General features: G+C 45.7%; 3 protein-coding genes and 2 non-coding genes across 8 annotated transcripts; 2 read left to right on the top strand and 3 right to left on the bottom strand.

Moving 5' to 3' along the window:
• The first annotated feature begins 40,081 nt into the window (after positions 1–40,081).
• On the top strand, positions 40,082–49,275 carry NEFH (neurofilament heavy chain). The gene is made up of 4 exons (XM_001380132.4): positions 40,082–41,053; positions 42,929–43,128; positions 43,640–43,764; positions 46,863–49,275. The coding sequence occupies exons 1-4, from the start codon at positions 40,216–40,218 to the stop codon at positions 48,652–48,654; spliced, it is 2,955 nt and encodes a 984-aa protein (XP_001380169.3). The 5' UTR covers positions 40,082–40,215; the 3' UTR covers positions 48,655–49,275.
• Positions 49,276–65,098: 15,823 nt separating this feature from the next.
• On the bottom strand, positions 65,099–92,551 carry THOC5 (THO complex subunit 5). 4 transcript variants are annotated; one of them, XM_056821534.1, is made up of 22 exons: positions 92,363–92,551; positions 90,001–90,093; positions 88,646–88,750; positions 86,927–87,070; positions 82,182–82,295; positions 81,967–82,064; positions 80,829–80,975; positions 79,312–79,426; positions 76,068–76,200; positions 75,381–75,416; positions 74,558–74,635; positions 74,250–74,290; positions 73,991–74,090; positions 73,341–73,449; positions 71,644–71,745; positions 70,287–70,383; positions 69,535–69,649; positions 68,598–68,701; positions 68,375–68,462; positions 67,412–67,527; positions 66,810–67,000; positions 65,099–65,349 (listed from the first exon to the last, which is right to left on the bottom strand). In XM_056821534.1, exons 3-22 carry the CDS (start codon positions 88,739–88,741, stop codon positions 65,286–65,288), a joined length of 2,088 nt encoding a protein of 695 aa, XP_056677512.1. In that variant the 5' UTR covers positions 88,742–88,750; positions 90,001–90,093; positions 92,363–92,551; the 3' UTR covers positions 65,099–65,285. The 4 variants fall into 4 exon arrangements, with proteins under 4 accessions (XP_056677512.1, XP_007490578.1, XP_001364849.1 ...); XM_007490516.3 differs by lacking the exon at positions 90,001–90,093; XM_001364812.4 differs by lacking the exons at positions 75,381–75,416; positions 90,001–90,093.
• Positions 92,552–92,969: 418 nt separating this feature from the next.
• On the bottom strand, positions 92,970–93,058 carry MIR1546 (microRNA mir-1546). The gene has a single exon (NR_034961.1). It is a non-coding gene; the product is annotated as a microRNA mir-1546 (primary transcript).
• MIR1546B (microRNA mir-1546b) lies at positions 92,986–93,045 on the top strand. The gene has a single exon (NR_162897.1). It is a non-coding gene; the product is annotated as a microRNA mir-1546b (primary transcript).
• Positions 93,059–96,387: 3,329 nt separating the features above from the next.
• NIPSNAP1 (nipsnap homolog 1) lies at positions 96,388–133,253 on the bottom strand. Its single transcript, XM_001380137.5, has 10 exons — positions 133,038–133,253; positions 119,719–119,846; positions 116,671–116,716; positions 113,841–113,935; positions 109,372–109,442; positions 103,799–103,939; positions 102,693–102,724; positions 101,004–101,098; positions 99,356–99,439; positions 96,388–97,506 (listed from the first exon to the last, which is right to left on the bottom strand). Exons 1-10 carry the CDS (start codon positions 133,142–133,144, stop codon positions 97,442–97,444), a joined length of 864 nt encoding a protein of 287 aa, XP_001380174.3. The 5' UTR covers positions 133,145–133,253; the 3' UTR covers positions 96,388–97,441.
• Positions 133,254–142,216: the final 8,963 nt, after the last annotated feature.

The following is a 142,216-nucleotide window of genomic DNA, read 5'->3' as shown; positions in this document are numbered from 1 at the left end:
AATGACTATTCATGTGTGTTGTAGTTGTGATATTATAGTCCTTTGTTCTGGGTTCACTAGAGTTCAATCCAGGAGCCAGAAAAGCCCAGAATAGAATTTATCTGTGGGTTGGACCTCTCCACAGGGCATGAGTCCTCTCTACAACAAATAATTATTCATAGCTTTCACCTGAAGACCTCCCATGACTCAATACCTCCCAGGCCTCCATTTCTGAGCTATCCTAATTATCAGGCTGCTTTTCTTGCTGTTATACAAAATCTTCCTCCCTCTAACTTCCACCCAATGATGCTAAACTTTGCCCTCTGAGGTCAAGCAGTGTCTAATTGACCTGTCACAAAACAACCCTTCAAATTCTGAAGGCTTTTTATTTTATTTTATTTAAGATTGTGGAGGCCCTTGGTTTGTTCTTCCTCAGGTATATAAGCCTGGAGTTCTTTCTACTATCTTTGTCTTTTATAAACCCTCACCTTCCATCTTACAATCAATACTGTATATTGCTTCCAAGGCAGAAGAGTGGAGGGCTGGGCAATTGGGGTTAAGTGACTTGCCCAAGTTCACACAGCTAAGAAGTATCTGAGGGAAGATTTGAATCCAGGACCTCCCACCTCTAGGTCTGGCTCTCAATCTACTGAGTCACCTAGTTGTCCCTCTCTTTCAACTAATCTTCATATGACAGAATTTCAAGGAGCAACATGATTCTGATGAGCCTCACATTTCTACATATATAAGGGGGAGAAGGTTTCTACACTATGGTATGGTAGTAGTCTCTCAGTAACCCAGGATGACAATTATCTTTGTGCGTTTTCATCTATGGTGTATAGATGAGTGCCCAAAGACACTTGTGGGTGAAGGAGATTTAAGTGGAAAAGTCGGTGCACAGAGACAGTCCCACTCTCTCGGCGTTGGAAGCCTGGGTCCAATGGCACGAAAAATCGTTACACCTGGAGACTTCCTCAGCTGCATTGGATGGCCATGTTGTCCTTTGTGCTCCAACACGCCCTGAGCACTCCACAGTGCTTTGCTGTGTCGCCCTCTCAGCCGTTGAACCTTCTTGTTGGTTTCTTCCACCTGTTCAGCTGAAGCAGTCTTCACATGCTGGGTGAACAAAGCCCTGGTTCACCAGGGGTCAATGACCCGATGGCTACCCTCACAAGGTTTAGCCGGCCTTTTGAAGCCGTTGCCTGGGGTGTGGCCGCTGCCACATGCTAGCAGCTACTGGGAGCCACAAGTGAGAACTGGGTGTCAGGTGAGGGTCAGAGGTTGGAGAGCTGCCCTAGGAGGGCACGACAAGCCCTCCATACCAGAGATACTAACCCTCCCTGAGCACCTCATACACCCCTACACTACCACCCTCTAATTCAATTAATAGAGTTCCTATAAGAGTATGCTTAAGTTTTTGATGGGTACACAATGGGGTCTATACCTTGTGATATCTTTATAAGGTGTGAGCCTCTTTGATTGGTCCAAGAAAGGAATAGCTGATTGGCTAACCAAACAAATTAACCTCACCTTGGAGGGTTTTGAGTAGCTGAGTAAGGCTGGCAGTCAGCCTGCCAAGCTATGGACCAACTCTGATGGTGGAAGAGTTTCATTTGGGAGGATTCCAGTTGAAGAGTTGGATACAAGCACCTGAGAATCACTCTTGGTGGTGGTGATGGGGCTGTGAAGAGCTTTCTCTCTCTCCCTCTCCCTCTCCCCCCTTCTCTCTCCCCCTCCCACTCTCCCTCTCTCCTCCCCCTCCCTTTCCCCCTCCCTCTCCCTCTTCCTCCCCTCCCCCTCTCCCTCTTTCTCCCCTCCCCACTCTCCCTCTCCCTCTCCCTCTCCCTTTCCTTCCCCTCCCCTCTCTCCCTCTCCCTCTCCCTCTCCCTCTCCCTCTCTCTCTCCCTCCCTCTCTCTCCCCTCCCTCCTTCTCTCCCTCTCTCTCTCTCCCTCCCTCTCTCTCCCCTCCCTCCTTCTCTCCCTCTCTCCCTCTCCCTCCCCCTCTCCCCCCTCTACCTCTCCCTCTCCCTCTCTCTCCCTCTCCCTCTCCCTCTCCCCTCCCCCTCCCTCTCCCTTTCCCTCTCCTCCCCCCTCTCCCTCTCCCTCTCCTCCCCTTCTCCCTCTCCATCTCCCTCTCTCTCTCCCTCTCTCTCTCCCTCTCCTTCTCCCCCTCTCCCTCTCCCCCTACCTCTCTCCCTCTCCCTCTCCCTCTCTCTCTCCCTCTCTGTCTCCCTCTCCCCCTACCTCTCTCCCTCTCCCTCTCCCTCTCTCTCTCCCTCTCCCTCCCTCTCTCTCCCCTCCCTCCTTCTCTCCCTCTCTCCCTCTCCCTCCCCCTCTCCCCTTCTACCTCTACCTCTCTTTCCCTCTCCCTCTCCCTCTCCCCTCCCCCTCCCTCTCCCTTTCCCTCCCCTCCCTCCCTCTCCCTCTCCCTTTCCCTCTCCTCCCCCCTCTCCCTCTCCCTCTCCTCCCCCTCTCCCTCTCCCTCTCTCTCTCCCTCTCTCTCTCCCTCTCCCTCTCCCTCTCCCTCTCCCTCTCCCTCTCCCTCTCCCTCTCTCTCTCCCACCTTCTTACTTCTCTCCCTCTCTCTCTCCCCTCCCTCCTTCTCTCTCTCTCTCCCTCCCTCCTCCTTCTCTCCCTCTCTCCCTCCCTCTGTTCCTCCCCTTTCTCTCCCTCCCCCTCCTCCCTCTATCTCCATCTCTCTCTTGGTCTCTCTTCCTTCTCTCTCTCCTCCCCTCCACCCTTTACTGCCATTACCATTATCTGCTACTGATCAAATCTCTTCAATTTGTGTAAGAGGATACACTTAGGATAAAGAGGGACAAACACAGGCACAGAGAGCCATCCAAAAGAACCTCAAGGAGCCTGGCCCCTTCCACCAAAGACCTCTTGGTCTGGGTATGTGCTTAATAAAGAACTTCCAGTAACCAGGAGTTTTGAGTTTACTCTTTGGTACTCTAAGGTTGAACCCTTGCTTCCCATGGATGCTGTGTATATTTGTGGGAGGATGTGCACAGACTTTTGGGAGGATGTCAATAGCCAATAAATATTTATTAAGAGCCTACTATGTGCCAAGGGAAAAGAAATAAGAAAAAGGACCATGCCTGCTCTCTAGGAGTTTACAGGCTAATGGGGATAGCTGAAAAGTGGGGGAGGTGATGCTCCAGAGGGCCCCATTTCCACATGCATGGGGAGAAGAAACTGTGCAAAGCAGCTGAAGGTGAATGAAGTTTCCTGGAAAGGTCTGAGCCTCCAGAAAGAAGGGAGGTCTGGGAGGAGTTCCTTATCTGCCCTTTGGCCCTCCGGTCAGAGGGGGAAGCAACTCAAGGTGCTGGGGATGTGCCAGGATCCCAGGGAATCAATGCCGAGCTTCTCCTGGGGGAGGCTTGATGTTCCTGGAGTCAAGACCAAGCAGAGCAGCTGATGGTAAGTGATGTTTTGTACTAACTGTTCTTCCTGCATTTGTTGTTCAATTGTTTTCAGTGATGTTTGACTTCTTGACCCCCTCTGGGGCTTTTCTTGGCAGAGATCCCGGAGTGGTTGGCCATTTCCTTCTCCAGCTCATTTTGCAGATGAGGAAACTGAGGCCAACAGAGTTACATGATCTGCTCAGGGTCCCATAGCTAGTGTCTTTGGGTCTCAACAAGGGCCCTAACAAGAAACCCAAAGCTTCCTTTTTTACCTTGGAAAGGTCACACGCCTTGAAGCTGCCTTTCCTTGGGCTGTCCAGTCTGTCCCTTCTCGGTTCTTGGCTGGACACGTCGTTCTTTTCTGGAACAGTGTTATTGGCATAATTGCTATCAGCCTTTCTGATAACTTGGCCAATAGGTAGAGGAAAGGAAAGGTGTGAACAGTACTTACTGCCCTTCCTCTACTGCCTGCTTTGGCTGATGGGGTCTGTCTTCTCAAAGCTCGAGATATAAATATATATATATATATATATATATACACACACATATATATATAGGTATTGATACTGACATGTATATAATTGTATATATAATTATATATTGATATATAAATATAAATAGATAGATGGATAGACAGACAGACAGATGGACGGACACAGAGAGAGAGAGATAGACAAAGGAACAGAGACAGACAGGGAGATAAATAGCTAGAGACCCAGAGATGTGTCTAATGATTTCCAAAGTCTGGGATTGTTTTCCTGGAGTGTGGCGACTGCCTATGTTACAACTTCTTGAAGCCACAGGGGAGAGTTGAGGGGCAGAGAAGCCCTGACAAGAGCTCACCCCAGAGGTGCCGGTCCTCCCCGAATGCCCCATGCACCTCTAAGTGCCCGTACTCTAAGGACTGAGCCCTCTTTGTCCAGTCCCCCCATTACAAGAGGATCGTAGACCTAGAACTGGAAAGGACCTCAGTCCAACCCCCTGATGCTACAGATAAGAAAAAGGAGTCTTAGGGGAATTCCTTGTCTGGCCTGGTCCTTTCAGGTCCCACAGCTAGCTTGTAAAATGGGATTAGATCTGCCGGCTTCCAAACCCATCATTCTATCCACTCCTCCCCAGGCTACACCCTTGGCAGACCCGGGACCAGAATTCTGGTTTTCTGATTCCGAGGTCAATGAGTTCATGTGGTTGGCCCAAGAGCGAGCAGGAAGAATATCAGAGGAAGGAGCAGGAAATGGGCCTCTTTTCCTCTTGCTTCCTTTATCAAGGAGGAAGAGAAAGAAAAAGACGCCATCAGCTTTCCTCAAAGCACCTTCCTCAGCATCATGGAAATGACCCAGTTGTCACATCCAAAGGGCCGGAGCTCTTCCAAGGCCTGATTTCAGCAGAACAGACTGCTTTGTGCACCAACCCCATTGGGGGCTTCCTCTGGCCCACAGGTCATGGAACATATTTGCAAGGTGGCTTATCCTCAGGAAGAAAGTGATTGGACTAGAAGGGCAGATTGGGGAGAGCTGGAGAGGAACGAGAACACAATGATGGAGGAGGAGACTCAATGAACCCAAATGTTCCCAACAGATTTCCCAAAAAAAGCAATGGTCTCAAAGATGGGGGAATGGACAACACCAATGGAGACCCATTAGAGGAGCCCAGTGGCAAAGTCTGTTGGATTAAGTGATTAAGCACTGGGGGCACCAAAGGACTTCTTGTCCACACGATGTAACAGCTCCTGACTGGCCTCCTTGCCATTCCTTCTCCTTCCAAACCACCCTGCACGAACTGCCAGATTAATCTTCCTAATGTACAGCTATGATAATATCTCGGTTCTGCTAAGAGCCATCAAGAGTTGCCCACTGCCAGGTGGATAAGGTCCAAGTGCCTTATTCTGACTTTCCCCAATGTCACCGCAATCTACTCTCCCTTCCTCCATCCTCGACGCCAGTCACTGTGTGGAGTGACATTGAACTCTCCCAAAGATGCCCAGGATCTCCCCTCTCTGAGACTTTGCTCATGCTGCCCCTTAAATCTAGAACACACGCCTCTACATCTCTGTGTCTCTGCCCATTCACATCCTTTTTGTTGTTGATGGTGGTGACTCATTTTTCAGATCTCTTGAACTCTTAGTGACTCCATTTGTTTGTTTGTTTGTTTTTGGCAAAGATACTAGAGTTGTTCACCGTGTCCTTCTCCAGCTCATTTTATAGATGAGGAGACTGAGACCAACAGGGTGAAGTGACTTGCCCAGGGTCACACAGCTAAGCTATTGGAATGGTTTGCCATTTGCTTCTCCAGCCCATTTGATAGATGAGGAAACTGAGGCAAACAGGGTGAAGTGACTTGCCCAGCGTCACACAGCTATGATATTGGAATGGTTTGCCATTTGATAGATGAGGAAACTGAGGCAATCAGGGTGAAGTGACTTGCCTAAGGTCACGCAGCTAGTAAGTGTGCAGCTGGACTTGAACTCACAAAAATGAGTCTTCCTGATTCTAGACCTGGTACCACCTTGCTGCCTCAGGTAACATCCTGCCTGTTCTTAAAAGTCCAGTGTATATTCCACCTCCTTCAAGAACTCCCTCACTGGCAGAGAACATTCCATCCTCTGAGCTTGTATTCATGTATCGATACATGTGATATTTGATTTATAATTATTGGTTCTACTAGAAAGCACCTTCTCTGAAGGAATACACTAGGTCTTATCACAGAATCATGAAGTTTTAGAAGTGGAAGAGACCTCAGCAGGGCTGGGGTGGGGGCACATCTAGTCCAACCCAAATTCAGAAAAGAATCTCTGCTACAACATCTCCAACAGATGGTGGTCCAACCTCTTTTTTTTCTCCTTAAACTCTTACCTTCCATCTTAGTATCAATACTATGTACTGCTTCCAGGGCAGAAGAGTGACAAGGGCTAGGCAGTGGGGGGTGAAATGACTTGCCTAGGGTCACAGAGCTGGGAAGTGTCTGAGGCTAGATTTGACCTATCTCTGGGCTTGACTCTCAATCCACTGAGCTACCCAGCTACATCCCCACATGGTAGATTCCTAATGAATGTTTTTTCCCTTCTTTATTTTGATATCTCCTTTTGTGCCTAGCATAATGCATTGCAAATGGCACAGTGGTTAGGGCTCTGGGCTTAATGTCAGGAAGACTCAACTTCATGACCTCAAAGCTGGCCACAAATACTTCCTAGCTGTGTGACCCTGGACAAGTCACTTGTTGCCTGGCCCTTACTGCTCTTCTGCCTTGGAACCAATACAGAGTAGTAATTCTAAGATGGAAGGTAAGAGTTTAAAAAATTAAATGAAATAAAAAATAAATAGTTGAGGAAAATGAAGAAAAAACTATTTTGCACAGTGCCTGGCACATCGTAGGGACTATGCAAATGCTCCTCCCCTCCCCTCCCCTTCCCTTCCCTTCCATCCCCTAAAGAGGATACTAGCAAAAAGACTCCAGCAAGTGATCAGGAGGGTCATTCACTATGATCAAGTAGGATTCATACCAGGAATGCAGGGCTGGTTCAACATTAGGAAAACCATCCACATAATTGACCACATCAACAAGCAAACCAACAAACCAACAAAAATCACATGATTATCTCAATAGATGCAGAAGAAGCCTTTGATAAAATACAACATCCATTCCTATTAAAAACACTAGAAAACATAGGAATAGAAGGGCCTTTCCTAAAAATAATAAACAATATCTATCTAAAACCATCATCCAACATCATCTGCAATGGGGATAAACTAGATGCATTCCCAATAAGATCAGGAGTGAAACAAGGATGCCCATTATCACCCCCTATTATTTAACATTGTACTAGAAACACTAGCAGTAGCAATTAGAGAAGAAAAAGAAATTGAAGGCATTAAAATAGGCAAGGAGGAGACTAAGCTATCACTCTTTGTGGATGATATAATGGTCTACTTAAAGAATCCTAGAGAATCAACTAAAAAGCTAGTGGAAATAATCAACTTTAGCAAAGTTGCAGGTTACAAAATAAACCCGCATAAGTCATCAGCATTCCTATATATTTCTAACACATCTCAGCAGCAAGAATTAGAGAGAGAAATTCCATTTAAAATCACCTTAGACAAAATAAAATACTTAGGAATCTATCTCCCAAGACAAACACAGGAACTATATGAACACAACTACAAAACACTCTCCACACAAAACTAGACTTGAGCAATTGGAAAAACATTAACTGCTCATGGGTAGGACGAGCCAATAAAATAAAAATGAACATCCTACCCAAACTCATCTATCTATTTAGTGCCATGCCCATTGAACTTCCAAAAATATTTTTTACTGAATTAGAAAAAACCATAACAAAGTTCATTTGGAAGAACAAAGGATCAAGGATATCCAGGGAAATAATGAAAAAATACAAAGGAAGGTGGCCTTGCAGTCCCAGATCTCAGACTATATTACAAAGCAGTGGTCTTCAAAACAATTTGGTACTGGCTAAGAGACAGAAAGGAGGATCAGTGGAATAGACTTGGGGTAAGTGACCTCAGCAAGACAGTCTATGACAAAGACAAAGACCCCAGCTTTTGGGACAAAAATACACTATTTGACAAAAACTGCTGGGAAAATTGGAAGACAGTGTGGGAGAGATTAGGTCTAGATCAATACCTCACACCCTACACCAAGATAAACTCAGAATGGGTGAATGACTTGAACATAAAGAAGGAAACTATAAGTAAATTAGGTGAACACAGAATAGTATGCATGTCAGACCTTTGGGAAGGGAAAGACTTTAAAACCAAGCAAGACATAGAAAGAGTCACAAAATATAAAATAAATAATTTTGATTACATCAAATTAAAAAGGTTTTGTACAAACAAAACCAATGTAACCAAAATTAGAAGGGAAGCAACAAATTGGGAAACAATCTTCATAACAAAAACCTCTGACAAAGGTTTAATTACTCAAATTACTCAAATTACTCAAATTACAAAGAGCTAAATCAATTGTACAAAAAAACAAGCCATTCTCCAATTGATAAATGGGCAAGGGACATGAATAGGCAGTTTTCAGTCAAAGAAATCAATACTATTAATAAGCACATGAAAAGTGTTCTAAATCCCTAATAATCAGAGAGATGCAAATCAAAACAACTTTGAGGTATCACCTCACACCTAGCAGATTGGCTAACATGACAGCAAAGGAAAGTAGTGAATGCTGGAGGGGATGTGGCAAAGTAGGGACATTAATTCATTGCTGGTGGGGTGGTGAATTGATCCAGCCATTCTGGAGGGCAATTTGGAACTATGCCCAAAGGGCACTAAAAGACTGTCTGCCCTATGATCCAGCCATAGCACTACTGGGTTTGTACCCCAAAGAGATAATAAGGAAAAAGACTTGTACAAGAATATTCATAGCTGCACTCTTTGTGGTGGCAAAACATTGGAAAATGAGGGGATGCCCTTCAATTGGGGAATGAACAAATTGTGGTATATGTTGGTGATGGAATACTATTGTGCTCAAAGAATAATAAAGTGGAGGAATTCCATGTGAACTGGAACTACCTCCAGGAATTCATGCAGAGTGAGAGGAGCAGAACCATGAGAACATTGTACACAGAGACTGATACACTGTGGCACAATCGAATGTAATGGACTTCTCCATTAGTGGCAATGCAGTGATCATGAACAACCCGGAGGGATCTATGAGAAAGAACACTATCCACATTCAGAGGAAAAACTGTGGGAGTAGAAACACCAAAGAAAAACAACTGCTTGACTACATGGGTCAAAGGGATATGACTGGGGATGGAGACTAAATGATCAGCCTAGTGCAAACATCAACAACATGGAAATGGGTTCTGATCTAGGTCACATGTAATACCCAGTGGAATTGCATGTGGGCTACAGGAAGGGTGAGGGTAAGGGAGGGAGGGATAGAATATGATTCTTGTAACGAAGGAATAATGTTCTAAATTGACTAAATAAAATTTTAAAAAGAAAATAAAAAAGAAAACTCTAAATGGGATATGAATACTTACTAACTGTATGACCCTGGGCAAATTACTTCACCCTGTTTGCCCTAGTTCATCATCTATAAAATAATAATAATAAAAAGGAAATGGCAAACCTCTCCAGGATCTCTGTCAAGAACATTTCAAATGGGGTCAAGATTGAAATGAGCCCCCCAACAACAAAAATACAGCAGATCTATACCTGTGAAGGGTATACCCAGAGCTATACCTAAGGATTCTGACACCTTGAATACATTCTGTTGAGAGGTGGGAAGAGAGCACAAGCTAGGTACAATTTTATTAAGCACCTACTATGTGCCATGCACTGTACTAAGTGCTCTACAAATATGATCCTCATAATAACCCTGGGAAATAGATGCTATCATTATCACCATTTTACAGTTGAGGAAACTGAGGCAAACAAGTTAAATGACTTGCCCAGGGTCACACAACAAGTAAGTGTCTGAGGCTGGATTTGAATTCCAGTCTTTCTGACTCTAGGTCAGATGCTCTCTCCATTGTGTCATCTAGGTTTCTAGGTGATTGCTATGGGAGATGGGGCAATCTATATCCCAGTGATTTGGGCTATAGATACTATGACAATGGGAGATGGCAGGTGGGGTGTGTGGTGATCAGGGAAGGTGGGCCCCCAAAGAAAGAAGGACCCTCTGGAATGGCACCTATGGCATAAGACCAGTTAAAGCCTGAAGATGAGTTTTCCTGACTCCAGACCTGGTGCTCTGTGCTCTCTGGCACCATCTAGCTGCCCTTTTTCTGTATAATTCTCATTCATGTCCCATAAAAGACAAAAGGAGTACATCTTGCCCTTCCCCTAGCATCCTAGCAAAGCCCCAGTTGCCCTGCCCTAGTTATGGCTCTAGATGGCTCCAGACCAATGAGATCACTGAGTCATTGTGGCATTATGTGGAAAAGACACAATCTGCCCTCAAAGAGCTTCTGATTTTCTATGGGAGTTAAGATGAGAATATAAATAACTATAAAACCAATCAATATTTCCCATTACTCCTCATCAGGAAATTAATGTGCAACAATTACTCTTTGCCTCTGACCCTTTACCTCTGCTATGGCCCCTTTTTGTAATAACCATTACCCCATCTCCACTGCTTCCCACTCTCTCAATCAATCAATCAAGCGATAGTGATTAAGTGCCTACTATGTGCCAGGTACTGTGCCTTTAAGCACTATGGATAGGAAAAGAGTCAAATCTTTGCCCTCAGGAGCTTATGGTCTAATGAGGGAGAGAGCCACCAAACATTCTAGGAAGTTTCAAAGAGACAAATACCAACTGGACAAAAGAAAACAATTCTCAACTAGCCATACTGTTGCCATGGCTGGTGGGCTTTGAGCAAAGGCTGGACACCACAGTTTTGGCAGAGAGAATCAGGAAACCCTTGGTTCACACCCTGTCTCAGACACTTACTAGCTCTCTGACCATGGACAGGGTTCTCTGAGGTATTCAACATTATACAAAGAAAGTGATACATGGAATTAATAGGAAATAATTAACAGAGGGAAGGCTCTAAAATGAAGACTTGGAAAATGCTTCCTACAGAAGGTGGGCTTTTAGCTGGGACTTAAAGGAAGCTAGGGAAGGCAGTAGGGGGAGCAAGAGTATTCCAGGCATGGGGGACAGTCAGAGAAAATGCCTTGAGCCAAGAGGTGGAGGGTTTTGTTTGGGAAACAACCAGGAGGCTGGAGTCACTGAATCAAAGTTTGTATGTTGGGGAGTGAGGTGTAAGAAACCTAGAAAAGTAGGAAAGGGGTAGATTATGCAGTGCCTTGAGTGCCAAATAGATCATTTTGTATTTGATCCTGGCAGTGATAGGGAGCCATAGGAGTCTATGGGGGGGGGCAACATGGAAAAATTTAGGAAAATCACTTTGGTGGCTTAATAGAGGATAGATTGGAGGAGGGAGAGACTTGAGGCAGGCAGACCCCATCAGCAGCTACTGCAATAGTCCATGTGTGAGGTGGTGAAGGTCTGTATCAGAATGGAGACCCCAGAATGTCAGAGGAGAGATACAGAGATGTGGCAAAGGTGAAATCAAATGACTTTGGTGACAGCTTGGATATGGAAGAGGAAGATGGAAGGTGAGAGAGTGAGGACTACATGATGACTCCTAGGTTTTGAGCCTGGGAAACTGGGAAGATGGTGTTGTCCTCTATAGTAACAGGGAAGGGAGGAAGGGGAGAGGGTCTGAGGGAAAAATAATGAATTTATACAAGCCATTCCCCAATTGACAAATGTTCAAGGGATATGAATAGGCAGTTTTCAGATGAAGAAATCAAAGCTATCAATAGTCATTTGGAAAAGTGTTCTAAATCTCTCCTGATTAGAGAAATGCAAATTAAAATGATGTTGAGGTACCACCTAACACCTAGCAGGTTGGCCAATATGATAGTTGGCCAATATGATGGCCAATAGTAAAGGAAAGTGATAAATGTTGGAGATGTTGGAGGGGATGTGGAAAAATTGGGTCACTAATGCACTGCTGGTGGAGTTGTGAACTGATCCAACCATTCTGGAGGGCAATTTGGAACTATGCTCAAAGGGCTATAAAAAACGGCCTGCCCTTTGATCCAGCCATAGCATTGCTGGATCTGTATCCCAAAGAGACTTTTTTAAAAAGGGAAAAGGACCTACTTGTACCAAAATATTTATAGCTGCTCTTTTTGTGGTGGCAAAGAATTGGGAACTAAAGAGATGACCATCAACTGGGGAATGACTGAATAAATTGTGGTGATGGAATATTGTTTTGCTATAAGGAATGATGAACAAGATGGTTTCAGAAAGAGTTGGGAAGACCTCCATGAACTGATACAGAGTGAAATGAGCATAACCAGGAGAAGATTGCACACAGTAACAGGAATATTGTGGAGTGATCAACTGTGAAAGACTTAGCTACTCTCAGCAATATAATGATCCAGGTTGGAAGATAAGAGATGATCTCTTGTCCATGGAAAAACCATCTCTTATCTTACAAGGACAATTTTTTTTGTGGATTGATTTTTTTCTTTCTTTTTTTAAAAATTATATTTTATTTGATCATTTCCAAGCATTATTCATTAAAGACATAGATCATTTTCTTTTCCTCCCCCCCACCCCCCATAGCCGATGCGTAAATCCACTGGGCATTACATGTTTTCTTGATTTGAACCCATTGCTATGTTGATAATATTTGCATTAGAGTGTTCATTTAGAGTCTCTCCTCTGTCATGTCCCCTCAACCGCTGTATTCAGGCAGTTGCTTTTCCTCAGTGTTTCCACTCCCATAGTTTATCCTTTGCTTATGAATAGTGTTTTTTTTCTCCTAGATCCCTGCAAATTGTTCAGGGACATTACACCGCCATTAATGGAGAAGTCCATTACGTTCGATTATACCACAGTGTATCAGTCTCTGTGTATAAAGTTCTCCTGGTTCTGCTCCTCTCGCTCTGCATCACTTCCTGGAGGTTGTTCCAGTCTCCATGGAATTCCTCCACTTTATTATTCCTTTTAGCACAATAGTACTCCATCACCAACATATACCACAGTTTGTTCAGCTATTCCCCAATTGAAGGGCATCCCCATATTTTCCAGTTTTTGGCCACCACAAAGAGCGCAGCTATGAATATTTTTGTACAAGTCTTTGTGTCCATTATCTCTTTGGGGTACAGACCCAGCAGTGGTATGGCTGGGTCAAAGGGTAGATATTCTTTTGTCGCCCTTTGGGCATAGTTCCAAATTGCCCTCCAGAATGGTTGGATCAGTTCACAACTCCACCAGCAATGAATTAATGTCCCTACTTTGCCACATCCCCTCCAGCATTCATTACTTTCCTTTGCTATCATGTTAGCCAATCTGCTAGGTGTGAGGTGATACCTCAGAGTTGTTTTTATTTGCATCTCTCTGATTATAAGAGATTTAGAACACTTCTTCATGTGCTTAATAGTTTTGATTTCTTTATCTGAGAACTGCCTATCCATGTCCCTTGCCCATTTATCAATTGGAGAATGGCTTGATTTTTTGTACAATTGATTTAGCTCTTTATAAATATGAGTAATTAAACCTTTGTCAGAGGTTTCTATGAAGATTTTTTTCCCAATTTGTTGTTTCCCTTCTGATTTTAGTTACATTGGTTTTGTTGTTACAAGGACAATTTTGAGGGACTTATGACAAAGAAAGCTATCCCCCTCCAGAGAAAGAACTGTGGGAGTAGAAATGCAGAAGAAAGCATATGATTTTTCACTATATTTTATTTGAGGTTTTGGTTTTATATGATTATTCTCTGATAAAAATGAATAATATAGAAATGTTTTGCATTAAAGTATGTGTATAACACAGATTGAATTGCTTGCCAGCTCCAGAAAGGGGAATGAAGGGTGACATTTTGGATCATATAACTTTGGAAAACTTATATGGAAATTTGCTATTACATGCAATTGGCAAAATGAAATATATTTACAAAAATGATAATAAAAAGAAAAATAATGAATTTGGTTTTGGATCTATTGACTTTATGATGACTATTGGACATCCTCCTCAAGATGTCTAAAAGGCAGTTGGAAATGCCCCAATGTAGTTTAAGAGAGAGGCTGGGGCAGGAAAAGGAGATTTGAGAATTGCCAGATTTTTGTTGTTCAGTGATATCTGTGTGTGACTCCATGGGCCACAGTACTCCAGGCCCTTCTTTCCTTTACTATCTCCCAAAGTTTGTCCAGGCTCATGTTTGTTGTTTCCATGACACTGTCTATCTATCTCATCCTCTGTGGTCCCTTCTCTTTTACCATAAGTCCTTTGCAACATCAGGGTCTTTTCCAATGAGTTCTGTGTTCTCAATATGGGACCGAATTGTTTAAACTTTTTTAAAATTTAATTTTTACATTGAATTTAATTTAAACAAATTATTTAAATCAGTTTCAGTATTTGTCCTTCCAATGAGTAGTAAGAATTTATCTTTAAGTATTGATTGAGGGGCAGCTAAATATAGAGCCAGACCCAAACACCAGAGGTCCTGGATTCAAATATGGCCTCATATACTTCCTAGTTGTGTGATCCTGGACAAGTCACTTAACCCCCATTGTCTAGCCCTTACTGTTTTTCTGCCTCAAAACCATTACTTAGTATTGATTTTAAAACAGAGGGTAAGAGTTTTTAAAAAAGAAAAGAAAACTGTGAAGCGCCAGGTACATAGACTAGGAGTAGCCAAGAGAGGCTTCAATTAAAAAAATATTGTTTATTTTAATAACAAATTTCTGCATAAATTTTCTGAAGTTATATGATCCAAATTGTCTCCCTCCCTTCCTTCCCTCCCCTCCTCCCAGAGTTGGCAAGCAATTAAATATGGGTTATATATGTATTATCATGCAAAACCTATTTCCATATTATTCATTTTTGTATGTGAATAATCTTCTAAAATAAAACCCCCAAATCATATATCCAATATGCTTCCATCTTCATTCTTACTCCCATAGTCATTTCTCTGGAGGTGGAAGCTTCTTTGTCATAAGTCCTTCAGAATTGTCCCAGATCATTTTCTTGCTGTTAGTAGCAAAGTTTATCACATTTGATCATTCCACAATATTTCAGTTACTATGTATAATGTTCTCCTGGCTTTGCTCATTCCACTCTGCATTAGATCACATATATCTTTCCAGTTCTTTTTGAAACCATCTTGTTCATTCCCTAGAGCACAATAATACTCCATCACCATCATATGCCTTGTTCAGTCATTCCCCAGTTGAGAGATGTATGTCCCTTTAGTTTCCAATTCTTTGCCACCACAAAAAGAGCTGCTCTAGATATTTTTTTTACAAACAGATTCTTTCCCATTAAAAAAATCTTTTTGGGATACAGACCTAATAGTGGTATTACTGAATCAAAGGATGTGCATTGTTTTAAAGCCCTTTGGGCATAGTTCCAAATTGCCATCCAGAATGATTGGATCAGTTCACAACTACACCAACAATGCATTAGTGTCCCCATTTTGCCACATCCCCTCCAACATTCATCATTTTTGTTTGCTCTCATATTGGACAATTTGATAGATGTGAGGTAGTACCTCAGCATTATTTTCATTTATATTTCTCTAATCAAGAGAGATCTGGAATATTTTTTCATATGATTATTGAGAACTTCAATTTCTTCATCTGAAAATTGCCTATTCAAATGATGAGCAGGATGATTTCAGAAAGAACTGGAAAGACCTCCATGAACTGATGCAGAGTGAGATAAGCAGAACCAGGAGAACATTGTACACAGTAACCGCAACTTTGTGGAATGATCAATTGTGAAAGACTTAGCTTTTCTCAGCAATGCAATAATCCAGGACAATTCTGAGGGACTTATGACAAAAAAATGCTCCCCATCCCCGAGAAAGATCTCCTGGAGTGGGAATGCAGGTGAAAACATATGATTTCTCACTTGTTCATTTGGAGCTTTGGTTTTATAAGATTGTTCACTTACAAAAATGAACAATATGGAGATATATTTTGCATACATGTATAATAACCCAGATTGAATTGCTTGCCAGCTCTAGGGGGGGGGGAGAAGGAAGGGAGACAATTTGGATCATATAACTTTGAAAAACTTATGTGGAAATTTATTATTAAGATAAAAACATTTTTTAAAAATAAAATCTGCCTCTTCATATCCTTTGACCATTTCTCAATTGGGGAATGACTTGGATTCTCACAAATTTGACCTAGTTCTTTATATATTTGAGAAACGAGACCTTTATCAGAGAAATTTGTTATAACCCCCCCCCCCCACTTTGATGTTTCTCTTCTAACTAAGAGAGGCTTCTAGTCTATGTGCCCAAAGCTGGGGATCTCCAGGAAGGCAACCCCTGTGAAGGACTTAAGGAGGGATGGGATGTGGATGGGCAGCAACTGTATCTGGAGAGAGAGAGCCCCCCTGGAGGCGCTCATAGACCAGGGAGGATGGACACTTCCCGCCCACCCGCACCCAGGGATCCGGGAACAATTCCCCGGAGAGTCTGAGGCCACCGTCGATCCCCCTCCGCAGTAGAATGAAGGCGCTGGCCATGGTACTAATGACTTCATGGGGGAAAAGACCGCAGATGGCACCACGCATCTCTCAATGAGCAAGGAGACTTTGGAGGTCACCCCACCCCAAGCTTCCCTGACATCAGTGCTTTTAAAAGCTCTCCTGCACCGCATCCTCAATGAGAGACAGGAGGCGGAAAGGGGCTGGGCTGGGACCCAAAAATCATTAGAAAATGAGGAACTTCAGACTGCGGCCAAACTCAGCTCTGCGCTGACTTGGGGAAAAACGGCTCAAAACTCGTCTACTGCAGTTATCTCCAGGGCTGGCATTGCAGCAGAAAGCTTCCCGCCCCCCTCCCGCCCCCAGTGTCTCCAAGGAGGAAGGAGGCAGCCGAGGAAGCTGCTGCTGCAATGCTGAGTCCCTTCCAGCCTCCGCCACCGCCGCCATGCCCCCATCCCGGGCAGCGTTCCAGGTGGGAGAGCTGGGGTCACAGCATCCTTCCAGCTCTGACATTGAGGGCTCTGTCTGCCAGGGAGGGAGGGCCATGGCGGGGGTTGGGTACCGCCCAGACCCCCAGAGCAAGCAGCAGGACCCCAGACCCGCCTGAAGATGACTCCCCTGGAACAGCAGGGCTCTGAGGACTTGGGGGGAAGGGAGGAGGTACAGAATGGGAGCTAGGATGAAATCTGTGCCTCGGGGACATCATCTCACTGGCGCTTTATCAGAGCCAGGATTTAGGGCTGCAACTGATTTTAATAAGATTACCTGGTCCGACTCACCCATTTTATAGCGAAGGAAACCTGAGGCAGAGAGGAGAGAAATTATCCAGTTACAGAGGCAGTAAGAAGCAGAGACTTGGTTTTTGTTATTCCAAACCTGGTGTCCTTCCCATTCCACTATGATGTGTCCTCTGTCCAATCACTCCAGAACAGAAGAACAGAGCTTGTCTCTGCAAAACAACTTTACTTCTTTAAGAAGCCTACAGAAGAGGTAGTGGGAAAGTCAGGCCTAGAGGTAGGAAGTCCTGGGTTCAAATTTAACTGCAGACACTTCCTAGCTGTGTGACCCTGGGCAAGTCATTTACCTCCCTTCCCCATCCCAACCATTGCCCAGCCCTTACCACTCTTCCATCTTGGAATCAATACTTAGCACCGATTCTAAGACAAAAGGAAAGGGTTAAAAAAAGGAAGCAGCAGCAGCCTACAGGCTGTTTAGTTTAGGGCTAGGGATCTTCAGCTGGGGTAAACAGGCTTCCAGGGATTTCTTGTCCATCTCTATGGTGACACTTCTCAAATCTACCTTTCCTGCCCCAATCTCTCATCTCTAACTGCCCTTCAGATACCTCAAATGTCCAGTGAACATAGAAAGATTTCAGGAGCTTCATGAGCTTGGATAGAAACACAATTACATCTTTCTTTTCTTCTTTGAAAAAATGAGTTTTTATTGATCTTTGGTTTCTTACATCATTATAGTTTCCCCCAGTCTGTCCTCTTCCCCATCTCAGATAACCATCTCATCTGACAAATAGTATTCTTAAAGTTCCCTCCAAAGAAAGAATGAGAGGAAAAGAGGGGGGAAATCATCACAACCAATCAATGCATTGGAAAAGTCTGAAAATATGTGCCAGGTGCAACCCCTGTGGACTTACTACCTTCACAAAAGAGTGGGCTGGGTTCTCTCTAATATCTCTTTCTTTGGGCCACTACATCTTCGTTTTCATTTACCTTGAACTTAAATTTAGCATTTCCTCCTATTATGAATGTAGATAATCAGCATGAACCTGAGAAGGGGTCCTTAGATGTCAACAGACTGGGCCAAAAAGATTTGTGAAAGGTAAGATGGAAAAGGAGGGGGAAAAGGTGAGATGCTGAGGGGCAAGTCCTCCAGGGTGCTAGTCTCCATTTTGCCACTAATTAGAATTATCACCTTGTTCTGCAGTTATTGAGTCATTTCAGTTGTGCCCTACTCTTCATGACTCCATTTGGGATTTTCTTGGCAAAGATACTAGAATGGTTTGCCATCCTCTCTCTAGTTTATTTGACAGATGAGGAAACTGAGGCAAACAGGGTTTTTAAGTGACTTGCCCAAGGTCACACAGCTCCTGTCTGAGGCTGGATTTGAACTCAGGAAAATGAGTCTTCCTGACTCCATGCCCAGCACTTTATCTACTGTGACATCTAATTACTCCTCTCCAGGATTCAATTTGTTGTTGTTTGGTTATTTTTCAGTCACGACCTCATTATCCTTTCAAGGGTTTTCTTTGCAGAGACACTGGAATTGTTTGTAATGTCCTTCTCCAGCCCATTTGACAGATGAGAAAACTGTCCAACAGGGTGAAGTGACTTGTCCAGGATCACGCAATGAGATCCTGAGATCCTGAGATCTGAGACTGGATTGAACTCAGGTCTTCCTAATTCCAGGCCCAGTTCTCTATCTATTGCTAAACCTAGCTGCTAGGTTCCTGCAGAGCAGAGTTGTGGTGTTCCTTCCTACAGGAAGGAGGTTTTCCTACTCTTTAATCAGCAGCACTTTCTCCTCTGCCTATTCACCTGTGAGTCCTTTTAGGACATCTGGAAGGCACATTAGAAGCCCTCGCGTCCAACCATAATTTCCTCACGATCCCATTCACCATAGTGGCTTTTCTAAACCTTTTCATTCTTTCTCAAATCTCTCCTGGCTCTCCCTCCCTCCACCCTCTCAGCTGCAAACCTGGCCTCATGTTTCACTGAAAACCTTGAGGTCATTCACAGAGAACTCCTCTGGTGCCCTCCTGGGATGGATGGATGCTTATCTCATGGAGGAAGTGACCCTTCTCCCTGCCAAGGCAAGTCTCTCTACATGCCCAAATGGTCCCATTCCATCCCATCCCGTCCAAGAGATCAACCCCTCTCCTCTAGCATCCCCACCCTCTCGCTTAGCTTCATTCCTCCCTGTCTGCCGACTGTATCTCTACAAACATGCCTTTGTCTCTCCCATCTTCTGGAGAACCTGCACACGATCCAGCCATCCCTGATAGTGAAGGTTCCTAGATCTCCTCTCTCCTGTGCTTAATCTCCCTGAGAAAATCATCCAGTGTCCGTGCCTCAACTTCCTTTCCTCTCACTCTCTCCTTAACTGTCTGCCGTCTGGCTCTGCCCAGAGTTGCTGGTGATCTCCTCATGACCAAACCCAGCGACCTCTCTCAGTCCTCATCCTTTTTGACCTCTCTGCAGCCTTTGACACAGCCCTCTTCTCCTTGATGCCCTGCTCTCAGGACACTCCTCTGACTTCTCTGACCGCTCCTGCTCTGTCCCCTTGGATCTTCATGTAGGTCATACCCAAGAAGCACAGGAGTCCTCCTAAAGCTCTGACCTGGCCCCTCTTCTGTTTCCTCTCTATACTATTTCACTGAATTCAGTTATCATCTCAGATGATTTTGTCCAGTTCTGACCTCCACTGCCCATTAAATACTTCAAATGGATGTTGCCTTGACATCATTTTTGTTTAAACTTGCCTTCTCTCTTAGAATCAATACTGCGTATTGGTTCCAAGGCAGAAGAGTGGTAAGGGCTAGGCAATGGGGGTTAAGTGACTTGCCCAGGGTCACCCAGCTGGGAAGTGTCTGAGGTCAGATTTGAACCCAGGACCGCCTGTCTTCTAGGCCTGGATCTTTATCCACTGAGTCACCTGGCTGATCCCCTCCCCTTGATATCTTTAAGCATCCAAAATGGAATTCATTATCTTTTCCCATGAATCCTTCCCTTCTCCTAACTTTTCCATTACTCTTGAGGGTACCACCATCCTTCTAGTCTCTCAGGCTCACACCCTGGGCACCATCCTTGACTCATTACTCTCACTCAGTCCCCTCTATCCAATGCCTTACCAAAGCCTGACCATTATCTTTGCAGCATCTCTTTCACAAGCCCTCTTCTGTCCTCTGACTGACCAATCATTACCCTCCTGCCTGGAATACTGTACTTGCTGCCAGGGGATTCTCCCATCTGAGTCTCTCTCCCCTCACCAGCCAAACTGATCTTCCTAAAATGCCAGTCTGTCCATGCCAAGGGGACTCTCCAATCAACTGCAGCAGCTCCCATTGGATTCAGGATCAATGAAGTAGCTGATAAGAGATCAATCCTGTTTCTTTCCTTGGCTACATACTGACTCTTCCCAAGGGGATGTGAGCTCCCAGAGGGCAGGAGCTGCTTAGCTTTTGTCTTCAGATCCCCATTTTTTTCTGGATTGGACCAACGATATCATTGGTGTGAGGGGAATTTCCAAGGAAAGAAATTCCTACAACCAATGCAGGGGGCACCTGCTATGCCAAGTATCAGAAAGCTTTGAGGGCACTATCAGGGCAAATGACTTGTCCTGGCCCATATAGCCAGCATATGCTGGATCTGGACTTGAACTCAGAACTTCTGGACTTGAGATCAGTTCTCTGTTCCCTAAGGCATAGGTACCTCTAACACCTTCCATATAGTTGATGCTTAATAAATGTGGATTGAATTGAATTTTGGGCAAAGCTCTTCATTTGTTCTCAGTTTCTACCTCTCTAGAACAAGAGGGTTGATGAAGGGAGATTCTCTAAGGTCTCTTTGAGATTTAAATTTCTATTAAAAAAGCTAAATTGAAGACATTATTTGGACATGGCCAATGTAGGAACTAATCTTGTTTGATGATGAATACTTATTCTTTTGGAATAACCTTTACTTTCTGTCTTAGTAACAGCTCTAAGAAGGGCAAGGGCTAGGCAAATGGGGATAAATGACTTGCCCAGGGTCAACCAATTTAGGAAGTTTCTGAGGACACATTTGGACCCAGGACCTCCTGAATTCATGCCTGGAGTTCTAACCATTGGGCAACCTTGCTATTCCCAATGAATATTGGTTACAAAGGTTTTGTTTTTCTCCACTCTCCATCCTGCCAGGGGAAAGGCCAAAGGGAGAGAAAATGGATTTTTCATTGAAAAGTCAAGCTTAATTCTGATTTCTATGCCTGACAGTGTTACTATTTGTGGACAGGAGTAAAAGAAGTGCTTTGGATTTGGCCCTGGGTCAGTTGGTTACTTATAGCTCAGCTGTTCTAGCTCAGCCCCGCTTCCCCTAGCCTCTTGGGCCCCAAGGCAGCCAGTCCATACTAAGTATCGATTAGCAGTGGGGGGAAACAGAGGACCCTAGGGAGCCACCTGAGGCCTCCCAGACCTTGGTCTTGACAGGCCGGGGAATTGGCCCATTTCCTCTGCCAGCCCTGGCAGGAATGCTCAGGCCTGTTCCTTTTATCTGCCCAGTGACGAGACTGCCGGCAGTGTGGAAGAGGGGCCTGAGCCAAGGTTCACCCTGCCTGGGGTGCTGGTGGGCTCAAAAGCAGGGCTGGCCAGCCTGGCAGCTCCTAAGCCCTCTGTAGATGCTGGGCTCTGCATTCCATGGAGCAGCCAAGGACACCATGTTTGCCTTCACAAGTAGATAATACGAGGAGAGCCACTGTCCAAGCCTTCCCCACACTGGCATTGAGAAGATGGAGGGGCTCGTGCCAGCCAAGGGTCGATTGACTTCCTGACTTCCCAATGACTGAAGCTCAGCCTCAAATGACTCCTGACTCTGTCAGTGGCCCATGAATGTGATCTTGGGCAACCCTGGGTTGCCTCCTCTATACTATCCCATATAGAAGGCAGTGTGCCAGAAGAGAAAGAGGCCTAGTCTTGGAGTCAGGAAGACCTAGGGCTGGGGAGGAGTCAGAATGATTCTAGAGAATAGATAATGAAGCTTCTGCCCACCTCTTGACAGAGGGGTAATGGCCTCAAGATGCAGGATAAGATGGACTTTTCCAGACAACCAATCTGGAAATGTATTGTTTGACCAGGTATATTTTGTTACATGGGTTTGGTTTATCTTTCTTTTTTCTTTTCTTTTTTTTTAAACCCTTACCTTCCATCTTGGAGTCAATTGGCTCCAAGGCAGAAGAGTGGTAAGGGCTAGGCAATGGGGGTCAAGTGACTTGCCCAGGGTCACACAACTAGGAAGTGACTGAGACCAGATTTGAACCTAGGACCTCCCGTCTCTATGCCTGGTTCTCACTCCACTAAGCTACCCAGCTGCCCCCATCTTTCTTTTTTTTCTAATGAGGGCATGCTGAGAATATGATGGACAGAGTCTGAGAAAAGAAGAAAGAAAGAGAGAGAGAGAGAAAGAGAGTGATAAAGAAAAAGAAAGAAGAAAGGAAGGAAGGGAGAGAGAAACAGAAAGAGAGCAAATGAAAGAAAAAAGAGAGAAAGAAAGAAGGAAGGAAAGCAGAGAGAGAATGGAAGGAAGAAAGAGAATTAGAGAGAAAGACAAAGGTAGGAAGGAAGAAAGAAAGAGAGAAAGAAAGGAAGGAAGGAGGAAAGAAAGAAAGAAAGAAAGAAAGAAAGAAGGAAAGAAAGAAAAGAAAGAAAGAAAGAAAGAAAGAAAGAAAGAAAGAAAGAAAGAAAGAAAGAAAGGAAGAAAGGAAGGAAGGAAGGAAGGAAGGAAGGAAGGAAGGAAGGAAGGAAGGAAGGAAGGAAGGAAGGAAGGAGGGAAGGAAGAAAAAGAAAGGGAGGGAGGAAAAGAAAGGGAGGGAGGGAAAGAAAGAAAAAGAAAGGAAGACAGAGAAAAAGGAAAGAAGAAGGAAAGAGATACATGAGATTCAGTGAAAAGTGAAGGTTCTGACTAGGAAAAAAAAGACAGAGGAAACCATCAGAATTGCAGAGTTTGGGGGCTGGAAGGGCCCTTAAGGAGTCCAAAGGATGGCAGATTTTGATAGGGAAGGAAAGTCAGAAACCTAGTCTCCATTTTACAGGAGAAGAAACTGAGACTCATGAGTGGAGAGAAGTCACAGTTAGTCCACCCAATTGGTTAAGACCTGGGCTTAGGAGGTCCCTGAAATCCAGTAAAGTCAGCCTAAAGGAGCCCTTTGCAGATAGGGTTGGTAGCTAGCAGTTTAATGGCTCTATTGAGCCACTGAGGGGTATAAATCAAAGCCTGTGGCTGATGGCCAAGCCTGCGGAGATCAAATAGGGGCTGCTATTGGCTCATCTTCCTTGCTGCAGCCTGGCAGGTGTCTTTAGGTCCTGTCCCTGCCTGTGGCTTCCAACAGAAAACCCTCTGCTAGTCTGAGCTCCAGGCTGGCTCTGGAGGGAAGAGGGGTTCTGACTAGCTCTGGGGACTGTAGCTCGGGTTCCCAACTTAATCAAGGCAAGAGTTGGGACCTAAGAATCGACTGTGGGCCAGAAGGGTCCAGAAAACATGATCTGGCTGGAAAACAGGGGGAAGGGGGGCACCGAGCATTTCTGCCAGTTTGGCTCTTAGCTGTCAAAGGTCAGGCTTGGGGATGAGGTGAAGGACAACAGAAGAGGTGGGCTAGCTGCTGTATTGCCCAAAGGGATGTTTCCAGGAAGGGCCAAGGGGAAAAGGGGAAACCCAGTGAGGGTATGATGCTGCTTCTGCCTCCCTCTGCTGAGGGGCACAACCTCCTCTGCCTTGGGACCTGGGAGGTCTCCCAACTTAAAAACCATCCAAGCCTTTAGGTGAGCAGGAGAGAAGAACCTTTGTAGCTGCCCCCAGCACAGGGCAGAAGGAGAGTCCTGGAGAAGATGGCTATTTCCTATCCCTGAGGATGATCTATGCCCCAAGAAGGCAGCAGGAGGTCCCAAATCCCTAGGTGTGGTTTTCAAGCCCCCTATGAACATGCTCCTGCTTATCCTCTCATTAACCACATAGAATGACAGACTCTTAGTCCTGAAGGGGATCCCAGCATCCCCTTCACCAATTGGGAAAAATCTCTGGGATGGAATGTTCACTCCTTTATCTCTCCTCATTCTCTCTTGCCACTAACCCATAGCAACAATAATAGCTGCCATTTATATAGTTCTTCAAGGTTGTCAAAGCACTTTACAAATGTGAACTTCGAGGAAGAATGCTGTTATTATCCCCATTTTGTGGATGATGAAACTGAGGCTGAGAGAGTAAAAGGACTTGCCCAGCTGAAGTAAGAACTGGAGACAGGATTTGAACGTGGGTCTTCCTAATTCCAAATCCTTCACTCTATTCATTACACAAACTCATTTTCATTTCTAAAAGTTCATCAGACTCAATACTTAAAAACTTTATCTTTAAACTTGAAACCAGAACACTGACCATTTTTATATGAAATCTGTCAAAACAATGCTACAAATACAATAAGAGAAAATGTCCCGAGACTGACTCAGGATAGATTTTTATTTCGTAGAAGCAGCAGCAGAATAAAAAAAAATCGAATGCTGCTCAAACACCGCCAAAGAGAAGCAGCACTTCAGTGTATAAACACACAGCCAATGTGGAAATTGGCTTTGCATGACTTCCTATGTACAATGGGGATCGGATTTCTGGCTTTCTCTGTGGGGAGGGGAGGGAGGAGAGGGAGAAAACGTAGAACTAAAAAGCAAAAGCAAATCAAACGTCTAAATAGAATGTTTACAAAGCACAACACCTTTCCCCTGACTTGCCCCACAACCTCACAGACAAGTCGCTTCCATTTTCCTTCTCTTCACCTGATCGTTGAGTGGTCCCTCACCCACCAACTCCCCACTTTTCTGCTGCTGGAGAGAGATAAATGGGTCAGTTCTTACATGGAGAACCAGAGCATTGGGAGTCTTGGGCTCCATGTTTGTACCAGGATGCATGGCTGGGACAAAGGAACAGGAACACTGGATGGGGAATGGGTGGGGTTTCCTACAGGCTGAGGGTCTGAGCAGTGGTTAGGTGAGGAGGGCAGGGGGTTGTAGAAGGGATTCCTAAGAAGCTACTGCCTCAGGGTGGCCAAAGAGGAAAGCAGGTCTCCTTCAATTCTGTGGAGCCTATAGGGGGCAGCAGGTGTGATGTGCACAGCACACAGGGATGATACTGGTTCAGAGCCAGCAAAGGGGGTCCACAAATACCCAACCCATAGCCATGTATGGGTACTGGGTCTTGGCACTTTGGAGAGAAATGATGTACATAGCCAACAAACAGAAGGCAACCAAGAAACTAGGGGAGCCAGAGCTGCAAGGAACTCTTTTTTAAAAAAAGATAATTGTTACTGATATTTTTTGTTTTTACAGTACCATATGTCTTCCTCCCAAAGAGCCATGTCATATAAGAAAGAATTTTTTTTTAAAGAAAAGGAGAGGGGCAGCTGAGTAGCTCAGTGAATTGAGAGCCAGGCCTAGAGACAGGAGGTCCTGGGTTCAAATCTGACCTCAGACACTTCCCAGCTGTGTGACCCTGGGCAAGTCACTTGACCCCCATTGCCTAGTCCTTACTGCTCTTCTGCCTTAGAGCCAATACACAGTATTGATTCTAAGACAGAAGGTAAGGGTTTTTAAAAAAAGAATCCAGTGGTAATGAGGCATATATGTGGCATTTCCCAGTTCCTCCATTACTCCAGATCCCAAAGGTTCTTTTACTCTTTGTGAAGTTCTCACACAGTTCTCTTTGGGCATAACATCTTTGCTGGGTGAGTTGCTGAGCTGGAATTCCAGGCTTCTCTCTATAAATGGTTCTCTTCTCTGCTTCCAGGGGTTTTCAGCCTCAAAGATATTTCTTCTTTCCAATGAATTCTAGCTGCTTTTATTATTATTGCTTTTATTTCCTAGCCTATACCTCTCTTCTGCTTTGGAACCAATACACAGTATTGACAAAAGGTGAGGGTTTTAAAAAAATAAAGAAAAGGAGGAAGAAAAATGTCAGCAACCTTAGAATATACTAGCTCTGGGCAAGTCATTTAAACCCTTTGCTTCAGCGTCCTCAACTACAAAATAGGAATAGTAATTTCTGCAAGAAACTCTTCATTGGCCAGCACTTGGCATGTATGCCATGCTCTATCATGTGCCAAGCAGGGGAAGTGCCCAGGGACTTAATGGACATTACTGTGACTTTTGCATCTAGGAAAAAAATACCCCAAACAGTTGTGAATGCCCCAAAGAAGAATTCTCTTTGTCCACAGCCATCAGGAAGTCATGGGAAACAATTCAGGTGTCAGGAACCAGATGCGAGAGGGAGGAGAAGACACTTTGAGTGCTAAAAGGCAAAGGCATTAGACACCCCATTAGATTCCCCAGGATTCACAGTTCAGTGACTGAAGGTCAAGCCATTTCCTAACATGATGGCAGATTTGAATGCACCGAAGGGCTCAGGACACTTGGTTTCTCAAAAATGAACAGCCAGGAGCTTGGCAACTTCTGTACCCTTGACTCTGGCAAAAGAAACAGCAGTGCCCAAACCACACTGATAATGGATCAAAGCTCACAGCAAAGGCTGCCTTGCTCTAATTCAGTTCAACTTAATAACAACTGATCAAAGGCTTACTTTAGTCCAGGCACTGCGCTAGGTGCTGGAGAAGCACAATCAAAACCAAAGCGATCCTTGCTCCCAGGGAATTTACTGTCTGTCAGGGCAGAGGTCTCAACCTGGAGTCCATGAACTTGGTTTTTAAAAACATCTTGGTAATTATTTCAATACAATTGGTTTCCTTTTGTAGTCCTCTGTATTCTATCACAGAGTTTAATGTAATCAAAGTATAGATTCCTATATAATTGTATATATTTAAAATAGGATCCTGAGGAAAGGTCCATAGGCTTCATCAAACTGATAAAGAGGTCCACGATCCCCCAAAAGGTTAAGAACCTCTAAGTTAGGAGAAAGCAAAAAAAAAAAAATAACGTGGACTCAAAGTCGTTTGGGGAAGTGAGACAAGATCGCAACAGGGGAGACCCAGAGACTCAGAAAAGGTTCTTGAGGAATGGGGCCCTGGAGGAGAACCTCGGGAAGGAGTCCATTACAGGTATCAAGGGCAGACACTGGGCACGGTAGAGGTGGGAAATCAGGAGGCCCCTACTGGGACACCTTGGATAGGATCTCATTCCATCCCCTTTATTGCCCTCTTGCCGCTACCTCTACCCTGACCTGCAGAAATACTGGAGAGCAGTTTCTAAGGGAGAGACGAGAGAAGCAATGAGGGAGAGAGAGAGAGAGAGAGAGAGAGAGAGAGAGAGAGAGAGAGAGAGAGAGAGAGAGAGAGACAGAGACAGAGACAGAGAGAGAGAGAGAGAGAGAGAGAGAGAGAGAGAGAGAGACAGAGAGAGAGAGAGAGAGACAGAGAGAGAGAGAGAGACAGAGAGAGAGAGAGAGAGAGAGAGAGAGAGAGAAAAGGAGAGGGAGAGGGAGAGAGAGAGAGAGAGATAGACAGAGACAGAGAGAAAGAAGGAGGGAAAAGAGAGGAGAGAGAAGGAGAGCAATAAGAGAGAAGGAGGGGGGACAGTATAGGGGGTGGTGGGATAGATCTATTCTCTTTTTGGCGGGGTGGAAGAAATGTATGAGAGTGTTGGGCGGGAAAGATCTAGCCCTGCCCCTCTCTCTCTTCATCTCTTTGGGGCCCTAGCCCCGCCCCTCTCTCTATTACACTTAAATTCTGGCCCTGAGCTTACCCATCCCTTCTCTCTGGGGCTCTGGCCCCACCTCTCTCCCTTTCTCCCATAAGCTCTGGTCCCGCCCCTTCGAGGTCTCGTATCAGTCGTGGCTCCACCCCTCTCCCTTTCTCCCATAGGCTCTGGACCCCACTTCGCTTGGGCTCTGGTCCCGCCCTTTTCGTCTTCTCTCCAAAGCCATGGCCCCGCCCCTCAGGGCTCTGGCCCCGCCTCTCCTGCCCTATACTCCCATGTCGGGGATGTCCTCCCATGTCCTAGCTTGCCCCGAAGTCATCGAGATCGTGCTTGGTCGTGGATGCAGCTATCGTATGCTCTTAATGAAAGAAGTGATGACGGTCTTCGGCCAGCGCCTCTGACCTAGCCGGACAGCAGCGGACACTGTCTAGGCTGCGGGCCTCTGAAAAGGAGGCAGGAGGATCGAGCGTTCGGCAATTCCCGGAGGCACCACGTGGGGGCGATCTGTCCTCGCCTTGGGCTCAAAGGGGTTAAGAGCCTGAGATCCCAGCACAAGCTCCTCCCTCTGGTCCTTCTAGAAGCGTTTATTAAGCACCTACTGTTTGCTAGGTACCGTGCTTATCGCTGGGGACCTAAAGAAATACCAAAGACAGCCCCCGCCCTCGATGGGCTCCTACGTGCAAACAGCGGGGCCCCAAGTCAGCCCCTTCCCCCTCACAGCGATGCCTTTCCCGGGCGCTTCCTGTAGTCTCCAGTGTGCTCCTGCCCCGTCTCCCCAAGGGGCCCTGTTAAGGTTCTTTGCAGCGCCAGGACTTCTAGCGAATGGACCACCCAAGACCCAATAGAATTGGGTCTAAATTACGCCACAGTGCAGGCCGTGGGAGATAGGAGTTAGTGGGGGTGGACTTAAGGGAAGGGGTGGTCGTAGAGAGCGGAGCTGAGGAAAGGGGGTGGAGCAAAAACTGACCCTGCAAAGGGTTTCTTTTTGTTTTTTACCCCTTACCTTCCATCTTTGAATCGATATTGTGTATTGGTTCAAGGCAAAAGAGCGATAAGGACTAGGCAATGGCGGCGCCCAGGGTCTCACGGTTAAGAAGTGCCTGAGGTCAGATTGGAACCCAGGACCTCCCCTCTCTAGCCTTGACTCTCAATCCACTGAAACACTCAGCAGCCTCCTCAAAGGGAATGGGGAGGGCTTTGCAGGTGGAGGAACCGGTAGCTGCACTATATCAACGTGTTAATAGAATTGTTGAGAGGCAGTTAGGTGACTCAGTGGATTGAGAGCCAGGGCATGTGTTCAAATGGAGCCTCACACTTCCTATCCGTGTGAACCAGGGCAAGTCACTTAACCTCCATTGCCTTGCCCTTACTGCTCTTCTCTGGACCACAGTATTGATTGTAGGATGGAAGGTAAAGGTTTAAATAATAATAAAAAGAATTAGTGTTATGTATTTATTATTAGATAAAATCTAAATATGATTTATTTATCAATATATGTGAACTTTCTGATGTTAAAAACTAAATACCCTTTCAAGCACCAAAATTTTTAAAGACTTATTTTTTCTTTGTACTTTTTGTTCAATTTATGGAATAAAAAAAAAAAAAACCCTCACCTTCCATCGTAGAATCAATACTATGCATTGCTTCCAAGACAGAAGAACAGTAAGGGCTAGGCACTGGGGGTTAAGTGACTTGCCCAGGATCACACAGCTAGGAAGTATCTGAGGCCAGATTGGAACCCAGGATCTTCCACCTCTAGACCTGGCTCTCAATCCACTGAGACACCTATCTGCCCCAATGGAAATCTTTTTACAATGCATTCTCTATTTCTTAAACAAAGAATACTTGACAAAGAGCCTCACTTCCCTCCACTATAATAATGAGCATTAAAAATTATCTTTATTTTATTCTAATAACACATTTACACATAAATTTTCCAAGTTTTCCAAAGTTACATGATTCATGTTGTCTCTCTCCCCTCTTCCTTCCCCCACTCCTGGAGATGACAAGCAATTACCCTGGGTTATACATGTATTATCATGTAATTAGCATTTTATATTAGCATTATATAATTAGCATTTTAAGGTGTTCAAAGCACCTTTCATGTTTCCTAGCTTAATCCTCAAAAGTACCTTTTTTTTAAGAGGTAGAAACTGAAGTTGATAGTTTAAAAAAAAAAAAAGCTGTTTCCACTAGAAATCCTGACTTCCTCCACTCTCATTCTCTTCTGAATTCCCTGTAATCCAACCTCTTCACATTATGCCACTGAAACTCCTATCTCCAGTCCTAAGGAGAGCCTTCCAGCAGTCTCTCTGAGAGTCTGAGGTTTCTCCATTTAAGTGTGTGATGATCTTGTTGAGTAATAGAGATGAGAGACACTGTGTGCTCAAGTCCACATGCTTAGGCATCACACAGTGTTCTGCCATAGCCCGGGAGGTTCGTCTATCATATAGGCTGGTGATTACATACTTCTTTGGCACACAATTTTCTACATATGTGTTTCCATAGTACTTAACAACAGATGCGTAACCTAAGGAGATAGTCAACAAAACATTGTTGCTATACATGAATGACATAAACAAAGTGATCTAGAGGTTAGTTCCTCCTGACCTAGGAGAATCATTACTTTTGGTCAGCTTTCCTTCTTGACCTCCCTGCAGCACTGTCAATTCACCTTCCCCTGGAAACAGTCTCTAAGTTTTCAGGACATGGCTTTCTCCTGATTTGCCTCCTATTTGTCCCATTGCTCCTTCCCAGGCTCCTTTGCTTTGGTTCTTTATCTGTGTCACCTTTACTTACTGGCTTTATCTCAAAGCTCTCCTGGGTTCTCCATTTTTTCTCCTATATTGTCTCATTTGGTCATCTCTTTTGCTCCACTGGGCCAGTTATCCCTATGTAGATGACTCATAGATCTATAGAGCCAGCTTGGTCTCTGGGGCTCCAAACCCACACTACCAACTGCCTTGAAGATATCTTGAACTACATGTCCCACAGGCACCCCAAACTCAATATATTCAAATCACAATTAGTGAGTGCCTTTCCCCTGAAGTCTTTCCCTCTTCCCAACTTTCCTATTATTGTCAAAGGTGCCACCATCCTCTTTGGCAGCCAGGCTTCTAACCTGTGTCATCTTTCTCTCTTGAACTCACATGGTGTTTCCAATTTGTTGTCAATTCTTGATGATTCTAATCATCTTGACAACATCTCTATGATATGTCTCCTTCCCATTTCTATGGCTTCTGCTCTAGTTCAGGACCTCATCACCTTGCATCTGGTCTTCTGCATTAACCATTGGTCTCCCTTGCCTCAAGTCTCTTCAAACTCCAATCCTTTCTTCACATAACTTCTAGGGTCTAAATCTTGAATCTGATCATTTTCTCCTCCAATACAATAAACTACAGGTGTATCGAACTCTGTTCATCTAATCCCATTACCTCCATGATCAAATCCAAAGTCCTCTGGAATTTTAAAGTTGTTGTTGTTTATGATGTGGCTACCTTTTCATTCTTCAGACACCTTGCTCCCTTCCACATATTCTAAAACCTAGCCGCACTGACCTTTTCCTTCTTCCTCACTCAGGACACTCTATCTCCCATCTCCATACCTTCATACTGACTAGACTCCATGCTGGAATTCTCCTTTTTCTCTTCCTGTTTCCTGGCTTTCTTCAAGGCTGCTCGAATCCCATCTTCTGCAGGAAATATTTCCCAGGCTCTTCAGATGCCAATGCCTCTAAGATCTCACTTATACTATGCATATGTATTTCAGGTTCCTAGTTGTTTACACTTTGTCACCCAATTGACTCTGAGGGCTAGGAAGGCAGGGATTGGTTGTTTTTGTTTGTCTTTTGCCTTTGTATACCCAGAGCTTAGCATAGCCTTTTTCATTATAAAGATATTCTATTTTATCAATTACAGGTAACAACAAATTTCTGCATAAGTTCTCTGAAGTTATATGATCCAAATTGTCTCCCTACCTCTCTTTCCTCTCCCCTCCTAGACCTGGAAAACAAATTGCTCTGGTATTATCATTTAGCTTAGCTGTTCATGGCAAACATTAATAAATGTCTATTGATTTCCCCATCAGCAACTCAAGGTCATTAGTGTTATTTTGAGGCAAACAGCTAAGCTTTTTGAGTCCCCCTTTGACTATCAACATTTATTTCTCCTGCTCCACCCTCATTGCTAGTCAATGAGCCTTCCTTGCTTCTAGTATTTCTGATCCCTGCAGAATAGGTCAAATATCTCCTTATAATTCTTTGAATTACTCACAGAAAAAAAGTTCTCCTTGTTTCACAAGTTGATTGACCAAAGCACAGACAAGGGGCATCCACCTGGCATCGTGCAGTCAGTTGAGGGGAGAACTAAGGGAAAAGTCCCTGGTTCTAAAATTCTGCTCCAGAGGTTTTGTGTTCAAACAGTTCATTTGCTTTAGATTAGGCAAATCTAGAGGTGGTAAGGTAAGGGGTAAGGGACAAGTCAAGTTACCAGAACTAACTAGGTATCTACTATGGTTAAGTGGGGGTAGTGAGTTGTGGAAAGATTTAAGTTCAAGTTCTGGGGCTGATACTTATTGGTTGTATAACACTGGGCAAATCATTTGGCCTATCTGAGCTATAGGTAGCTCTCTTTGCCAGTTAAGTTGTAGAGATGTTGCTGTTTGCCTCAGTGGAGGGAGTGACCAACTTGGGTGAAACCACTAGTCCCTGCAAATGGATGAAGGCACTGTCCGGGGTGCTGAGAGTCAAAGAAAAGAAAGTCAAGAAGTCACCTCCCTTGAGGAGCTTGATTCATTTGTATGCAGAAGATACAAATTACAAAGTAATTTAAGGAGGGAGGGGGTACTTACAATGGAGAGGATTAGGAGAAAGTCAATTAAAGCATCCTGGAGTGGGTGGCACTGGAGCTGAGTCAAGGGAAAAGCTAGGGATTCAAAGCCTGCATTTCAGGCACTAGGGTCAGCCTCCACACAGGTCGAAGGTTGGGAATGATAAATTTAAGCATCAGGGAGTTTGGTAGGCATGTTGAATGAAGGGTCATCCAGAACAAAATGAATGACAGGAACATGCAGCCCATGTGCTATTTTTCTAATTATTACTGAGTGACCATTTTGGCCAGCCTAATGAGTCATTTCATCTCCTACTGTCTCCAGCAATCTGCCAAAAATTATTAATCTTTAATTGCCAAGAACCAGAGGGGAGAAAAGAAATTTGAATGCAGCAACCAGCCTCTGACCTTTGCAATAAAATTCAGACTCTTATATAACAGCCCATGGGAACAAATGATCCTCTATCAACAGCCATAGGGTTTCTTTTTCAATGTTTCATAAACTCCTGGTGGGTTCCCTCTTGTTTTTGTGTGTGGGTGTGGGTGGAAAGTAATGAATAAGAACACAGGATTAAAAGGCCCATCAATATACATACTGACTGGCTGGGGGTTGGAACTGAGGACTGAACTGTATGTAGAACCCAACAAAAATCAGACCTAAATTGCTGGGGTGTTTTGCTGCTTCTATATTAAAAGGAGACTAAGGGAGGGAATATTTCCTTTCCTTTTACTTTAAATCATTAGTAAGCATTATATAAATAGGGCAACTCCTGGAAGGAGGGAGGAAGGAGGAGCAGGGGGTGAGATAAAAGGGATAAATGTGAAGGGAGGAAAATAGAGAAATAAATAGGAGAGAGAGATGAGAAAGGAAGGAAAGAGAGAAAGGGGATAAAGGAAGAGATAGGAAGGAGGGAGATAAATAAGAAAGAAAGATGTGAGAAAGGAAGGGAAGGAGGGAGAAAAGGGAAGAAAAGAAGAGATGGGAAGAAAGAAACAGAAAATGAGAAGAGAATGAATACCAGAGGGGGAAAGGCCAGAGAGAAAAGTCAGGGGAAAGAAGGAATGAGACAGAAAAAGTGAAATAAGGGCCAAAGGAGAGCAGAATCTAAGAGAAAGATAAGCCTGGGGGATGGAAAGAGAAAGGAAGGGAAGAAAATGGATGAGAGGAAGGAAGTATAAAGAAAAAGGGGAAATGATGAAGGAGAGAAAGGGTGAGAAATATAAATATATAGAGGGAGAAAATAGAGGGGCCGAAAAAAAGAGGGACCAAAGAGGTAAGGGAACAGTAAAAGAAGTTGGGAGAAAAAGTAGGAAAGAGGATGAGGGAGAGTGATGTGCTGAGCATGGAGGGAACTCAAATATTAGTTTAGTTTAATTTAATTGAAGAATAAAGAACTCTGAGAGGTAAGAAGAGAAGCAAATATCTAGAGCTGAATCTCCCCAGGAAATACAACTTGGGGTGAGGGTAGGGGGCTCTTATCTAGTGTGTCTAGGTCCACAAGAGAGCAAGAGGGATCAGGGAAGTTTCCCCCTCTTTTTTCCCACTGGTTCTGGTTTCTCTTAGTACCGTTTGGCTCAGTACATCCTGAAATACGTGGAGCTGTCCATATTTCAGTTCTGAAATGGCCAGCCTTTTTTTTCCTAGAAGTTTGGGGTTTCGGAATACTTTATCCTAAGCCGAAATCGAAACTGTGATCCTGGAGAGACAATAGGGTGAGGGTGATAACCTCCCTCCCTCTCTCTCTCTCTCTCTCTGAAAACTGGGGCTCTGTATTTATTTCTAGACTATTAGAATGGGCACACTTAGAGTTTGAACTAAGTCAGAATAAAGTTTTGATAATTCTACACTCAAATCTCCCTAAACAGACGTTACTAATTCTTGGGCATGAGCTCTAGCTTATAGATAGGTGCTTAGGAAATTTTTGTTATTTGTGAATTGTTCTTATTAGCAATCAGTATTGAGTGGGATGTGATCTATTTTTCCTTTTCATTCAAACTTGTGATTTCATTAGTGCAGAGAATTCCTGGCATGGAAATTCCCTTCACTGATTTAGATAAACAATTTAGAGTCTATAACTTATAAACTTAGAGAATTTAGTGGGTCATTCTAAGGCTAAGTGACTGGTCCTTGGTCACAGAGCTCATTTGTGTTAGAGGAATGACTTGAACTCAGTTCTTATTCCAAAGTCAGCTTCTTGGATTTGATCTAGGAGAAAGATTTAATCTTTGACAATCATTCCATTCTTATGCCACATCCCCCTCCCATTCTAGAGATAGGGAGACTGAGAACAGCAACATGAAAGGGATTCTTGAAGTAGAAGAGGAATCATTTATGTCTCCTTTCAAGACCAGAAAATTAACAATAACTCACATTTACTTATCACCTCACACACTATACAAATAATTCCCTCATAAGAAACCTCTTAGGTAAATACTACCAGGGTCATTATTCCATTTTCTGGGTGAAGAAACTGATACTCAGAGGAATTAATTCATTTCCCAAAACTATTGAGTAGCACAGTTGGGAAGGGAATGGAGAGAGGGAAGGGAGAAAAAATGAAGAGGCAGGAAGGAAAGGGAAGGAGGGAAAGAAATATAAGAAAGAGATGAAAAAGGAAGGGAAGGGGAAAGGAAGAGGCAGGAAGGGAAGGAGGGAGGAAAAAAGAAGGGGAGGGAAGAAGGGAGAAAATGGGAGAAATGAAGAGATGGGAAGGAAGGTAAGGCAGGAGGGAAAGGGGAGAAGTAAGTGGATGAATGCCAGAGGAATAGAGACCACAGAGAAAAGGGAAAATAAGTGGAGGAAGGGAGAGAGCAAAAGCTCAGAGAAATATAAGCGGGGGGGGGGGGGGGGAAGGGGATGGAAAGAAAAGGGCAGAGAAGAAAAAGGATGTAAGGAGAGAGTGATAAAGATCTGTTGCCCCAAGCCCTGTGCCACAAAGTTGCGTCTCTGTGGACCTTAGGGATACAAATGATGTGCTTTCTTACAAGCCACTCAAGGACCAGACCCTATTCAGTGTATGAACGTCCCCTTTTCCAATTTATTGCCTACAGGAATAACGATTGGGGATTTCTGACAACCCCTTTCTTCTATAGCATCCTTAGCACAGATTCTCAGGTCTCAAAGCTCTTCCCAGTTCACCTTTGGGGCAAAAGGACTTCCTGCCATGTCCTGGATCTCTAGAGCCCAGAAGTTAGGTTTTTCTCTTCCCATTCCTGTACCTTTTTACCCTTACCCAGCCCATTTATAGCCCTTTCCCCTCATGACCTTGCTGATTTCTAAGGTGCTTTCTGGCTCTAAATACTATGATACTATGAATTTTGGTTACCATAACTTTGTTGGAGGGGGATTCAGGATTCTTATGGCCCAGAGGTCTTTTTTAGACCCTCTCAGATCACAAGCTACATACTCAGGAGGTTGACCACATGCTCTCAGCTCCTGCAAAAATGGCTGCTTTCTTAGTATTCATGGCTAATCAGCGATTTTGCTTTTCTAACTGAAGTGCTACTGTGCCTTTAAATGAAAAAAAAAATGCTTTATCATGTTGGCTTCTCCACTCAGAACCAGGAGCCATCCCATTCCAGGAAACTCGATCCTTCCAGCCAATGCTAGTTAAAGGGAACATGCCCCCTTTTTCTTAGGTCTAGTTGTCTTCAGGTGCCCAAAGAAGATGATGGCACAAGATTCCCAGGAATGGGGCACATGGGGAATGGAAAGGAGATGGGAACTTCCCATGAGACTGCAAAGCCAAAGCCAATTAAACCACCAAAAAGATGGCAACTCTCTCTGCATAAAGTTTCTCTGAGTGGAGGGGTGTGGCATGCTCAGGGTGAGCTTTCTTCTCACCCCCTTGGCAGTCCCAATTGTACCCAAGGCCTCAGTGACCACCTCTGTGGCCAGGTATCTCACACATAGAGCTACGTAGCTACATCTTTTGAGTTCTAGTTGTGTACAGACACCTCCACCAGGAGGTGCCAAGAGTATCTCATGCTAGAGCCAAGCTAATGATTTCCCTCAACCCTGCTCTTCCTCCTGGGTTCACCATTTCTGTCTGTGATGGCAACACTCTCTCTGTCTGTCATGTTCCATACCTTGCTGGGCTATCCTTTAGTCTTTTCTCTCCCATCCCTCATACCCAAAAAGTCCTGTGCATTCATTCCTCTTTTCTGTAGTCCTTCCCCTTGATTCCTGCTGCCACTGCCCCAGGACTAGCCCTTTATTATTAACTCCCACATGGAATATTTAAAGTTTCCTTTTTTCTCTAAGATCTTCTCCCTCCTCCCCCATGACTATCTTCTGGTTTTTATTTTACCTTCATTTCCAAATACATCTACCTTCCCTCCTCCTTTCTCCAGGTCCAGGAAAACCAACAAATCACCCAAGCAGAGTCTGCCAGTATATGGAATCCTCCCACCCTTGCATAGAAGGGAGGGCATTTTCATCTTTTTTCCAGGGCTAGCCTCAGTCATTATGATTACACAGCATTGTTATACACACACATTCTAATGAATCCATTTATCTTCCCATGCATGTCATATGTATGTGTGTCAATAGCTCATTCTCCTCCATGCTCCCCGTCCTGACATCCCCTAATCTCTCTTAATTGCTCCTGGTTAGATCATCCTTGGAGCACAAATCTGGTGTTGTCACTGCTCAAAGACCTTCAAGGATTCTTTTTGCCCAGTGTTTGACATTCAATCTATTTTGCTTGGCATTTAAGGCCTTTCCCAGCAGACCATCATCCTTCCTTTCTAGCCTTGAACCATGTTACTCCCCATCCACATACTCTATGTACCAGCCAAACAAAATTGCTCTCAGTCCCCTAAACACTCTAGAGCCTTTGCTAACACCCTAGAGTTAAGGGATTTTCCCAAAATCACACATCTGCCAGCAGAGCTGAGATTCCAACACAGGTTTTTTGACTCTGAGTTCAGTGATGCATTTACCCCATTTATTCCTGAGCTACCGGGGTTTCCAGCAGAACCCATTATCTTCCCAGGTCTGGGCTTCTTCACCTTTTTGGGAGTCTTCGTAGGCAGTATGATGAAGCTTAGAAACCCCTTCTAAGTGTTATGTTTAAAAAATTACAAAGAATTTCAAAGGAAACCAATTTCATTGAGGTGCAGATATCAATTTAAAAAGATCACAGACACCAAGTTACAAACCTCAATCCTGAAGAGCTAATTGTGGGAGAAGGAGAAAGTGGGGTAAGTGAGCAGGGATGTAGGCAGAAGGAACCTGTTTGTCCTTCTTGGACAAGCCCTATCTAGGTTAAGTCCATATAGAAGGATGGTCATAGTGGAGGAGGGGGGAGAAGCACCAGGCAAAGGGCAGCAAAATAGGGGGCTAACAGAGATTCCCACTAAAAACTTGTCAAGCCATGTCAGTGACTTAATCTCTCCATTGCCTCAAAGAAATGGCGACTCTATGGCATTTCTTCTATATATTTCAGCCTTTGCTCCTCACCCAGAAGAGGGTGCCTATCTCTAACCGCCAGATGATTAGGTAATACAGTCCCTAGGGGGAAAGGCAGGAGAAGGAGCTTCAGCAGTCCGAAGCCCGTTTAGCTACTTCTTGACCCAACACTCTGGATGGGGCAGAGGCAGAAATGTGGTGGGGGAGTGGGGAGTAGAGTGGGTCACAGGTGAGGTGTCTAGGAGACATTCATCAGAGAGCTAGTTAAGAGAGAGAGACAGACAGACAGACAGACTGACAGACAGAGAAAGACAGAGAGACAGAGAGACAGAGACAGAGACAGAGAGAAATATTTTTTCTATACGCTACAAAAGATTTTCTTACATCCTGCCTGGTCGTTGTTGAATTCAAGGGATGAGGTAATGCAGTTGTTGAACCCAAGGTCAAGCCCAGGCTGGTGGCAACGAAAGAAAAGGAGATTTAGGTTCGACTTCAGGGGTTTGGGGGCACCGCCCATGCCCATGATGTCTTTCTTCACAAGCCAGTTGTGTGGTCTCTTCAGGACCAAGGAAAGCAGCCACAGCGCCTTAGCCTAGGGGCAGGCAGAGAGGACTTTCCCCTGGCTCCGCTCTCTATACTTTCTTCGAAAACCCACAAAATCTCGGAGAGGAACTCACTCTCGATTAAGAAGCAGCAGAACTAGAAGCTGGTCCTCCTCCCCCACCCCAATGCCCCCAGGCAATGCTCAAGTTTACCCAATTTGAAGAAATTCTGACCAGAAAAAGGGGAGGGGAGACTAAAGGAATCAGGAGTTAGGGGGACACTGAGAAGCGACCAAGGCATTCTTATTCAGGGAATGTGCGTGCAGAAATTGGGACCCGGAAAGGGAGAGGATTCCCCGATTCCATTTACGAAACCTGTCGCCATAAGCCTGGGACAATGCAGTGTAGACTAATTCAATCTACAGTGATAGAAGAGAGAACTGCAGCTCTAAGCTCCCGGAAAAGTCCTCAAAGCCTTCCTTGGCACTCCACCCCCACCTCTAGATCTGGGGCTGCAGTGCCCTCCCTGTCCGCAGAGGTAGATCTGCGGGGCTGCACGTAGATCTGGCTTCACCCCACTCCCCGACGCAACCTCCCCTGGTCCTGAATAAGTTTGCCCGATCAGTCCAGGATCCTCCGCAGTCCCAAGCAGGGAGTGGCCTCAGAGCAAGACCAATGTATCCTTAACCCCCTGCCACCCCTCTCTAACACTTGGGGAGTAGAAAAGTCCTGCTCAAGCTGAAATCGCTGAACAAAACCAAGTTTCCTTCCTGACTGAGCAAGCTTAGGTCCCCCATCATACTTTGCCCAACCGGTTATTCATTGCCCTCTCCACAGAGATGGGGAAGGCTCTAGCTCTAGCCCCAGTTTTCCCCCATCCCCTGTCCTCCCCTCCCCCTTTTCCGCAGCAGGGACAGGCTAATAGTTTGATGAAAATCTGTGAATCTGGGATGGGGGCTCAAGGAACAGAAAGAAGGGGCAACTCCAGTTTGGTCAGGGAAACAGAGGGAGACAGGAAAGGAAGAGGGAAAGAAAATAAGGAAAAAGGATATGGGAGAGTGGGAGTGAATAGAAATAGGGAAAGGGGAAAGAGGAAAGAGATGAGAAAGGAATGGAAAAAAGAAGAAAGAGGGGGAAAGACTTCGTCTTTTGTATTTGGAATAGTCTGTTAATTAAGTTCACAATGAAAAAGAAAAGAGAGAAGTGAAGTTGGGGAGAGGGGAGAGGGATAGAGGACAGAAAAGGGGGAAAGAGAGAAAAGAAAGAGGGAAAGGAGGGGGAAAGAAAAATTCCAGAAGGAAGAGAAGAATCTTCCTTGTCATCCTTTGAATAATAAAGTTGATTATTGACAGCTGTCAAATTGAGAATGAAAAGGAAGGGGGGGCAGAGAGAGGGCAGAAGGGCAGTCGAAACAGGAGAAAGGGGCTGGCGCCCTGGCCGGGGAGGAGAGCTAGAAGGGTGGGGGTGGGGAGGTGGCAGCGGCAGCGTTGGCAGAGTCTGGGCATGGGGTGGGGGGGGAGGGGCAGGAGCAGCTCCCCCCGCCCGGGCCGCGTCGGGGAGCCCGGGCAGCTATAAAAGGCGCAGCCGGCGGGCTGCTGCCGCAGTGTCCTCCCGCCGGCCGGCCGGATCCCCGCTCCCCGCACTCCCGGCTCCGGCCCGCAGACATGATGAGCTACAGCGCAGACGGGCTGCTGCAGGGCCCCACGTACCCGCTGCCCCTGCCCTTCGCCCTGGCTTCGAGTCGCAAGAGCGCCGTCCTGGCGCGCTCGGCTGCCGGCGGCTCTGCGTCCAGCGGCTTCCACTCGTGGGCGCGGAGCTCCGGCTCGGGCTTCCGCTCCCGTGGCGCGCTAGCCGCCTCGAGCACCGAGAGCCTGGACTCGCTCAACGGGCCGGGGCTGGGGGGCGAGGGCCGCGGGGCGCGCAACGAGAAAGAGCTGCTGCAGGCGCTCAACGACCGCTTCGCCGGCTACATCGACAAGGTGCGGCAGCTAGAGCTGCAGAACCGGCAGCTGGAGGGCGAGGCGGCCTCGCTGCGGCAGCAGCAGGCTGGCCGCTCTGCCATGGGCGCGCTCTACGAGCGTGAGATCCGCGAGATGCGCGCCGCCGCGCTGCGCCTGGGCGCCGAGCAGGGTCAACTACGCTTGGAGCACGAGCGGCTGTTGGAGGACATCGCGCACGCGCAGCAGCGCCTCGACGACGAGGCGCGCCAGCGCGAGGAACTGCAGGCGGCGGCGCGCGCTCTGCACCGCTACGCAGACGAGGCGGGCTTGGCGCGCGCCGAGCTGCAGAAGAAGGTGCAAGCGCTGCAGGACGAGGGCGCCTTCCTGCGCCGCCGCCACGACGACGAAGTGGCCGAGCTGCTGAGCCAGATCCAGGCTGCAGGGCCCCCCGACAGTCGCGACCTCGTCAAGTCCGACGTGACGTCGGCGCTGCGCGAGATCCGCGCGCAGCTCGAAGGCCACGCGGTGCAGAACACGCTACAGTCGGAGGAGTGGTTCCGAGGTGGGAGCGCGCGAGCTATCGGGCAGGGGCGGGGCCGAGGGGCGGGCGGGGCCGAAGGGCGGGGCTACCACCCCAGGGGTGCTCTCAGCTCTGGCCTCTCCCGCCTAGTTCTGATACCCAGCCCGGCCAACCCCGATCTTAGAGATGGATGGTCCAAGGCCTCCTTTCTAACCCCCAGCCCTAATCTTAATGGTGGTCCAACAACTCCCTTCCCAGCCCCGACTTTAGAGGTGGTCCAATCCCCTTCCCGCAGCCCTGACTTTAAGAGATGGTTCAAGGGCCTGGTCCAACCTCCCCTCCCCCACGTCGGTCCGCTCAACCTTGACCTTAGAAGATGGTTGAAGGCTCCTGAGCTCTCACCCGCCCCTCCCCCCAGCCCTGACTTTAGAGGTGCTGCGCCCCTCCCCCAGCCCCGGTTTTAGAAGTGGTCCAGGGCGCCTCCCGGCCTGGACTCCGGGGTTCTAACCCCACAGCCCCGACCTTAGAAGTGTTTTCACGTGGGTGGCTGAAGGAGGGTCAGGCCTTCTCCATCCCAGCTAGCCGAGAGCTCCGGGCTCGGGGTGACGGGGTGACGTATTGCAGGGTTCCCTTTCTCCCTCCCCTCCTCCCTTTCCGCCCGGAGTTTCCCCTGGGAGCCGAGGACACTCCTCTTCCCTGCCGCAAGGATGAAGGTTGCCGGCACTGCAGGGAGCGAGAGAGGAGGAGCTTGGGGGGGGGGGGGGATCCGGATGGGAAGGGGGCAGGGCCGGGGCCGGAATCCGCAAAGCCCTCCCCAGATTGGGTTTAAAAAGAGGGGAAATATCTTTTCCAGGGTAAGAGGCCGGCGGCATGCCCACAAATAGAGTCCTTTAGCCAGCGCTTTCTCCCCTCCCCCCATGCCCAAACCAAGCGCCCCCCCAAAAACCAAGCCTGTTTTCTAGCCTTTTCTATCCCCGTGAGCAGCGGGCATCTCGGGTTTTCTCGTTTGACTTGATTGAGCCACTTTCTTTGGCCAGTACAAACAGCCTAATTGTGAGCTCTGGAGTCCCTTGGGTGGCCGGAAGAGGCAGCCCCCTCCCGTCCTCCTTCCTCTCCCTCCCCCCTGCAGAAAGATGCCTTTCCAGAGCCAAGTCTCAGCTCCTTGTTGCCCTCCAAAGCGGCTTTCCTTTGCCCTGCTAAGCCTGGGAAAGCCCTGGGGCAGAGCCGATGGATGGGCCTTCTGGGGAAGGGGGGGGGGACCAGATACTAGCCGCTGCCTGCCCCCTCCATGGGGGGGTACAAGCTCCCAGAGATCCGGGACCTCTTCTGCCTTGTGTCTGGCACCCCTCAGCCCAGTGGGTGGATGGGAAATGGCCCAGGAGCCCTCCATCCTCCGCTCAGTGGCACTAGACCAGGGACAATCATTCTGGAATCGGTGGGGGCCCCGTTTGAGCCAGCCTTGTGGGGGGACTGTTTCCAGAAGGAGGGGTGACCCCCAGTCTCTCTGGAGAGGGGGAAGTGAGTTGACCCAATGCCGGCCGTGTACAAGGTGCCCTGGAGGCTGCCTCTGCTCCCTCGGCCCCCCACCAGGTTAGAGGACAAGGGGAAGAGGACAAGTGCCCCCCCACTGCCTGAGAAATAGGGCCCCAAGGGCTGGGGGAGGAAGGCCGAGGCCGGATCTGCAATGCAGTCGTCCTTGGACCTCCTAAATGGGGGCCGGCTCTGTGGGTGGTGACCTGTGGAGCCAGCCTTGCCTTCCTCTCCGGGCCTCAGTGTCCCCCTCTGTAAAATGAGAGCCAGACTAGACGGATCCGACCCTCTTCTAGCTGGAAACCCTTTGGCGTGGGGCGTGCAGATCCGGGGGTACCTAACCTTCCTGGCCCCCCTTTCTCTGGCCCCCCACTCCTGCTGCCTCAGTGAGGTTGGACCGCTTGTCGGAAGCCGCCAAGGTGAACACGGACGCCATGCGCTCGGCTCAGGAGGAGATCACCGAATACAGGCGCCAGCTGCAGTCCAAGACCACCGAGCTGGAGGCCCTCAAGGGGACCAAGGACTCCCTGGAGAGGCAGCGCTCTGACCTGGAGGACCGCCACCACGCCGACGTCATCTCCTACCAGGTGGGTGCTGGGAGGGAGGGGGCCTGGCCTGGCCTCTTGGCCCCGCCTCTCTGGGCTCCCATCCTGGCTCCCCCTGGCCATTAGGGTCTCGCCACTAGAGCCAGGATTCTGAACGGGTCTGAACCCCCCCCCCGTGGGTTGGGGGGATCCGCAACCCCCAAGAGGCCAAGAGCCTCTGATCTCTGCGACTGAGAGCCAGGCGGCATCGCAGGGGTTCTAGATTTTATGGCACACTTCCGCCTGCTTTACTGGTGGCATCCCGGGGGGAGCCCTGGTTGGGGAGGGGGTGCAGCCTTGCCTGGTCGGGGACCCGAGTCCCAGGAAGGAAATTGTTCCGCTAAGGAGGCCCCGTCCCTCCTGTGAATGACGGCTCAGGCCTGGCACTACCCTCTTTGGGGGGTCGCCGGGATCCGCAGCCAGCGCTGCCCCTCTGGCGGGCACGAGGGGGCATCTGCACTGCAGAGAGCCGGGGGCTACCTCTCCCTGACGCAGCCAAGCCTTCCCTCTGCAGGAAGCCATCCAGCAACTGGACAGCGAGCTGAGGAGCACCAAATGGGAGATGGCGGCCCAGCTCCGGGAGTACCAGGACCTGCTGAACGTGAAGATGGCCCTCGACATTGAAATCGCAGCCTACAGGTAAACCTTGGGGGGCCTCTAGGCCAACTCCCCCCCATTTTAGAGGCGGATGAACAGTAAAAGCCATAAGCCCAGCCTCCTGGGGCCATAAAAACAGCCAGCAATAGGGCATTCGATGTCCTCATTGTGTCCTCATAGCAGCCTGAAGACATAGGGATGATTATTATCCCCATTTCACAGAAGGAAAAAACTGAGGCAGGCAGAGGTGACATGACTGACCTAGGATCACCCAGCCAGTATCTGAGCTCAGATGTTCTTGACTCTGGGCCCAGAGCTCTATATACAACACCACCCAACTGCCAGTAAGTAAAAGAATCAGAATTTGAACCCAGGTCCTGACTCCAAATTCAGAATTCTTTCTCTTGAACCTCACTACTTGGTAATACGATGCATCTACTTAGAACTTCATTGTTTACAAAAGGGGGTCTCATCGGTCCCGACCACCTCCCAGGGTTGTGGCAAGATGATGATTTTGGCTCTTCAAGAATTAGAACTTTATTTTGGATTTGAAGAGTTCTTGGGATACATCGTCTCATCTGAGCTTAGTGCTACCATTATAGGTGGGAGCACCCCCACTTTATAGACAGAGAGACCGAGGTCAACAGAGAGTGAATTTGGAACCCAGGTTTTCCTGACTCCAGGCTGAGCACTCTAGCCAGGCAGTCAGCAGAGTAGGCAAAGTATTTATTAAGTGCCTACTGTATATGTATATATTTAATATATTATATATGGAGTAAACATATTACCTATAGAATATATTATATAATGGATATCTAATAAACATTACCTATAACAAATCTATAATAGGTATCTAGTGAATATTACCTATAATAAATATATTATAATAGCTACCTAATGAATATTGCCTATAATAAATCTATAATAGATATCTAGTGAATATTACCTATGATAAATCTATAATAGATATCTAGTGAATATTACCTATAATAAATATATTATAATAGCTATCTAATGAATATTGCCTATAATAAATATATTATAATAGCTATCTAATGAATATTGCCTATAATAAATCTATAATAGATATCTAGTGAATATTACCTATAATAAATATATAATAAATATCTAGTGAATATTACCTATAATATATTATATATAGATATCTAATGAATATTATCTATAATAAATGTATTCTATATAATAGATATCTAAGAAACATTACCTATAATAAATATATTATAACAATAGACATAATAGAGTTCTATAGAGGTACAATAGAGAAGGGGGAGCTGTCCAAGGTACCAAAGCAACCCGCCAACAACATTATTAATATCTAGGCCATCGCCAGGCGTGCCAGGTGATACTTCCCAAGTCGTGGGGATATAAAAGCAAGAAGGAAAACATTTCTCACTTTTGAGGTGCTTCTTCCATTCTACAGGATGGACAAAGGACTGAGTTAGAAGCCAAGAGATGTTGTTCTAAATCCCAGCTCCATCATTGCTCTGCTGGGTGACCCTGGAATCTCAATTCATCTCCCTGGACCTCTCCTTCTCCCTCTGTGAAATGGGCATAATTCCACTTGCCCTCCCTCCTTAGCTCACAAAACCACTGTAACAGTTAAAATTCAACTGTTATGATTAAAATTTAGGGGAAACTGAGGCAGGTAGAAATTAGTTTCTCTCTGCAAGGAGTATTATATTTTTAGAGTTTTATTAAAGGTTGAGAATTTGAGAATATACAAGTAAGAGAAGCATGTGCTAGGTGGGCCGAGAGGCCCATTTTAACCTTACCTACATCATGAAAGAGCCCTCTGCTTGCAAGCGGAAACAGGAAAAACCTTCAGTAGGCGGAGAACTCCTTTAAATAATAATTTGTGATCTCACTCAAGTGAGAATTCAATGCGATTACAAAGCATTCTGGGAAGTGAGCAAGGACTTCTGGGGACTGGAGTCCTGGGTTCAAGTCTATATTCAAGTCTCCATTTTTTACACCACCCAGAAGATCACAAGCAATGGTGGGCTGGCAAAGCATTTTTTAGGGAGTAGAACTGCCTGGTAGGCAGAGGACAGTTTAGCCTTGATTGGGTTCCTGGCAAGGACAGACATGCAGCCAGATTTCTCTGGCCTTGTCAGGGGCAGAATTTGGGAGCAAGAAGACAAGGGATTTGGGCCAGGCCAACTCTGCCCTGCCCTTAGCAGCCCCATGCTAGGAAAGAGCAGTGATTGGATGTTCAATCAAGAGAAGAAGTTGAGAGCCAGACTGGGGATCACAGGCTTCATTCAAGTATGTAATGAGTCAGATGTGTAGAATTTTCCCATGGACAAACTACTTGGCTATCCACGATCTCATTTGATGCTCACAAGTCCCTGTGAAGGCTTATTTTACCCCAATTTGAGAAATCAAGAAACTGAGGCTTATCACTAGGAAGTGTGCCTGCCAACCTTTTCCCTGAAATTTATCATATGGGATGGGGCAGGCTGGATGAATGGATGAAAGAAAATTTCTTAATATAATAAGGAAATTTCTTAAACGTGGCAAGCACTCCCTAAGTGCTTGGGATGCCAACACAAGTAAACATGGCAAACCTTGTCCTGAAGAAGAATATATTTTTTCTAAACCCTCATCTTCTGTCTTAGAACCAGTACTGAGTACTGGTTGCCAGGCAGAAGAGCCGTAAGGACCAGGTAATTGGGGTCAAGTGACTCACCACCAGGTTCACACAAGTAGGAAGCATCTGAGGCCAGATTTGAAACCAGGTCCTCCTGACTCCAGGTCTGGTGCTCTATCTATTGAGTCACATACCTGCTCCTAGAGATGACTTTTTTAAGTCCTTACCTTCCGTCTTGGAATCAATACTGTGCATTGGTTCCAAGGCAGAAGAGTGGTAAGGACTAGGCAATGGGGATCAAGTGACTTGCCCAGGGTCACAAAGCTGGGGAGTATCTGAGGCCAGATTTGAACCCAGGACCTCCCATCTCTAGACCTGGCTCTCAATCCAGTGAGCTACCCAGCTGCCCCCTAGAGATGACATTTTAATAGGGAAAAACATACAGACAAGGGAATGGTGGCTGGGGGGGATGAATGTATTATGAATTATCTTTCCAGTAACTCCCTTGTACTCTTTCCCTTCCCCACAGAAAACTTCTGGAAGGAGAAGAATGTCGAATTGGGTTTGGCCCAGGTCCCTTCTCTTTTCCTGAGGGACTCCCCAAAATTCCAACTACTTCCACACACATAAAAGTCAAAAGTGAAGAAAAGATCAAAGTGGTAGAAAAGTCAGAGAAGGAAACAGTCATCGTGGAAGAACAAACTGAGGAGATCCAAGTGACTGAGGAGGTGACTGAGGAAGAGGAGAAGGAAGAAGAGAAAGAAGAAACTGAAGAGAAGGAAGAAGAAGGTGAAGAAGAAGAAGAAGAAGAAGAAGAAGAAGAAGAAGAAGAAGAAGCAACATCTCCAGAGAAGGAAACCAAGTCTCCTCCTACAGAGGAGGTTGGATCACCAGAGAAGGCCAAAACACCAGAGAAGGAAAAGGTCAAGTCCCCCCCTGAGGCCAAGTCTCCAGAGAAAGCCAAGTCCCCAGTGAAGGAAGAGGCCAAGTCTCCTTCTGAGGTCAAGTCTCCAGAGAAGGCCAAATCCCCAGTGAAGGAAGAAGTCAAGTCTCCAGAGAAGGTCAAATCCCCAGTGAAGGAAGAAGTCAAGTCTCCAGAGAAGGTCAAATCCCCAGTGAAGGAAGAAGTCAAGTCTCCAGAGAAGGCCAAGTCCCCAGTGAAGGAAGAGGTCAAGTCCCCCCCTGAGGTCAAGTCTCCAGAGAAGACCCCAGTGAAGGAAGAGGCCAAGTCTCCAGAGAAGGCCAAATCCCCAGTGAAGGAAGAGGCCAAGTCTCCTCCTGAGGTCAAGTCTCCAGAGAAGACCCCAGTGAAGGAAGAGGCCAAGTCTCCAGAGAAGGCCAAATCCCCAGTGAAGGAAGAGGTCAAGTCTCCAGAGAAGGCCAAGTCCCCAGTGAAGGAAGAGGCCAAGTCTCCTCCTGAGGTCAAGTCTCCAGAGAAGGCCAAGACCCCAGTGAAGGAAGAGGTCAAGTCTCCAGAGAAGGCCAAATCCCCAGTGAAGGAAGAGGCCAAGTCTCCTCCTGAGGTCAAGTCTCCAGAGAAGGCCAAGACCCCAGTGAAGGAGGAAGTGAGGTCCCCAGCAGACATCAAATCCCCAGTAAAGGCCAAATCCCCAGAAAAGGAAGATGTAAAGTCTCCTGAGAAAGAGGAAGATAAAACTCCAGAGAAAGAGAGTGCCCCAAAGAAAGAAGTGGTCAAGTCCCCTGAGGCACCTGTAAAGGAGGAAGGGAAACCCCAGGAGGTTAAAGTAAAAGAGCCTCCTAAGAAAATAGAGGAAGAAAAAGCCCCAGCCAAAGTAGAAGAAAAACAGGACAGCAAGAAAGAGACCCCCAAAAAGGAGGCTGAGGAGAAACCCAAAGAGCCTCAAGCGGGAACCAAGGCAGAAGGATCTGAGGCCCAGAAGGCAGCCCCAATCCCTGAGCCTCCTTCAGCCCCTGCAAAGGGGGAAACCAAGGAAAAGGAGCCAGCTAAGCCCCCAGAGAAAAAGGCAGAGGAGAAAAAGGGCCCAGAGCCCCCCAAGGCAGGAGGCGACGCCAAAGCCACCAGCCAGCCCACTGAGAAGGGAACAGAGAAGCCAAAGCCAGAGGAGAAGAAAGCTGAGGAGAAGGCGACGGAGCCCCAGAAGCCAGCAGAGAAAGCCCAGGCTGATCCCAAAGCCAAAGAGGAGGACAAGGCCCCTTCCAAAGAACCCGCCAAGACAGAGGCCTCTAAAGCCAGCAAGCCCAAGGCTGAGAAGGTGGAGAAATCCTCCGGCACAGACCAGAAGGAGAGCAAACCCTCCGAGCAGGTGGCCGACGACAAAACCAAGAAGGCCGATAAGTAGACGGAGGGTTCGGGAATGGAAAAACACACCAGGAGCAGCCAAAGAAACTCGAGGCGGGTTGATCGACTCTAATTTATTTGATTTCTTCCTCCCACAAGAGACTGTGCTCAGACAGCAGGGCCCTCCTTTTCCCAACTGGAATTCCTGTTAGCAATACACTAGGGAAAGAGGGAGAGAGGAAAAGCAGATCCCCCTCCCTCTGGACCCCCCCACCTCCCCCAACCCCACCGCCCTCCCCGACGATGGTCAACTATGTTATGATAGCTTCTATAGCAGAATGTGATATATGCCGAATGCCACTTGTAAACACTTGACTATTTACAACTGCCCCCCCCTCCAAATAAGTGCATTTATTTCCTGTATGTGCAATCAGTCGATGGACAGATGCAGTCATGAATGTACACACCGTTAGAGATGCATTATGCTTGAGATGTCTTAAAATGGTACAGATGCCTTCTTTGTGCATTTCCCAAAGGAAATCTGCCGGCCCCCGTGCAGACCCAGCTCTGCGGCAGGGTCAGCCACACAGTGTCAATCCCGCCACAAACTCAGAGGAGCACCGTTCAACTTGAGGCCACTTTCAATTGCTTCCGTGCAATAAAACAAGAGTGCTTATAAAAAGCCGGGAACTCCCGCTCTTTTGTCTCCGTTCTCTGGAGGAGGGAGGGAGAGCAGGAGGCAGCTGAACTGCCACCGAGGCTCTGACCACCCAGGGGGAGGCCCAGGCGGGCCTGGGAACCAGGGGGGTCTTGGGTTTCAGTCCTAGCTCTAGCCACACTCCCTTTAGCCCTTGTATGTGATGGCAGTGCCGCCATCTTTCTGGCAACAGTTCTTTGCTGCTGGTATGAGCTTGTGCCTTGCTCTTCTGTGAAATGGGAATGGTAGAGGGGAAAGAGGTAAACTGCTTACCATAAGGATCAACTGGGCTCTTGAGAGGGGGGGGCATTGGAGAGTCATGGAGGGGGACCACGGAAACTTGAGGCTTTTGCTATTGTGGCCGTGAAGTTGCTTCCACATCTTGGCTTGGCCCTAGTTTTCTTTCCTCTAGGAAAAAGGGAAAACCTTCCCAGCTGGTGTCTTTGGGCAGCTAATTCTGATCTAAAAGTGAGTGTGGGTTTGTGTGTAGGAGAGGGTGGGAGTAGGTAGGTGATGCCAGTGAATTGGGCCCAGCTGCTCACTAGTGGCCATTTAACTGGCCCATGGCAAGCTTTGGAAAGCCCAGCTCTACTTCCTGCCTGGCATACCTTCCGCAAGACACTTCACCTTTGTAAGGGGGAAAATTATGGTTGGACTGAACTTTTGAGAGTTGGTTGCCAGGAATTGAATTTCTAAATTCCAATGAATTACTCAAGTCAGAATGGCTTTTGTGGTAGTTTATAAATAGAAGAAAGTAAGGAAAAAGAGAGAAGGAAAGAGAAAGAGAGAGGAGAGAGGGAGAGGGAAAGAGAGGGAGGGAGAGAGAGAGGGAGAAAGAGGGAGGGAGAGAGGGAGAGGGAGAGGTGGGGGGATTCCATTTCCTCCTCTGTGAGATGAGGTGGCCTCTGAGGCCCCTTCTAACTCTAAATGCCATGATCTTCATTCTTTTTCTTAAAACTGGGTTTCCTTATCTCACCCAGGCTGGGAGGACTTTGTTGACTTTCAGGCAGTATCCCAACATGGATTAGGACGAAAAGTTTTCATTGCTCCTCTTTAGACCTGGCCTGGTCAACCTTGCTTCCTGGGGCTTATTGTATTAGTGTAGACACCTGTTTGGCACTCTTTTCCAGCATCCCTCCAGCCTCAGTCTTCCAGCCTTGAGCCACTACACCTGTTCCTCTCTCTCTCATTTTGAATAAAAAAATCCTTACCCTCCATCTTAGAATCAATATTCTATATTGGTTCTAAGGCAGAAGAGTGGTAGGGGCTAGGCAATGGGGGTGAAGTGACTTGCTCAGGGTCACCCAGCTAAGAAGTAGTACCTGAAGTCAAATTTGAACCCAGGACCTCCTATCTCCAGACCTGGCTCTCTCTCCACTGAGCCACCCAGCTGCATCCCTCTAGCCCTCTCTTGATGATTTGCCACATGATGTGAAGCAGGATCCAAGCAGACAGAATCAAGCTCTGTGAAGTATGGAAGGAAAGTGACAGCCCTGATGGAAACAAAGATTTCAGGGAGAATACATTGAATTTTCTTGCCAGTGGAGGCCCCAAGGTCTACCTCACCTTTTTTACTCTATTAGATATTTTTCCACTTTTGAAAAATAATCATCTTACTTGTTTATAACATTAAAGTATTCAGTTAGTGCCTGTCCTTCCTCCCTTCCCACGTTTGAGAAGGCATCACTTGACAAAAAGATCTATAGAGATATAAAGTTCTGTCATATATATTTCTCTTCATTCATCAGTTCCTTCTCTGGAGATGGATATATACAAGTCACTCTTCAAACAATATATCTGTGGCTGGACAGAACGTCCGCTTGGTCCTGTTCATTTCACTCTTCATGTAGATCTTTCCATGTTTTTCCTAAATTAACCTGTTCATCATTTCTTACAGTGCAGTGATAGTCTGTCATGATCATATGCTACAACTTGTTTGTGACAGGATCTGAAATAAGAATGTTTGGGGTACAGGGGTACCAAACCTAGAAATGGGAGATCCTGGATTTGTGACCCTGGATAAGTCACTTGACCCCCATTGCCTAGTCCTTGCCGCTCTTCTGCCTTGGAACCACTACACAGTATTGATTCTAAGACAGAAGGTAAGGGTTTAAAAGAAAAAAAGAATACACTGGGTTCATTTAAGGGATGTAGCTGTCCCAGAAGTTGAATATATTTGCTTGTGTAAGCCTTTATCTGTCGTTTCAGGGGTACCTGCATCTGTAGAGGCTTAAAAATTCATTTCTCTTTAGGATTTACATGTACTTTCCACCAACCAGAAATATTTTGGAATGACATGTATGATCATCCCCATTTTTCAGACAAGAAAACTGAAATAGCTAGGCTAGGGTCATCGACTCACAGAATCTGAGAGGTGGAAAGGACCTCAGAGAGCCCTGCATCCAACCCACCTACAAATGGAAACCTCACTAGAACTTACTCAGAGAGGAAGTCCAAATGTTGGATGGTATGTGGCTCAGAGACAAATAGATGGCTCTAGACTCTTATCCTCCCATCCCTCTTCAAGGGAAACTTTAATTCCTGGCAGGAGGGGAAGCAAGAGGTTGGGACCAGAGGCCACTGCACTGCTGTCCTCAAAGAGATGGGGTAATAGGCTGGAAGTATCTCTTCCATCCTTAAATATTAGTAGTTTAGGAGACATGATCAAGTTTGATTGAACTTTTATTTTAAACCCTTAACCTTTCGTCTTAGAATCAATTCTGTGTATTCGTTCCAAGGCAGAAGAGCAGTAAGGTCTAGGCAATGGGAGTTAAGTGACTTGTCCAGGGTCACACAGCTAGGCAAGGACTAGCTTTTGACTTTCTTGGTATTCCCAACACTTAGCACAGTGCCTGGCATACAATAGGTGCTTAATATATGCTTACCAACTGACTATTGTGAATTTTAAAACTATTCCACCCTAATCAGACTGCACTTTAGAAGATCTGATTTAGCTATTTCCTGATCAGTAACAATGGAGATACTTGGAATAACAGAATCAGGCCTTGGAAACTCTACAATTCTCCCTCTCCTTAGTGCAACAAGATTAAAAAGGTCTACACCAAACTCAAAGATTTAATTATCTGAGGAGATGACCTTCAACAGACATGTGCAGAAACAGTGGACAGACTCCTGGGCTGTCCTAAGTCAAGCTAAGCTATTATTGGTAAAAATGAGACACAGGAAAGTGATATAAAACCGTCTATATAAGGCACATCACTTCCTCTCTCCTTCTCTACCCCTGGAGGGGCGACTCTGACTGAGAGTGTGCTAGACGTTTCGACATCTTGGAGTGTTGGTGGTGAGTTTTGCCCTTGAGCTGATTCAGGTTCAGGCATCTTAGCTGAGCCTCTTTGGAGGTCAGGCTGATTCTTTCCTCCTTCACACTCAAAACCTTACTTTCTAGATCTCCTAATCTTCCTGCCCAGTACTAGCCCCTTCCTTCTTCCTTCTTCTTAATCTCCTCTATATCAATTAAATCACCATAACATTTCCAGTTGAGTTTGGGTGTTTCATTAGGATTTTATAAATAAAATCCTTGGCGACCAAATATAATTATTACATTCAGGCTCAAACATAATTTTAATCTTTACACTATCCAAGAATGCAGACCACAACCCATTCATGCTTTTGCACCCTTGGCAACTATCAACCATATTCTTCCACAAATTGGCCACAGAAGTTCTGTTCCAAATGCAGTTCCCACTTCTCAGGTTCTCTTGACATTGTGTAGATGCCCATGGAACACACACATGGCCTCTCTCTCAGTAGTTACCCTTCTCTGTTGCTATATGACTGAACCATCTTTTTTTTCCTTCTGGAAATATTTCTTTCAGGTGACAATCTGGACAGAGCCTGGGTGACTTCATGTCCATTCTTTGCCTTCCTCTTCAGTTACCCTGTTGGGCGTTAAATTTATGATTGGTTGGACTTAATAGATTAATTGATGGTCACCAGGAATTTAATTACTAAAATACCAAAATGAATTACTCAAGTAAATGAAATTTATGGTAGTTTATTTTTACAATAGAGGGAAGATATTAAGGAAGATAGAAAAGGGGAGAGAGAGAAAGCTCTGGCTTCCTCTGAGCCAGGTAGAAATTCTAAGGCACCAGTCAGGGGAAAGGAGTCTCAAGACGATGGGACTTTCTGGGAGGTTTACACCTCCAGAAAGGGCAAGGAAAGAAGTCAGCCTTTACCACAGTGACCATCTAAAAGGAAAACAGTCTGAGGTCTCCTGAAGGAGCTCCTCCAGGGGTCCAGTTCCATAGCCAAGTGTCTTCACTCCAAGTCTGAGTATCTGTCTTCCAGTCTCTCCTCAAGTGTCTGTTTTCCCTCCAGCTCTGAGTGACTGTCTTAACTCCAAATCCGAGTGTCTCTCTTCCAGCCCAACTCTGAGTGACTGAATTGATCCTGTGTGTCTCTGTTTTCCACTATTTAAAGACCTTTTTTTCTTGTGTCACCTCCCTTGAATTTTAAGTCTACCAATCACAGCAGACACTTCTCTCCAGGACTTCCTACTCTTTCACACGTGGGTCACAGACCTCCCACTCAAAGTATGAAATGGCTGTTCACACCTTTTGTGGTTAAAATGGGTAGATCTACTTTATGTACTGGGTTTACACTTTGGGGATTAAGATCTAAAAGTAGACAGAGAGTTACAATTTAATCTTCACAATAAAGGAAGAGTTAAGTACCTTCATTGTTACAATCAGGGGAGAGCTAAATCCAATGTTCATGTGGGAGTGTTCAGTCATTTTTCAGTAATGTTCTGCTCCTCATTACTTCACTTAGGGTCTTCTTGGCTGAGATCTTGGAGTAGTTCACCATTGCCTTCTCCAGTTCATTTGACAGATAAGGAAACTGAGGCCAATGGTATTAAGTGACTTTTCCAGGGTCACACAGTGTCTGAGTCCAGATTTGAACCCAAGAAGATGAGTCTTCTTGACTCCAGGTCCAGCATTCTATCCATTGTGCCACCTGGCTGCCTGATTGGGTGATGTTCAAGTTCAGCTCTTCCCTGTCTCTCAGATCCTTCCCACAACCTAAAATTCCATGTAATTGTCCTGGGAGGTCCTCTGCTAGCAAGCCACAAGGGGGCAGACAGGCTCAGTAGGGCAGAGGCTGAGAAGAGGTGGAGAGCAGGTTGGGAAGGAGCCAGTCCCATCCTTTTTCCCATTTGTTGCACTAGATGGCTTGTGAGGGCCTGTTCAGTGAGGAGACTGACCACTCCCAGGACCTCAACCTGAGCTCTTGGTTTCCAAGACAAGCTGTGCCTTGAGGGCACAAACTCCAATTCCAGGGAGTCCTCCCTGGTCCTGGTTGGATGGAAGCTATTGGAAACAAGCTGATTTTTTAAAAAAAACTCTTATTCTGTCTTTGTATCGGTTCTAAGACAGAAGGGCAAGGGCTAGGCAGACAGGGTTAAGTGACTTGCTCAGGATCATACAGCTTGGAAGTGACTGAGGTCAGATTTGAACCTGGGTCTACCCAATTCCAGGACTGGCTCTCCAACTACTGAGTCATGAGCTGCTCTGAAAACAAGCTGTTTTTCAGGATTGCTAAACCCCTTGGGAAATGCATTGCAGGAATTCTATCTGCTTAAATCTGGTCATGCAGGACTGTTGGGTCCCTACATTTGGGACTAAAAAAAGTAACAGAAGGAGGGATCTTGTGACTTCTGGGCTCCACCTTTTGTCCCATGTCAATACAATGATGCTTGGTGTTAAGGATACAATAATGCTTGAGGAGGGAGATTTTAACAGACTAAGGAACTGGATAAGAATCAATGTGGACATTGTGGCATTCTCTCTTCAGGGATCTTCTGATGGATTAGGGGGAAGTGGCTTCTCTCCTCCTTCCCTGTAATTCTTTTTTTTTGAACCCTTACCTTCTGTCTAAGACAGAAGAGCAGCAAGGGCTAAGGCAATAGGGGTCAAGTGACTTGTCCAGGATCACACAGCTAAGAAGTATCTGAGACCATATTTGAACCCAGGTCCTCCTAATTCTAGTCCTGGGGTTCCATCCATTATGCTGCCTAGCTACCACACAGGCATTGGGAGCTGACCTTCACTGAATGGAGTGGTGGATGGATAGATGGATGGATAGATGGATGGATGGATGGATGGATGGATGGATGGATGGATGGGTAAATGGATGGATGGATGGATGGATGGATGGATGGATGGATGGGTAAATGGATGGATGGATGGATGGATGGATGACTTCTTAAATTCCATATTTTCCTAGGGTGAAAAAAAGATTTCCATTAGACTATGACTTCTTAAGCTTTTGTATCATGGACCACTTTGTCAGTCGAGTGAAGCTTATGGACTCATTAGGAGAAGAATGTTTTGTTTTGTTTTTAATCCTTGCCTTCTGTCTTGGAATCAACAGTGTATTGGTTCCAAGGCAGAAGAGTGGTAAGGGTTAGGCAATGGGGGTGTGTGTGTCAAGTGACTTGCCCAGGGTCACACAGCTGGGAAGTGTCTGAGGCCAGATTTGAACCTAGGACCTCCCGTCTCTAGGCCTGGCTCTCAGTCCACTGAGCTACCCAGCTGCCCCCTAGAAGACTATTTTAAAATGCATAGGATTAAGGACAACTAGGTAGACCTGCACCTAAAGTCAGGAGGACCTGGGTTCAGATACAGCCTCAGACATTTCCTGGATGTATGATCCTGGGCAAGTCACTTAAATCCTGATTGCCTTGCCATTACTGTTCTTTTGTCTTAGAATTGATACTAAGACAGAAAGTAAAGGTTTAAAATAATAAAATACACAAAATGCATAGGATTACAAAGGAAATCAGTTATATTAAAATAGTCATCAAAATATTTTAAAACATTTAAATATTTAATACTTTAAGTATTTAAAAAACCCCAAGAGGGGTGAAGAAACTAGATCCCCTCCCCAGTAGCTACAGAAAACATCTGCAAAAGGCACGAATTCTCCCTGTCCTTTGGCCCTGGCAATGGGAGCCGGGCAGCCGGGAGCCCAAAGCTGGCAAAGGACTAGCTCTGGAAAATTAAAAAGTCAATCATCTTAGGGACAAAGGATCCATGGAGGGCCATAGCAGCCTGACTGCATTGCAGAGCTGAGCATCAGCCAGACATTTCTGCCTGCTGAGAAGAGAGAAGGTTGGAAAGGAGCCAGAGAGAGGAGACGGTAAGGAGATTGGCCAAGCTCCTTCTGGTGACTAGGATATGGGGAAGTAATGATACCAGGGTCCCTCGGCACCAAGGGATGCTCTTTGGGTGGGAGGGTAAAGAATGGATCCAGATAGCCTTGAAAGCATGGTTCGCAATGACCCAGCGTGGGGGGAAGGTTTTCTTTCTTCTTCCTTTCTTCACGTCCATGTTGAATTTTCTCAGTGGAATGTAAGCTCTTTGGGAGCAGAGATATTTTTGTTTTTATCTTTGTCTTTCCAGAGGCAAGCACAATGCTTTGTGTGCTATAAAGTGGTCCTTGAACGTGCAAGGTGATTTTAAGTCTTGTCTCCTGAAGTGGAAGAGAAGATGGCGGTCATCAATATGGTGGGGAGCCCATCGACTCTTTTTAAAAAAATGTTTAAAAAGTATTTTTCCATCATTGCATGATTGATGTTCTCTCCCTCCCCTTTTACCTCCCCCTTCCTGGAGCTGACAAGCAATTCCATTGGGTTTTACAAATCTTAAACCCATATAAACAAGTAACAAGTCATATGTTTTTCTTCTGCGTTTCTACTCCCACAGTTCTTTCTCTCAGTGTGGATAGCTTTCTTTCCCATAAGTCTCTTGGGACTGTGAGCCTGTCTACTCTTTACTCCTTTACCTTGGTCTGCCTATGACAGAGCATTACGTGGACTCTTGGGAAGACGAGGTACCAATCAGAAAGAACTGGGTAGTCTTTGGGCAGGAGGGGGACTTCACAAATCAAGTCAGAGGAGCAGAGACCAAGAGGTAGAAGAAGCTGAAGGGGCCATTGAGACCAACTGAATTTGGTTAGATGAGGAAACAGAAGTCCAGAGATGGAAGAGACTGGCCCAAAGTCACTTGGGTCTTCTGCCTCTACATCCAGAGCCCTTTCCATTGCATGGAAACCTCCCTTAGAGGACGGTTGATGACTGGCTTTCCTCGAGAAAGCCAGTTTTACCTGTAGACATCAGACTTGGGTTATCAAGAATGAGTAGAACGAAGAGTCCCTTTGGGCTGGTCACTGGCTCTCTGAGCCCATTCTGTCTATTCACTAGCCCACACCAGCTCACGCTTCACCCACCTGGGACATCTGACCCTCTGCCATCTCCCAATACATTTCTTCTCCTTTTCTGTATTGTTTTCGTGGTCTAGAGCATCAGCTCCTTGAGGACAGGGGCTCTCTCTTGCTATAGTCCTAATGCTTAGCTCATTAAAAGCACATGAGAAATGCTTCGAAATGCATTCACTTCCTTCCTTGGGTCTCAGTCTTCCCATCTATAAGGTGGGTTGAGCTAAATGATTGCCAAGATTCCTTCCAGCTCTAAGACCATCTCTGTGAGGATACAGATAAGTTGCGACATTCTCTAGGCAAAGCTCTCTGCCCGCCTTTCACTTCCTAGCATGAGGTATGTGCAAGAGCCAGTGCGTTGTCAGCCTCCAGGTGGCACAGTGGGTCTGGAGTCAGGAAGACCCAAGTTCAAATCCAGTCTCGGACTCTGGGAAAGTCACTCAACTTCTCTCATCCTCAGTTGGCTCATCTGCAAAGTGGGGATAAGAGCAAGTTCCTCCCAGGGTTACTTTGAGGATCAAATGAGATATTATCTGTAAAGTGCCTGGAAGGCAGTAAGGGCTTAATAAGTGTTTATTCCTCGCCTTTCTCTTTCCCCTGGAAGAAGGAGAATTTTGGATACGGTGGATCTAGCATCATAGAGCTGGACCACCAACAGTGGATGGGATGCCACGGGTTATTGCTCCACTCAAAGTCTCCAAACGAAAGGTGGACTTGTTGGGCAGGTTGGCCAGAGGGCATCATTTGATCTAGATGGTCCCTTCCAACTTGGAGATTCTAAATTCTGAATCTTGGATCCTAGAGAAAGGCTTTAGAAACTGGATTCTTAGAGATCACCTGGGTCAGAAGTTCTCAACATTTTTCACCCCAGTCCCCCTTCCCACACTAACATTATTAAGCGCTATCTTGCCCCCTTGAAGGGCTTTTATGTGGCTTCTAGTTAGCAATATTTGCCACAGTAGAAATTATTAATATGAGATTAGTTTTGACCCCATGGATGCCCTGAGAGGGTCTTGGGGACCCTCAGGGGTCCCTGCACTGCACTTTGAGAACCACTGACCTAATTCAACCTGTTCATTTTACAAACAAGGAATCAGCTCCAAAGCATTTAAAGAGCATTTCTTTGCCCACAAGGTGGGATGCTTTGATTCTAGATCCTTTGACCTTTCATCCAGGTCTTCTCCATTATTCAGGAAGATCAGACAAAACATGGAAGGTTTAACAGTTCTGGGCTTCCAGTTTTGTCTGTCATCCTCAGGCACCATGAGCGTGGGCATCCCCAGAGGCCCTCTTCTTGCTCTACACTCTCTCAGTGACCCCAAGGATTCCATGATCGTCTCTCCAAAAATTGCTCCCGAGTCTATATTTACAGCCTTGATTGCTTTGCTGAACTCCAGTTCTAGGTCAGCAGATGCCTGCTCACTCGAATGCCTCCAAACCACGTTTCCCATTTCTCTCTTCTTCAAACTTCCAAATCTCCCTGGTTGATGTTATTATCTTTCCGATCACTTTGGTTCATGACCCTGGAATCATTGTTGACAATTTCCTCTTCCTCTCCCTCTCCCTACTGGACCCACTTTTAAGTCTGGTCACTTTCATGCCATAATCTAGCCAATGTCCGTCCCACCTCCCCCTGCTTTAGTCTCGTTGCCCCTTGTTGTAGTATTTCTACTGTTCTCTCTGCCTCCAGTCTCTCCCCTCTCTGATAAATTCTTTGCACAATTAAAGGCATAATTAACTTTCAGCGGGGCTGGCTACCCATATAGCTCCTCTTGAAAAGCCAGGCCCAGGGGATAAAATACTAACCCTTCAGACCTAAGTATTTAAAGATGTCCAGCATTTGACTCTCCCTTTCTAGCCTTTTCCATTTTATTCAACATCACATTCTGCATGTTCCACGCAAACCAGGCTACCTGCTGGCCCCTGAACTCAACATGTTATTCCTCGCCTCTCTCCATCCTCCTTGGGAGCCACTCCTGGAGGTGGAGGCCGCTACCTCCTTTTGAACTTTCAGTATCTTCTTTCTTCCAAAGGGAATCCAGACATCCCCTTCTCCAGGGAGTCTCCCCCAATCCTCCTCCCTCCACCAAGTTGTCTTGTTCCCTCCTCAAGCTTCCCTAAAACACAGTCTGGATTTCTCCCTAGCTTGAATTTTACTCATGTGGACACATCATGTTCCATATCCCCCAAAGAATGGAGGCTCCTTGAAGGCAGGGAGGCTCATTTTTTTCAGTCACTGTATCCCCAGAATCTAGTACACTGTTATATATCTGTTGAACTAAATGGAAAGGCAAATGCTCCAAGGGTTTACTTGCAGACAAACCTGGAGGAGAGAATTAATTTCTCAGCCATTCCAGCTGAAGAAGTTTCTAAACGTTTCTGCTTGTAAGTAATAGGAAGCCTCAGATCTCTGCCAGCAATAGCCCAGCCGGTTGCAGTAGCTTGGGAAGGGAGCGTGAGCAGGGTACCACCCCTGCCAGCCTCTCTGTCGCTTGGCAATATGTCAAGGCAGCCCTCTCGGGTGCCTAAAGAGGTCCAGTAATGGCTCAGATGGTGGAGAGAGCCCTGGGCTTGGGAGTCCGGCTTTGAAATCCAATTTGCTAATTAAGGAGGACTTGAGAGCTGTCTTCAAGTATTTGAAGGGATGTCATGTGGAAGAAAGATTAGGCTTGCTTGGCCCCAGAGGGGAGAAGCACAAATAACTGGCTGGAAGTTGTCTGGAGGAATCGTGGGCTTGCTCTAAGGTAAATATCCTACTACTGAGACATAACCCAAGGAGGAATGGGCTGCCTTAGGAGGATGAGGGTTCTTTCTCACTGGAAGTCTGTTGAGTAAAGGCTGGAGGACCACAGGGTCAGAGACATCGTTAGATGGACTCAGAGGTCCCTTTCAGCTCTCAAATCATGCGATTCCAGGATTCCTGTGCAGCTGTGTAAAGCACAATGAAGTTGGAGTCAAAGAACTGAGTTCAAGTCCTGATATAACACTTCTTATTGGTTACATTTATTAAGGTTGGGTGACTTTCCTTGGATGTCACTTCAGCCTCTCTGAGCCTCAGTTTCCTCATCTAGAAGATGTGAGGTTTGGGTTAATGACCTGAATCCCTTTCTACTCTAAACACTGAACCAATCTGAGCCTCAGTTTCCCATCCTGTAGAGACCAGATTTGAACTCAGATGAGTCTTTCCATGCACGATGGCACCACCTAGCACCCTTGATGTTATTTCTACAAATAATGTTAGTTCCGATTATTGCAGGAAGTCAGGGGCCAAAGGGTTTCAGAGCATTGCCATATTTGGGGGAGGCCCAAACTCCTGGGAGGTGAACATCTGCCTTGACTGATGATGGCCTCATCTTCCACCCTTGCCATAAAATGTTGAGCTCAACCTCACGAGTCTTCCAGGATCTCTTCTGCCCATTAAAGTACCAAGTTCTTGGTCTGACATTCGTACACAGAGCTTGAGCTACAGAACCACAAGGTTGGAAGGGGTCCAAGAAGTGGTCTAGTCCAAAGGGGACCTAAGACTCCCCATTCAAGCTCTCTCCCAAGTGAACACCGAGCCTCAGCCTGGAGCCTTCCTTTGAGGTGGAGCCCACCCTGGCTAAGCTTAACGGCTCAGGTCCCTTTAGCATGAACTCACGAAATCTCTCTAGAACTCATGCCTGTGCCATCTGGCTTGACCTTGGAGGAGCAAGCCTTTCAACAAGCCTCATCCTCTTATACATAATGGATGATCTGCCGTATTTGGTCACCATCTCCCCACCTTCCTTTTTTAGTTCTTCTCTTGTTCACCCACAGTTCCTGGGGGGGCCTTCCGGCACAGCAGGGAAGTGATACCCCAAGGAAGAGAGGAAAGGGAGAAAGCATGCTGTCATGGTGAAAGCTCTGGGCTAGGACCAAGGAAAACTGATTTCACTTGAATCCACCACTCACATGCGGTGGGTGACCTGGGGCAAGTTGCCCCTCTGGAACTCCTTTCTTCAAGTATAAAACAGGAGCCCACTCCCTGCCTCTCTCAGGATGAGGATGAGGAGCAAAAGCAGAACAGCCGCATTTCTATGATGCTCTAAGGCCCTTTTTATGACGTGAGCTCACCAGAGACTGGTGACAAGCCTCTACAACTAGTACCACAGGTCCTATAAAGCCCCATTTAAGGGGCTTTATAGGAATAAGGAAGTCGACTTAGAGCCAGAATCTCAGCAGCCTCTTCCTTCTCCTCCTCCTGAGATGACTCCAAGTGAAAACTGGAGCACTAGCTGGGTATGGTGAGGAGGTGATTCTTAGAAGTGATTATAAACTATAACAGCACTGACATGGTAGATGGCAGTTATTATGGAATTCTGCCCAATTCTTCTGGAGTCTCACAGCAAAAGCTCATCGGCTGACTTACCAGAATGAAATGCCCATCTGTCCTTCCCATTAACAGCTTCCCATGGTGTGCCCTAACTCAGGGGGCATCTAAGGAGGTTTCAAATACACTTAACAACTTCTGAAAAATGGGTTTGCCTAGCCAAGGCTATCACTAAGCCCAAGTTCAGAGGCCCAGCTCCAATGCCCACCTTTTTGTATTTTTGGTGCCCACATCCCATAGCTGGTTCCGTTCTATTACAACAGGATTCAGCTGCCACCTTGATGATCAAGGGTTCCAATCCTGACACCCAATAGCTCTGTAGGACTCGAGGGCCTCTAAGGTCTTTCCTTGGCTCTAATGGCCAGTCTAAGAGGTGGAGAAGAGAGCAGAATTGCCCTCTTCTGGCTCGGCTAAGATAGTGCTACCAGGGTTTCCTTCCTATTCGTTGGCAGAAGCATTTTTCCCAATCTGGTTCAGCTCTGACCCCATTTTCCTGGGCTCTGCCCTTATCTTCTCTGGTCATCCACAGGACACTTATCTCATCCAACACCCTTGTTTCCAGCCACGTCTGAACTGAGGTCAAGTGACCCGCTCTAGGTCACACAATTAATTCCTGGCAAATCGAGGAGTAGAACCTGGATTTCTCCAGGCGTGAGGAGTAAATAAAGACGTGTCAATGGATTTTGCCAAGTGTAACGCTACTACATGACACAGTGGAGGGAGAGCTCTTAGCTGCCAGGGGAGGGTGTGCTTCTTTAGTGCGTGTGCGTGTCTTTGCCTCCCAAAGGCCAGAAGGGCTGATCTCTCAAGATACAGAATGTTGGGGGGGAAAGTCTGAGACCAATCCATTAAAGCCCAAGTAGAATCAATGCATCTGATAATTCCAACAACGGTCTGATATTCAGGCTATAAGAGGCGAGATGGCCAAGAGCTGCTCTTCAGTGGATACGTGTCCGAGGGACGTGGAGTTTTCAAAAGAAGAAATGCAAAATAACCAAAGACCATAAGGATCAGAGATCGCAAACCAGAAGGGACCTCGAAGGTCCTAAGTCCCAGGCCCTCCCTCCTTTCACAGGACGTACGGACCCACTGCCTCAGCTAAACAATGCCCCTCATCATTCATAAGAGAAATACATTCATTTAAAAACAAGGTTTTCCCTCACACCCATTGAACAGGCAAAGACAATAAAAATCACAACAGATGACACAGATATGGCCCCAGAGGAGTGCGGGAAGAGATAGCCCCCACCCACTGTTGGCAGAATGATGAATCAGTCCAGCCATTCTGGAAATCAGTTTGGCAGAGTACAAGGAAGGGCTGTTTGTACCCATTGATCTGGCCCCAACGTTTCCCAAGGAGGTAGGGTATGGTTCCCGTCCATCATCTACACCAACCTATTCAGTCACACTTTTTGTACTTTTCGTACCCACGTCCCATAGCTGGTTCCATTCTATTCAGTGGCTAGTGGGAGACAACAGCATCCAGTTGGCACCTTGATGGGGAATGGGGAAAGGCTGAACAAATTCTGATCCCGAAAAGTAGAATGGAAATGACTGTGCTATAGGAAGCATCGATGATCGAGGATTCAGAAGCAAGGGACCTTTCATAAACTGAGGCAGAATGAAAAAGGCAGGGCTAGAAAAAATATCAAGGTGAGAACTATCAAAATGTAAATAAAGCCCATGCCAAACAGTAGCTGTTTCAGATTAAACGCAGTGACTGATCTGGGTCCCGCAGACTGATGAAACCCTGCCGCCTCCTCTCGGTACAAAGGTGGAGGACTCCGGGTACAGAATGCCGCTTCTGCTTTCAGACTCAGGCCTGCTGCTGATCTTGCTCAACGGTTTTTCTTGGTCCACTGGAGACATGGAGGTGTGTCAAACATAAGGAATGATACTAAAATGCCCCCAGTTTGGGCACAGCCTCTCTTCATAAAAAGTCAAGAAAAGATCTGGGATCAACACTGTTGAGATGCAAAATCTGGTAAGGAGTAGCCTTGAGTTGAGGGAAGTTGAAGGTTTCTTCTCCTCAATACCTCTGAGAAAGGGCCATGAATTAAGCTGAATGTAATGAGACAGGAAAAAGGGGAGACGCTCAGCTGAAGGCAGCTTCCCCTTATCTAAGGCGACAAAGCAGGGGCTACTCTTCTGCCTTGGAACACACCTCCCCCAACCCTTTCCCATCACTGATAGGGGATACCTTAGTCACTCCTTTCCTAGGAGCCCGTTAATATGTAGGGAGAGATATAGGGGGCCCCAAGTCACTGAAAGCTCAGGGGAGTCTCAAGACTTGGGTTTGAAGGATCACACATCTATGCTATTTAGCTACTGCCTTGTAGAACCTTCAGACAGTCACTGGGGCCTCTAGGCCTCATGTGTAAGAAGATCAATTTACCTAAATGTTCTCTGAGGACTCTTCTAGCTCTAACTCCAGCATGTGGACCACAGAGGCTGAGTCCAGGCCATTGTCCCCTTGTCTCTTGAAGCGGGCAGACTGTTTCCGAAGGTGCTTGTGGGGCCTTGCCCGTACCAGCCCGTGCCAGCCAGGAGCCCCTCAGGAAACCAAGGCCTCAGCACGGCTGCGCTCCTGCTTTTCCCAGGTGGCTGGAGGATGCCCGTTCTTGCTCTGGCTGCTGAGTCAGTGGCTTGTCTTCCAGCCAAGAATAGAAGTCGAGGCTGCAGTGCAGATTCCATTAAGAGGCTATTTTTAGGCCCTTTCTATCCTATTCAGCACACGCAGCAGTGAGGCCGCCACAAAGGGATGCAGGACGTTCTGGCAAGGGATGCTGGCCAGGGCTGAAATGCAGGGGGCTGGAGGGCAAATGAGCTGGGGAGAGATGAAGGGCAATGGGGTAGAGGCTGTCCCTGAAGAGAGGGGGCCCTTCCACCTTCCTGCATTATTAGTTAACTCTATAAGGGAAGAGACATGTGTCTGACTTTGCAGGTTTGCCAGACATGGGAAGGAGAGGAGGCCAAGCTGGGGTGGCAACCTCTTGTGCAAATAGGGGAGGGTCCCTTCCAACCCGAATCCCAGAGGCATCATTTTATAAAGGCATTTTATAAGCCACAAAAATGGAATTCTGGGAGGGCACGATGGAGGAAATCCTGGGTGGGCCACCATAACAAGGAGTCTACCCAGCAGCACCCCCTCCCGAGGCCCATCTAACCACCAAGGACAGTGTTCATCCCTTCACACAAGCATGCAGAAGACTGAACTCACTTCACCCAGTGACATATTTAATAGGTTAAAAATACAAAACTGACTTTAGAACACCTGGAGAAGCAGCCAAGTCATACAGGTGTGGTGTGGAAGCCCTGTGCCCACCCACTGCTGGTTCTTTTGGAACCCACTAGAAGCTCTTCAGGGAACAGACAGATGGACAGAGGGAGGGTAGTCTGATGGTCAGCGATGGCTGAAGAATCCCTGGGGATGGTTGTACTTGAATGGCTTCATCCGGCTGGGACCCCTAGGGAAAGAGGGAACGCATCTGCTTAGAGAGCTCTGGGGGTGGGGGCCTCATTTTTATACCAGGTGACAAGAACTCCAGGCACCCATTCCCTAAATGGTTCCCTTCTCTGTTCACCACAGTGCAGACGAGGCCTGCTGTCTCAGAGTGCCTCAACGCTTCTTCATTGCTCCTGAAGAGCCCAGTCCAGGGAGGGCCAGAAGGGGGAGGTGGCAGCCCTCCAGCCCATGACAGTCCCAGGACTAGAATTCTAGGACTGGAAAGGGCCTCTGAGGTAGCTCATCCAATTCTGTCCCTCAGTGACTTCTCCAAAGTTCGGGGCCCGTCGGAGGCAGAACCAGAACCAAGCCCCAAGGGGGCTGACTCAGGCTTGGGCCTGCCCCTCCCTGAGCTCCAATTCCAGTTGTCAGCAGTGCCTCAGACAGAAACTGGATCCTCCTCCAGGAGGATTCATGGCTTCTCAGCCCCTGGTTCAATGGGTCTAAGCCACCCAGCGAGGGAGGAAGCCCATTCCCATCTCCCTTACCAGAAACACTGTACTTAGATAACAGGCGGGTGCCTGCGGGCAGCGGGGTCTGTCGGGAACTCTTAGAGGACATGGAAAGCAAAGACATGCCAGGGGAAGGGGTAGGAAGAACTGCACATGAAGGGCGGAGGGGAGAAAGAGGGAGGTGGGGCAGAAGGGGGAGGGAGAAAGGGAGACAGAGACAAAGAGAAGGAAGGAAGAAGAGAAAATGAAGGAAGGGAGAGGGGGAGACAGAGCATGAGGAGAGGACCCAGGGAAGAGGCCAAGAGAGCATCCAGCCACTGCCTGTAACAGCTTCCGGGGGGGGGGGGGGGGGGGCCACAGCTCAGTTGGAGATAACCTTTTTCCTTAGCTTGGCAGAGTTGGATGCTGGTGGACTCTTTTGGGGAGGTGTCAGCCAGGAGGCCTTTTCTGTCTGTGGCCTAAAGGAACCCCCAATGGTGCCAGGATTTCATCCTTCAGGACACGGCAGGGAGTAAGGCAGTAGTATTGAGATGAGACAACGAGTGGATGGGAAGTTTCTGAGCTTTTTCTGCCTAATTCCTGCTCCTGCCTGGTTCCACACCAAAAAGAATAGAAAAATACTGGAAATCCATCTCAAAGGAGCTGAAATGTCCTCCTTAGGAAAGAGAATATGATCTGTGGACAGGCCCGGCCCACCAAAGCTGAAGGAAGTCTCCCGCAGCTTTGGCTGGGGCCCAGCCCCATCCACATCCAGCTTTTTCCTGAGCACCAGGCCTGCAGGAAACAAGTGCGGAAGATGCTCCCCATGAAACAGACTCTGTGGGACAGGGAGAGTGGGTCCAACGTTCTTCAGTGCCAGGCAGAGGCATGTCCTCGGTAATGCCAAGTGCCTTTGACCTCTGCTTTGATCTCTGGCATGTCCTGGTGCCCCTTCCCACCAGGACTGTCCCCCACAGTGCAGCCGGCTCACCTGACCAGTCGAAGACACATTTTCTCCTGGGGGAATTCCTTGGGCCCCTCCACACTGGTGTCGTGGCTCTCTGTCTCCAGGTAGACATCTAGCACAACGCAGAGGCGCTGCAGCTGATTGGTCAGGAGCTGGTAGCCAGGCCGGGGGCCGTAAAGTTCCCGGTAGCAGACACTGACTTCACTCTCCATGGCCTGTGACAGACACAGACACCTCACACCTGATGCGTGAGCCTCCGCCCTGGTGCCTAAGCTCAGCCCCAGAAGCCCAAGGGTCCCCAGGCCAGCCGATTCCCCCCATTCCTGCCCCCAACACGGCCACGGGGTCCACATGGGCTTGACCCAGGAATCCTCTCTCCTTGCCAGTACCATGAAAGCAGGGGGCAGACTTTCCACTTTCTTTGTGGCCTTGTGGTCAGGGGGATGGGCCAGCTGTGAGGCTCAAGTATGCTGGCTACAAAGCCTGGAGTCTAGGAGTGAGGGCTGCTGGGGGGCCACTATGCCCCACTATCTGGGCGAGGCTGGACAGCTTCTGGGGCCATGAAGGGAGCAGCTGTAGGACTCCCCCCTGGGGCCAATCTCCCCACTGCCCCAGTCACCCCTTACCCGGATGTTATCATCGTTGCTACTGGTTTTCTCTCCTTTCCAGTTCAGACAAAGGCGGAAAATGGGTGGGATGGAGGAGTAACCCGGGTTCAGCACCACGGCTGCCTGAAGCTTGGCTGGGAAGATGGAGAGGAGAAAACCAAAATCACATGACAAAGAAAACCCTCGCTGACTGGCAGGAATGTTCGGTCCAGTGGCCAGGCCAACCCTAAACCCATGTACCCATGGGAAGGTGGGGCCACATCTGTTTTGGAGACTTGGTGGTAGGGTTCAGGTCACAGCAGTCAGAGAGAAATCACTTCAAATAGGGCTCTGCATCCCTGGGGGTTCAGGCTTGTCTCTTGGCTAGCCCAAGCTTTGGTCTGTGGTACAAATGCCCAACACCTCTGGTATCAGGCACACAGGAGATAAGAGAACTAGGCCTGAGATCAGGAACACTCAGCTTCCCGAGTTCAAATCTGGTCTCAGACACTTGCTAGCTGTGGGACCCTGGGCAAGTCACTTAACCCTGTTTGCCTCGGTTTCTTCATCTGTCAAATGAGCTGGAGAAGAAAATGGCAAATCACCCCAGTATCTTTGGCAAGAAAACTCCAAATGGGGTCCCTAAGAGGCAGATATGACTGAAAAAGAGCCTGAAATCAAGATCCTCTTTGCAGAATTTGAAATGGCCCAAGTACTAGAGCTGGCACAAGTCAGACCAGGGGGAAGCATGAACAGATGCCTCCAAAGAGGGGTAGGGGTAGGGAAGGGCAGTCACCTGGGTTATTTCTGGGAGTAAACAGGAGCCTGAACTCGCCACCCTCTGGGGCACTGACCCTTAGAAGGCTCAGGGAAGGAGGACCTTTCTGTCACTGCTTCAGGATACCCAAAAGAGGATGTGGTCTAGAGACTCTGCTCTCCCCCTGAACCTAAAGCTATGAGCAAACAAGCGGCTGAGCAGCCAGGGGAGCTGGGCAGCTTTACCTGTCCCCCTCTCGATGAGGGCCAGGTAGTATAGGTGCGTGTCCTCAGCCAGCCCGGCCTCCACAATGTCCCGGGTGTAAGGCAGCTCCTGCAACAGTCACAGGGGAGAGAAGAAGGTGGTCACCCATGAAGGTGGGCGTATATGTGCGAGAGTATGTGTGTCCTCCAAGCTGCACCTATAGAGGCACAAGGTGGAAGAGGCTCTTGCCCTCTTGTTACATACCATATAGTCCTCATAAGCAATTGCCACCCACTTCACAAGGCGGGATACAATTTTTGCAGGGAAAAGACGCTGGCACTCACTGGAGACGGGCACAATGCCATGTTCTTTAAAAAAAAGAGAGAGAATGAAGGGTGGTATGATAAGAGGAGCCGGTGGGAGAGCTGAGCCAGCAGCCTCTGCGCTGGGCTCTGCGCCTGCCTCGGACGGGGCTCTAGGAGCATGGGCAGGAGGTCAGCGGTCCCGTCGTCATTACCTGCGTCCAATGTTCAGGACAGACAGTTGGACCTCCACACCTGACATGGCTCCACTGTGAGAAAAATCAGATATTCACTGCGTCTGACAGCAAACACCGACCCTGGCCCTGTCACGCTCTGGGAGCGCCCGTGGCCCTGCCGCTCCCCTTGAGCTTAGGGGGGCTGTTTCTGTCTGGGTGAGTTCAAGAGAGCCAGCGTGCTGCCCTCAGAGATGGTACCCGGGCTCAGTTTGCACACATGCCTAATGCAGTGCAGGGGTTTTGGCACTAAAGAGCCACAGAGATCCTGTGAGGTGACTGAGACCCACAGGGGCTGGGCAGAAGTGGGCACTGCAGGTACCAAACCCAGGGAGGCTGTAAGCCCACACTGAACGGAGAAATTAAAGTCTAACAGTGAAGAAAGCCCCCAAAACACCACCATCTGAATGGAGTTCCCCATTGCTCATGCCCAGGATTCCATCTGCTGAGGTAAAGCCCAAGCTTCAGGCTTCCCCAAGAATGGACAGAGAAGGCCATCCCTGAGCCCACGCAGGGAGGAGCACAGAGCCCTCAGCCCCAACTTTTCTCCCCACCCACTCATCAGCTAGAATTAAGGGCAGTGCAGCTCAGGATATGAGATCCCAGAGGGCAAGAGGAGTCCTTCTGGTCAGGCCCAAAGTTCAGTTTGATGCCACACAGACCTACCCAATGAAGCGAACTGTTTGGTGAGAGCCAGGCGGGCCTGCAGCCGTGTCCTTAGCAGCTTCATGGTGGTCTCCATGTGGCTGGCGCTCAGTGAATTGTCTGCAGTCACTGTGTGCTGAGGAGGGACAGGCCTGTGTCAGTGCCCAGCTCTTCCCTTTCCATACCCCGGGCCTTTGCCTCCAGCAACTCTACTGCTCTCAAGAGGGGTAAGAATGTTCTCCATGGCCCAGGTGGTGCAAGTTGCCAGAGGAGGCTAGACTCGAGGAGCAAGAGGCTCGAGAAGGACAAGGCCTTGATGAAAAACCAACCCAAGTTCCCCGGGGGATGCCCAAGGGCTGTAAAGGAGCTTTGGAACACATTCACAAAAGGCAGGTGAATGAATGGATTAGTGAACTTTCAGCCACAAGATGCCGCATGTTTCCTCTAAAGACTAGTTCCAATTCTTCCCCATGAGGCTAGGTCATGGCAGAGATGAAAGCCACAAATGCTATTCCACCAGATCATTTTTAATTCAAAGGATTTGAGGGCCCAGAGTGTCCTGGCAGAAGCTGCTTCCAACTTCCCTGATTAGGAAGCCCCAAAAGTTTCTTTTTAAAGGAGGGCCACCTCACCATCTCTGGAGCTTGTGGAGGACGAACCTTGGTTTTCAGAGGAAGATGTGAAAGGAGACTCCAATGGGCTGCTCAGGGCACCATGACAGTTTGGTGTGGGGCCCTGGGGCTAAGCCTGACTCCACATATGCACTTACATACCTGAGGCTGTTCTTTGGGGAAGTGTAGGCCCCCGAGCTTCTGTACCCACAAATAGGGGTGACCCAGTTCAAGCACATAGTCACTTAAGGTCAAGATGCTGCAAAGAAACAAACTTGGGTCAAATGGTCATTTGATGAGCTCATCTCTGTCCAGGTTGGGGTCTGCTCTTAGTGCTGCCTGCCTGCCTGTCCTCCCTGCCTCCAGACCACCATAAGCTGCCCAACCATGTTGGCTTAGGTTTGCCCAATTTTGCATCTCATCTCTGACTTGGGTGTTGACTTCCTGCATGATCTCAGACAAATTGCTTCACTAGGATGGGCCTCAGTTTCCCTCTTGTAAAAGGTTCCCTTCCAGACCTTCGAGGTCTTCCTAATCCCTTCCCCTCCTCCACTCTAGCAAAGTGATGTCTCCTTTCTGAGTGGCCTCAGAACTCTGGAAAGACTCTGCTTTGACCCAACCACAGGTCACCATGCTTGGTCATGCTCTGGGTGTGTATCAAACTCCTCTGTCTTTAAGCTTGTAGAATTGTGGTTCCCCTTTAGTCCACCATGGACCAGGAGGGGCAGTGCCACTTAATAAATGAGATCTGATCTCAGTCTGAGTTCTTCCTTCAGTCTTAAATTCTGAGGCAGCAAACATGGTATGGAGGAGAAAGTGTGGAACACAGAGGCAAGAAGATCTGGGTTCAAATCCTCCTTTTAAGAAGATACTAGCTGTGTGACCCTGCACAAGCCTCTTGCCTTCTCTGGACCTTAGTTTGGCCATCTATTAACATGAAAGGGTTGGACTGCATATTCTTGATTCTCCTCCAGCCCACCCTAAAGCTGGATCTCAGGAGCCTTTGATTATTAGATTGTACAAGGTATCCTCTCATCACCATCAATAGATGACAACCAGTCTTTCCCTCCTTCCATCAGTCTTACTCCATGAGCTCTGAATATACCCTGAAGGTGACTGTCCTCCTTGACTCTCCAGGAAAAAGGGAACTTTTGCTCTCCATTACACCCTAGAGTCCTATAAGGGTCACCCACGTTTTCTTCTTAATAACCCCAGGAGTTCTCTAGTGCTAACATCATTCTCCTTTTCTAAGGAAATTGGACTTGACAGGTCAGATGACTTGGTTCCCCAGCTTCTTAAGTGTCAGAACCAAGGTTCAAAGCCAAGACTTCTTACTGCCAACTCTAGGGCCCTTGCTAGCAGGCTGCTCTCCCCATGACCTCTTCCTCATGCTCTGAAGGATCCCTGGGGGTTACTTGTACAGCTGCCCTTCTATCAAGCTATTTCCACTGGGAAATTTAAGACTACGAAGTCCTTAGAAGAGAGGCAGAGTGGGAAAAATCAAACCCACACGACTTACCCAACTTTATCAAACTGGTACTGATTGGCCGGATTGGGGGTTTTCTTGCCATGATCCCCAGGATACAGGCAACTTAAGATCATGTCAGGAGACAGTAGGTCACTAGAAGGAGGGAGAAAGGGAGAGGCATAAGGAGTGTAAACAACAGCTCTGGTCACACCAATCTGAAGCAATCTAGGCCCTTGACCCATTTGGCCTCGTGGCCTCTAAGCTCCTGAGAGCAGCTCCTGGCCACCACTGCCTTCAGTCTAACCCAGGGGCCTATGTAACTCCTGGAGAAGTTTTCACATGCATTCTCAAAGATCCTCTCAACTGCCTGTGGGGTGAGGAGGCCAAAGGCCCATAATCTCATTTTACAAAAGAGGGAAGGAAAGTCTAGATATTTGATGGGAAGAAAAGCCAGGTCTCTGACCAACATCTTGACCCAGAGAGGAAGTGGGCATTTAGTGATGACCATTCATTCAGCTTTTTGCTAGGAAATGTACAAGTCACATAATGAATATTCAGCATCACCTAGTAGCTTAAGCATCTTGCCATCAAAGGGCAATCTAGGTGACCCCAACAAAGGAATGAGGCCTGAATCTGCTGTCTAGTGCCCTCTGCCCTACAAGTCTTATTAGTGAAGACTGAACTCTCCGCTGAGCTGTCTCTCACTGGCAGTGTAAGCCAAAGCTCATGTTAATCCCAGGGGGCACAGGCCTTGCCTGGATCCAGACCCCCTCAGGGAAGAGCCATGATCTTCTGCACTGGAGACAAGGTGACCCAGCAAACCAGAACAAAGAGCTGGCACCGACGCCCTTGTCACTCCCCACAAGGGCTGGGACAGAAAATAATTAAGTGTGACAGGCAGAAGAGAGCTGGCCCCGTTCTCTCACCCAGCAGGCACAAAGAGGATGAAATCAGTATTTCATCCAAAAGGATGGTGAAGCACATCCCTTCACCTGACTGAGGGAGATTTTTTTACACGGCACAACTTTCTTTTTGGCTGGATTTATGGGGCATCTTCTCTGACTAATGGATTTTACGTTGAGAGATCAGAAAGGTGTGTGGGCTATCGTTCAGAATGAGGGAACTTAATGGTCATTAAGGGGTCCCAAGGGCCCCCACTGCAGCTCACAAGCTAGAACTCAGGCTGGGCAGTGTTTGGGAACCTCGGGCTCCCTCTGATGGGCTCAGGAGGGAATGAAGACAACTGTAACAAAGCCTCTGAAGAGGATGGAGCCCAAGGGGTAGGGGTGGCCCAAGGTTCTCCCAGTTTGTCTGCCCTTCTCCATGACTCTGGCCATCTATCTGGTCAGGGGCCAGGGTTTCTATTCCCCTCTGCTCTCACTCTTTTCTCACACTAATAAGGAAGCCTTCTAAAAGGGAGGCCCTCTGCCTAGGGCAGAGTTCAGCTGCTACAGGAGAGCCCTGGGAAAAAGCCAGCACCCCTTGGAATGTCCCAGGAAAGCTGAAAGGGCAGAGGACCTTCCCCTAAGACTCGGGCCCAAAGACACTTTCCTAAGCCGACTGCCTAATCAGAGCAGGCCCTGGCTGTGGCCAGGGGGCTGCTTTTCTAAACCCAACTCCTCCTGATCCATGCAGTCCAGGCACCAGCTTGGGTGGACCTCCAGAGGGCTCTGCCCTCTGCTAGGGGCCCATCCTCTCTTCACTACCATAATCCCCACAACCCCCAGCTCCATTTTGGGAGCACATACCCAGCGCTGACAGGAGTGACAATCTCAGTGGCAGTGCTCACTCTGGCCTTCACAGTCATGATGTTGAGGTTCATGAGGTAGTAGAAAGTCAGATGGAGCATGCTGTCATCTGTAAGATGTCAGGACAGGGGGGGAATGGGTATGGTTGTGGGGGAGATCATAGAGCAGTCCACAGGTACAATCAAGCTAGGCAAAAGCTCTCGGCTGACAGAAGGAAATGGGCACCAGGTCACAGAGCCAGCAAATGGCCCAAGAGTCAGAAACTACCTCAAGGAGAGCAGGAAAACTTATCCAGGATGTCCTACCCACCATTTCTTCTTCTTCTTTCCCCTAAACCCTTACTTTCTGTCTTAGTAACAGCAGTAAGGGTTAGGAGATGGGGGTGGGGGTGGTAAGTGACTTCCCCAGGGTCACACAATTAGGAAGTGACTAAAGCCAAATTTGAACTCAGGTCTCCCTGACTTTAGGCCTGGTGCTCTATCCATTTAGCCACCTAGTTGTTCCTCTTCCTCTAACATTTCTAGGCCTCAGACTTCCAAGACAATAGAGGATGGTCCTTGACTTGGTGTCTGGAGAGATTCAGGCTTTGCCTCTCCCTAGCTGTGTTTGCTTCCTTCAAGTCCTTGTCCTGGCACCCCCAGTTGCCTCACCTTTGCACCTGAGGTCAAGCATGACAGAAAGAGGGTGTCTCTTGAGCATCTCCTTCCGTTTGTCATCCAGCTGAACACCCAGGGTGGGGCGTCGACGTTTCTGGGCACAAAAGAGCAGAAATTATCTTCTCCCTGCTGTTGCTGCCTCGGCTTCCTCAGCAGCCTCCCTCCCCAATCTCCGGTGGAGGGCCATGTGACCCTGAAGGTTGCCAGCCCCTTGCTGCCACTCATCTCTGGGGCCTAGAGGCCGGGCTCTTACTGTGGTCTGCTCCTCCTCAGCATCAGAGTCACTCTCGTCATCTGCATCCAAAGAGAGAAGGAAGAGGGAAGCCAGGGCTGTGCCAAGGGTCCTTGGGAGCCAGCATACCCTGTGTTCCCCTTTCTCAAGGCCCTGGTTGCTTCTTTAGGACTCTTTCAGGAAGAGCATGGAGTCACCCTAGGCCTCAGCCACACGCTCTACATTTCCAATACCCAGACTCCCCAGAAACAGATGTGGCAAAATGACTTCATACTGCAAGGGAAAGACAGGATGGAGAAATCAAACCAACCATGTGGCTGGGCCTTTACCTTGAGAATCCTCGGGTGGTTTGTACAGAGCCTTGGCTTCTTCCACGTTGCCCTCTATAGCCACAGACAACTTTTTATCTAAAGGCAATTTAAAAAGACAATACTTCAGGACAACTGATGGAACCCTAGGCTTATAGAAGCCCCAAACCATGACTAAATAAGGAGGTTTTCTGGGGGCAGGCAGGGACCCTTGAAGGAGTGGGGAAAACTGGCCCATTTGGGCCTTCAGACTACCATCTGAGAACAAAAGGCCAGGACATGCCCCCAAATAGTGGCACTTAGGGAGGGAGTGAGCCAATGCCTGTTCCTTGACAGTACTACATGTAATTCATAGGCTGGAAGAAACACCTCCCAAATTCTCCTGGAATCAGGCTTGAAAGCTTCTACTTTGCAGTTCTGCTTCTGATGGTCTGAAATAATCATCTCAAACCCAGTTCTCCACACTTTGCCATGTCCCAGATGGGAATATAGACTGGCAAAAGATAGACAGATAGGCCAGCAATCACACAGTTCAGAATTATCTCACTTCCCCCATCCTGGTGGACTCTACTACAGTTGGAGGGACCCTGGGTTCTCTATCTTAAGTGGGCCAAGGAAATTTCCAGGCCATCAGGCCTTGACGGTATCTTAAAAGGGTGGCAAGTCACTGCTGTCTACCCCAGCCCAAGACTACTCTAGACCAGTAACCTCACAGGGCACTGGGCGAATGACCTTAGCCACCTTCGGAGCAAGTCCAATGCCTGGGGGTCTATCAGAAAAATGAATAAAGGGGGGAAGGGGTTTAGGCTTATTCTGAAAGACACAAGAAAAGAAAAATACTCACCCTGCCTAGGGGGCTGGGAGGAAGGTTTCATGTAAGCTGATGTAGCAAACAAGATAGAGAAGAGGAGGAAAAAAAAGAAGACAGAAGGGAGAGAAGACACAAGAAAAAAGGCAGTAATGATCGGGTGCACATAGTCAGAGGGGACAGAGATGCCTGAAGCTGGACAAGGGTAGGGAGGGGAGGGGAAGCACTAGCTAGGAAGCCCCAGCAGCCCTGGCACTGGGCCTATAGCTTTTAGCATTCCTTGGGCTTCCTGGCTTCTCCCTATTCTTTCAGTGACAACATATCTCGAGGCACCAAGAAAACCAAGCCCTAGCTGGGGTCTGAGGGGCAGCAGGAGGTAATTGCTGGGAGGAGACAGGGGAAGAGCAGGGTCCTTCAGGAGACAAAAGGATGCAGCCTGGCCCTGCTCCCACTAGCCTGTGAGGCTTGCTGACCTTGCCAGATTCGAAGGCAAGAGCATCTCAAATGCTGCTGTTTCATCAGCTTCCACCAGGCTTGCTCAGCACCAGGGACAGCACAGAGGAGCCTCCATGCGGAGAGGGGAGGAGGAAAGCCACCCAACCCTTAGGGAAGCATTTCCAGAAAGCACCTAGATGCTGTCAGGGGCACACTTTTTCTGCAAGGAGCAAGGCCAGTCCCCAGAGCTGGCCCCTCATAAGCCCAGCCCTGCCTCTGGACACTTACCACAGGCTTGTCCATAGGCACTGGCCTGGACAAAGAGCACATAGAGGGGTGGGGGAAGGTGTCGAGCAGTTTCATATTGCTTGTGGGCCTGGTCAAACGGCATGAAGAGATACTCCTGCACTGGAAGTGAGGCCTGCCCAAAAGAGAAATGAAAAGTGACCAGTCCTTAACCCAGGAGCACTTGGGGTCAGGCACTCCCAAGAAAAACCTGTTTATTCTCAGCCTGGCTTTGAGGCTACACTACCCCAAACACTTTTGTGCAGGCTCTGGGAGGGGAAGTGCCTTCCACCCCCATCACAACCAGCCTGTCACTAGAGTGAGGGGCAGGAGACAAAGGAAAACAAAGTTTTTGTCTGGTCAAGTGTTAGGAGGCAGGATTCAAACCCAAATCCTCTTGCTGCTAAGACCAGTATTCTTGGTACTCTCTCTCTCTCTCTGCCATGCCATGTTTCTAAATTTGAAAGCATGAAACCAGAATAAAGTCTGTCCTTGAGAGAAGCCTCCCAGACAGTCAAACTCTCATCTTGGTACAGTTTTGAGGGCCCCCCTGCTGTAGAGCCCAAACAGGAAAGGCCCAGCAAGATCAATGGGCAAAGGTAGGGCATTGGGGCCCAGGGCAGCCCCATTCTCATTGCCATCTCCATTTCCTGATGTCATTTCAGGGACATGTTTTGGCTCAATGTCAAACAAGTCTAACCATTTCGAACATGATGACTTTCCCCTTATGGGTAGTCTGAAAAAAAAAAAAAGGGACTACTACTATCTCTCTGGCATGTGCTAGAGGGGGTCTCCCCAAATGAACCAAATAGCTGGGGAAGTTCCTTCTACATCCTGACTTCTCCCATGGGCTCCAAGCACCCATGTCCTTCTTGGCTATGGAAGTACTAGAACCCCCAGATTCATAATCTCCCAGCTGGAAGGGACCTTTGAGGTGACCCAGTTTATCTCAAAGCTGATCAGGAATCCCTCCTCTTCTCTAACTTGCCCCGTGTGGGCCCCCTACATGAGTCAGCTTTCACTGGAAGACTACTTCCCCAATGTCAGGTCTGCAGGCTTCTCCTGTCCCATTACTCACTCCTGTCCCTCCTCACTAGCACCTTTCTTCAGAGATTACCTGGTATTTAACTTCTATCTCGCATGTCCAGGTAGTTTGGGTGCTGCCTCCCCCACCAGAATCTGAACTTCTGGATTTGCCATTCTTTGTACATCCAGCATGAAGCAATGTGCAGAATACAGCAAGTGCTTAATAAAAGTCTGCTGTGGAATTTGCCTCTCTGGAGTTTCCCAGAGGTTACTTCTCTGCTTCTTCCAATGTGCTCCCTTGGTGTTAGTCCTAATCAACAGCCTAACCCTTCCCTTTAGGAATGGCTCTCCAGGATGGTCATGCTTGGTTTTAGGAAGGTATGGAGGACAGAAGACAACCCTATTTTGGCCTCATGGTCCCCTATTTGGGGCTAAATATTAGTATTCCTTCTGGCTCATCAGCAACATCCCTCCCTTCCTTAACTATCACAGTGTTCTATCATACGTTGTTCTCCTGAGCAGGGTCAAACTTGAGAGAGACTAAAGCAGTCACGGGTCTTCCAATGCCTGACTTTAGGGCAGCCATTCTCTGCAACCCCAATGGAAAGGCTAAAGTTTTACTTTATACGGTTACAGTATTCTTACCAGATTGACCATCTCATCCTCGCCAACATTCAAGTAGCCTACCCAGGGAGCCAGTGTTCTCCAGGGGTGTGTGAGGTCAAGAGCAGGCCTGCTCACCGAGCAGCTCTGTTTGCCATCTACTTTTCTCTGCCCGAGGTCCCCACGGTTCCTGCGGCATTTCTGCTGCAGGACTCATCCTAGCCTGGACTAGCATGTGTTTTGGCTTAACATCAGACAGAAGTCTGGCTTTATGGCTTGGGCTGCTGCCCTGAGAATGATCATCATGTCATTTCCTTTGCAACTGACCCGGGTACCAGTGTGTGTTACTACACTAGCCCCTGAGGACACTGGCATGTTGTGGAAGAAGGTACCAAAACTGGGTCTGTGGCTTCAGAGGAAGAAGGCCTTCCTTTAGCAGTCTTCACTCCAGTCAGCTATCAACAGGAGATCATGAATGTCATCTCTTGCCCAAGCACCCCAATCTGCCAATGAGCTCTACGGGGCCCTGGGAACACCTCCCAGGTTCCAACAAACTGCATCTTCTTTCCTGCAGATTTAACCTACAACTTAAATCCCATCCCCAGGTAGTAGTTATGATCCTCAATACCAAGAGTTCTTTTTTTTTTTTAAACCCTCACCTTCCGTCTTGGAGTCAATACTGTGTATTATTGGCTCCAAGGCAGAAGAGTGGTCAGGGCTAGGCAATGGAGGTCAAGTGACTTGCCCAGGGTCACACAGCAGGGAAGTGTATGAGGCCAGATTTGAACCCAGGACCTCCCGTCTTTAGGCCTGGCTCTCAGTCCTCTGAGCTACCCAGCTGCCCCCAATACCAATAGTTCTTAACAAGGATTAAGTAGAACTAGATGAATGCCAATTCTGCAATAACCAGGAAGCCATGTTGGTCATTCATTTCCATTTCCCCCCATTCACTGAATGTCCTGAAGTCAGAGGAAAACTTACACACTTCTTTTAATCTGGGCTCCCATTCCTAGCAGGCACTCAGCCATGCAAATCATCTTGAACATTCAGAAGTCGCCAGGTCTCAGCACCACTGGCAGGAGGAGGCCACTGCTGTCACTCTGGCCTTTCTTAACAAAGCCCATGTCCCCAGTTTCCTTCAAGTTCCAACTAAAATCCCATCCTTTAACAGAAGCTTTTCCCAGTCTCTCCATTTGAGTACCTTCCCTCTCTTCATCCTGTCTAAAGCCTGTTTGTATGTGTTTGCCTAACCGTTAGCTCCCCATTAGACCAGGAGCTCCCCAAGGGCAGGGACTGTCTGTATCCCAGCACTTAGCAGAGGGTCTGACACATGGTAGTCGCTTATTAAAATGGAAGAGACTATTTCTCTTCCATCAATCTATACACTGCTAGGAATGAAAGGGTGATGGAGAAGACTTGCCTAGACTTAGACCCAATGACTGCATACATACCCACATTCACTTGTTTGAGGAGCTCAGCAAGCACTTCCTGGCTCTGGCACATCTCCCCGTGCTCCAAAGGATCCGGCAGGTGAGCCAGAGCAATTTGGGGCTACACCAAAGTGCCTGGTGCTCTGAGGAGAGTCCCTGGAAGAGAGGGCCAGCGCGGGAGGACTCACCTGCATGATACTGCTCAGCCGCGGCTGAAGGCTGCTCAGGTACTCCTTCTTTACTTCAATCTCCTTCAGGATTTTCTCTTTGCTAGCCAGACATTCTTTGTACTTTTCTGCCAACCTGATGGAAGAAGTTAAAACCATTTCAATTGATTCTCAAGGAAAGTTCTTCTGAGGCCCTGTTCAGGGACAACAGCCCACTCAGCCTGGTGGACCTGTTCAGTTCAGCTCTGGGAGCCAGCACTGTCACAGGATCACAGGGCGGACAGAGGAAGGGCTCCGTCCGACATTTCTACAGTGAATTAATAACCATGTGCAGAATGTTTTCTATCCATGACCTCATTTGATCCTCAGCAATTCTGGCAATGCTTTCATGAGTGCTGGCTTTCCTATTTTACAGATGAGAAAAAAAGGAGGTCCAGAAAGAACCCATAAGTCTCGTCCCCAGAGCACACATGGTCCACAAGGAACTTGTCTTGGGTCACACAATTAGTAAGTGCTGGAGGCAGAATTAATCTTCTGGGACTCTCCTGCCTCTCAATTAAGCAGTCCAGAGCAGAAACACAAGTGGTCTTGAGACTGGATATGAACATTAAACCTTGAGGCTACATGATTAAGGGCAACACATCCAATTCCTCTGTGGGGGAAGGAAAGCGTATGGGCATTCCCTCTTTTCCTGGGGGATCTGGAGAGGCTGTTCTAAAGAGCAGCGCACTAGGCCAACATGAGGCATTCGGATGGAACTGGAGTGACAGGCACGGGATCCTGTGAGTGGTTATGGCTGAAGTCTGCTGGCAAGAGCCACAGAGGCTAAAGGGCTCTGACCACAGGACTGAAGGCCTCCTGCAATGAGCCCCTTCAAGGCTTCAAGGTATGACTCTCCTTACTGACTGTATTCTGATAACTGTCTGTGTATGTTTCATTCTCTCCATTAGAGAGCTCATTTAGGGCAGGGTGGCCTTGTCTTGGTCTCCTCAACTGTTAAAAAAGAAGGACCATAAATGAACAATTCCCTTCTTAGCTTGTAGTAAGTCCAAAGGAACCAAGGAATACAAGGCTCAGAGGTACAGCCATCCAGTCTTTCGAGGACATGTCCTGATTTTGAATTCTTGGGATCACGGGGGGGGGGGGGGGGGAGGGGGGGGGAAGAGCTAAATGGCACAGTGGATAGAGTGCCAGCTCTGGAGTCAGGAAGACCTAGGCTCAGATTGGGCTGTAGACACCCCTTAGCTGTGTGACCCTAGGCAAGTCACTTAACCTCTACTATCTAGGCCTTGCTGTTCTTCTGCCCTAGAACTGATGCTTAAGGTAGAAAATAAGGGTTTTTAAACAACAACAACAAGAATCTCCCCAAATAAGAGACATCTAAGAGAAGGAAGCAGGGAAGGAGGGGTCAGAGACGAGGCTGCTGGTCTCTGACAACTATATCTTAAAACTATCTTTGACAGGGGGTGAAGTTAAAATATCTGACTGACCCCTTGGTGAAAGGGAGCTTCCTTCACCCAAGAGAGCAGCAGTTTTACCTCTTCCGTTGCTCCAGCTCCCAGTCGAGGCGAGCAAGGGTCTGCTGGTGAGGGTCCCCCATGGTGATCTCACACTTGCTGATCTCTGGAGGGGCCTCCCGATAAAACTCTTCCATACTTACCAGTTCAATTTCTTCATGTTTTGATCTTTAAATGGAAACAAAGATTCAAACTTAGCTTCTGGGAAAATCAAAGTATGGGCCAACCAGAGCCCCAGCCTTTAGTTCTGATGCCCAGATCCAGCTTCCTTGGCTGCCCCTATAGTTTTACTGTCATCATTTTTTATCCAGGGCTTAATAAGAATGCTGCCAGGACAAGGGTGGCTCCCAAAAGGAGATGAGGGAAATATACCTCCTTTCTCTTCAACAGAGAGGGGACAGGGTCTATAGAAATAGTGGCCATTTTATTTGTTTCTCTTTGCCACTGTGTAAGTTAGTTTCGCTTAATTGTATCTGTTACAACTAAGGGCTCACTGAAGGAGTAGGCATGGAAGACGGCTTATTCAGAAAAATGAAATACAAACCCAAAAATCTATCCATTGTACTTCACTGCTTTAAGAAAATGAAAAGGAAAACACTGTTGGAAGAAAAAAAGGATTCTGTATAAGTCAGAGAAAGATAAGAAAAGTAATGGTGATGGATATCCAGAGAATATAGAGGTCTGCTGTCTTTCTGGAGAAAACCATTCAAGATAGGACAGACTCTCTCAAGATTTTCTAACCAATGGGGAGTGGGGGGAGCTAGGTGGTTCCGTGGATTGACAGCCAGGACTAGAGATGGGAGGACTTAAGTTAAAAGGTGACCTCAGACAACAGGAAATAACCAAAATGGGGTATGGCTTCAAAAGTAACAACGGCCTTATATCCTCAATATCTGGTTTGCATCATTGTGGACCACACTAGGAAAAAAAAATCAGTTTGGGTTTTGTTAGTGTTTTTCTGGTTGTTTTTGTTTATTTTGCAGTTTGTTTTCCCATCTTCATCTCACAAAAAGTTCAAGTCACCTGATAGAACACAGTGAAGAAATGGATTCTAAGGCCCTTCTTTTCCCAGGCTGTGAAGTTTCTGCCTGGGTTCTTTCCCTGGTCACTGTGCTACCCAATCCATCTGTCCCACCTACCATCATGCTCCCACACTTACTTAAATTCCAGGCACTTGGTGATCTCTTTCTGGAGGTGCATCACCTCATACAGCAGGTTCTGGAGCTGGAGGTGATAGGCATCTACTTTCTGCTTGGCCTGTAAGAAAAAGTTGAGGTTGAACCTTGGAGCAGAGAGAAAGGAGATACAGGGTGGGACAATGAGTGACACCTCCAACTCCCTGGCCTATCCACCCAACCACCCTCCCAGCTCTACCTCATGGGTCTGATCTCGCCCTTTCTTCAGTCTAATGTGAGCCAGGCGGTTCAGCTTCTTCAGGGTCATGAAATGAACACAGCTCTGGATCCTTCTCTCTTCTATTTCAGAAGCCTGGGGAGACACAGATGCGGTGAAAGGCAGGCCATCACTGGGTCCTGGTCCCTTGCAGACTTTCTACCACCTGGCAGAATCAATCCTAGATGTAGTCCAGGCCAAGAAAGAAGAGAGACAACTTGGAGGAAAATCAGGAACAACTAGTATCACTAAGGAAATGAAATGAACTCAAGAGGAGAGATTAAAAATCTGGAACAATTCCCATGTACTTGTTGAGTCTTGGGTTTGGAAATCTTATTAATTTTTCCTTAAACAATGGATGCTGAATAATTTTTGTGAATATGCAGCAATTTAAATTTATAAAAAAATATAAATATATATTTATATGTATAAATATATACATTAAATATAAAAATAATATATTATAATAATAAAAAAATGCACTTCATTTGTATTAAACTAATAACAACAGTCAATATTTAACTGAAAATTATGGCACTCCATCTATGGGGTTCAAACCCTAAACACTGTGGGATACAAGTGTCCAAATATCAGGAAATTTGGTCCCTGCTGCATTGTACTGTACCACCCTCTATTCTTCAGGGACACTGCTAGTTTCTAGGACTCTGAAGTCCATATTGTTCAGCTAATGCCAATAGACTAACCCTCATCAACAGAGGTGACTGTTCCCCATTACTAAGGCTCTAGATTTGATCTGGCAGCTAAAATATCAAAATAAGGAATTAAAAACTATAGGACCTCAGGCATAGGCCTGATGCTGCCTGACCAGGGCTTTAGATGTACTTTTTGTTCAGTCATTTCAATTCTGACTTTTCGCAATCCCATTTGAGTTTTTTTTTTTGCAAAAATACTGGAAGTTTTTTTCTTTTCAAGCTCACCTTACAGATGAGAAATTACAGCCAACAGAGTGAAGTGATTTGTCCAAAGTATCTGAATCTGGATTTGAACTCAGGTCCTCTTGACCCCCAAGGCTGGCACTGTGCCACTTGGCTACCTCAAACAGAGCAAATCCTAAAAGGACCAAGACCCTGGAAACTAGCTAAGCTAGGGACAAAAATCACCAATACCCAAAGGCAGGACATCCCTGGCCATTTGGGGATATGATTTATGAACTGATTAATAATTGGTGCCATATACTTGTCTTGGTTCAATCCTTGCAGATCTAAAGGTATTGTGGCATAATGAAAAAAGCATTGGATTTGGAGTTGAAACATCCAAGTTTCAATGTTATATCTGATACTTAATATCTATGTGACCTTGGGGAAATCACCTAATCACTCTAAGCCTCACCTCTCTCATTTGTAAAATGAAGACTTGGACTAGACACCCCCCCCCCCCCATCCCTGCTGCTCCCCAGTCTTTAATGAGGAAAAAATACACCAAATACCAACACTCTATGTGAATATCACAATACTCTTTATCAGCGGAGGTCCCTGGAAGGTAGAGGCCCCAACCACCTGCTACCTTAGGCAGAAGATGTGTACTCTCTGCTCCCCTAATTACAGGGGAGTCAATTGTAAAGGAAGTCACCTTCCCCAGCTCTCTCTCTGCACACTCTTCTTTTTCAACATGCCCTTTGGAACTCTCTCTCAATCATGCACACATTTCTCTTTTTCCTGTGTCTCTTCTTCCTTTAAAAACAACAAAAAACACCCTATATTTCCGATCCTAGAATCAATACTAAGTATTGGTTCCAAGGCAGAAGAATGGTAAGGGCTAGGCAATGGGAATTAAATGTCAGGATCACAAAAGTAGGAAGTGTCTAAAGCCACATTTGAACCCAGGATCTCCCATCTCCAGGCCAGGATCTTAATCCACTGAGCCACCTAGCTGCCCCTCCTCTATCTCTTCTTGCCATACTCTGGCTCTCTCGGGTTGGTCCTATCATCCTGACCAACTTCTCTCTTCCTGCCACTCCCTACCTCCTTGCTTAGGAGGAGGTATACTGCTTGCTCTCCCATCTGCTACCTCATCCATCTATCTGGATCATCCTGTCCAGAGTGAGAGTGTTTGAATCCGCCAGTCTCTAGGTCATACACAGCTTCCTCAAGGTCCCAGGTTGGTGTGTGTCTCTAGCTTCAAAAGTTTGAAATTTCAATAATCCGCTGATGGGCCATCCCTCAAAGATTCTGGGATCCCAGTTCATCAACCTCTTCAATTCCTATGACCTGCAGCTTTCTTTGCTCTCTGCCATGTACAGGACTGGCCAGGACATCTCCCAAACATAACTAACTGTGCTACCTCCAGGATTCTGAACCCTGACAGGGTCCTCTCTGACCATCATCTCTTGTCTTTCCAGCTCTCCATCTACCTACTCTTTCCAGACCTATTCCTTGTTTTTAAAGGTAACTTCCAGTTCCTCCAGCCTCCTTTCTTCTCCCAGGTCATCATCTCTGTTCTGGCCTCATTCTTCTCTAGTGAATTTCCTTTGCTTCCCCAAGATCCACCTCAAAGTCCTATTTGCCTTCATTTCTCTTCTCCTTTTTTCTCTTATCCAGAGAAGTGGTTGCCTTTCTCTACTCCACATTACTCAAGAAGCTCACCTCTTCCATCACTCGACCCAATTTGCCCATCTTGCCCATCTGCAGTTTCTTTCAGATGGCCCTTTCCAATGCTTTGTTCCTCAAGAAACCACTACTTGATTGTATTATCCTATCAGCCCCTCCCTCAGTCCTCCTCCTTCTGGCAACCTCTGCTATGCCTACTGCCAACTGTACACTCCTCCTAGGGTTTCAGTGACCCTGATCTCTTGGGTTGTCTTCCTTCTCCTATCTCTTTTATCATCCCCTGCTTTAGATCACACCCCTCACTGTGGGTATTCTCCGAGTCTCTGGCCATGGTCCTCACTGCCGATCTCAATACTCTTTCTCAGTGGTCTCATCAGCTTCCAAGGGTTTGATTATCATCTCAATGCAAATGATTATCAGATAGTGATAGATATAACTAGATCTGGCAACATAGCAATATTTCTCCAACTGCATGACCTATCAGCCTCTCTTACATCACACACCCCAATGTGTGTTCCCTGTCCCTTCTCCCACCAACTGTTAATGTCCCTGTTACTGCAGAAGCAATAGGAAGAATAATCCTAGAAGGCATCACCATCCTTCCAGTGACCCAGACTCTCAGCCTCAGGCACCCTCAACTCCTGACTCTCTGTCACCTCCTATACCCACTAGTGAGTCTTCAAATCTAGTCAGTTCTACCTCTCACATCTGGTTCCTTCCTCCCATTCCCATGGTCACCACCGTGGCTTAGGTCTTTGTCACCTGGCTAGACGATTTATTGCAGAAGCTTCCTAAGAGGTCTATCTGCACTGAGGCTCTCCATTCTTCTCCCTCCCCCTCTCCCTGCCCAGTTCAGCCCAGCTGCCAAAGTATAGGTCTAGTCACACCACTCCTCATGCTTTAGGCTTCTGGTCTCAACTGATCTTTCTGGGTGGATTTCATGTTACTCCATTTAACCAGGCAAAGCTCCAGACAAATGAGTTCTTAGCTAGCCCTCATCCATGACTTATCCTCCGGCTCCAGGCCTTTGTGCAGACTGCCCTTATGTTTGGAATGTGCTCCCTTCCTCACCTGGGCTTTTCAGAATCCCTGTTCTCTGTAGAAGCCTAGTTTAAGGGCATCATTCTACATGAGGTCTTTCCTGAAGCTTCTAGCTTCGTGTCTCCTACCCTTCCCCCAGCCTGGAAATTCCTTCTTTGATATTTACTCATTTGTGGAAATGGTGCATCACCCCCCCCCCCCCCCGTCCCCCGTGTCACCAGGGCAGAGACTGTTTAGTTTTGTCTTTATGTCCTAGGGCCAGCATGGCACATACACAAAAGAGGAACTTTTAGCCTTTAAATATTTGTTCAGGTGGTAAATTTTTCTCTCTCCACCAATCAGAGTAAATACTAACTGGATACTGATAGGAGAAAAAGATTCCATACATATAAGAAAATTCACAGGTCTGTAGAACCTCAAAGTTTCTGATCTCTGCCTAAAAACAAAGATTTCAAATAAAAAGTGTCAACATGGAATCTAGAATCCCCAGTTTATTTAGTTGGGAGGTAGAAACCCCAGGTTTTGACCTTGTCACAGGAGTTTTCCCTCTAAGGAAAGGTCCCACTTCACCAGACAATAAACATCCACTTCAGCTTTGCCGCAGTAGGCATCAGTCTGGAAAGCTGAAGGTGCCAAGTTCCATCTTCGGAAGGAGGGTGTGATATACTGGGGAAGGTTTCTGGAGACAAAAGAGCCACCTGACTTCTGACTGGGTCTACCTCCCACCTGAAGTGGATGTGTATTGTCTGGTGAAGTGGGACCTTCCCTCAGGGGGAAACCTCTCCTGTGACAAGGTCAAAACCTGCAGTTTCTACCTCCCAACTAAATAAACTGGGGATCTCTATAATTCCATGTTGACAAAAGAGATCCTCATGAATATGAAGTCCAAAGGCTGGAATGGCCTAACTCAGCAGTTCCTGACCTGTGGCCCAAAGCATGTGGCAGAAGGCATGGTACATCCAGACATGGATTTTCTCAATCAGTAAATAATAAAAGTACAAGCACTATCATGCTGGGAGCCTAGGAATCTGCATACAGTTCCTCAACCCTAGAAAAGATTGGGAGGCCCTATGAGTCCTAGAGAGGGAAGGGGAAGTAGACCCAGGCCTGGTTCCTTACACTGTCCCTGCTGCCTCTGCTCTTGAGCTCTTGGATTTCAGCCATGAGTCGCTGGAGTTCATGGCAGGTAAACCTGTAGAGGTCATAGTCCTTGTTGGGGTCTCGAATGTCCACCTCGGCCTCTTCACTGTAGTACTTCATCTCCTGCAGGTGAACAGAGAGAGAAAGGGGCTCTTCGTGTTTTGGGCTTACCTGCTGACCACTGCATTAGCTACACAAGGAGATGGAGAGGAGTGTGCTCTCATCTAGTACCTTGGAAAGATTTTCTCAGTGATCTACATTGGACACTCAACCTGCCAGTTCTTGGGCTCATCAAGATTGACCATGTATCCAAATGGAAAGTGAGAAAAACAATTGACATATAGGGTGGGGTAGGGTGTCTCTTCCACTAGTTTTTTTCCCCTTGTACTGAGCAAGGAACTTCTTTTCCAATTTATCTCAGGCCATGAGGCTAGGGTGCTCTACTTTATGGTATGACTATATTTAGGGTGGGTGTTTTGATCTTTCAAGTCTGTTCTATAGATCTGAAGAGGTATGCAGAAGTTCCAATAGATTAGGGAAGTAGTGTGGTCCAGAGCAAAGAACACTAGCTCTGGAGGTGAAGCCATTTGCTCTCACAATCCCATGGGTAGTTAAGCAATGAAATGAGACTTGAATCCACCTCTCTGGGTATACTTTGTTTTCAGATCTATGAGCCTACATTGACCTTTATCTACCTGGCCTCAGTTTCCTAGTCTAGAAAGGGAGAAGGTTGGACCAGATGGTCTCTGAGGTTCCTTCCAGCTAAATCTCTGCAATTCCATAGTACCAAATCTCTATTGCAGCCTTCTCTGTGGTACCAAAGAACTGGAAGCCAAATGGGTGCCCAAAGATTGGGGGTACAACTGAAAAAACTATGGTAGATGATTAACAAAAATCACTACACTAAGAAATGATGATGAAAAATTCTGAGACAGAGATCAGTGTGAAGAGATGCTGAACAAAGTAAACAGAATCAAAAGAACAATTCATAAAAATGGTGAAATAATAAGTTGAACTTATAACTGAAAAAGCAATGAAGGACCCAGAGAAGAGACCATGACAGGGGATTGGGGGGGTAGAGGGGGTGGGATAATGCTGCAAGGACAGAATTGTCCTATATGCGCTGTCAGACATGCTCCTTCTCTTGATTGTTTTGTATTCATTTGGGACCAGTGTGGGTGAAATGAATGGAATGAAAAGACACAAGACATCAATTAAACATGTTTTAAAAGAAAGACAATAGGCCTGGGGAAGGAATTATGTGCCAATGATAAGTGTTTTAGGTCAAGGCATTTTAGATGATCATCTGGACCCAAAGTGCTGGTTTGGCTGTACATTCTGAGGAACAACGCTACAGTTAAGACAAATGACACGGCAAAAAGTTGAGTCTCCTGATTTCCAATAAGGAAAACTAAGGTTCTGCTTGGCAAACTTCCTTTAGTCAGTACTGCATCTTAAAAAAAGACACAGTGCTATCCCAAGTAATGAAACCAAGGAGATTCCGCCTTTGTAGTTTCCAATCTAGAGATGATGAGCCTGGGATATGATTAGTTAAAAAGCATCTTGGGAGAAATGGGAGGTCACATGATGACCTGGGACAACCCTAAAGTTGGGAGGCTCAGGGGATAGTAGGGACTGTACAAGTCTCGGAGCTAGGGCCTCAAGGCCTAGAGGGTGCTACCAGGTGCTTGTTCTTACCAAGTCTATCTCGCTCCGATTCCGCTTTCCCTCAGGTGGGGCTCCATCACTTCGGATCACTTTGGGTTTCCGCTTTTTGTTTGATTCTGTGGACATGGCTGACTTCTTCATGAAATCATAGAATCATAGAATGTTAGCACTAGAAGGAACCTGAGAGATGATCCAATCCAAACCTATTTTACAGATGAGCTAACTGAAGCCCAGACTGGAGAATCCTAGAATGTTCTAGAGCTGAAAGGGCCTTGAGAGACAAGCCCCTCATTTTACAGTGTTTCTGATACCCAGATTACCAAACCCACTTGCCTGGACAACATAACTACCAAGTAATAGAGTTCTGATATTCCTTTGTGTCCAAAACAGGAAAAACTATAACAAAGACAGGTTATATAAATCCTTCAGTAGGCAAAAAAATCTCAGGACCCCCTTTAGGTCACTCAGCATCCTAAAAGTCCATGTGCTAAGTGACTGATTATATACTCTGGAGCAGGAATTCTTCATTTGGGGTGTTGGAACATGTATTCTTTAAACCCTTCCCTTTTTTAGTAACAATTCTAAGATAGAAGAGTGGTAAGGGTTAGGCAATGGGGCATAAGTGACTTGCCCAGGGTCACATAGGTCTAAGTGCCTAAGGCTACATTTGAATCCAGGACCTCTGGACCAGACTTTGTGTCTATTCACTGTGCCCCCTACCTGCCCCAGGAACTTTTTATGCTTTTTTTTTATACTGACTTTTCCTATGTAGTCTCTATTCATGGGCCCAATCTCAATGCTGAATGGTAAGTACAGAGGCTTTCACCTGCTGTTTTCAATCAGGGCCAGTTGGTCCCTCCTCAGGTAAGCCAATCCCCACTACTCTCAAGAACTCACAATACTGGTGCCAGACTTCTGTGATATGGACTTCAACTGAAGTCAAAATCCACTAGCCTTGGCCTTCCCCAGTAACAAGGATGCCAGGCCTGCCCCACCAAACTGGGCTACTTATGTATTTAAGGGCCTCACCAGACTGCCAAAGGGGTCCATGACATAAGAATACCTGCTCTGAGAACTAGTCAGAGTAGGCCTCTTTCTCTTCTTGGCCTTCTATGCAGTTCTGGTGTGGGTAAGGAAGAAAGTGAGAGCTGGTGAGCCTGAGAGACAAGAAATGCATCCCTTCTGGAAAGGGTTCCCCGATGTTCTTGTGCCCCTCCTGGGCTACACAAAGGGACAGAGCATGACCCAGTGACAAGAACACTAAATTGGATTCAGAGGCCTAAGGCCATTCAGACTCTGCTATTTCTATTAGATGCTGAGAGGGACTGGACACCTGGTCTCAGAATCTGGAAGACATACATTAGAATCCTGTCATGGACACTTACTGCTGTGTGAAACTGGGCAAGTCACTTCACCTCAGTCAGCCTCAGTTTCCTCATCTGCAAAGTGGAGATTGTAGCACCTACCTTACAGGATTGCTGCAAGGATCAAATGAGAGAATATATGTAAAGTGTGTGTAGAACTTAGATGTGTTATTTAAGGGTACCACCACCCTTCTGGTCAATATCTCAACCATCTTTTACTCTTCCCTTCTCCCTTTTATGCCTGGCTTCTCTCTACTCACACTATCAAGTGAGTGAATGGAAGTAAAGCACTATATAGATGCTAGCTATTAGTGATAATATTGGCACTGCCTTAGTTCAGGCCTCTATCACTTCTCCCCTTAACTATTTCAAATAGCTTTCTAGCTGTAGCCAAGTCCCCCAAGGTGTCACCTTCTCATCTCCAGAGTTTACAAGCCCAGGTTTCCCTCGAAGCTCACCTTATGGGTCACCTCCTAGGGAAACACTCTGACTCCCTTTTAATCATGCCTGTGCTTGGCTCTCTGAAAGCATAAGAGCATCTTGAAAGCAAAGTCTTCTCCTATTTTGCCCCATTTAGAAGGGGGCCTGCCCACTGAATAACACTGCTTGGCCTGGGCTGGGAAGTCTTGGGCTGACCCTCTCTTCCAGGGCTCAGGTCTTCACTGATGCTCCTCGCCCCTCCCCTCTACTACAGAGCAAGGCTCAGTCAAGTAGATCAATCTAGGGAAGCAGGAGCCCTGGATGCAGAGGGAAGGAGCTCTGCTCTCAAGCATTCATGAAGTTCCAGTCATGGTGAAGGAGAATGAACACTGAATCTGGAGCCCATGTGACCTTGGGCAAGTCATCTAACCTTTCTAGGTCTTGGTTTCCTTATGTGTCAAATGGAAGGGTTACTCTATATGGGCTCCAAGGCCCACTTCTGCTCAATATCTAATCCCATATATCAAAAACTGTGTGTGGCACTCCAGGGAGGGCACAGATAGGTTTCTGAGCTGAGCACAGAGGGTCCAAAGACAGAAGATGAGAGGGCTCATGCCCTCCAAGGCATAGTGGGGAGAGCAAGTGAAGAACACAGAACTCCCATTGCCTAGCCCTCACTGCTCTTCTGCCTTAGAAGTGACACTAAAACAAAAGATGTTTAAACAACTTAGAAAAGACTTTGTAATTGTTGTTCTCTTCCCAACAAGGACTTCCAAAGGATACTGAGGCTGAAGGAATGTCACCTACTAGATTGTGAGAAATAGTCCATACACATGAAATGGGCACGAAGTAAATACAGAACAGGTCCAGGGTGGCATAGGAGAGCACTAACAGTTCTCAAGGATTTATTAAGCACCTCCCAGGAGTCAAGACTCCCTGATCAAGGCTCGCTGAGGACACAAATACATTGAAACCAGCCCAAGAGGGGGAGAGTTTAATGAGAAAGGCTCCTTCAAGGAGATGCCCCCTTGGGCTGGGCCCTGATGGAGGCAGGCCTGGAGGAGGGAACCACCTGGGCAGTCAATGCAGGAGGCAGTCCCAGCCAGCAGTCCAGTTTGCTTGGGCAAGAGAGGGCAGTAAACCTGGACAGGTTTGGGGCCTGGGGAGGAAGAGCTTCAAACTGCAAACAGTCTGTGTATGGTCCTGGAGGGGCTGCTGGAAGAGCTCAATCTGACAGACAGAGGAGCTGGGGGGAGGGGGGAGGGGAGGGGAGGGGCTGGCCTGGAGAAAGCCACCGACTTTGGGACATACATCTCTATCTCTCTCAAACGGATGAAAGAGTCAGAACAGGAGGGGAGGCCAGGACTGGGGGAGGGGGGGCGGGGAGGGGAGTGGATGGTGGGAAGCTAAGGGGCTCTGGAGGAGCAAGGTTTGAGGGGTAGGGGCGGTACAGAGGCGGGAGCTGGAGGGGGGCGGGGCCCAGGGGGAGGGATGGAGATGGGAGAGCCAGAAGGGGTAACCGGGGGAGGCGTTGGGTTGGTGGAATGAGGACTGAGAAGCAGCTCAATTTTGAGGGAGTGGAGGCTCAGCAAAGGTGGGCTGAGGACGGCGGGAGAGAGGCTGGGGGAGAGAAGAGGTAGCAGGGGAAGCGGCTCCGTCGGGAAGAACGAGGGTCTTGGAAGAGTTCAGCTTGCGGGGAGGTCTGGATCCTGGGAGTGTGAGATGGGGGACGCGGCGGGGGAGGGGGGCTGAGGAGAGGGGCAAGGGCCCTCGGGAAGGAGGTTGACAAGGGGCGGGGGATCTTGGAGAGGCTCGGGGATCCAGGGAAGAACAACGCAAGGCGCCCCCCCCCCTTGCCGGGGGGAAGGACTCGGCGGGGAAAGGGGCGGGGGCAGCACAAGAACTCCCTGGAGGGAAGCTCGGGGGTTCTGGGGAGGGGCTCCACGCGGGGCGGGAAACGCACCTGAGGGCCGGCCCGCGGCTCGGGCTGGCGCTCGGAGAGGCCGCTGGGGCTCCCGTGGTCGTCCGTGAGGCAGATGGACGCCGGACCTCACGCGCAGAGGCCCGGAGAAGAATAGAGGGAAGCAGCGACGCCGACACAGCAGCCGCCACCACAGACCGAATGAGAGCAGGCGAGATGAGGCTTCCGTTTCCGGTAGCTAGAGAACCCAGGCCACGCCCAGCTAGGCAGCATAGAGAAGCAGGTGGGTGGAGCGGCACCACCTAGGTTCTCTGCCGCCCCCTCGCGGCTCCCAGTGCTCACCTAGGGAGCCGCCAGAGCTCTTTGGCCCCGCCTAGCGTCCAAATGTCCAGGTCCCACCCCATCCTCCATCCTAATCAGCCGCGTGGCCATGCCGGCAGAGCGCGGGCCTCCGAACTGCAATAGATGCAAGTTCAAGTCCCACTTCTGCCAAATGCTGCGCTGTATGAGTTGGAGCAGGTCACTTAACCTCAGTTCAGCAGAGCAGATGGTGACCAGCATGGATAGAGAAATAAGAGGCCCAGGCAATGATGATATTATAACGTTTATTGATCAACTGTAGATATAGAAGGTACTTGTAGTTGGAGCTGGGCCTTGAAAGAAAATAGGGATTCTGAGAGGTGGAAGGTATTTTGTCTCACTTCCATCCCTGAGAATCCCTGATTTCCGGCAAGGCATTCTTCAATCAATTTTTATTGGACTGCCCTATTTTTTCAGTGGTGAAGGGAATTTCCATCAAGGGGCTTCCTCAAACAATGCAGATCAACACCTTGTCTGCAACTTTAGACTTGTCATTTGTAAGTCATAAGAGACTTGTCTGGGATTTGATGGATAACCCAAGGCCCTCAGAGTCAAGTGACTTGATTTAGACTATGAAGATTTAATAGTGATAAGAGTTGGATTTTGAACTCAGGTCCTTGGATGTTAAACCTGGTGCTCTTTAATTTTATTTTTATTCTGGAATTTAAAGACCAAAAAAAAAATTATTAGTTTCCACAAACATCAACAATGCAAAAATGGACTGTATGTGAAATCATGAACTTCTACTATGTATACTTAAAAGTATAGAGTTTCACAATACTTTCATAATTGGACTCCTTGTCTGTGTTTCCTTCTGTTCTCTTGCATGTAGTTTGAAAAAAAGTATTTCAGTGGTCAACTTTTTGGACTATATTGATTATTTCTCCTATCTCCACTCCTCAATTAAAAACAGGAAAAATAATAATAGCTAAATTATGTAGCACTTTATTGTGATGTGCTTTACAAATATCTTATCTGATCCTCAAAACAACCCTGAGAGGTAGGTGCTCTTATGATCCCTATTTTACAGAGGAGAAAACTGAGGGAGACAGATAAAGTGCCTTGTCCAGGATCACAAAACTAGTAAGTAGCCAAATCTGCATTTGAACTCAGGTCTTTCAAATTCCTCATCGGTGTTCTATCTATAATACTACCTAGCTTCCTCAAAGACGGAAAAACTCATAACAAGTAGTCAAGCCAAAAAAAAAAATTCCATACAATGACCATAAACACACATATTTTCATATGTGTGTGTATGTATCTTTCTGCAGTTTGAGTCCATCATCCCTTTTGTCAGAGGAAGGTAACATGTTTCTTCATAAATCCTCTGGAGACATGTTTAGCCATTGTTTCCTGGGATTTCTTAGTTCTTCCTAAGTCATTTTTTATTGCAGTGTTGTTTTGCTCATTTCATTCCATATCAATTCCTACTTCTCTAAAAACATCTCTTGCACAATTTCTTAGAGCACAATCATATTTCATTACATTCACAAACCACTATTTGTTCAAAGATTCCCCTAACTGATGAAAAAAGATTTTAATTTTTTTCTTTCCTCCTTCAGGATCTCCAAGTTTGTTTTGTTGGCGACTGTACCCTCACAGGAATCATCTCCTCTATTAACCCTCCCTCATAATCCTACTTTATTTCCCTACTATTTGATGTATTTTTATAGCAAACTAAGAGTGTCTTCAAGTTTGTTTTGGGTAATTCTGATAAGAATTAGCTTCACCTGACATCTGTTTTCTCTGCCCCTACTTCCATGTTTGAATGCCTGTTTTCTCATCCATTCCAATGAGAAGCTAGTTCTGTTCCCTTCTCCTCCATTCTACACTGATATAGATATTCCTTTTTTCTCTCTTTTTCTTCTCTTAAACAAAATAAAACCAATTCACCTCCCAAGTTCCTGTTTATCTTATTTAACTCCTTTAGTGCCCTTTGAAGACATTACAGATATGAAGGAGAACTTGTTTGTTCTATTAAGATGTTAGTACTGACGAAGGTCCCCTTAATTGCTCCAATTAATTTAGTCTTTGCAGGGCAAGAAATTCTCATTTGTAAACTAGTATCTCTTTTGCCTTTTAGATACTGACTTCCATGCTCTCCTCTGGTTTTTAGTAGATGCTGCTAGTTCTTGTGTGATCCTGATTTTGGTTCTTTGATTCTTAAGTTTCTTCTTTTTGGATGCTTGCAGTATATTCTTTTTGATGTGGGAACTCTCAATTTTGGTTATATTACTAGCACTTTTCCTTTTGAGATTTCTTTCAGGAGGTAATCAGTATACTTTTTCTATCTTCACATTGCCCTTTGGTCCTAAAAGATCCCAATAGTTTTCATTTTTGACATCTTGAAATTTGCGATTATCTTAATCATTATTTGGTCTGCAGTACATTCCAGGTTTTTGCAGGAATTAGTAGGTAAGTTGAATGCTGGACGTAATCATCCTTCTCCAAGCTTCCATCTGGGATCCCTTACCTCTGCTTCCTGTCATCATCCTAACTTTCCTTCCCTCTCATTATAGGGCTTCTTTTCAACAGTAGTTGTACTCATTGGATCAAGCTTTCTGTTTCTATTGCTAATTTAAGAGTCAAATGATTTAGTCCTTTTGAGTAGAATTTGGCCACAAAGTAACAGAATTGATTTCTACAAAATCCACTCACTTCTCTCAGTAAAAAAACAAAATAAAACAAAACAAAAAAACAAAAAAACAAAACCAAGAATAAAACCTAGAAACAAGGGTGTGATCTCATGAATTCAATGTGACTCCATATCCTCTACCAGTTAAAAAGAGCCAGAGCATTTTTAGGACCATAAAGCATCCCCCACATTTTCTCATTTGACCCTCACAACAACCCTGTGAGGTAGGGATTATTCTTCTTCTCACTTTAGAGACAAGGAAACTGAAGCCCTGGGGGTGAAGTGACTTGCCCAAAGACACACAGCTAACACCAGAGGCAGGATTACAATTAGGTCTTACCAACTCCAGGTCCTGTTCTCTACTCACCTTGCTGTCTCTCTATTTAAGTCAGAATCCTCTCTACAACTAGGAATGGTTGAAGGAAAAGAGAGGTCTTTGTAGTGAAGCCAGTTTCAATTAGACTCCAGGATAGACCTCCTGATGATGAGTTGTCCTAAAGTGGAATAAGCTGCCTGGAGAGTTGACGGGTTTCCCCTTCTTGGGAAGTCTTCCACCAGGGGCTGGACAGTCACTTGTTAGGTATGGGACAGCATGGATTCTTTTTCTAGTATGGAATGGACCAGATGGTCATTGAGGTCCTTCCAACTCTCAAACTGTGATGCCCAACAAGTCATCATCCAGCTCTTGCTTGAGACCCCCACTCCCAACCCCAGGACTTTAATTGTAAGAGGAGATTTTGCCCAAGATAATGCCTTCCCCTTCACTGTTCTTGGTTTTGCCCTCTGGGGCCCACAAGAACCAACCATTCTGTTCAGGTGAGAACCCTTTGGAAATAGCTCTCAAGTCTTCCCTGAGCCTTCCCTTCCCCAGACTCTATACTCCTTCAGGAGAAATAGGCTAATTCCCAATGTGTCCTCTGCCCAGGCCTCTCAGTGGAAAACCCCAACCTTGTCTCTCTCCTTCGGTTCCAGCCTCCAAGTTTTTCCCCTTCACCAGCTCCAATCTCTCCTACCCCTGGAATGTTGGGGCAGCTGGGGGAGATTCCTGGCAAGTGAAGAAGAACAAACACCATTTCTATTAAATATTTAATTAGGTTAGTCAGTGACTTTCAGTACAGGCTGTCCCAGAAGGGGTGGATCCAAGCCTCTTGGGGTATAATCTGGGGAGTATAGGGGACCTGAAGAGGCCAAACCCCACTCTTCCCAGGTACTGACATGATCCCCACATGGCAGCAAAGATAATGATGGAGGAAGGACTCAAGAGGAATATAGGAGGGAGGAGAGAGAAGGAAAATGACAGCCAGAACCTCCATTACAGAGACAGTGAAGGGAAAGCACAGCCCAGAGCTCTGTAAAAAGAGAAACATACTGGGAGGGTTCCTCTTCTATCAAGCAGACAACTGCATTAATAGCTAAAATCCGAATCCAGCTCCTGCCTCCAAGCTTTAACCACAGGACAATGCCGCCTCTTATGGAAATATGATTACACTTGGGAGGTTTACAGGAAAGGAGACCAGGTTGAGGCAGCCAGAGCCAAGGGCCCTTGGGGAAAGGAAATTTGAAGTTGAGGTCTGCTCCTACCTTCCCAGGGGATCAGTAACTGGCAGGAGGAAGAGCATGATGACGATAACGATAGTTAGCTTTAAGGTGTGCAAAGCCATTTACATACATGATCTGGTTGGCTCCTCACAACAACCCTGTTGTGGTACTGTAGTACTGTGGTCCCTATTTTACAGATGAGGAGACTGAGGCCCAGAAAGAAGGGAAGTACCCAGCTAGTTACACATCTAATAAATGTCTTAAGCATGATTTAAACCCAGGTCTCCCTGATTCCAAGCCCTAGGCTCTATCCACAGAGTGAAAGAAACCAAAGGAAGAAGAGAAAGGGGAAGAGGTGGATGAGAATTAGAAGCAGCCAGGTCTTGGTCTAATTCAGCTAACTTCAGCCTTAAATAACTCCCTTAGGGCCCTGGGTCTTGCCAGACCCCCAAGAAGGAATGAGACATGAAATCTTAGAGGACGGTAGGGGGAGAGCAGGGTAGAGGGAGCGGGGAGGACATGGGGAGAAGAGGAGGGGCTCTTCTGGCTAACAGCTCCCTCCAGGGATGAGGAAGGAGTCCGCAGGCTCACTGGAGGGGTGAGATCTTCAGGGGGATCATAATACGAGACTCCATGTTCCGTACCAGAGGGACTGTGGAAAGAAAGGATTAAGGTCACGGGCTGTGCAGAGGACTTCTCCACTCATTACTAGGGATTTTTTAATAGATTCCAAGCTTGAGAAGCCCTTTACATCCATTATCTCATGGGCTACTCCCCAGTGAAGGCCAAGGTACCAATGAATCTCTGATGGCGTTCCCTTCAATGACACAGCTAGTAGCCCATCTTGGACAGCTCCTGTCCAGGGACTCCCATAGGGGTCCACTTCACATACTGAGGATCTTCCTCCCTTTTTCTTGACATGGTGTGAGCACCAGGGGGTCACGAAGGCTGTTTCCTGGTTACTGTAGCTGCTGTTCTATCTCCTTTTCTATTGCTCATTTCTTATTCCATTAAAAAAAATAAAAAAAAAACTTTACCTTCTGTCTTAGAATCAATACTGTGTATTGGTTCCAAGGCAGAAGCAATGGGGGTTGAGTGACTTGCCCAGGGTCATATAGCTGGGATATGTCTGGACTCCTTGTAGCTGTACGTCTGAGAAAAAAAATGCCTCCTTCCTCTGAGATTCTGTTCTCTTGCTTGTAAAATGGAGATAAGATTTGCTCTGGTCCTCTTTTAAAGAGCCCATGAAGAAACACTTGATGAATTATAACTCATCATTTAGATATTACCCAAGTTCCTTCTCATGGGGAGACCACAGGATGGAGCAGAAATAGAAAGAAGGAAAGGCTTGAGAGGTGACCCCTTTGCTCAACAGAGAGGACCAGATAATGACTAGTATCTAGTCCAGTGTCCTACACATGGCTGGCGTTTGGCAAATATCTGTTGAATGAATGAATGAATGAATGAATGAATGAATGAATGAATGGGGCATGATCCATTTGCCTGATTTGCCAATATAAGAGAGCTCAAAGGCATTAGAGCAGTCATTCTCAAACTCCATAATCTATGTGCTCAAGCTAAGGCCCTACCTATCTTCCTGGTATTGAGAATCAAGCAATAAAGTAGTCTTGTGCTAGGCACTATACTATGACCAAAACAGAACCATTCTTTGCCCTCAAGGTACTTACATTCTACAGGGGTGGGTGGGGAGGAAGAAAAACAATACATATATATCTAAGCAAATATGAAATAAATCCTAAATCATAGGATCATAGGTTTAAGGCTAGAAGAAGCCTTGGATACCATCTGGTTCAGTTTTAAAGATAAGGAACTGAGACCCAGAGATGCAGTGACTCACACAAGGTCACATGGCTAAATGAAAGCCTGAATTCAAAGCCAGGTTTTCTGCCTACAAAATCTATACTCTCCTCTGCACCACACTGCCTTTCACTAAGCTCCTTCCCTTCCCAATAGAATGCAAGTCCCTCAAGAGGACAGGAACAATTTGGTTTTTTTCTCTGTATCTTGAATATCTTGAAAATGAATAGGCATTCCCAAAATTCTTATTGATCAATTAATAGCAACTGAGTTGTTTTTTTTTTAAACCATTACTTTGCAGTCTCAGAGAGAAAGAGGAGGAGGGAGAGAATTTGGCTCAAACTTTCTTTAAAAAATGAATGTTAAAAATTGTGTTTTTTTTTTCATTTAGTTAAGGAAAAAAATTAATCTTGAAAACAAAAACAAAAACAAAATCCCTACCTTCTGTCTTAGTAGTAATTCTAAGACAGAAAAGATACAAGGGCCAGGCAATCTGGGTTAAGTGACTTGCCCAGGCTCATAGAGCTAGGAAGTATCTAAGGCCAGATCTGAACCCAGGTCCTCCCAACTCCAGGCCTAGTGCTCTAGCCACTGTGTTACCTCACTGCTCCAGCAACCATGTTTTTGAAAGTGGTGTGATGAGGCCAAATGCTGAGAATAGGATGGACCAGCAAGTACCTTACCTGTATAATATACATTCTCGTCCCAGCCCCTCTTCCTCCAGGCTGCATTGCGTGTCTCCTCCCGGGACTGCAAGTCTTTATAGGCTAGGGGAAGAAAGGTGATAAAATAGTTTGTTAAATGGGGATTGGAGGGCCAGGTGGTGGTAGTATTGTGTCCTCTCTAGCTTAGGAACATCTGCAGACAATGGCTCATTTGGCAACGATATTATTGAACGAACTCATTATTTAGGTGGGGCTTGGACTGGATGTTTCTTGAGGTCACTTCTAACTCCAGAATTTGACCAGACTTACCCTCTTCCATCAAGAATCCTATAATCAAACAAATCCTTCATATCCACAGCACCTACTTCCATTTCTATGATCATTTTGTCTAGCCTTTGCTTGAAGATCTCCAAAGAGGAGCCCGTCCACCACATCTGGAGATAGCTCATCCTACCTTGGGACAGTTGTCACAGGGATCAGGGTTTTCTGACATCCAGCCTAAATCACTGGATCTTCCATTGCTCCTGAGTCAGCCCTCTGGGGCCAGGCAGAACAAGGCTAATCCCTCTTCCACATGAGAGCCCATTGCAAATACTTGAAGACTGTTTCATATATAATCCCCCTTTTTCTGTTTTATTTTTTATATGTAAATACAAATGTTCATCTTACTGGTGTCAGTTAAGTTCAGGGAAAAAAGAAAGACGACAGCAATCAAATCCTCTTTAAGCCTGATCTTTTCTAGGCTAACATCTCCAGTTCTTTCTGTCTTTTATTCTAAATTTATACAGACAGCTTTCGTTTTCCATTTCCTTCTTTTCAGAATATCCCTTCCCACTCTCCTACTCAGCCAGCCATTACTGTGAATAAAGGAGAAAAAAGGCAGAAACAAATGCAGGTCCATGTACACATCAGAGTTTGACAGTATATGTATGCAATGTTCTTTCCATCAATCCTCATATGGCCTGGTCTCCAGTCCTCTCACCATCTGGCCCTCCTCCCCCATGTCCTTCCAAAAATGTGACACCCCACATTAAATACAGGACTCCAGATATAGTCTGGGCAGGGAAGAAAAAAGTTGGATCGATGTGTCCTCTAGAGCATGGGTCCATGAAGGAGTCTGGGGATAGATTTTAAGGGATCTTTGAACAGACTGGAAAAATAATAATATCTTTATTTTCATTCATTTCTAAATGAAAATTCTTTCAATTACTTACAAACATTATTCTGAGAATTATTCACCAGATGACCAAAGAAGGTAGGAGTTGTTATATGATACAACAAGGGTCTAGAATACTTGATTTGAAGTGTACTGCCTAGATGTGGATGGATATTTTGACTTGCTTATTCATAACATCCCTAATGACATATCCACATATGAGAGAGAACATTCCAAGTCCCATTCCATTGTCTACAAGGCCAGGGGAAGGAAATTCTGTTTCTCTTCTCTAAGATCCTGAGATTTTTCTTCCTTTTTTTCTTGGTCAGTCAAGGGGGCCTCATTTCAGAAAACAGGGAATAAGTAGAATAAATTGTTATCCCCAGTTGATTTTAATAAATAGTATTAAATATAATACCGGAAGCATTAGATATTAATTTTGATCTTTACATTTTGATTCATAGCTAGCAATTGGGACAAGAAGTGAGAGAGAGAAGAAAATCAACCTACCCCAGAGATGGTGGACCACATAGAGCTCTCCAATCTGGGAGAAAAAGCCACCCACAGCTTCTTGGTTTTCCTGACGGTACTTGATTGCTCGGGCCCTGGAAGAGGGCAGAATGGAAGTTAGGAAGAGGTCTTATCTTAGCAGATGATCTGGTCTGGAGCTTGGGTACACTATAGTCTGAGCTCATTGGATACTAATCTAAGAATCAGGACGAATGGGTTTAAAACTCAAGATTAATCTTTCCTACCCAAGTCACTGTGGACAAGTCACTTTCACTCTGAGTCTCAAGTTTCTCCAAGAAAAAATGGGGTTAATGCCAATTAATCAGCTTACCTCAAAGTTGGGACTCAAATGAGAAAAGAGACAACTGTTTGGTACAATAGATAGACTTCTGGACCTGGAGTCAGGAAGATCTAAATTCAAATCTAGCCTCAGAAATTTACTAGCTGTGTGACCCTGGGCAAGTCATTTAACCTATCTGCCTCACTTTTCTCATCCATAAAATGAGGGTCATAACAACACCTATGTTCCAGGGTTGTAGTGAGGATCAAATGAAATAATATTTGTCAAACTCTTTGCAAACCTTAACACTCTAGCTAAATGTTATCATCATCATTGTTATTATTATTATAGAGATCACAAGCATTGTAAACTTTAAAGCTCTATATGAATGCCGGTGAGTATTAAGCTGTATTTCCTCAAAGACTTGGTGAGGAGAAGAGTAGAAAGATGGAGAGAGGGATAATGCTACTGCTGTCTTGGAAATTGAGAAGTTAAACCCTTTAGCTCTACCATCTTAGCCCTCATCTGTAAGAGGAGGCACAAGAAGGGGACAGGGAGCCAAGGGATTCTGAATGGATTATAAGAGAAGCTTTAGTGATCACAACCGGCAAATTGGCAAAGATGGGAAGAGACCATTTTGGAGGGTTTGGGGAGAGATAAGAATACTCATACATTGTTGGTGGAGCTGAAAATTGGTCCAATTCTGCAAAGCAAAATGGAATATGCTAAGAAAAAATGATCAAAATGTGCATATTATTTGACCCAGAGATCACATATCTGAGAGATCAATGACCAAAAGAAAGAGTCCATAACTACCCAAATAATCACAGTAGGGTCTTTTTTTTTAACCTATTAAAGAATAGGAAACAAAGTCAATTACCATCAACTACAAAAGTGCTAGATAAATTATGTGAATGTGATTTATTAGTTTTGTGCTGTAATGAACAATGAATATGAAGGATTCAGGGAAATACAGGAAGATTTCTATGAACCGATTCAGAAAGGAAGCAACATAAAGAATGACTTTAACAAGAAAATGTGAAAAAAAAAGGAAAAGTGAAATTGAATTTTAGGTAGTTAAAATGATTATGTTTGGCCCCAAAGAGGAGTCATAAGATTGCACCTCTCTCTCTTCATTGGAGAGATAGGGGACAATGGGTGCAGAACACTACATATTATGTCAGACATGGCTAATGTTTTAAGTAGTTTTGTTGATATTTTTTCCTTCTTTATCATAAAGGATGGCTCTCTGGGAGGGGGATATGTGGGAGGGAAGGGATAGGAATGAGAGGAGGTAAAAGTAAGACAGCAATACAACATTCATATAGAAAAATAGCAAGAGGCTTTGGTGAGATTAAGAATGATCTCCCCATCCCCTAAGCTCTCTTGGGCCAAGAGTTCTTACTCACCAGTTGTTTCCCCACTCAATCATGGTCCCTGGCTGAAAAGAAACATAAGGGATTAGTAAATACAGACACTGGCCTTTTAGTCTTAAATTCAGCTCTCAGGCTAGTAAGAGACATTATCTTTCCATCCTAGAGACCTAAATTCACTCTAATCCTGAACCTTATCTCAGAATTAAGTGGGATTGTGCCTTCTCTTCTTCATCTAATCTACCATCATTTCCTAGTCACTTCTTCCAGAAAGTCTTCTTTGATTTCTCCTATTAGAGACAACGTTCCCTTCTCTAATCTAATACAACACTTTGCTGATGGGCTATCATGTCCTGAGAAGTGCAGGGGCAAATCATTTTACCTTTATTAGCCCCAATGTCCTCTACCTGTAAAATGAAGATAGCAAGCAATACTGGTACCTAGTACTATCCAGAACTTCTTAAAGCTTCAAGCACTTGAGAAATGGAATTTATTCCTTGCCTCCTTTCAGAAGTAGAGGACAATAAGTTTGGAACATTGCGTGTCCTATTGGAATTATTTTTCAAGTTGATTAGATTTGCTGAACTCTTTTCCTTCTTCCCTCCTCTCTTTTTAAAAAATTCTTTATTACAGGGGATGGCATAAAAGATAGGGGTTAGGGAAGGGAGATGCATTTGGGGTAACAATACAAAAACTTTCAAAAGACGAAAATCACAAAATGAATTTTTGAAAAGATCCAGCTCTTTCCAGATGATGTACGAGCCTTGAGGGCAGGGTCTATTTCATTTTGAACTTGTATTGGATAATAAGGACTTCTGAAATGCTTATTAAACTAGGGGGGACTCCAGAAATGTGAATTATATTATTATCCGTATTCTTGCCAGTTGCCTGAGTCTTATGACCTCGGTAGACTAAGAGCTCCCCAGGGACAAGGGCTCTGCTTTCTCTAAACCTCTGTTCCTTCCCCTAATGCCCTGCACGTAGCATGTGTGTCTGCCAAGCACGTATTACATCTGATGGGCTGAAGAGGGGTGGGCTGGTCCAGATGCAGAACCTCAGGGTCCTTCAAGCCCCACGGCATCTCCAATCTGGCTCTGAGAGGCAAAAAGGAAGAGTGGGGCAGGAGAGAAACCCAGAATCACCTTCAGCTTGTAAGTCCTTAGTTCATAAATGTTGGGGCCTTCACGAGGCAGGGGCTCATTCCAGAAACTGAATTCCAGAAGCAGCTGGTTTCTCCTGGACAGTAGCATCTTACTCCTCTCCTTCCGGAATTCCAGGTACTCCTGTCAGGGCACACAGTAGGATAGCCCTGGGGTTAAGGGCAAGGGGAAAAGACCTAGCCTAGCCTAGCCATGGCATAACAGGGAGACCAGGGAAGGGGCTAGATTTAGTCTAGAACACTTAAGTATGTTGTTGAAGTACTGAGCCCCGTACCATACTGTCTTGAACACAGACCACTAATAGCAACATCGGAGAGGGAAGAGCCATATAACTCAGGACTCGGGAAGGAAGAGTAGAGACAGCTGAGGGACAGTGCTGGATTTAGCATCAAGAAGACTGGAGTTTGAATCCTGCCTCAGACACTAACTAGCTCTATGACCTTGGGCAAATCATTTGACTTCTGTCTGCCTCAGTTTCCACATGTTATTATCCCACAAAATGAGGGCTAGTAATAGCACTTTCCACCCAGCGTTATTGTGAGGCTCTAATGATATAATATATATAAAAAGGTTTGCAAACCATAAACCATCGCATAAATGACAGCTATGATTAGAACTTAAATCTCCGTCAGCCTCAATTTCTTTAGCTGTAGTACAGAGACAGATAAAGCATCTACCTTATCGGGCAGTGCTAGATAAATACTCATTAAGATTGGGCTTCAAGTCTTAAGACTTGGTTTTGAGGCACCAAGTGATTATTAATAAACTCTATGGAAACTAAGAACCTGGAGTTACTCGTTTAACTTTAACACCATGAAAATTATCCGAGTCATTTTACTTCTCTAAATCTCAGTTTCTTCCCCTATAAAATGGGATTAATAATAGTTGCACCATCTACCTCACAGAGTCATTAGGTTACGTTCCCAGGATTATCACGAAACTATTATTTAATGCTGGCAGAGTGTGGAGAGCTAGGCACAATATTACATAGCTGACGGAACTAGAAAATTGGTACCATCTTCCTATGCAATAAGAGATTAAAATAAATGTGTCACCAGCCAATTGTCTCCTTTCTAACGATGAACCCCTAGAAACTGAGACAGGCTGGGCTCAGGTAACAGAGTCCATCGTTGCACCTGCGGGACTCTCAAACCCTTTCAAATCGAGGTGATATTCTGCTGGTTTTGCCTTTCAGAAACCAAGATCACTTCCATACTACAAGGCAGCAGAGGAGGGGTTTAGTAGGAGCAGAGGGGAAAGTCTTGTGAACTTTAGCATTAGGAAGACCGAAGTCTGAATCCCAACTGAAACAGTCAGTAACTGTGTGACCCTGTGGGGCAACTTCATGTCCCTCGTCTGGAAGAGTGAGGATGAGAGTCATAATCCTTGCAGCACTTGGCTCCCAGGGCTGTTGGGAGGCTCAAATGAGATACTGGTAATAAAGTATTTTGCACATACCAATGTGCTAAATAAATGTCAGTTACTATTATTAATAATTATAAAAGGAAAAAAAATCTTATCTATATGGGAATTGCCTTATCCATAATGCAAAAAGCTGGAAACAACTGACTGGGGGTTGGGGAATGGCTGAAAACATGTGGTTTGTCAATGTAATGGATTATTCTTGTGCAACAAAGATAAGGAATACTAAAAAATACAGCAAGACTTATTCACTGGAAATGAGGCAAAGGTGGAGTCAAGATGGCAGAGTGTCAGGAAAAAGTAAAGTCAAGCTCCCTTCCATAAAGATCTAAAAAATGCACCTGATCAAGTAATTTAAAAAAAAATCAAGATGAGTCATTTTGCCAACCTAGATCATCACAGGAAGACAGACAGAAAGGTCTAAGGACATTCAGGAGAGAGTCTGGCCAAGAGCTCAAAGAGTGAAGTGTATTCTAGTATACAGGGATTAAAAGAGGACTGAAACTGCATACCAGGACAAAGGAAAATCCCAGACCCATGCAAGAGATCTTGACATTGTGCAAGGTGCAGGAGTGGGTGCCATCTGGAAACTCTAATACTTTCTATCCAGTTCTGGATCAGAGATTAAGGGTGTCAAATCTGACCTTTGATACTTCCTAGCTGTGTGTTCCTGGGCAAGATATTTAATCCTATTTACCTAGCCCTTGCTGCTTTTATGTCTTAGAACAAATATTAAAGCATAAAGTAAGAGTTAAGATCAAGGTTGAATTGGGGAAGATGGGGGAAATTTCCAGAGAGACAAGTAGTTGCAAGTCCTAGGCTTTGTACTCAGCTAGGAATGTGCTCAGAAACAAACTGTTTCTGTATGGCTCTGACTTCAGGAGTGGAGGAGAACACATAGGGTCATATAACAAAGAAGTATCTAAGGCCAGATTTGAACCTAGGACTTCCCATATTTACACCTGGCTCTCAATCCATTGAGCCACCTAGCTGCCCAGCAGAACCAAAAATGATTTAAAAAACCAAATGAGCTGTGTGACATGGGAAAACCATTGAACCTCAATTGCTTAACCTTTACTGCTCTCAGAAGATAAAAGTAAAAAAAAAAAAAACAAAAGAGATCTTTGAAAAAAGATTTATCAGCTTAACAAAGAGATCTAAAACCTAACCAAAGGGGGGGGGGAACTCTCAGTAAATTAGAATCAACCAATCAAACACTAATGGCTCCAGCATTTGGCAGAGTGCAGACTCATAAAAGATGCTTAATAAATGTTTACTGATTGATAAGACAACAAGAAACATTAAAACAAAGACAAAAGACTGGGTTGGGGGAGAAAATCTCAAAGGAAAAACAATTAACCTGGAAAGCAGATCAAGGAGAGATAATTTAAGAATCATTGGATTAACTGAAAGCCATCACCAAAAGAAGAGACTAGACATCTTACCTCAAATCTTAAAACAAAACTTCCTTGATCTCTTAGAGCCAAAAGGCAAAGTAGAAATAAAAAGAATCCACCAAGCATGTCCTAAAAGAAACCCTGAAATGAAAACTCCCAGAAATATCAAAGCCAAAATCTGGAGCACTTGAGTGAAAAGAAAAAAATACTACTAACAGATGGAATGAATTCAAGTGCTGAGGAGCCAACATCAGTATCACATAAGACTTAATGGCCACCATTAAGAGGGCACAGAGAGCTTGCAATATGATGTTCCATAAGGTAAAGGATATAGGCTTACATCTTAGAGTAATTTATTTAACAAACCTGAATATAATCCTATGGAAGGGGAGAGAGAGAAGAAAAGGGAATGAACCATTAATAAGAGGACTTTTTGTCTTCCTGATAAAAATAAGAACACTTAATAAAAACTTTGAAATACAAACACAGCATAAAAAAGCAAATGTGAGTAAGCAATTATAAGAAACTAAACCAGGATAAGCTTTATATTCTATTATGGAGAGATAGAACATGTATTCCCTTGGAATGCTATCATAATCAGTGGTCATAGAGGGAGTCATTAGATAGAAGCTATGGGAGTGATTGTTATGTTTTAGTTATCTTTAAAAAAGAATGGAAAAGATTGGAGGGAAGGGAGACTAAGGATGGGGGAAATTATCTCACTTAATTAGAATATGCAAATAAAAGTCTATACAATAAGAAAGAAGAAACAGGAGTGAGTGGGTGATATTTGAAACTTACTCTTATAGGGAGGATAGAATACACACACAGTTGAGTCCAATAATTCATTCCATTCAATAGATTACCAAGAAAGAAAAAGGAGAAATTAGGCTTAGGATCTGGGTTGAGGGAGGGTAGATTAAAGGAAGGCATAGTCTCAAGCAAAACAAACCCTTAAAAAGGATGAGAAACAGAAAGAAAGGTAAACGAGAAGAAGATGGGAGGATATATACAATTAACAATCATAACTGAGAATGGGATGAACTTACCTATAAAACTGAAGAGGATAGCAGAATTAGAAAGTAGAATCTAATAATATGCTGTTATAAGAAACATATTGGACAAAGAAAAATATACAGAGACTTAAAATAGATGTCTAGAGCAAAATCTGTTATGTTTATGCTGAAATTTTTAAAAAGCAGGGATTGCAATCATGATTTTAGACAAAGCAATAGCAAAAAATAGAGCTAACTGAAAAAGATAAACTACATCTTGCAAAAAGGTGCCATAAACAATTAATTAATTTCAATGCTAAACATAAATGCTCCAAATGCTATAACATCTAACTTCTTAAAAGAAAAGTTAAATGAATTACAGGGAGAAAAATACAGTAAAACTAAAACTAGGGTGGGAAGGTAGACAATAATGGCTCAAACCTATTACAAATCTAAACAAACAAACAAACAAACAAACAAACAAAAAAGAAGTGGAGCTGAATAGAATTTTAGAAAGGTTAAATAAAATAGACTTCTTTTGATTGCTGAATGCAAATAGAAAGGAACATATATTTCTCAGTGAGGGAGGTATGTGGTTCCTTCACAAAAATTGACCATATTAGGAGATAAAATCCATACTAAAAAAAACCAGAAAAGCAGAACTATTAAATGCACCTTTCACTATACTATAATTAAAATTTTTATCATAAAGGACAAACCACAATTCACTAAAAATCATTTGCAATAAAGGGCAGCTGATGAAACAATTAAAAATTAATAAGAGACTACGTAACTTAATCCTAAAGAATGGATGAGTCAAAGAACAAATCATAGAAACAATCAATAATTTCATTAAAGATAAACACAACAATAAGACAACATACCAAAATTTTGGGGATGCAGCCAAAGCAGTCCTTAGGGGAAAGTTTATATCTCTAAACACTTTCAACAGTAAAAAAGAGAAAGAGCGAATCAACAAATTGGGCATGCAACTAAAAAATTAGAAAATAAGCAAAAAATAAAAACCTCAAATTAAACACCAAAATAGAAATTCTGAAAATAAGTTGAACAAAAAATTGAAAGTAAAAACTCATTGAATGTAAATAGGATTTGTTATTTTTTTAATAAAGCAGACAAACCATAGTTAACTTGATTAAAAACAAAAAGAAAACCAAATTACCAGTAGGAAATTATTCCGAGCCTCCCCCACCCAGCAATGAGTATTAGAACAAAGACATAAAAATATAAAAGCAGCAGCAACAACAACAAAACTTTCTACAAAGAAGGAAAAGAAATTACTTGCCCACAGTCATAAAGCCAGTATATGTCAGAGGCAGGATCCGAGCCCATATCTTCCTGACTCTGAGTGTAATAATTATTTAATTTATAATTTTTCTTTTTTGGTCTGAGGCTGTGATTTTATCAGTTTAGGTAACTCCCAAGAGGGGAAATTTCCTCTTCCAATGCAGATTGTCTACTGTTCTTCAATTTGTGATGTTAGAAAGTGGCCTAGAGCACTGTACAGTGACTGGCGCAGGGGCACATAGCTAATATGTATCAAAGGCAGGACTCAAACCCAGGTCTTTGCTGGTTCCAATGCCAGTTGCAATATACTTCCTTTTCAAGATTATTACTTATTTATTTTAAAGCTGTGAGCTATGATGATGAGTCCTACCCTTAAAAAAAATACACAGTATGTGGCGCATTATGCCTAATAAATGCTTGCTGGTTGACTGATTACCTTGTTCACTTTGAGTTTGTTCATGCAGTCCATGAGGGCAGGATAGCCTCCTGAGAATCGCCATAAGTGCACTGTAAGGAGATAGAAGTGAATAAGAATGTCAAACAAATACTGCTCCCTTGGCCCATTGGCCCATCCAACCAGATCTTCAGCCCCGGGACCTCCCAGCATTCCTGAACAGTGATCCTTGTGAGTCCTTCCTTTGGCTGGGGAATCATTGCTTACCAATGATGTGGGAAAGGGCACGAAAAAGTCTGTCCTTCAAATACTACTCAAGTTATGGGGGAAAGGCACTAGGCTTGTACTGCTCAGCCTCAGTGGGCAGAATTATACAAACAATGGACTCTACAGACATCTCAACTGCTGACATACAGATCAATCCAGACTCTAAGTCCTAGAAGAACTTAACTCTTTCATTTGTGGATCTCTTCTCTTGGAGAATTTCTGGTAACTGGTAGTGGCCTCAGTTGCTCACTACATGTGGGGGTTTGACTGCAACTACACTTCATTTCATTCACAATCTTACTAGGCAACATGCCACTGCAGGTGTGTCTACTGAATACTACCCTCCAGTTTTGGAAGAAAATAAAATCATCTGTCACTGATTCTGAAAAGGCCAGATTAAATCTTCTCTGCTCACCATTCCTATATCTTTCCTTTAAAAAAAAAAACACCAAACACTCTTACCTTCTGTCTTAGAATCAATACTGTGTATTGGTCACAAGGCAGAAGAGTAATAAGGGCTAGGCAAAGGGGAGTTAAGTGACTTGCACAAGGTCACAGAGCTGGGAAGTATCTGAGGCCAGATTTGAATCCAGAATCTCTAGTTTCTAGAGCTAACTGTCAATTCACTGAATCACCTAGCTGCCCGTTCATATAACTTTCCAAATGGAAACACCCCTACTGTTTGGCTATCTCCCCTCTCTTTGTGCTTTTCAGTCATGTCAAACTCTTAACAACCCCATTTGGGGTCTTTCTTGGCAAAGATATTGAAGTAGTTTGCCCTTTCCTTCTTTAGCTCATTTTTACAGATGAGGAAACTGAGATAAACAGGGTTAAGTGACTTGGCCAGGGTCACACAGCTAGGAAGTGTCAGAGGCCAGATTTGAACTCATGAAGATGAGTCTTCCTGACTCCCAACTATAATATTTATTGGCAAAGGAAATAGGATTTGGAAAACAAGGGGATAATGAGAGGTTTGTATGGGGTAATGAGGAGTTAAGGGAAGTATATATACATCCACTCTATGTAAGATTTCTCCCATTAGAATGCAAATTCCTTGAGGGCAGGGACTGTGACTGTTTTAATACTTCTATGTCTCCCTTCCAAATCCTATTGTAGAAGTCCTTCTTACCCCTGTTTTTATTCACATTATATTAATGCTGCATAGATTTATATATACACTTGTCACCACCATCAGAATGGAAGTGTCTTACAAGTAGGGGTTATTTCACTCTTCGTATATGTGTTCCCAATACCCACAAGATTGTCTGGCACACAGTAGGGAACTAATACTTAATATTTATTAACCAATTGATTTTCCAGTCCTTAACAGTGCTTGGTACATCATAAGCATCTAATAAAAGCCTTTCATTCATTCATTTATTCATTCAGTGAGCGAAAGTTACAGAAAGGTAGATTTCAGCTTCCGAATAATTGGAGCTGTCCAAAAATGGAGGCTGCAGCATGGAAAAATGGGTTCCCCCTCCTCACTAGAGGCTTTCAAGCAAAGGCTGTATAACCCCTTGTTGGGGATATTGTAGAAGGGATTATTTCTGGGGCGTGGATTAGGTTGGATATCTTCTGAGGGCCCTTTCAGCTCTGAAATTCTGTGAATAGACACAAAAGGGACCCTCATGAAGTCTCCAAACGACACTATGCTGGCAGGAAGAGCAGATTCAATAAGTGACAGAAACAGGATTCAAAATTATCTCAGCAGTCTGGAACACAGAGCAGCTCTGGCAAGATCAAACAGCCCAGGGATCATTGCAAAGTCCTTCATTTACATACCTAAAATTCACTGAACAAATGAAGGACTACATGACTATTTTTCAGAGATGCCATAGGTGGGGGCTCATTATTCAGTATGAAATGCTCCTTTAAGTCTCTTTCAATTGATTATGGGATATCTTTGGCAAGAAAGCAATCACTTAGTCTTAGCTTATGCCAGACATGAACAAGAATTTAGTCTAAAACATCAACTAATCAGCAAGCATTTCTTAATGATCTATTATGTGGGGGGCAGCTATGTGGCATGAGCATCAGATCTAGGGGAAGACCTGGGTTCAAATCTGACCTCAGGGGGACAGTTAGATGGCTCAGTAGATTGAGAGTCACACCTAGGGATGGGAGGTCCTAGGTTCAAATCTGGCCTCAGACACTTCCTAGACAGGCGACCCTGGATAAGTCACTTAACCCAGATTGCATAGCCCTTGCCCTTCTGTCTTAAGAGTTGCTCCTAAGGCAGAAAGTAAGGGTTAGAAAAAATTAGGGATGATGTGTCAGCCATTGTGTTAAGTCCATTGTCCTCCTGGAAAGATGTTTTTTTGGTTTGTTTAAAAAAAATGAAGTCATAGGATTACAGATCTATAATGAGGACAAAAAGGGGAACAATCCCTACCTTCAAAAAGTGTTATACTTTATTGGGGAGTCAAAAACATGTATATAAATAAACAGAGGTAGGTTGGTATGGGGAACTCCCAGATGAGGAAACTCCCTCTTTCCAATGCAGATGGGCACTTTCTCTTCAAATGATGGTTATGGAAGGTGGTCTAGAGAAGAGGTGTCAAACACAGGAACTAGATTAAAATGCAATTAGGAAATATTTAACAAAATAAATAAAAATACAATGTTGTTGATGTTTAGTCATGTCTGACTCTTTGTGACCCTATTTGGGGTTTTCTTGATCAGGATCCTGGAATAGTCTGCCATTTCCTTCTCCAGCTCATTTTATACATGAGGAAACTGAGGCCAATAAGATAAAATGACTTGACCATGGTCACACAGCTATGAAGTGCCTGGGACTGAATTTGAACTCAGGTCTTCTGACTCTAGGCCTGGTGTTCCAACAACTGTACTACCCAGTTGCCCCCAAATACTACAGAATATATATAGTGTTGGTGTGTGGTTTTCTAAATTAATATATATCCAGTAAAAATCCTTAAATATGGTTTTGTGATCCCCCATTTCTATCGAAGTTTGGCACCCCTAGTCCAGAGCACTGAGAGCTAAGTGATCTATCCCAGTGATGCAGCCTAGTATGTGTTAGAAGAGGGATTTGAACCTCCATCTTCCTATCTCTGTGGAAATACTTCATTAACTCGGTGTCTTGCACAGAGAATAAATACAGAGTAAATTCCCCTCACAAAGTTCTTCCAACTGTTGCTTGCTTCTAATAAGGGGATGTTCACCACTTCCCATCTCAGTTGGGGACAGCTCTAACTGTTAGGTAACTTTTCCTTATATCAAACCTTAATCAGCCACTTCGTACTTTGCTCCCACTGCTACTGGTTCTTCCGTCTGGGACCAAGCAAAACAAGGCCAATCTCTTTTTCATGGTAACCCTTCAAATAACTGAAGACAGCTGTCCTGTCTCCCCTGAGTCTTTTCTTCCCCATGCTAAATAGCCTCAGTTCCTTCAACATATCCTCATTTTGCATGAGATCAATTCCCCATCCTGGCTGTCATCCGCTGGAGGGTCTCTAACTTAAAAATGTCCTTTCCAAAATGTCTTCTGCATTTGAGGGAAGGAAGAAACAACTCAATGTTCCAAGGGATCTTTATGCCTTCTTTGGCTTCTCTATTCCATATCTGAGAGGTGCTATGACTACCCCAGGTCAAGTTGAAATTCTACTATTTATGAGTCAAGTAACAGGAAAATAACTTGGCCCTTTGAGGCTTCAGTGTTCTCTTGTGTAAAATTATGGGGTGGACCAGATGACCTCAATGATTCCTTATAGCTTTAAAACTCTATGCTTTTCTTTCTTCTGAACTTCAGTTTCCTTGTGTCTAAAATAGGAAGATGAATGGATGGAAGAATGACTGAAAAGCTATATTAAAGGCTTACTATGTGCCTAGCATTGTGCTAAGTGTTGGTGATATAAAGAGAAAAAGAAGAAAAGTGTCTACCCTCACAGAATTTACTTAGACTCTAGCTGGGGAAAATACATGTAAGAGAATGCAGCCACAGGGCCGATGGAAAGGACCAGAAGTCCTAAGAGTGCAACTATAGTCTAGATGGCAAGGTCTGGGAGGCATAGGATGCCCACCTTTGAGAAAGGTCAGAGTGGAGAGTGATGCCTGGGTTCCCTCTGCCAGGGATAAAAATGGAGGTTCAGTGTCCATCCAGGGAAAGAAAAGCAGGGGTCATTGGCGAGACAGTTGGAGTGAGTTCTGGGGTGAGGGAAGGGGGAGGTCTTGGAGACACTGGGCACTAGTTCTGATCCTCCAGGCTAAAGCTGAGGGCTTACCTGCCTGGTCTTGCTCCCCATACCAGGTATTCCAGTTCCCTACCAGGGCACAAGGGTAGTCTGGGTCCAGGTGAAGCTTGGGGAGTACTGCTTCCCTGCAAAAAGCAAAAAGATGAGGATAAATTAGGGCCCTGTTTTCTCTCCCCAGTCACAAAAGACCCAGCCTGGTCAGAGGAGGATGTAGCTGGGTATCCATCTCCCTTTTTTACTGCCATCTAGCCCTGGGCATTCAATAGGAAATGGTCCTGATCCCAAACAATGTAATCCTTCCTTCTACCACTTCTATTATCTTTGGCAATTTAGGTTCACTTTCTTGAGCCTTAGTTTTCTAATCAACGAAATGGGGATATTTTCTTTTCTTTTCCTTTCCTTTCTTTTGTTTTGTTTTGTTTTGGCCTAGACTTGTGCTTTCCTTGGTATTTTGAATTCCCAGAAGAAAACTCCCTCTCACAATGCAGGATTTGTCTCTTAGCTTATAGTGTTAGAGAATTATCTAGAGCACTGAAAATTTAAGTAACCTTCCTGGGCTCAAAAAGCCAGTCTCACAGGCAGGACCCCAGGCTTCTTGACTTTGAGAATAATTCTCTATCCACTAAGTCCCATGGAGGGGGGGGGTGGAAAGGGGGGAGGCAGTACTTAATCATCCACCTCACAAGGATCGCTGGAGGAAGTGTCCCATGACCCGGATGGAGCAATATGACTGTGAGCTATTCATTCATTGATTTAAAAGGAAGGAGGGGAAAACTCACCCCCAAATTCCAGAAAATCAAAAGGGGATTCACAGAGCCTCCATCAATTGTTCCATTTCCTCCCTCAGCCTGCATCCATCTAAATATATCAGACTCCTTAAGTTGAAGAGGGTATATGACAGATTCTGTTTCTAACCTTAAGACCTAAGAGCAGTTTGGTAAACCAGAGAGGAGACTGGGCTTAGAGTCAGAAAGGCTTTGGCTTAAATCCAGGCTCTGTCACTTTCCTATGGGACCAAAGGCAAATCAACCAACTTCTCTGGGCCTCAGTCTCCCCATGAGTAAAATGAGAAGATCCATCTATATGGCCTCAGCAGTAACTTGTAGGTTTAGACCTACGAAGGACTTCCTACTGGCTATGTGAGTTTGGGAAAACCTTCACCTCTCTGGGCTTCAGGCCCTAAATTAACTAAGGAGTCATATTTGGGTCGAAAAATTACAAATCCCTACGATATTCGTGGAAAGCAACTCTAGTTGTGTGGAGGGAGCCAAAAAAAATCAACACAACCAAAATGATTTGTATATATTTTGTCTCCATTTCAATGGATACATATTTTCATCTCAATAGAAATATAAAGAGTACAGCTTGCCCCAAAGAATTTTATGGCTGGAGTGAGCCCAAAGGTGTATGGCTTCTTGGAAGCGCAGCCTGAGGAGGCTCCCCCAAAGCACCATATTTCCCCCTCTCTGTCTGCCCTCAGCTCTTGGGATGTACTGATGAAGCACATGACTAGAGGAAATATTTCCATCCATTCTGGAGCTGGGCTGTGGCTTTGGGGATGGGGAACAACAGAAAACTTTGGAACGTGTGCCCAAGTCCGAATCCCAGCTTTGCCAGTTACTCCTGGTATGACTTTGGACAAATTATTTGCCCTCTCTAGATCTCAGTTTCTCCCTCTGTAAAAATGTCAGGATTGGGCCAGGATGGTCTCTAGGGTCTTTTCTTCTAGCTCTGTAATCTTATAATAAATTAAATGGGAAGGGGAAAACATATTCAATTTGATTTCTTTTGAAAGGGATATCGGAAACTGGATTTCCTTGGGAAGAGGGCAGTCCCAGACTTTCCCAATGCAGGCAAGAATTTTCTCAGCAGCTTATGCTGGAAAAGCACTTAATTCTCTCTTTCTCTCTCCTCTCTCTCTCCTCTTTCTTCTTTCTCTTTCCTCTATTCTCTTCTCTCCTCTCTCTCTCTTCTCCTTTTCTCTCTCCTCTCTCTCTTCTCTCTCTTCTTTCTTTTCTCTTTCCTCTATTCTCTTCTCTCTCCTCTTCTCCCCTCCTCTCTCTGCTCTCTCTTCTTTATTCTCTCTTTCCTCTATTCTCTTCTCTTCTCTCTCCTCTCCTCTCTCCTCTCTCTCCCTCTCCCTCCCCCTACCTCTCTCTCTCTCTCTCTCCCTCTCTCTGCTCTCTCTTCTTTCTTCTCTCTTTCCTCTATTCTCTTCTCTCCTCTCTCCTCTCTCTCCCTCTCCCTCCCCCTACCTCTCTCTCTCTCTCTCTCTCCCTCTCTCTGCTCTCTCTTCTTTCTTCTCTCTTTCCTCTATTCTCTTCTCTTCTCTCTCCTCTCTCTGTCTCTGTCTCTGTCTCTCTGTCTCTCTCTCTCCCTCCCCCCCCCCTCTCACCTTCCCTCCCTAACTAGGCTAATAATATATTCCTCTACTTACTCAGTCTTTTTCCTGTCCTTATACATAATATCCCATCTCCAGCCTCCATATCTATGCACAGGCTGTGCCCCATGACCGGAAGCTCTCTAGATACCTTCCAGACTCAGCTCTCAAGTGCCGTCTAGCAGAGATTATCATCTCCCACCCCGTAGAATCAAAGTTGCTTTGTACACATTTTGTCTTCATGTATGTGGACATAGCAATAGAATATAAGCCCTTTGAGGACAGGGAATGCCTTAACACATTGTGTCTGGCATGCAGGACTGACTTTATAAACCTCAGTTGGATGCATTGAAATGATGTGGCAGCAAGAGGAGGCTGGGGACAAGCGTTGGCACTGGAAGGTGGGCAGAGGCCACAAGCTTGGGCTGGACACTTTGGCCTGTCAGGGCCAAAAGAACAAAAAGAGGGAAGAAGACTCACGTCAGGCTGTTGTAGGCATCCAGGCACTCAGGCTTCACATTGTGAACTGTAATAAACCAATCAGAGAAGAGCCAATTATTTGGGGATTTGTGTAAACAGGGGCAAACCCAAAAGGATTGACTTGGGAAAAGAGGAGAGAAGAAACTGTCCAAAATTTAGAGCTAAAAATGCATTAGGGGGCAGCTGGGTAGCTCAATGGATTAAGAGCCAGGTCTATAGATAAAAGTCCTGGGTTCAAATCTAGACAGAAATGCTTACTTGCGGTGTGACCCTGGGCCAGTCATTTAACCCCATTTGCCTAACCGTTACCATTCTTCTGTCTTAGAACTAATATAAATAGTATTGATTCTAAGATGGAAGGTAAAAGATTTTGGGTTTTTTTTAAGTGCATTAGATATGGAGTCAGGAAAGAAGAACTAGGGTCAAATCCCCTCCCTGACACTTCTTGGCTATGCGAACACATCATCTCTGGGCCTCAGTTTCCTCACTTGTAAAATGAAGATCAGAAGACTTGTAGTGCCTCCTTCAAAGGGTTGCTATGAGGCTGGGAAGAGAGGATGTATGGGAAGCTCTTTGCAGACCTGAGGATACAATATCAATGTCATATGCTTCGGTGTTCTCAGCTATAAAATGGGGTTAAGAGCAGCCATTTCCCAGGGTTGTTGTGAGGATCAAATGAGACCTTATTTGTCAATAGCTTGGCATAGAGTTAGTGCTCCATAACTGCTAGCCACACTCACTGTCGTCATCAGAGCTCTCAGGCTCCCCAAAGGCCATCATCCATTTATGCCGCCTGTGCAGAAAGAGACCCACAGACAGGAAGTGATTTGCCAAAGACAACACTTGCTAACCTTTACTCAGAAACTAGAGATTTCTCATTCAGATCCTCGTCTCTAGCAAGTTCCAAACTAAACGTCCACTAAGACATTCAGATAAATATTTGAAATAAGATCAATTGCAATAACATGGAAAACTTGACAAGCCTTAAAGAATCATGGGTTTAGGAAACCTTCAAGCCCTATGGAAATAGGCTTCTGTTATTATTATAAAAGAAAAGGTTAGAGATGGGAGGTCCTGGGTTCAAATCTGGCCGCAGCCACTTCCTAGCTGTGTGACCCTGGGCAAGTCACTTGACCCCCATTGCCTAGCCCTTACCACTCTTCTGCCTTGATGGAAGGTAAAGGTTTAAAAATTAAAAAAAGGAAAGGGCATGGGAGAAATAAGAAATGTCTGTTAGAAAAAGGATGCAATGGCTAAGGCTCCACTCACCTTGCAGAAGACTTAGTTAGCAACCCCAGGAGGTAAGTGCAATGATTGTTCTGCATCCCATTTTATAGATGAGGAAACTGAGGCAGTTAGAATTGAAGTGACTTGCCCAGGTTCACACAGGCTAGTAAGGATCTGAGGCTGGATTTGATTTCAGATCTTTCTGACTAAGGCACCTAGATGGCATAGTGGATAGAGTACCAGGAGTAGAATCAGGAAGACTCAGTTCTTTGAGTTCAAATTTGGACTGAGATACTTTCTAGCTGTGTGACCTTGGATAAGTCACTTGACCCTCTTTGCCTCAGTTTCCTCATCTGTAAAACGAGCTGGAGAAAGAAATGGCAAACCACTTCAGTATCTTAGTCAAGAAAAATCCACATGGAGTCCAAATATTTACTGTGTGACCCTGGGCAAGTCACTTAACTCTGCCTCAGTTTCCTCATCTGTAAAATGAGCTGGAGAAGGAAATGGCAAACCACTCCAGTATCTCTGCCAAGAAAATCCCAAATGGTGTTACAGAATTGGACACAAGTGAAGAACAACAAAACTTCCTTTATTTGGTTGTAAGCTCCTTGAGGGCAGGGATAATCTTTTTTCTTATTTGTATCCCCAGCAGTTAAATACAGTGCCTGGCACAGAAGGTACTTAAAAATGTTTACTGAACTGAATTGAATTGGCACAAACCTCAGCCCTAGGGTACAAAGACAAAAGTTAACCAAGCATTCCCTGTCCTCCAAGCCTCTGATGGGCCCATTCTTCTCCTTAACACTAAAGTCCTGCTTCCAGGAATGTTCACCAGTGGTGATCATGGAGAACACCAGTGCATGCTGGAGCCTCAGGTGTCCCAAAGGGCCATAGAGAGACAAGTAGTGATAAGCACAAGGAATTACACCAATGGAAGGAATACCAGCTCCTTGAGGGCAGGGATGCCTCCATGGTGCTGTGGACAGAGTTCTGGATTTGGGGAATTAGGAAGACCTGGGGTCAGACACTTAACATCTGTGTGACCTGGGGAAGTCACTTCTCTTCTCTGGACTTCAGGTCAGTCAATAATCAAATGCCTACTATGTGCCAGACATTGCGCTGAGTGCTAGGCATCCAAAAAAGGCAAAAGGAGTCCCTGCCTCCAAGGAGCTTACAGCCTAATAAGGAAGACAACATGCACACAACTACGTACAAAGTAAAGAGAGGAGATACAGGAAATCAAGAGGGAAGGCACTAGAATTAAGAAGGGTAAGAGGGCTTCCTGGGGAAGGCTAAAGGGCTTCTCCAAAGCCTTTCCTGACTGGAAGAGGCGCTTAATAAAATGTTTTCCAATGAATTGATTGGTAAGGACTTGGCAGAGCTTACCTACTGCTGATTTAGCCTTCCAAAGGCCAGAGTAACCACCTAGTCAAGTTTAGGCAGAAGGCTTTAGGGGACATACACAGATCATTGTTATTTATCAGGGAAAGATGACCCAGACATGTCAATTTTATGTGTGGAAGTTCCCTCCATGACTACCAATTGACAACTCACAGGCTTCGAGAGCTCCTTGGAAGTGACTTGACCAAGGTCACATATCCAGTATAAATCAGAGGCAGGACTTAAAAGCCAACTCTTCCTGACTACCACACTGCCCCTCAGGAATATGAACTCATGTTGAACTTATAAAATAATGTCTTATTTATGAGCCCAAAGGTTCTACCTGATCCCTGAAAAAGGAACCCAGGAACCTCCAACAGGGAGGGAAAGTAAAGAGAAGGGAAGAGAAGTGAGAAGAGAGAAGGGGAAGATACTCACACTGAATCTTGTACAGGTTGCTGGTCTCCTTCTTTGACAGGAGGGTAGAATGGGCATCCTTCCGGGGATCTACTTTGTGGACAAAGAGGGACCGGAACCAGCTGCTTTCTCTGTCTTTCGAGTAGGTCCTGAGAAAGCAGGGATGTCAGAGAGTCATGGCTGACAGATGAATAATCTTTTCCTCTCTGTCCCAATTCTATCTATGGAATCTCAGGCTTAGAGCTGGAAGGGACCTCTGGGGTGGTTGGATTCAATGCCCTCATTTTATGGATGAGGAATTGAGGCCCAAAAAGGGAAAGTGATTTACCCACAGGTAAATTTGTAGGATTTCAAGTATTATAGGTCATAGACAGTACACAGGATAACAGGGTTAAGTGACTTGTCCAGGGTCACAAAGCTAAAATCAGAGATCAGAAAGCTAGAGATGGAAGGGGCCTTGAGGGTCCTTTAGTCCAACCCCTCCATTTTACAGATAAAAAAAAAACAAAGACATGGAAAAGAAAGCCCAGGTGCTAGGGCAAGATTTGAACCCAGGACCTCTGGATCCAAATCCAACACTTTTTCCACTTAACTCTACTGCTTCCTGACCTCATTACATCCTGATAATACTTAATCCTAGATTAGCTGCCTTCCTCTTGATTTCCATCCCACCCCCAAACCAGTGATCTTTCAACTGGAAAGTACAAAACCCCATAGATGAGGCCTGATACAGATCTAGGAATTAATGTCATCAGACTTCGATTGAGCCTTCTCCCTATGCAGATTTCCCTTTATCTGTTGATTATTGAGTAATTTTATCTAGTCAAACCACCTTCTAACATCACCTTGACCATGGAGGCCTCCTCTCAGACCCTGCTGCAGTCTAGAGGTCTGAGCCCCAGAGCCTTGGGAAAAGCTGTACAGCCAGTCTGATCCCCGCAGCCATCTTCCTAGGAGGCCACCCCAATGGGGATGTAGCTCAGAAACTGCTCCTAGGGGCATCTAGGTAACACAATGAATAGAAATCAGGCCTAGAGTCAGGAAGACCTGGGTTCAAATCTGGTGTGACCTTGGGCAAGTCACTGAACCTCGATTGCCTAGCCCTTGACACCCTTGTCTTAGAAATGATATTAAGACAGAACTTAAGGACTTTTAAAAAGAAGAGAATTACTCCTAGAGGTATTACAGCCTCATGTTCTGAAAACCCAGAAAGTTCTGGGCACCAGAAGACTTGGCATCTTTCCATTGGACTTGTGGCTGAAACCTTCCCTGGGTGTTGTCTCCCCAGCATTAGAATGTAAGCTCCTTGAGGGCAGGGATCAGCTTGACTTTCCAGTTTGTATTCCCATCCCTGCACACATTCTTGTGCACATAGTAAATGCTTATTAGAAAATGCTTTATCCCTTCATTTATCTCATGTGGCGGATAGAGCACTTTGGAGGCAAGAGGGCTTGTGTTAGAGCCCTATCTCAGATACTTACCAGCTATGTGACCTTGGGTAAGTCACTGAGCTATTCTGTCTCAAGTTTCCTCTTCAGGAAAATGAGTATGTTGGAGCAGATGACAGACTTTAAGGTCTCTTCCAGCCCTCAGACTATTATCTCCTCATCATACTCTCCCCCCATAGCAGTTGTCCCAATCCCCCATCTCCAGTCTCACTCCCCTATGACTCAGTAGAGATTAGCTCCTACTGACCAGAGACGTTTGAGGCCAGCTAGATGGTGCTATAGTGTAGAAAGTGCCAGGTCTTGAGTAAAGAAGACCCAAGTTCAAATTTAACCTCAAACACTTCCTAGCATGACCCTGGATAAGTCAAATTTGCCCCAGTTATCTTATCTGTTAAAATGAGCTGGAGAAGGAAAAGGCAAACCACTCCAGTACTTTAGCTGTGTGACCCTTGGCAAGTCACTTAACTCTGCCTCAGTTTTCTTATCTGTAAAAATGAGCTGGAGAAGGAAATGGCAAACCACTCCAGTATCTTTGCCAAGAAAATCCCAGAGGGGGTCATGGAGAGTCAGACATGACTGAAAAAATAAATGAAGAACAAGCTGCCACATTTACCCCTCACTGATCTCTCACTTCTTTTCTACAGGTAGGACATGGTGTCTCTCCTTGCTAACGCCAACCCTTCCTTTGGACTCTGATATTCCTGAACCCAAGCTAGTGCTCTCTACATGCCCTGAATAACCTAAACATCCCCTGAATGTTCACATTTTTAAATGCATCAGAGACATAGAATTATACAGGAAACCAATTATACATGCGAGGCACCCAACAAAAGATTTTTTAAATGTTTATGAACCCTGGGTTAAGAACTCCTGCTTGAAAGCGTAGCTAGGCAGCTCAGTGGAGATAGCCAGGCCTAGAAATGTGAAGTCCTAGGTTCGAATGTGACCTCAAACACTTCCTAGCTGTGTAACTCTGGGCAAATCCCTTAATCCCCATTATCTAGCTCTTCCTGCTCTTCTGCCTTGGAACTGATACTAAGTATTGATTCTAAGACTATGGTAATGGTTAACAAACAAGCAAACAAAAACCCTACTTGAGAACCTCTAACCACTTAAGAATGAGTGTCAGAACTGGAGGGATTCCACGTAAACTGAAAGGACCTCCAGGAATTGATGCAGTGAAAGAACATTGTACACAGAGATGGATACATTGTGGCACAATCAAATGTAATGGACTTCTCTACTAGCAGCAATGCAATGATCCAGGACAATCCTGAGGGACTTATGAGAAAGAAACTATCCACATCCAGAGGAAGAACTGTGGGAGTGGAAACACCGAAGAAAAACAGCTGCTCGATCACATGGGTCGATGGGGATATGACTGGGGATGGAGACTCTAAATGATCACCCTAGTGCAATTATCAATAATATGGAAATAGGTCTTGATCAATGACATGTAAAACCCAATGGAATTGCCAAGTCGGTTACTAGGGGTGGAGGGTAGGGGGAGGAGGAGAGGGAAAGAACATGAATCATGTAACCATGGGAAAATATTCTAAATTAATTAATTAAATAAAAAATTTCAATAAAAAAAGAATGAGTGTCAGAATACTATGAAAAAGGGGGTTCAGAAGAGCTGGAATGGGCTTTAGAACAGGGGATGTCAGATCTCTTAGAATAGGGAGTGTCAGCTGGGAGGGGCCTTAGAACAAGGGATGTTAGAGCTGGGAGGGGGCTTAGAACAGGGGATGTCAGGGAAGGGAGGGGTCTTAGAATAGGGGGTGCCAGAGCTGGGAGGGGCCTTAGAACAAGAATGTTAGGGCTGGGAGGGGGCTTAGAACAGGGGATGTCAGGGAAGGGAGGGGTCTTAGAATAGGGGGTGTCAGAGCTGGGAGGGGCCTTAGAACAAGGATGTTAGGGCTGGGAGGGGGCTTAGAACAGGGGATGTCAGGGAAGGGAGGGGTCTTAGAATAGGGGGTGCCAGAGCTGGGAGGGGCCTTAGAACAAGAATGTTAGGGCTGGGAGGGGGCTTAGAACAGGGGATGTCAGGGAAGGGAGGGGTCTTAGAATAGGGGGTGTCAGAGCTGGAAGGAGCTTTAGAACAAGGGATGTTAGGGCTGGGAGGGGCCTTAGAACAAGGGATGTCAGGGAAGGGAGAGGTCTTAGAATAGGGGGTGTCAGAGCTGGGAGGGGCCTTAGAACAAGGGATGTTAGGGCTGGGATGGGGCTTAGAACAGGGGATGTCAGGGAAGGGAGGGGTCTTAGAATAGGGGGTGTCAGAGCTGGAAGGAGCTTTAGAACAAGGGATGTTAGGGCTGGGAGGGGCCTTAGAACAAGGGATGTCAGGGAAGGGAGGGGGACTAGAATAGGGGAAGGCAGAGCTGGGGGTGGGGGGTTAGACAGAGGAGGTTCCCTTCAAGAGAGGAGGTCTCACAGCTAATTCAGAGAAGCAGGCTAGAGGCCAGGCCTCACCTCCGGCCCAGCTCTCTCCCCATAAGTGCCTGCCAGGGGCTGGGACCACACTGCCCTGACTGGTACTTCATAGCCGCAGACCTTGGCCTCAGTGTCAGAGAAGCTGCCTTGGGGAGGCCTTGTGAGGTGCTGCTGTGCTGAGCTGGTCACCATGACCTTTGGCTGGGGGTTGGACAGTTTTTGCTTTTCCTTCCTATTCAGAAGGTAAAGAGCCTGTTTGTCACCCAGAGAGGAGGTGGTGGCAGGGATGAATCCCTGCCCTGTTTACATGCACAAAGACCTTTGTTCTTGGACTTCAAACTCTAGTCACTTATTAACCCTGGAAATGCCCAAGATAAACAGCCAGGCAGGCCTGTCCCAAAGCAGATCCTTTCCGTAGGAAGTGCCTATGATGTGCAACCTGGAAGGGAGGTGCTGTTTAATGATCCAGAAGGGAGGTGTATGATGATTCCCATTTTACAGCTGAGGAAACTGAGATAGACAGAGAAGTGACTTGCTTAGGGTCACAAAGCTAGTTAGCATCTGAAGCTAGATTTTAAATCCAGTCTTCCTGACTCCAGGCCCAGTGTTTTCTCCATGGGCTCCAAGCCTCTCCTGAGGGAAAGCCCTGGTTCCCCCAAAGTCTAGCCTGAAGCTCTTCACAGAAACCAGGGGGCAGTCCTGCTGGCAAAGCTGTGAGACCTTGGACAAGACACTTTACTCTGAGCCTTAATTTTCTCCTCTAGAATGGAGGGTGTAGAACAATGAGATGTGGTTCTTGGAGGCTGGGCACAGGTCGATTTTTGTCCTTGTACATTCAATAGCTGATTGCAGTGGGTGCTTAATAAATGCTTGTTGAGCGGCAAGATTCCCTCCAGGGTCTAACCCAATGGGGAATTGAGTCCAGGAAGAACTGGGGTAGAGGAAGACCTCAGAGCACACAATAGAAATAATCAAATATTTCACCTTCATCGTCCTTTCCAAAAGCAGGCAAAGGGAACCCACTTTATTCCTGGGGTGAACAAGAGCACCCAGGTTTTTCTGGGTCTCAGTTTCTCCATCTGAAAATAATGGGGGAGACTCATCTTTAAACATTAATATTATCATTAAGAATATTATTAATAACAGACATGTATAGAATACTCTAAAAGTTTACAAAGCATTTGCTATCATTCATCCTTCACAACAACCTTGTGAAGTAGGTACCACAGTTAATTATTATCCCCATTTTATGGAGGAGGAAACTGAGGCTGGGACCTATCAAGCAGCCAGTAAGAATCAAAGGCAGAATTTGAATCCGAGGCTCCCCTCACAAATGCAACTCCAGCTATATTCCACTGCTATATAACCCAGTTTTATACATTGTTAAGTTCTCTGCCTGACGTAGGGGCCAATATAGGTTTACTAACTGAATGACTAGGACTCTTCCCCAGAGTTCATGTTTCACGTTTTTATAAATTATTTCCACAAGGTTATATACAGAGCAAATTCAGAACCAAAGACAACTTTAAAGACTTGGTTTCCACACTGCTAGCCCATTCTAAATCCATATTATAAATGGCGCCCATTTTCCAGGGCTCCATGCCCAAGTGGGCATGTTGGAACTGGGTATTAGAGTTGTCCAATAGATTTTGAGATCTCTCTCCACCCCCAAAGTCATTAATCTAGGCCTTTTGTAATGTTACTCAACCTGTTGTATTGTTCTTTCATTTGAGTTGTATCTAATGTTTTGTGATCCGATTTTAGGGCTTTCTTGGCAGAAATACTGGAGTGGTTTGAATTTCCTCCTCCTATTAATATTTCAGATGGAGAAACTGAGGCAAACAGGGTTTTTTTTTATGAAAGATACTCAACGGGTTGGCCATTTCCTTCCCCAGCTCCTTTTCCAGATGAGGAAACTGAGGCAAACAGGGAGAAGTGACTTGGCCAGGGTCACACAACTAGGAAGTATCTGAAACCAGATCTGAACTTGGGAAGATGATTCTTCCTGACTCTGGATCTGACACTCTATCCACTGTGCCACCTAACTGCCCACTTGACCTGTTGTAGTAGTTTCCTAAGAGGACTCCTCCCCTCCAGTCTCTGTTCTCCAATTCATTCTGAATAGGCAAGGTTTTATTTCCTGAAAAATAACTTCCATCCTGTCTCTCTGCCACCCATAAATCTCCAATGGCTCCCCATTGTGTACAAAATAAAACCTAAACTCTTCTGCTTGGCATTGAAGCTCTCCACCATCTGGCCCTCACCATCTCTCTAATTCCTATCACTTTGCCCCTCAAGCCTACCCATCTCATCACTAAATGCAGACTCTTCCTCTTTCCCACTTCCATATGTTCACAGCCTGGGATGTCCTCTCCTCAACACCTGGAGTCTATTTTTCAAGACCCGGCTCATGTCCCACATTTACTAGAGCAGAGGCTGTGGGATATAGCAATTAAGAACATTTTATTTCAGATTCATACATGGAATTGGACCCCAAACGTCCCCGTAAGTTGGGGCCCAGAAAGTATCACTAACAGCCCCATACTATGAAGAGATCAGAGAAAAGAGGGAAAGGGCTAATGTGGACAAAAATAATTGTGAGCAGCTCTTTTTGTGATAGCAAAGAAGTAGAAAGGAAAGGGGCTTCCATCAGTTGGGGAATGGAAGAACAAATCGTGGTACAAGAATCTTGCTGTGCCATTAAAAATGATGAAAGGGATGGTTGGAGAGAAACTTGAGAAGACTTATATGAACTGATGCAAAGCAAAGTCAGCAGAACCAGAGGAACAATGTACATAATACCAACATTGTAAAGCCAAATAAAGAACTCTGATCTGCGTAAAGACTAACCCTGATTTCCAAGGACTGATTGTGAATCCTGATCCCCAACTCTTGACAGAGAAGTGATTCAGAGTATATAATGAGAAATACTTTTTTTTAGACATGGCCGATGTGGAAAACTGTTTTATTTGGCTATGCACATTCACTAAAATTTTTGTTTTCTTTTTCAAGACAAGGAGGTAGAAAGGAAATAAAATAAGTGGTTATTAATTGACAATAAAATTACATTCTGGACATGATTCCTACAAGTCTCTTCCAGGTCCTAGAGTCTATGAGACCTTTTTGCTAGAGCTGATACCAGGGGAAAGAGTCTAGAGGAGAGGACAGAGCCAAGAATTCAGAATCAGTTCTATGTTTGAATCCTAGTAACCTGCTACTTACTTCTGGGTAAATGATGTCTCCAGTCCCCTTTTCTGTGCAATGAAGTGATTGGCCTGGATCATTCGAAGAACCTTTCAGGTTGAAATTTGATGATCCTAACCTTTCCTTCCACAGGGCTCCTAGCAATGCTGTTCAGTGTGTCCTATCACCTTCCCTCCACTCATGTAGCCACCACTCTGGTCCAGCTCCTTCCACCTCTTGCTGAAACTATTGCAGTGGTTTCCTAATTCCTTCTTGCCTCAAGTCTCTCCCCACTCCAATCCATGCTCTTCTTCCTCACCAAACTCATTTTCCTGGAGTACAGATCTAGAGGTCACACCTCTTACTCCACAAACTGCAGTAGCTCCCTATTCCTTCTAGGACCAAATACAAACTCCTTTATTTGCATTTCAAAGTCCTTCACATTCTACCTTCCAATTGGCTTTTTCAACTCTTCTCTATGAACTCTACCAGGGCAATGAAGGTGGCACAGTGGATAGAGTGCCAGATTTGGAGTCAGGAGAACTCATCTTCTTGGGTTCAGATCTTACCTCAGACATTTACTAGCTGTGGGACCCTGGGCAAGGCACATACATACTTACCGCCTCAGTTTCCTCAACAGTAAACTTGAGATAATTGCTCCTACCTCGTTATGAGGCTCAAATGAGATAGTTGTAAAACATTTAGTACAGTTTCTGATGCATAATGGGTGCTTAATTAATCTTATTTTTAAAAAACCAGTAACAATGTAAGCCCTCAAATGGACAAACCAAAGCCTCTGAGTTGACAACCAGGCCAGGCTTTTCTATCATGCCCCAGAAAGCTTTTCAGCCTGGAAGAGCACATCCATCTTGGAACTCACTAGGGCTCCTACTAGACCTCCATTTACTCTCTCTTTTTTTTAAAATCCCCGTCTTCAACCTGAGAATCAATAGTGTGTATTAATTCCAAGACAGAAGATCGGTAGGGGCTAGGCAGTGGGGGTCAAGTGACTTGCCCAGCGTCACACAGCTGGGAAGCCAGATTTGAACCCAGGACCTCCTGTCTCTAGGCCTGGCTTTCAATCCACTGAGCCACCTAGCTGCCCACCAAACTCCAATTTTATTTTATTTTTATTAAAAAAAAAAAAACCCTTACCTTCCATTTTAGAATCAATATCACATATTGGTTCCAAGGCAGAAGACTGGTAAGGGATAGGCAATGAGGGTTAAGTGACTTGCCCAGGGTCACCCAGCTAGGAAGTGTCTGAGGTCAGATTTGAACCTAGGACCTCCCATCTCTAGGCCTGGCTCTCAATCCACTGAGCTACCCAGCTGCCACCCATTTACTCTTAAAAAAATTTTTTTTTTTTATTATACCCCATACCTTCTGCCTTTGTATCATTTCTAAGACAGAATACTGACAAGGGCTAGGCAATCAAGCTTGTGGTTTATGCAGGGTCACAAAGCTAGGAAGTGCCTCTGTTACTCTTCTAGACTTTTCCTATTGTGCCTCTCCCATCATTCCTTCCTCCGACTCCCTCTGCTTGAAGCTTCCTTGTAGGTACAGTCTTCCTCAATCAAGTGGAAGCTCCTTGAGGGCAAGGACTGTCTTTCTTTTTGCGTGTCCGGTAGATCTCGGTTTACTCAACCAATACGTCCCAAGATCCTTCACCTAAGTTGAAAATCACACATAAGAGTGAGCCCCATCATTGATAAGTATTTCTTGTACAAACTTACCAAGGCACTTTCCAATTTTCTTAGGCTTATTAGAGCTCCCAGCAGCACTCTGCTGGTACTTTGGGGGCCATCATTAAGAAACTCAATAGCATTAATGAAACAAGGAGAAACACTGCTCTGATGGAGACACGACGTAGTACAAGAGAGAACTCTCCATGGAGACTGATTCAGGAGGTTTTTTTGTTAGGCACAAAACGCCGTAATGACTCACACTAACACTTCTCGGAGTGAGAATGAATGTGATTGGGTGAACTACTGGGAGACCTGACACCACTTGGGAAAATGGCACAGATTTTAAAACCTTTATTTTGTGTCTTTTTCTGCCTTTTTTTCCCATATGCCAATCCCATATACCTGAATTCATGGGTGCCAAGCTTGAGTAAAATGAGGTCTTACTGTATTTGTATACCCAGAGCTTTGCACAGTGCCTGGTACATAGTAAATACTTAAGTTTTTGATGATGTGGAACTGACTTGGTACCTATAGAAAAAACCTTGAAACAAATCATTTTCTCTTTTGGGTCTCAGTTTCTTCTTCTGAAAAATAAAGGAGATTAGGGGTAGCTAGGTAGCACAGTGGATGAGTGCCAGGATTAGAGTCAGGAGGACCTGAGTTCAAATCTGACCCCAGATATTTCCTAGCAGTGTGACCCTAGGCAAGTCATTAACCCTGATTGCCTAGTCCTTACCAATGTTCTGTCTTAGAATTGATAGAGGAGTGGGGTGGTTCAGTGAGTGGATTAAGAGCCAAGGAGGTCCTGGGTTCAAACTTAGCCTAAGACATTTCCCAGTTATGTGACCCTGGGCAAGTCATTTAACCTCTGTTGCCTTGCTCTTACCACTCTTCTGCCTTGGAATCAACTCATAGTATTGCTTCTAAGATGGAAGGTGAAGGTTTCAATTTTTAAAAAAAGAATTAATACCAAGACAGAAGATAAAGGTAAAGGGACTAGACCAAATCTCTACTTATTGTGTACCTAGTACCCAGGATACAAATATAAAACCAAGACAATCCCTGCCCTCGAAGAGTTGATTGGGAGATACACCTGCTGGTGTATACAAAATATCAATGAGAGGCATTTAAAAACTGAAGGAAGGGGGCAGTTGGGTGGCTCAGTGGATTGAGAGCCTAGAGACAGGAGGTCCTAGGGTCAAATCTGACCTCTTCCTAGCTGTGTGACCCTGGTCAAGTCACTTGACCTCCATTGCCTAGCCCTTACCACTCTTCTGCCTTGGAGCCAATATACAGTATTGACTCCAAGATGGAAGGTGAGGGTTATTTAAAAAAAAAAAAGGAAGGAATCAGGGAAGATCTCTTGAAAGAATCACAAGGAGACTTAAAGGAGACTGTGGGATTTTAAAAGGAAAAAGTCAGGAAGACATTGTAGGTATGGGGGCCAGTCTTCCAGAGGCAAGTAGGCAGGAGAAAGAATGTTACATTCCATCGTTGTTGTAAGTCAGTCAGTTCGGTGGATCATGTATAGGAGAGTGATAGGTAATTTGCCTTGGAAAGACACATTGAAGTCACATGGCAAAGGTCTTTAAATGCCAAATATTCAGTTGTTTTTCAGTCATGTCCATCTCTTTTTGTTTTTGTTTTTGCAAAAATGCTAGAGTAGTTTGCCATTTCCTTCTCCAATTCATTTTTCATATGAGGAAACTATGGCAAAGAAGGTTAAGTGACTTGCCCAGGGTCACACAGCTAGACGTATCTGAGGCTTTGGTTTGAACTTGGGAAGCTGAGTCTTCCTGACTCTAGTCCCAGCACTCCATCCACTCCACCACCTTACTGCCAAAAGCTAAATAAATGAGTTTATATTTTATCTTGGAGATAAATGGAGAAACATTGAAGTCTGCTCAAGGAAGAACAATTTGGCAACTGTACAGAGGAAGGACTGGAGAGGGGAGAGAATAGAGGCCCCTTTGGAAGCTCTTGCAATAGTCTGAAGATCACAAGAACTAAAACTTGACTCCTTCCTAGGTCAGGGCTTTTGTTGTGGTTCCAAACCACAGACACTTACTGAGTGCCTGCAATGTGGCTGCCTAAGATACAGTCTTGCAATCTAGTCAGAGTGAAGATACAAACTTTGAAAGACAAGGATAAAAAGTAGCCCATGTTAAGTAAGTAATATTAAGTAAGGTTACAATTTGCTCTTGAATGACTAAATGTCAGAAGTGAGAGAGGAGCCCTGAGCCCAGCTCATACCTGAAAGGAATCTTCACTCTAACAAATGGTTGTCCAGCCTTGGCTTGAAGACCTCCAAGGATGGGGAGCTCACTACCTCTCAAGGCAGGGCATTCTGTTTGGGACAGCTCTAATGTCTAATGGCAGCTTAAACCCTCTTCTCTGCCAGCTTCCACCCATTGCTCCTGGTTCTGTCCTCTCTGGGGCCAAGAAGAACAAGGGAGATCCCTCCTTCACTTGATAGTTATTTGAATCCTTGAGAATAGCTCTCATTCCCCCCCCCCCCAGTCTTCTGTTCTCAAGGGTAAATCTGCCCAGCTGCTAAGACTAGAAGCTACTATGGGATCTTAGGTAAGTTCTAGACTCAGTGTTCTCCTCTGCAAAGAGGGGGTTGGGTTAGAGCAGGGGCTCTCAACCCTTTTTTGTACCAAGGACTCTTTCTTTGAATACAAAGACTTAATTTAAAAAAAAGGCTAGCGGTTTAGTAAAAATAAAGATGCATCCCCCCCCCCATTATTCCAGTTCATGGCCCCCTGAAATTTTAACCTCAGGTTAAGAGCACCCACCTGGTCCCCATGGAAAACAACAACAACTATTACTACTACAAAGTAAGATCACTGGGGAATTAGGGCTGGCCAAGTCAAGATTAACCACTCATTTTTGCAAAGGAAGAAACTTACTCTCCTCCCCTGCCCCAGAAGGGAAGGAAGTGACTAGGGAGCCCTCGGCTAGGTAGTGGTGGACCTGGGACCCAGGCTTCCTAACCACCAGCCTAGAGAGCTTGCTCTCTCTCCTGCAAATGGATTCTCTCTCTCCTCTATTTTGCAAGCATCCTCCATTGAACGCAAGGTGAGAAATGAATTGCCAATTAAAGGACTCCAGTCCACTGCCTGCTGGTGCTTTCCACCTGTATAACCTGAGCAAATCACTTTTCCTTCCAAGGCTTTGGTTTCCCCATACGAAAAATGGGGGGCTTGAATTCAAGGTGGCCTCTAATTGGCCCTTCTAGTTGCCAGTCCTTTGAGGGTTCCATTTTTCCTCTTTAGCCAAGGGTGACCTTTAGCCAGAGAGAAGAAACGAGGTCTTTGGGGCTTACCTTCTCCATGGCCCAGTTCTAAAGTCCCTTCTAGTGCTAAGGTTCAGGTGCTCCAATGAGTCCCCCTTTCCTCTAACCCATGGGAAATCGAGGTGCTTGCTGGATGGAGCAGAGGGTTCACTGCCTGCTGCAAGGCACTGTGTGTGAACACACAAAGAACCAGCAGCATTCATTCAGCAGCCTCAAGTCTCGCCCTGCTCCTCCCCCACCCCTCAACCAAGGCGCACAGGCAAGGACCCTTTCTTAGCTTTGCATCACCCAACAATGCCCCTCTGGAGAGCAGCACAATAGGACACCTTCTCCCTCCTGCCGACTGGCCTCCAGTCTAGTAGGAGAGCCCTCCCTTCCCACTCCACCCCTCCCCCTTTCAGGGGGATTCTGGGCATAAACCACACCAGCTCCCCGCAAATCCTGCTCACCTCCCACCCAGGGACAGCTCCGGTTCCGCCCCTCCCCCCCCAGCCCTAGTCTCTGCCCTTCCCCCATCCCTGCCCTCCTCCTCCCTTGTCCCCATCCCAGGGACACCCCCCCCCATCTCCCTCTTTTCTCCATTCTAACCCTCCCTCCTCCCATCCCGGACCCAGCCTCATCTCAGGCTCTTTCCTCTTCCTCAATGTAGTGTCTGCCCCTCCCCCATCCTATTGTGGGCACGGTCCTTCCCCCCTTCTTCTTTTAAACCTTCCACTTCTCCCCTCATCGCTCAGGGTCCTATCTTTCTTCTCTTCCCCGCCCCCCCCCACTCTGTCTCTCTCTCTCACACACACAGACACACACCCCTTCCCCTCCCCCCATCCTTCCATTGTGGCATGGACCATCTTCCTATCCCAAACCGTGCCCCTAGACCCATCCCCTCCCCCCTTCCATCCCAAGCCTAGCCCCGGGTCCCATCCCTCTGGTCCTAACCCTCCCCACCCCCATCCTCCCATTGTGAGCACTGCCCGTTCTCTCATCCCAAGCCTTGCCCCTCTCCCCTGGTCCTGCTCCTTCCCCCATTCTCCCATTGTGGGCACTCACTGATCATCCTCCAGTCCCAAGCCGAGCCCCCCACCCCGCCCCGCCTGCCCCTCCCCCCATCCTCCCATTGTGGACCTGATCTTCCCCACAGCGCACCCCGACTTCTACCATCCTAGGGGTGGCTCGTGCCCCTCCCCCCCTCTGCCTCCCATTCTCCCAGCTCAGCCCCGGGACCTCCTGAGTCAGCAGGGGCCCCATGTGTGGCCCCCCGGGCTGGGCCTCAGGAGGCCCCGACAGCGCGCTCACCTCGGCCCCCCAGGTGTAGCTCCGGCGGGGTGGCCGGGCCCCGGGCCCCTCCGTAGGGCCGCTCGGCGGAGCGCGCTAGCCGAGATGCTGCACACCCGCGCAGCCATGTTCGGGCGGCAGCAGCTAGAGGCGCGAGGGAAACCCAACAACAGGAGGGCCGGGCCGATGGGACCGCCCAGGGGGCGGGGCCAGTTGGGGGCCGGGCTGCTGGGGTGACGCCCCGCCCCCACGGCCCTGCTCGGGCAGCCACCTGAGCCCTAGTACCCGAGCCCAGCCCCTGCAGCCCTGTAGGATGTCCCGGCTGGGTGGGCACCCCTCCTGTGCTCAGAGCCGGAGCCCCCTAGGGAGAGGGGAGACCTCTAGCCTCCGAGGAGTCCTCAACAAACCTAGGGCCTTGGCTGATTTCCCAGGGGGAGATGCTCCCCACCCACTCTGAGATGGCTCTTCTCAGTGGGAGAGCCCTAACATTGGCCTGATGGCCACTTCTCGCCTCCCTCTTGGTTCTGCTTTCCGAGTTAAGTGGAACCAGTGGAATATTGCTCTCCCGAGGGACAATGCATCCTTCTGCTGTTGGAAGGCAGCTCTCCATACCCAGTTACGGGATGGTACAGAAATGCTGGTGGGAAAGGTTTAGTTTCCCCAATATATAAGGAACTAAGGCAAATTTACAAAAAACCAAGCCATTCCCCAATCGACAAATGGACTAAGGACATGAAGAGGCAGTTCTCAGATGAAGAAATCAAAACTATCAATAAGCACATGAAAAAGTGCTCTAAATCCCTCCAGACTAGAGAAATGCAAATCAAAACAACTCTGGGGTATCACCTCACACATGGCTAACATGACAGCAAAGGAAAGTAATGAATGCTGGAGAGGATGTGGCAAAGTAGGGACACTAATTCATTGCTGATGGAGTTGTGAACTGATCCAATCATTCTGGAGGGCAATTAGGAACTATGCCAAAAGGGCACTAAAAGACTGTCTGCCCTTTCATCCAGCCATAAAACTTCTGGGTCTGTATCCCAAAGAGATAATAAGGAAAAAGACATGTACAAGAATATTCATAGCCACCTTCTTGGTGGCAGCAAAAAATTGGAAAATGAGGGGGTGCCCTTCAATTGGAGAATGGCTTAACAAATGATGGCATCTGTTGGTGATGGAATACTATTGTGCTCAAAGGAATAATGAACTGGAGGGATTCCATGTGAACTGGAACGACCTCCATGAACTGATGCAGAGTGAGAGGAGCAGAACCAGGAAAACATTATACACAGAGACGGATACACTGTGGCACAACTGAATATAACAGACTTTTCTACTAGCAGCAATGCAATGATGCAGGACAATTCTGAGGAACTTATGAGAAAGAATGCTATCTACATTCAGAGGAAGAACTGTGGGAGCAGAAACAGAAGAAAAACATAGGATGGATCATGTGGTTTGATGGGGATATGATTGGGGTTTTTGTGATAAAAGATCATTCTATTGCAAAAAAGAATAATATGGAAATAGGAAGGAGGAAAGGAGGGAAAGAACATGAATCATGTGACCATGGAAAAATATTCTAAATAAATAATATTTTTAAAAAAAGAACTGCTGGTCTGATGATCAGTGAAGCTCCTGTCAAATTCAAGATACTGATCAGGAGGAGGACTTGGAGGTTACTCAGGCCAACTTCCTCATTGGCTTGAAGACTTCCATTTAAAGGCAACTGCCTCACATATAGAAATGAATTGATGCAAAGTGAAGTGGGCAGAACCAGAACACTGTATATAGTAACAGAAACCTCTGAAGGATTGAATAAACTATTATCTGCAAAACAAGGTTCCAAGATAACCCCAAGGGACTCATGATAACAAACAAACAAGCAAGCAAGCAAGCAAGCAAAGAAGCAAAAGACTATCCACAGCCAGAGAAGAAACTTTTAGAATCTGATTAAAGCACAAAAGCCTTCAAGAATTTATTTTTTTAAACCCTCACCTTCCATCTTAGCATTAATGCTGTGTATTGGTTCCAAGGCAGAAGAGTGGTAAGGGCTAGGCAAAGGAGGTTAAGTGACTTGCCCAGAGTTAGGAAGTGTTTCAGACCAAATTTGAACCCAAGACCTTCTATCTCTGAGTCTGCCTCTCAAACCACTGAGCCATCTAGCTGCGCCCTTCCTTTGTAAATTTTGATTAAACCTTTATTTTCTGTCTTGGAAGTACTGGATCTAAGACAGAAGAGTGGTAAGAGCTAGGCAATGGGAGGTAAATGACTTGCCCAGGGTCACACAAGTAGTTTTCATGAGTTTTTTTATTGTATGTGTGATATGTCTTAAGTCACAACATGGGGAATATGAATATGTATTACATGAAAACACTGATATAACCTACATCGGACAATTTATCACCTCAGAGAAGGGAAGACAGGGATGGATGCAAAGAGGAAGGGAAAGAATCTGAATTACAAAATGTCAGAAAACAATTGTCAAAAATTGTTTCAACATGTAATTGAAAAAAATTAAATTAAATTAAAAAATAAAAATAGAAGCAACTGACTCCCTCTGGGCAGCCAGACCCTATGATAGTTAGGAGATTGGAAGAAGCCAAATTCAATCCTTTTGTAGAATCATAAAACCCCGCTTTTTACTTTCTCTGAATAAATTTGGAATTATTTTCCTCTAAAGGCCTTTTCAGGCTTGTGGCCAGCCATCTCTTCATTTCCCACTCCAATGCACTCCTCTATATTCCTCCATCATATACTTTTTCCATCCCAAGATACTGGCCCATCCAAAGACAATTTCCTCCCTCTATCTTACTGAAGGAATTACTCTAGAGCCGGCCCATAAAAGTATCCTTTTCCTTTCTGTTAGAGGCATTCAAAGGGCTTCTAATTCTGAATAAAAATCTATGGAGGGTATCGAATGAGAGCACGAGCGTAATTCATATCAGACTATTTACTCTCTTGGGGAGGGTGAGGGAGAGAATCTGTATGGCCAAATGTCAGAAAACAATTGTCAAAAATTGGTTTTAGGGGGCAGCTGGGTAGTTCAGTGGATTGAGAGCCAGGCCCAGAGATGGGAGGTCCTGGGTTCAAATCTGACCTCAGACACTTCCCAGCTGTGTGACCCTGGGCAAGTCCCTTAACCCCCATTGCCTAGCCCTTACCACTCTTCTGCCTTGGAGCCAACACACAGTATTGACTCCAAGAAGGAAGGTAAGGGTTTAAAAAAATTGGTTTTATATGTAATTGAAAAATTTTTTAAACAAATACATTTATGGAGGAAACACCATTGATTCCTCTGAGATAGGGGTCCAGAAAGAACAGGACGGAAATATGATTCCTCAGTTCTGGACTGTATATCTTCTAGATTCCTACAAATATTACCTGGAACCCTCGTGGGGCAAGAGAGTCCTGGTAGCAGACACAAGGGATTATGCCAGTTTGGTCTTCTCTTGCCAAGCTAGAAATGGCTTGAATATTAGCTTAATATTAAATTAAATAAGTTAATTTTTGCAGATGAACCTTGATCACAGAATACTGGATTGGTATTAATATTCTCTCCCCCACCCCAATGGTTTAATGGTGTTTCAAGTTCAAATCCAAAGGCTTCCACGGCTAACTAAATCCTGGGGGCAAAGGACCTTTTCAATCTTCATAGGAAGTGTTTTGGAAGATAGTTGTTGGGGTATGGGGGAAGCTGGGTAGCTCAATGGATTGAGAGAGTTAGGACTAGAGACAGGAGGTCCTGGGATCAAATCTGGCCTGAGACATTTTGTAGCTGTGTGACCCTGGGCAAGTCACTTGACCCCCATTGCCTAGTCCTTACCACCCTTCTGCCTTAGAACCAATACACAGTATTGATTCTAAGATGGAAGGTAAGGGTTAAAACAAAACAAAACAAAACCCCAAAAAGATAGTTGTCCCAGCTTTGCTAATTCTAGCTAATTTCATAGAATCTGACTTGAAAGAAAAGCCAAGTCTTTCTGCCTGAGTAAGGGAGTAGTTATACATGTCTGTTCATCTTGGTGTTGGTGGTCCCCTCACGTTTCTGTTCTGCCTACTCAAGCTCTTTCCTTAACAATGTAATCACCAATCTGCCAGACTTTTAGCTATCAAAACCCTCAAGTATGTCTGATCACAAGAGAGCTTGTGCCTAAACCCATAGCTGAGCCCAGGTGACAGGCAAACTCTCCTCACCCTTTTCTGGGCAGTGCCAGCAGATCTGGGAAACAAGACACCAGTCTCAGAGTGGCTAATGGCTGGATAACTAGATTGGCAGACCCTATACTGCACAGGAAACTGGAGAATGGACTGATTTTAAAGTCAAGCATGTCCTTAGGACTTTTTCTAGCTTTTAAACCCCAAACAGATTGAGACACTAGAACAAACCATAGGTACGATGACAGGTGTAAGAGAAGAGAAGAGCGAGTCTACATTGAGGAGAGATAAATCTCTTGGAGAGATCAGCTGAAGAGAGTGGAAGAGGGGCAAAGAAAAGCTGAGAATTCTTTTTATTTTTAAACCCTTACCTTCCATCTTAGAGTCAATACTTTGTATTGGCTCCAAGGCAGAAGAGTAGTAAGGGTTAAGCAATGGGGGTCAAGTGACTTGTCCAGGATCACACAGCTGGGAAGTGTGTCTGAGACCACATTTGAACTCTCTAGGTCTGGCTCTTAATCAACTGAGCCACCCAGCTGCCCCCAAAGCTGAGAATTCCTTTTTTTTTTAACCCTTACCTTCCGTCTTGGAGTCAATACCATGTATTGGCTCCAAGGCAGAAGAGTGGTAAGGGTAGGCAATGGGGGTCAAGTGACTTGCCCAGGGTCACAGAGCTGGGAAGTGTCTGAGGCCAGATTTGAACCTAGAACCTCCCGTCTCTAGGACTGACTCTCAATCCACTGAGCTACCCAGCTGCCCCCTAAAGCTGAGAATTCTAAAGAAGAGTCAGAAGCTTGAAAGTCCAACTGGCAACTCACTTCCAGCCTGGGAAGAGGTGGATTCCCTGAAGCTGAGAGGAAGCCTATTTCTTTGGAGATCTACTAGCCCTTCTGAAACCCTGAATACCTCCTCTAAGACTCTCAGTTACAGCAGTGTAAAATCCTCAAGTGGGATTGTGGATTTGGACTTTTGAACAGAGCTGTCCACAGACCCTTGTCCTAAGATTTCTCTCTCTTTCTCTCTCTCCCTTACATGTCCCTGGACTCATACTTTCAAGGTCTGGCTAGTTGAGAGTAGGGGCAAGAAAGCAGTTGGCAAAAGGGAGCGGTCAGGGCTGAGAAGCCCTGGGGTGGGGTGGGGGAACCTGCAAGAGGGGAAATCTGTAGGGCTTCCCTTTTTACCCACTTTCCTACCTCACATCCCTGCCATTCCCTTCCTACTTGAACCTCAATAAATGATTGGACATTTAGGATCTGGGTTTGTCTGTCTCTAAGCAGCACAGGTAAGGGCATCAAAGATTTGGGAGGGTCACTCCTCTCCCCAAGAGAAGGTTGACTTCCAGATCCCAGTGATTCAAGTTTGTCTGACCAAGGGAACTGACTGACATCCTTCCTTGGCAGCTGACCACTTCTAAGCCCCTGAAAAGGTGGACAGTTAATGTCCATTTGGGAAGCAGAGGCATAAGAGATCATCTTGCCTCTCAAAGACCTCAGGAGCCCTGGGCTCCTCGGAGGGAGGCATCTTGCCATCCCACTGAGGCAATCCCACTGTAGCCTCCTGTCCTCCATCTCCCAGAAATTATCTCTGTGGAGACATACTCCCTTTTTCAAAGGGACAGGACCTGGCTTACCTCCCCCCAGAAGTAAGGGAGGGGAAGAACAAATAGAACAATCCTTTCACTCTTTCTCTCTCCTATTCCCTCTTTCTCCCCATCATCATTATCTTCTCCTTCTTTACACAGGAAAGGTCAATAATAAGGATAAAACTTGGAGGAACCACAGACTGTAGGAATAGAACATGTGAAAAATGAAACTTGCACATTCTTGATCAAAATGATTTGACTAAAGTTGTTTTTGGTTTTTTAAGTGTCTCTGGGGGATAGGTGGTGCTCAGAGCACCAGGCCTGGAGCCAGGAGGTTCTGGGTTCAAATTTGTCCTTAGACACTTCTTAGCTGTGTGACCTTGGGCAAGTCACTTAACTCTCATTGCCTAGCCCTCACCATTCCTCTGCCTTGGATCCAATACAGAGTATTGATTCTAAGATGGAAGGTGAGGGTTTAAAAAAAAGGGGGGATCCTTGTGTAATCTAAAATAAGTCCATTCTGGGGTTTTTGGTTGAATGAATGACTGACACTAGCAACAGAAATGTGTGTTGCTTTTCTGTAAATCTGGGTTGCTATCTGTTCAGTAAAAAAAAAAAAAGTGATTGGAAAAACAGAAATGAAGTCAGTTTAAAAGTGCTTCCTTCCAGTGACCTAAAGAGGTAGGAAAAAAGTCAGGTTTTATAGTTTGAGGATTTGAAGTTAAGTCTTATCTAGTGGGTAGTCTAGTGGGTTATTCTTCTCTTAAAATTTCTTTTCTTTAAATTGTCTTGAGCAAAAGAGGCTCTACCTCAGAAAAGGCAAGTGAAAGAATTTGAGAAAAGTGAGCTCCCAGTGGCCTTGGCAGAATTTCATTACAGCTCTGGATAAAGTGCTGAGCCTAGGGTCAGGAAGACCCGAGTTCAGATCTGACCTCAGACACTTCCCAGCTGTGTGACCCTGGACAAGTCTCTTAACTTCTGATCTTCTGACAAAAGATTCTACTGGAGAAGGAAATGGAAAACTATTCTAGTATCCTTACTAAGACAAACCCACAGATAGCTATGGTCCAGGGGTCATGAAGAGTCAGACACAAATGAATGACTGAACGACAACAAATGCCTAGTAATAATAATGTTCCAGGCACCATGTTAAGCACTTAACAAATATTATCTCATTTGATCCTCACAATAACCCTGGGAAGTAGGTACTATTGCTATCCTCATTTTACTAATAAGGAAACTGAGGCAGAAGTTAAATGACTTGCCCAAGGTCATACAGGTAGAGAGGCTGTCAGACTCAGGTTTTATTCTGAGTTCCTTTACTCTTTCTATCCACTTCACCATCTAGCTACCTAATGAATTTATAAATTCTTAAGTAAGAAAATTGAAAATGCTTTCCACAGCAAAATGAGAACTTGCCAGTAAAGTTTCAGTTATGATTAGGAAAAAGTAGCCAGGTGGCTCAATGCTTTACAGATAAAGGCTGAAAGAGATCTTTTTCAGCCTTTATCTGTAAAATGGGGTTAATAATAGCATTTATCTCCCAGGGATGTTGTGAGGATCAAACAAAATAACTTCTGCTTCATGTCTTAAAGTGTTGCAGGCTCATTGTTGGGGTTGTATAAGTTACAAAATGATGCATAAATGCTACCTATTATTATTTAAAAGAAAGTTTGAAAAAATAAAAGAAGTTTGGCAAAGAATGTGAGATTTATATGAGTTGGACTAATTTGCCAAAGTGACAAATTCCTTTTCCAGTTTTCATTGAAAAAATAACTTCCATTTTAAGAGGGTGCTCAGCAAAATTTGGACACTAATGCATTGTTGGTGGAGTTGTGAATTGATCCAACCATTCTGGAGGGCAATTTGGAACTAACCTCAAAGGAGATATATGTGTACACCCTTTGATTCAGTAATACCACTACTGGGTCTGTATCCCAAAGAGATAATAAAAAAGAGGAAAGGATCTATTTGTACAAAAATATGTATAGCTTCTCTTTTTGTGGTGGCAAAGAATTGGAGATTGATGGGATGTCCATCAATTGGGGAATGGCTAAGCAAATTGTAGTACATGTTGGTGATGGGATACTATTGTGCTATAAGAAATGATAAGCAAGATGATTTCAGAAAAAGCTGGAAAGTTCTGCAGGAACTGATGCAGAGTGAAATAAGCAGAATCAGGGGAATATTGTACACTGTAACAACAATATTGGATGATGATTATCTGTGAAACTTGACTACTCTCAGCATTGCAATGATCTGCGACAATCCTGAATGATTTATGATGAAAAATGCTCTCCCCCTCCAGAGAAAGAACTGTTGGAGTCATCTTTCACATTTATTTATAGTTTCATTTTAGGTTTGTTTATGTTGTTTATGTTTATGGTTATGTTTGAGTTTGCTCTTACAACAATGACTAATATGGAAGTGTGTTTTGCAGGACAACAAAAATGAAAATTTTTTTAAAGTAGAGGAAAGAGGCAGGTAGGTGGCTCAGTGGTTTGAGAGTCAGACCTAGAGATTGGGTCCTGAGTTCAAATCCAACTTCATATACTTTCTAGCTGTGTGACCCTAGTCAAGTCACTTAACCCCCATTGCCTAACCCTTATATCTCTTCTGCCTTGGAACCAATATATAGTATTGATTCAAAGATGGAAAGTAAGGGACAAAAAAAAAGAAAAAGAAAAAAGTAGAGAAAGGGAGGAACAGCTAGGTCGCTCAGTGGATACAAAGCCAGGCATGGAGACAGGAGGTATTGGATTCAATCTGGCCTCAGACACTTCCTAACTATATGACCTTGGGCAAGTCACAACCCCCATTGCCTAATCCTTACCACTTTTCTGCCTTGGAACTGATAGATTCTAAAACAGAAGGCAAGGGGTTAACAAAAAAGGTAGGGGAATAAAATCTACAAATGGAATTTTGCAAACAGTAGTATTGGCTCATCTAAAACCCAGATGAGAAACTTCAATCTCTTATTCCTCTTATACCAGAGAAATTGAATTCAAACAAGGACCATTTTTATCACTTCTCAAAATCTCCCTCCAGCAAAGGCCAATTTAGAAAAAAAACGGTGAAGAAAAAAAAGCCTTGGATTTGGAAGGTTTCTATCTCACTGAGATAAGAAGAGAACAGCTAGATTGCCACATTGGTAAAGTTGGGAAACTGCTTTGGAGATTTCTTTGTTTCTTCCTTGGAGATTTGGTGTCAGTCGATAAACATTCATTTAGGACTTTCTGGGCTAAGCCTAAGGCTTAGGGAGACCAAGAGAAGCAAAGGGCAGTCCCTGATCTCAAGGAACTTAATCAAAGGGGAGAGACAGCATGCAAACAAATATGCACAAACAAAGTCTAGAAAGGATAAAAAGGAAATAATTAACGAAGGTTTTAAGGCAATGGTTTGGGGAAGGTTTGGGGAAGGCTTCTGGTTGAAGGTGAGACCTAAAAAAATCCAGGAG

Source organism: Monodelphis domestica, chromosome 3 (genome assembly GCF_027887165.1).
Source record: "Monodelphis domestica isolate mMonDom1 chromosome 3, mMonDom1.pri, whole genome shotgun sequence".
Taxonomy (NCBI): Eukaryota; Metazoa; Chordata; class Mammalia; order Didelphimorphia; family Didelphidae; genus Monodelphis; species Monodelphis domestica.
Note: the sequence above shows the minus strand (reverse complement) of the source record. Positions and strands in the feature narration are given on the sequence as shown.

Coding starts and splice junctions, on each gene's coding strand:
- NEFH (XM_001380132.4), top strand. CDS start 40,216: ATGATGAGCTACAGCGCAGACGGGCTGCTGCAGGGCCCCACGTACCCG. Junction 41,054..42,928: donor GTCGGAGGAGTGGTTCCGAG/GTGGGAGCGCGC, acceptor CTGCTGCCTCAG/TGAGGTTGGACCGCTTGTCG. Junction 43,765..46,862: donor ATTGAAATCGCAGCCTACAG/GTAAACCTTGGG, acceptor CCTTCCCCACAG/AAAACTTCTGGAAGGAGAAG.
- THOC5 (XM_056821534.1), bottom strand. CDS start 88,741: ATGTCCACAGAATCAAACAAAAAGCGGAAACCCAAAGTGATCCGAAGT. Junction 73,450..73,990: donor GCTTGACCTCAGGTGCAAAG/GTGAGGCAACTG, acceptor GACATCTTACAG/ATGACAGCATGCTCCATCTG. Junction 65,350..66,809: donor ATGTGTCTTCGACTGGTCAG/GTGAGCCGGCTG, acceptor CTCTTTCCCTAG/GGGTCCCAGCCGGATGAAGC.
- NIPSNAP1 (XM_001380137.5), bottom strand. CDS start 133,144: ATGGCTGCGCGGGTGTGCAGCATCTCGGCTAGCGCGCTCCGCCGAGCG. Junction 102,725..103,798: donor TAAGGACTTACAAGCTGAAG/GTGATTCTGGGT, acceptor GTTTCTTTTCAG/CCAGGGACCATGATTGAGTG. Junction 99,440..101,003: donor TGTGGTCCACCATCTCTGGG/GTAGGTTGATTT, acceptor TTCTTCCCCTAG/CCTATAAAGACTTGCAGTCC.